The sequence below is a fragment of the Oncorhynchus nerka genome, linkage group LG8, assembly GCF_034236695.1.
Source record: "Oncorhynchus nerka isolate Pitt River linkage group LG8, Oner_Uvic_2.0, whole genome shotgun sequence".
Classification (NCBI taxonomy): domain Eukaryota; kingdom Metazoa; phylum Chordata; class Actinopteri; order Salmoniformes; family Salmonidae; genus Oncorhynchus; species Oncorhynchus nerka.
The window spans coordinates 21735027-21879205 of record NC_088403.1 but is presented as its reverse complement, the minus strand read 5'-3'; the positions used below and the strand labels follow the sequence as shown (position 1 = coordinate 21879205).

Sequence of the window (144179 nt, the reverse complement as noted above, 5' to 3'; positions counted from 1 at the left end):
AGCAGAGAGGAGACAGGAGACAGCAGGCAGCACACAGCAGACAGCAGAGGAGACAGCAGGCAACAGAGAGGAGACAGCAGGCAGCAGAGAGGACACAGCAGACAGCAGAGAGGAGACAGGAGACAGCAGGCAACAGAGGGGAGACAGCAGGCAACAGAGAGGAGACAGCAGGCAACAGAAAGGAGACAGCAGACAGCAGAGAGGAGACAGCAGAGAGGAGACAGCAGAGAGGAGACAGGAGACAGCAGGCAGCAGAGAGGAGACAGCAGGCAGCAGAGAGGACACAGGAGACAGCAGAGAGGAGACAGCAGACAGCAGAGAAGACCGCAGGCAACAGAGAGGAGACAGCAGGCAGCAGAGAGGACACATCAGACAGCAGAGAGGAGACAGCAGGCAGCAGAGAGGAGACAGCAGGCAGCAGGCAACAGAGAGGAGACAGCAGGCAGCAGAGTGGACACAGCAGGCAGCAGACAGCAGAGAGGACACAGCAGGCAGCAGGCAACAGAGAGAAGACAGGAGATAGCGTGCAGCAGAGAGGAGACAGGAGACAGCAGGCAGCAGAGAGGAGACAGCAGGCAACAGAGAGGAGACAGCAGGCAGCAGAGAGGACACAGCAGGCAGCAGACAGCAGAGAGGAGACAGGAGACAGCGGGCAGCAGAGAGAACACAGCAGACAGCAGAGAGGACACAGCAGGCAGCAGAGAGGACACAGCAGGCAGCAGGCAACAGAGAGAAGACAGGAGATAGCGTGCAGCAGAGAGGAGACAGGAGACAGCAGGCAGCAGAGAGGAGACAGCAGGCAACAGAGAGGACACAGCAGGCAGCAGAGAGGACACATCAGGCAGCAGAGAGGACACAGCAGGCAGCAGAGAGGAGACAGCGGGCAGCAGAGAGAACACAGCAGGCAGCAGAGAGGAGACAGGAGATAGCGTGCAGCAGAGAGGAGACAGGAGACCGCAGAGAGGAGACAGGAGACCGCAGGCAGCAGAGAGGAGACAGCAGGCAGCAGAGAGGACACAGCAGGCAGCAGAGAGGAGACAGGAGACCGCAGAGAGGAGACAGGAGACCGCAGGCAGCAGAGAGGAGACAGCAGGCAGCAGAGAGGAGACAGGAGATAGCGTGCAGCAGAGAGGAGACAGGAGACCGCAGAGAGGAGACAGGAGACCGCAGGCAGCAGAGAGGAGACAGCAGGCAGCAGAGAGGAGACAGCAGGCAGCAGAGAGGAGACAGCAGGCAGCAGAGAGGAGACAGCAGACAGCAGAGGAGACAGCAGGCAGCAGAGAGGAGACAGCAGGCAGCAGAGAGGAGACAGCAGGCAGCAGAGAGGAGACAGCAGGCAGCAGAGAGGAGACAGCAGACAGCAGAGAGGAGACAGCAGACAGCAGAGGAGACAGCAGGCAGCAGAGAGGACAGGAGGGAGAAAGAGAGGAGACAGCAGGCAGCAGAGAGGAGACAGCAGGCAGCAGAGAGGAGACAGCAGGCAGCAGAGAGGAGACAGCAGGCAGCAGAGAGGAGACAGCAGACAGCAGAGGAGACAGCAGGCAGCAGAGAGGACAGGAGGGAGAAAGAGAGGAGACAGCAGGCAGCAGAGTGGACACAGCAGGCAGCAGACAGCAGAGAGGACACAGCAGGCAGCAGGCAACAGAGAGAAGACAGGAGATAGCGTGCAGCAGAGAGGAGACAGGAGACAGCAGGCAGCAGAGAGGAGACAGCAGGCAACAGAGAGGAGACAGCAGGCAGCAGAGAGGACACAGCAGGCAGCAGAGAGGAGACAGGAGACAGCGGGCAGCAGAGAGAACACAGCAGACAGCAGAGAGGACACAGCAGGCAGCAGAGAGGACACAGCAGGCAGCAGGCAACAGAGAGAAGACAGGAGATAGCGTGCAGCAGAGAGGAGACAGGAGACAGCAGGCAGCAGAGAGGAGACAGCAGGCAACAGAGAGGAGACAGCAGGCAGCAGAGAGGACACAGCAGGCAGCAGACAGCAGAGAGGAGACAGGAGACAGCGGGCAGCAGAGAGAACACAGCAGGCAGCAGAGAGGAGACAGGAGATAGCGTGCAGCAGAGAGGAGATAGGAGACCGCAGAGAGGAGACAGGAGACCGCAGGCAGCAGAGAGGAGACAGCAGGCAGCAGAGAGGAGACAGCAGGCAGCAGAGAGGAGACAGCAGGCAGCAGAGAGGAGACAGCGGGCAGCAGAGAGAACACAGCAGGCAGCAGAGAGGAGACAGGAGATAGCGTGCAGCAGAGAGGAGACAGGAGACCGCAGAGAGGAGACAGGAGACCGCAGGCAGCAGAGAGGAGACAGCAGGCAGCAGAGAGGACACAGCAGGCAGCAGAGAGGAGACAGGAGACCGCAGAGAGGAGACAGGAGACCGCAGGCAGCAGAGAGGAGACAGCAGGCAGCAGAGAGGAGACAGGAGATAGCGTGCAGCAGAGGGAGACAGGAGACCGCAGAGAGAGACAGGAGACCGCAGGCAGCAGAGAGAGAGACAGCAGGCAGCAGAGAGGAGACAGCAGGCAGCAGAGAGGAGACAGCAGGCAGCAGAGAGAGACAGACAGACAGAGAGACAGCAGGCAGCAGAGAGGAGACAGCAGGCAGCAGAGAGGAGACAGCAGGCAGCAGAGAGGAGACAGCAGGCAGCAGAGAGGAGACAGCAGACAGCAGAGAGGAGACAGCAGACAGCAGAGGAGACAGCAGGCAGCAGAGAGGACAGGAGGGAGAAAGAGAGGAGACAGCAGGCAGCAGAGAGGAGACAGCAGGCAGCAGAGAGGAGACAGCAGGCAGCAGAGAGGAGACAGCAGGCAGCAGAGAGAGACAGCAGGCAGCAGAGAAGGAGACAACAGACAGCAGAGGAGACAGCAGGCAGAGAGAGGACAGGAGGGAGAAAGAGAGAGACAGCAGGCAGCAGAGTGGACACAGCAGGCAGCAGACAGCAGAGAGGACACAGCAGGCAGCAGGCAACAGAGAGAAGACAGGAGATAGCGTGCAGCAGAGAGGAGACAGGAGACAGCAGGCAGCAGAGAGGAGACAGCAGGCAACAGAGAGGAGACAGCAGGCAGCAGAAAGGAGACAGCAGACAGCAGAGAGGAGACAGCAGAGAGGAGACAGCAGAGAGGAGACAGCAGAGAGGAGACAGCAGAGAGGAGACAGGAGACAGCAGGCAACAGAGAGGAGACAGCAGGCAGCAGAGAGGACACATCAGACAGCAGAGAGGAGACAGCAGGCAGCAGAGAGGAGACAGCAGGCAGCAGGCAACAGAGAGGAGACAGCAGGCAGCAGAGTGGACACAGCAGGCAGCAGACAGCAGAGAGGACACAGCAGGCAGCAGGCAACAGAGAGAAGACAGGAGATAGCGTGCAGCAGAGAGGAGACAGGAGACAGCAGGCAGCAGAGAGGAGACAGCAGGCAACAGAGAGGAGACAGCAGGCAGCAGAGAGGACACAGCAGGCAGCAGACAGCAGAGAGGAGACAGGAGACAGCGGGCAGCAGAGAGAACACAGCAGGACAGCAGAGAGGACACAGCAGGCAGCAGAGAGACACAGCAGGCAGCAGGCAACAGAGAAGAAGACAGGAGATAGCGTGCAGCAGAGAGGAGACAGGAGACAGCAGGCAGCAGAGGGAGACAGCAGGCAACAGAGAGGACACAGCAGGCAGCAGCAGAGGACACATCAGGCAGCAGAGAGGACACAGCAGGCAGAGAGGAGACAGCGGGCAGCAGAGAGAACACAGCAGGCAGCAGAGGAGACAGGAGATAGCGTGCAGCAGAGAGGAGACAGGAGACCGTAGAGAGGAGACAGGAGACCGCAGGCAGCAGAGAGAGACAGCAGGCAGCAGAGAGGACACAGCAGGCAGCAGAGAGACAGGAGACCCAGAGAGAGACAGGAGACCGCAGGCAGAGAGGAGACAACAGGCAGCAGAGAGGAGACAGGAGATAGCGTGCAGCAGAGAGGAGACAGGAGACCGCAGGAGAGGAGACAGGACAGGAGACCGCAGGCAGCAGAGAGAGACAGCAGGCAGCAGAGAGAGACAGCAGGCAGCAGAGGGAGACAACAGGCAACAGAGAGGAGACAGCAGACAGCAGAGGAGACAACAGGCAGCAGAGAGGAGACAGCAGGCAGCAGAGAGGAGACAACAGGCAGAGAAGGAGACAGCAGGCAGCAGAGAGGAGACAACAGACAGCAGAGAGGAACAGCAGACAGCAGAGAGACAGCAGGCAGCAGAGAGGACAGGAGGGAGAAAGAGAGGAGACAGCAGGCAGCAGAGAGGAGACAGCAGGCAGCAGAGAGAGACAGACAGGCAGCAGAGAGGAGACAGCAGGCAGCAGAGAGGAGACAGCAGACAGCAGAGGAGACAGCAGGCAGAGAGGACAGAGGGAGAAAGAGAGGAGACAGCAGGCAGCAGAGTGGACACAGCAGGCAGCAGACAGCAGAGAGGACACAGCAGGCAGCAGGCAACAGAGAGAAGACAGGAGATAGCGTGCAGCAGAGAGGAGACAGGAGACAGCAGGCAACAGAGAGGAGACAGCAGGCAACAGAGAGGAGACAGCAGGCAACAGAGAGGACACAGCAGGCAACAGAGAGGGAGACAGGGAGACAGCGGGCAGCAAGAGAGAACACAGCAGACAGCAGAGAGACACAGCAGGCAGCAGGAGAGGACACAGCAGGCAGCAGGCAACAGAGAGAGACAGGAGATAGCGTGCAGCAGAGAGGAGACAGGAGACAGCAGGCAGCAGAGAGGACACAGCAGGCAACAGAGAGGAGACAGCAGGCAGCAGAGAGGACACAGCAGGCAGCAGACAGCAGAGAGGAGACAGGAGACAGCGGGCAAGCAGAGAGAACACAGCAGGCAGCAGAGAGGAGACAGGAGATAGCGTGCAGCAGAGAGGAGATAGGGAGACCGCAGAGGAGACAGGAGACAGCGGGCAGCAGAGAGAGACAGCAGACAGCAGAGAGGGACACAGCAGGCAGCAGAGAGGACACAGCAGGCAGCAGGCAACAGAGAGAAGACAGGAGATAGCGTGCAGCAGAGAGGAGACAGCAGGCAGCAGAGAGGAGACAGCAGGCAACAGAGAGGAGACAGCAGGCAGCAGAGAGACACAGCAGGCAGCAGACAGCAGAGAGGAGACAGGAGACAGCGGGCAGCAGAGAGAACACAGCAGGCAGCAGAGAGGAGACAGGAGATAGCGTGCAGCAGAGAGGAGATAGGAGACCAGAGAGGAGACAGGAGACCGTAGGCAACAGAGAGGAGACAGCAGGCAGCAGAGAGGAGATAGCGTGCAGCAGAGAGGAGACAGCGTGCAGCAGAGAGAGACAGGAGACCATAGAGAGGAGGGAGACCTGGGCAGCAGAGAGAGACAGCAGGCAGCAGAGAGGAGACAGGCAGCAGAGAGGAGACAGCAGGCAGCAGAGAGGAGACAGCAGGCAGCAGAGAGGAGACAGCAGGCAGCAGAGAGGGAGACAGCGGGCAGCAGAGAGAACAGGCAGCAGGCAGCAGAGAGGAGACAGGAGATAGCGTGCAGCAGAGAGGAGACAGGAGACCAGCAGAGAGAGGAGACAGGGGAGACCTGCAGGCAACAGAGAGAGGAGACAGCAGGCAGCAGAGAGGACCACAACAGGCAGCAGAGAGGAGACAGGAGCAACAGAGAGGAGACAGGAGACCGCAGGCAGCAGAGAGGAGACAGCAGGCAGCAGAGAGGAGACAGGAGATAGCGTGCAGCAGAGAGGAGACAGGAGACCATAGAGAGGAGACAGGAGACCGCAGGCAGCAGAGAGGAGACAGCAGGCAACAGAGAGGAGACAACAGGCAGCAGAGAGGAGACAGCAGGCAGCAGAGAGGAGACAGCAGACAGACAGAGGAGACAGCAGGCAGCAGAGAGGAGACAGCAGGCAGCCAGAGAGGAGACAGCAGGCAGCAGAGAGGAGACAGTGCAGGCAGCAGAGAGGAGACAACAGACAACAGAGGAGACAACAGACAACAGAGGAGACAACAGGCAGCAGAGAGGACAGGAGGGAGAAAGAGAGAGACAGCAGGCAGCAGAGAGGAGACAGCAGGCAGCAGAGGAGGAGACAGCAGGCAGCAGAGAGGAGACAACAGGCAGCAGAGAGGAGACAGCAGGCAGCAGAGAGAGACAGCAGACAACAGAGGAGACAGCAGGCAGCAGAGGACAGGAGGGAGAAAAGAGAGGAGACAGCAGGCAGCAGAGTGGACACAGCAGGCAGCAGACAGCAGAGAGGACACAGCAGGCAGCAGGCAACAGAGAGAAGATAGGAGATAGCGTGCAGCAGAGAGGAGACAGGAGACAGCAGGCAGAGAGGAGACAGCAGGCAACAGAGAGGAGACAACAGCAGCAGCAGAGAGGACACAGCAGGCAACAGAGAGGAGACAGGAGACAGCGGGCAGCAGAGAGAACACAGCAGACAGCAGAGAGGACACAGCAGGCAGCAGAGAGGACACAGCAGGCAGCAGGCAACAGAGAGAAGACAGGAGATAGCGTGCAGCAGAGGAGACAGGAGACAGCAGGCAGCAGAGAGGAGACAGCAGGCAACAGAGAGGAGACAGCAGGCAGCAGAGAGGACACAGCAGGCAGCAGACAGCAGAGAGGGAGACAGGAGACAGCGGGCAGCAGAGAGAACACAGCAGGCAGCAGAGAGGAGACAAGAGATAGCGTGCAGCAGAGAGGAGATAGGAGACCCAGAGAGGAGACAGAGACCGCAGGCAGCAGAGAGGAGACAGCAGGCAGCAGAGAGGAGACAGCAGGCAGCAGAGAGGAGACAGCAGGCAGCAGAGAGGAGACAGCGGCAGCAGAGAGAAATACAGCAGGCAGCAGAGAGGAGACAGGAGATAGCGTGCAGCAGAGAGGAGACAGGAGACCGCAGAGAGACAGGAGACCGCAGGCAGCAGAGAGGAGACAGCAGGCAGCAGAGAGTGACACAGCAGGCAACAGAGAGGAGACAGGAGACCCATAGAGAGGAGACAAGGAGACCAGAGCAACAGAGAGAGACAGCAGGCAGCAGAGAGGAGACAGGAGATAGCGATGCAACAGAGAGGAGACAGGAGACCACAGAGAGGGGAGACAGGAGACCCAGCAGGCAACAGAGAGGAGACAACAGGCAACAGAGAGGAGACAACAGGCAGCAGAGAGAGAGCAGGCAGCAGAGAGGAGACAGAGCAGAGGAGACAGCAGGCAGCAGAGAGGAGACAGCAGGCAGCAGAGAGGAGACAGCAGGCAGCAGAGAGGAGACAACAGGCAGAGAGAGGAGACAGCAGACAGCAGAGAGGAGACAACAGACAACAGAGAGGAGACAGCAGGCAGCAGAGAGGACAGGAGGGAGAAAGAGAGGAGACAGGCAGCAGAGAGGAGACAGCAGGCAGCAGAGAGGAGACAGCAGGCAGCAGAGAGGAGACAGCAGGCAGCAGAGAGGAGACAGCAGACAACAGAGGAGACAGCAGGCAGCAGAGAGGACAGGAGGGAGAAAGAGAGGAGACAGCAGGCAGCAGAGTGTGACACAGCAGGCAGCAGACAGCAGAGAGAGGGACCAGCAGGCAGCAACAACAGAGAAAGACAGGAGATAGCGTGCAGCAGAGAGAGACAGGAGACAGGCAGCAGAGAGGGAGACAGCAGACAGCAGAGGAGACAGCAGGCAGCAGACAGAGAGGACAGGAAAGAGGGAGAAAGGCAGAGGGAGACAGCAGCAGAGAGGAGACAGCAGGCAGACAGAGGGAGACAACAGGCAGCAGAGAGGGAGACAACAGGCAGAAGAGAGACAACAGACAGCAGAGGAGACAACAGGCAACAGAGAGGACAGGAGGGAGAAAAGAGGAGACAGACAGGCAACAGAGTGGACACAAAGGCAGCAGACAGAGAGAGGACACCTGACAGGCAACAGAGAAGACAGGAGATAGCGTGCAGCAAGAGAGGAGACAGGAGACAGGGCAACAGAGGGAGACAACAGGCAACAGAGAGGAGACAGCAGGCAACAGAGAAGGACACAACAGGCAACAGAGGAAGGAGACAGGAGACACAGCGGGCAACAAGAGAGAACACAGACAGACAACAGAAGGACACAGCAGGCAACAGAGAGGAACTGGAGCAACAGGCAACAGAGAGAAGACAGGAGATAGCGATGCAACCAGAGGAGGAGACAGGGAGACAACAGGCAACAGAGGGAGAGCAGGCAACAAGGAGGAGACAGCAGGCAACAGAAGGACACAACAGGCAACAGACAACAGAGGAGGGGATAGGGCAAGACAGAGAGAGAACACAACAGGCAACAGAGAGGAGACATATGGGAGATAAGCGTGCAGCAGAGAGGGATAGGAACCATAGAGAGGGAGACAGAGCCATGAACAACAGAGAGGAGACAACAGGCAACAGAGAGGAGACAACAGGCAACAGAGAGGAAACAGCAGAGAGAGGAGACAATGGGCAGCAGAGAGAGAACAACAGGCAGCAGAGAGGAGACAGGAGATAGCGTGCAGCAGAGGAGGAGACAGGAGACCCAGAGAGGAGACAGGAGACCATGGCAGCAGAGAGAGGAGACAGCAGGCAACAGAAGGACACAGCAGGCAACAGAGAGGAGACAAGGAGACCCATAGAGAGGAGACAAGGGAGACCATGAGGCAACAGAGAGGAGACAACAGGCAGCAGAGGGAGACAGGAGATAGCGTGCAGCAGAGAGGAGACAAGGAGACCATAGAGAGAGGAGACAGGAGACCATAGGCAACAGAGAAAGGAGACAACAGGCACAGAAGGAGACAACAGGCAACAGAGAGGAGACAACAGAGAGGAGCAGACAGCAGAGGGAGACAGCAAACAACAGAGAGGAGACAACAGGCAACAGAGAGGAGACAGCAGGCAACAGAGGGACAACAGGCAACAGAGAGGGAGACAGCAGACAACAGAGAGGAGACAACAGACAACAGAGGGAGACAACAGGCAACAGAGAGGGACAGGAGGGAGAAAAGAGAGAGGACACAACAGGCAGCAAGAGGAGACAACAGGCAGCAGAGAAGGAGACAGCAGGCAACAGAGAGAGACAGCAGGCAACAGAGAGGAGACAACAGGCAACAGAGGAGACAGCAGACAACAGAGGAGACAGGCACACAGGAGGACAAGGGGAGAGAAAGAGAGGAGACAACAGGCATGGAGTGGACCCCAACAGGCAACAGACAACAGAGAGGACCTGGCAGGCAGCAGGCAACAGAGAGAAGACAGGAGATAAGCGTGCAGCAGAGAGAGAGGGACAAGGGACAGCAAGGCAGCAGAGGAGACAACAGGCAACAGAGAGGAGACAACAGGCAGCAGAAAGGAGACAGCAGACAACAGAGAGGAGACAGCAGAGGAGACAGCAGAGAAGGAGACAACAGGAGGAACAACAGGGACAGGAGACAACAGGCAACAGAGAGGAGACAACAGGCAGCAGAGAAGGACATCAGACAGAGAGAAGGGAGACAACAGGCAACAGAGAGGAGACAGCAGGCAGCAGGCAACAGAGAGGAGACAGCAGGCAGCAGAGTGGACACAACAGGCAACAGACAACAGAGGACCAGGCAGCAGGCAACAGAGAGAAGACAGGAGATGCGTGCAGCAGAGGGAGGAGACAGGAGACAACAGGCAGCAGAGGAGACAGCAGGCAACAGAGGAGACAGCAGGCAACAGAGAGGACACAACAGGCAGCAGACAGCAGAGAGGAGACAGGAGACAAGCGGGCAGCAGAGAACACAACAGACAGCAGAGGACCTAGCAGGCAACAGAGGAGGACCTAGCAGGCAGCAGGCAACAGAGAGAAGACAGGAGATAAGCGATGCAACAGAGAGGAGACAGGAGACAACAGGCAACAGAGAGGACAACAGAGCAACAAGAGAGGACAACAGGCAACAGAGAGGACCACATCAGGCAACAGAGGACAACTGCAGGCAACAGAGGAGAGGAGACAAGCAGCAAGAAGAACACAAACAGGCAGCAGAGAGGACAGGAGATCATGATGCAACAGAGAGGAGACAGGAGACCATAGAGGAGACAGGAGACCATGAGCAACAGAGAGGAGACAACAGGCAACAGAGAGGACCTAGCAAGCAGCAGAGGAGGAGAACAGGGAGACCATAGAGGAGAGGAGACAGGAGACCCATAGGCAACAGAAGGAAGGAGACAACAGGCAACAGAGAGGAGACAGGAGATAGCGTGCAACAGAGGAGACAAGGAGACCGCAGAGAGGAGACAGGAGACAGGAGACCATGAGCAGCAGAGAAGGAGACAGCAGGCAGCAGAGAGGAGACAACAGGCAGCAGAGAGGAGACAACAGGCAACAGAGGAGACAACAGACAACAGAGGGAGACAACAGGCAGCAGAGGGGAGGAGACAGCAGGCAGCAGAGAGGAGACAGCAGGCAACAGAGGAGGACAACAGGCAACAGAGAGAGACAACAGACAGCAGAAGAGGAGACAACAGACAACAGAGGAGACAACAGAGCAACAGAGAGGACAGGAGAAGGGAGAAAAGAGGAGACAAACAGGCAGCAGAGGAGGAGACAACAGGCAACAGAGGAGGAGACAACAGGCAACAGAGAGGGACAACAGGCAACAGAGAGGGAGACAACAGACAACAGAGGAGACAACAGGCAACAGAGAGGACGAGGAAGGAAGAAAGAGAGGAGACAACAGGCAACAGAGTGGACACAACAGGCAACAGACAGAGAAGGAAGGACACAGCAGGCAGCAGGCAACAGAGAAGACAGGAGATAGCGATGCAACAGAGAGGAGACAGGGGACAACAGGCAACAGAGAGGAGACAGGCAACAGAGAGGAGACAACAGGCAACAGAGAGGACACAACAGGCAGCAGAGAGGAGACAGGAGACATTGGACAGCAGAAGAACACAACAGACAACAGAGGACACAACAGGCAACAGAGAGGGACACAGCAGGCAACAGGCAACAGAGAGAGAAGACAGGAGATCGCGATGCAGCAGAGAGGAGACAAGGAGACAACAGGCAACAGAGAGGAGACAACAGGCAACAGAGGACAGACAACAGGCAGAGAGGACACAGCAGGCAACAGACAGCAGAGGAGGAGACAGGAGACAGCCAGGCAGCAGAGAGAACACAGCAGGCAGCAGAGAGGAGACAGGAGATAGCGTGCAACAGAGAGGAGATAGGAGACCAGAGGAGACAGGAGACAAGACAGGCAGAGAGAACACAGCAGACAACAGAGAGGACACAGCAGGCAACAGAGAGGACTACAGCAGGCAGCAGGCATAGAGAGAAGACAGGAGATGCGTGCAGCAGAGAGAGGACACAGGAGACAGGCAACAGAGAGGAGACAACAGAGCAACAGAGGGACAACAGGCAACAGAGGAGGACACACAGACAACAGACAGCAGAGGAAGGAGACAAGGAGACAGACAGCAGAGAGAACACAACAGGCAACAGAGAGGGGATAGGGAGATAGCGTGCAACAGAGAGGAATGGAGACCCATGAGAGGAGACAGGAGACCCACTGGGCAACAGAGAGGAGACAATGGCAGCAGAGGAGATAGCGTGCAGCAGAGAAGGAGACAGGAGACCATAGAGAGGAGACAAGGAGACCCGACAGGCAGAGAGAGGACAACAGGCAACAGAGAGGAGACAGCAGGCAACAGAAGGAAGGACAACAGACAGCAGAGAGGGAGACAACAGGCAGCAGAGAGGAGACAACAGCAACAGAAGAGGAGACAGCGGGCAGCAGAGAGAACACAGGCAACAGAGAGGAGACAGGAGATAGCGTGCAACAGAGAGGAGACAGGAGACCGCAGAGAGGAGACAGGAGACCATAGGCAACAGAAGGAAGAACAGAAGGCAGCAGAGAAGGACACATAAAGGCAGCAGAGAGGACAGGAGACCGCCAGAGGAGACAGGAGACCACTGGGCAGCAAGAGAGGGAGACAACAGGCAACAGAGAGGAGACAGGAGATAAGCGTGCAGCAGAGGGAGACAGAGACCGCAAGAGAGGACAGGAGACCTGCAGGCAACAGAGGAGGGAGACAACAGGCAACAGAGGGAGACAGCAGGCAACAGAGAGGAGACAACAGGCAGCAGAGAGGAGACAACCAGACAACAGAGGAGACAGCAGGCAACAGAGGAGAGGAGACAACAGGCAACAGAGGGAGACAACAGGCAACAGAGAGGACAACAGCAGAAGGAGACAGCAGACAACAGAGAGGAGACAACAGACAACAGAGGAGACAGCAGGCAACAGAGGACAGGAGGGAGAAAGAGAGGAGACAACAGGCAACAGAGAGGAGACAACAGGCAGCAGAGAGGAGACAACAGAGCAACAGAGAGGAGACAACAGGCAACAGAGAGGAGACAACAGGCAACAGAGAAGGGAGACAACAGAGGGAGACAACAGGCAACAGAGAGGACAGGAGGAGAAAGAAGAAGAGGAGACAGCAGGCAGCAGAGTGGACACAGCAGGCAACAGACAGCAGAGAAGGACACAGCAGGCAACAGGCAACAAGAGAAGACAGGAGATAGTGCAGCAGAGAGGAGACAGAGACAGCAGGCAACAGAGAGGAGACAACAGGCAACAGAGAGGAGACAGCAGGCAACAGAGGGGACACAGCAGGCAGCAGAGAGGAGACAGGAGACAGCGGGCAGCAAGAGAGAACACAGACAACACAGAGGACTAACAGGCAACAGGAGGACCAGCAGGCAACAGGCAACAAGAGAAGACAGGAGATAAGCGTGCATGCAGAGAGGAGACAGGAGACAACAGGCAACAGAGAGGAGACAACAGGCAACAGAGAGGAGACAACAGGCAACAGAGGACACAACAGGCAACAGACAGCAGAGGGAGACAGGAGAGACGGGCAGCAGAGAACACAACAGGCAGCAGAGGGAGACAGGAGATAGCGATGCAACAGAGGAGATAGGAACCATAGAGGGAGAAGGAGACCCATGGCAACAGAGAGGGAGACAACAGGCAACAGAGAGGAGATAGCGTGCAGCAGAGAGGAGACAGGAGACCACCAGAGACAGGAGACCGCAGGCAGCAGAGAGGAGACAGCAGGCAGCAGAGAGGAGACAGCAGGCAGCAGAGAGGAGACAGCAGGCAGCAGAGAGGAGACAGCAGGCAGCAGAGAGGAGACAGAAGACAGGAGACAGCAGAGAGGAGACAGTGCCTGAGGCATTAGCCAAGACCTAGATCTATCATTGTGAATGCTAACTAAGCTAACTAGGCTAGTAAACCAGAAAAATAAATGACCTGTGTATGAGATGGGACGTATAGCTCTGGATCACATTCATTATAGCACATCGTAGCAAAACATTTTGCAACGGAAAAGGAAAGTGAGCATTTCTATAGAAGTTCAGATAGTCCCTCCCTGTTTCAGTATGGCTTCTTGCTTGGGTGCCTAATGAGTAAGACCTTTGTCAAGTCTCTTAGCCCTTAAAGACCCAGCGTCAGTTTTCCTCTGTGAGCGAACGCAAAGCCTTTCAGCTGGTTTTAATTAACTCAACCAGAGACAATGATTAATTACAATGAGTGCAAAGACTTTTTACTGAGGATACTGACAAAGACTGGAGAACTTCACACTGGTCCCAGGACGAAGGGTTTTTAATACAGACACAGAAGTAGGTCTAACACACACACACACACACCCTCCACACGGTGGTACAAACTCTCATGAGACCCTCTCTATTTTAACCATGTCCAAACAAACCAATTGAAAGTGGGCTTTGGATGTTCAATCCAGACAAAATATTTGTTCAGCACAGCGGTTTCAACCATCAGTATCCATCAACTTTGTTTTGTTGGTGGAGTTTAAACACTTGATCAATGTATATATCATAGAGTGTAATTGTTTTTAGGCCAGCTGTTTTTAGTCAAGATGTTTGTGTTTTTAATGTAAAATGTTTTGTTGTATTGTATGTGTGTTTATAGTTTTGTTTAATGATGTGTTAGTTTATGTAAGTTGTTTTGTCTGAAACGTTGTTCCCCCTGCTGCTATTGGAACAGGTCTCTCTTAGAAAAGAGATGTTATCTCAGACAGGCAGCGTGGTATAAGGAGACAAGCAGCGTGGTATAAGGAGACAAGCAGCGTGGTATAAGGAGACAAGCAGCGTGGGATAAGGAGACAGGCAGCGTGGGATAAGGAGACAGGCAGCGTGGTATAAGGAGACAGGCAGCGTGGTATAAGGAGACATAAGGAGTACAAGCGTGGGATATAACAAGGATAAGACAGGCAGCGTGGGATAAGGAGACAAGCAGCGTGGTATAAGGAGACAAGCAGCGTGGTATAAGGAGACAGGCAGCGTGGGATAAGGAGACAGGCAGCGTGGTATAAGGAGACAGGAAGCGTGGTATAAGGAGACAGGAAGCGTTGTATAAGGAGACAGGCAGCGTGGGATAAGGAGACAAGCAGCGTGGTATAAGGAGACAAGCAGCGTGGGACAAGTACATAGGCAGCGTGGTATAAGGAGACAGGCAGCGTGGTATAAGGAGACAGGAAGCGTGGTATAAGGAGACAGGCAGCGTGGTATAAGGAGACAGGCAGCGTGGTATAAGGAGACAGGCAGCGTGGTATAAGGAGACAAGCAGCGTGGTATAAGGAGACAAGCAGCGTGGTATAAGGAGACAGGCAGCGTGGTATAAGGAGGGCAGCATAAGGACAAGCAGCGTGGTATAAGGAGACAAGCAGCGTGGTATAAGGAGACAGGCAGCGTGGTATAAGGAGACAAGCAGCGTGGGATAAGGAGACAAGCAGCGTGGTATAAGGAGACAGGCAGCGTGGGACATAAGGAGACAAGCAGCGTGGGATAAGGAGACAGGCAGCGTGGTATAAGGAGACAAGCAGCGTGGTATAAGGAGACAAGCAGCGTGGGATAAGGAGACAAGCAGCGTGGTATAAGGAGACAGGAAGCGTGGTATAAGGAGACAGGCAGCGTGGGATAAGGAGACAAGCAGTGTGGGATAAGGAGACAAGCAGCGTGGTATAAGGAGACAAGCAGCGTGGTATAAGGAGACAAGCAGCGTGGTATAAGGAGACGTGGTAGGACACAGCAGCGTGGGAGCAAGGCAGCGTGGTATAAGGAGACAGGCAGCGTGGTATAAGGAGACAGGAAGCGTGGTATAAGGAGACAGGCAGCGTGGGATAAGGAGACAAGCAGCGTGGTATAAGGAGACAGGAAGCGTGGTATAAGGAGACAGGCAGCGTGGTATAAGGAGACAAGCAGCGTGGTATAAGGAGACAGGCAGCGTGGGATAAGGACACAGCGTGGTATAAGAGAGACAGGCAGCGTGGTATAAGGAGACAAGCGTGGTATAAGGAGACAGGCAGCGTGGTATAAGGAGACAAGCAGCGTGGATATAAGGAGACAGGCAGCGTGGTATAAGGAGACAAGCAGCGTGGTATAAGGAGACAGGCAGCGTGGATAAGGAGACAAGCAGCGTGGTATAAGGAGACAGGCAGCGTGGGATAAAGGAGACAAGCAGCGTGGTATAAGGAGACAGGCAGCGTGGTATAAGGAGACAGGCAGCGTGGTATAAGGAGACAAGCAGCGTGGTATAAGGAGACAGGCAGCGTGGTATAAGGAGACAGGCAGCGTGGGATAAGGAGACAAGCAGCGTGGTATAAGGAGACAGGCAGCGTGGTATAAGGAGACAAAGCAGCGTGGTATAAGGAGACAGGCAGCGTGGGATAAGAGACAGGCAGCGTGGTATAAGGAGACAGGCAGCGTGGGACAAGTACATAGGCAGCGTGGTATAAGGAGACAGGCAGCGTGGTATAAGGAGACAGGAGCGTGGGATAAGGAGACAGCGTGGGATAAGGAGACAGGCAGCGTGGTATAAGGAGACAAGCGTGGTAGCGTGGTATAAGGAGACAAGCAGCGTGGTATAAGGAGACAAGCAGCGTGGGATAAGGAGACAAGCAGCGTGGTATAAGGAGACAAGCAGCGTGTATAAGGAGACAAGGCAGCGTGGGATAAGGAGGCAGCGTGGGATAAGGAGACAGGCAGCGTGGTATAAGGAGACAGGCAGCGTGGGATAAGAGACACAGCGTGGTATAAGAGACAAGCAGCGTGGTATAAGGAGACAAGCAGCGTGGTATAAGGAGACAGGCAGCGTGGTATAAGGAGACAAGGCAGCGTGGTATAAGGAGACAGGCAGCGTGGTATAAGTACAGGCAGCGTGGTATAAGGAGACAGGCAGCGTGGTATAAGGAGACAGGCAGCGTGGGATAAGGAGACAGGCAGCGTGGTATAAGGAGACAAGCAGCGTGGTATAAGGAGACAAGCAGCGTGGTATAAGGAGACAAGCAGCGTGGTATAAGGAGAGCGTGGTACAGGCAGGCAGCGTGGTATAAGGAGACAGGCAGCGTGGGACAAGCGTGGTATAAGGAGACAGGCAGCGTGGTATAAGAGACAAGCAGCGTGGGATAAGAGACAGGCAGCGTGGGATAAGGAGACAGGCAGCGTGGTATAAGGAGACAGGCAGCGTGGGATAAGGGCAGCGTGGTATAAGGAGACAGGCAGCGTGGTATAAGGAGACAGGCAGCGTGGTATAAGGAGACAGGCAGCGTGGTATAAGGAGACAAGCAGCGTGGTATAAGGAGACAAGCAGCGTGGTATAAGGAGACAGGCAGCGTGGTATAAGGAGACAGGCAGCGTGGGATAAGGAGACAGGCAGCGTGGTATAAGGAGACAAGCAGCGTGGTATAAGGAGACAAGCAGCGTGGTATAAGGAGACAAGCAGCGTGGTATAAGGAGACAAGACAGGCAGCGTGGGATAAGGAGACAGGCAGCAGCGTGGTATAAGGAGACAAAGCAGCGTGGTATAAGGAGACAGGCAGCGTGGGATAAGACAAGGCAGCGTGGTATAAGGAGACAAGCAGCGTGGTATAAGGAGACAGGAAGCGTGGTATAAGGAGACAAGCAGCATGGATAAGAGACATGGGAAGGAGACATAAGGAGACAAGCAGCGTGGTATAAGGAGACAAGCAGCGTGGTATAAGGAGACAGGCAGTACAGGCAGCGTGGTATAAGTACATGGAGAGCAAGCAGCGTGGTATAAGGAGACAGGAGCGTGGTATAAGGAGACAAGCAGCGTGGGATAAGGAGACAAGCAGCGTGGTATAAGGAAGCAGCGTGGTATAATGAGACAGGCAGCGTGGTATAAGGAGACACAGGCAGCGTGGTATAAGGAGACAGGCAAGCGTGGTATAAGGAGACAGGCAGCGTGGTATAAGGAGACAGGCAGCGTGGTATAAGGAGACAGGCACATAGGGAGACAGGCAGCGTGGTATAAGGAGACAGGCAGCGTGGTATAAGGAGACAGGCAGCGTGGTATAAGGAGACAGGACAGCGTGGTATAAGGAGACAGGCAGCAGCGTGGTATAAGGAGAGACAAAGTACAGCGTGGGATAAGGAGACAGGCAGCGTGGTATAAGGAGACAAGCAGCGTGGTATAAGGAGACAAGCAGCGTGGTATAAGGAGACAGGCAGCGTGGTATAAGGAGACAGGCAGCGTGGTATAAGGAGACAACATAAGGAGACAGGCAGCGTGGTATAAGGAGACAGGCAGCGTGGTATAAGGAGACAAGCAGCGTGGTATAAGGAGACAGGAGCGTGGTATAAGGAGACAGGCAGCGTGGGATAAGGAGACAAGCAGCGTGGTATAAGGAGACAGGCAGCGTGGTATAAGGAGACAAGCAGCGTGGTATAAGGAGACAGGCAGCGTGGTATAAGGAGACAAGGATAAGACAAGCAGCGTGGTATAAAGAGACAAAGCAGCGTGAAGGAGACAAGCAGCGTGGGATAAGGAGACAAGGCAGCGTGGTATAAGGAGACAGGCAGCGTGGTATAAGGAGACAGGCAGCGTGGGATAAGTACACAGGCAGCGTGGTATAAGGAGACAAGCAGCGTGGTATAAGGAGACAGGCGTGGTATAAGGAGACAAGCAGCGTGGTATAAGGAAGACAAAGGAGACAGCGTGGTATAAGGAGACAAGCAGCGTGGTATAAGGAGACAAGCAGCGTGGGATAAGGACACAAGCAGCGTGGTATAAGGACACAAGCAGCATGGGATAAGGAGACAAGCAGCGTGGTATAAGGAGACAGGCAGCGTGGTATAAGGAGACAAGCAGCGTGGTATAAGGAGACAGGCAGCGTGGTATAAGGAGACAAGCAGCGTGGTATAAGGAGACAGGCAGCGTGGTATAAGAGACAGGCGTGGTATAAGGAGACAGGCAGCGTGGGAAGGAGACAGGAAGCGTGGTATAAGGAGACAGGCAGCGTGGGATAAGGAGACAAAGACAGCGTGGTATAAGGAGACAGGCAGCGTGGGATAAGGAGACAGGCAGCGTGGTATAAGGAGACAAAGCGTGGGATAAGGAGACAAGCAGCGTGGGATAAGGGACACAGGCAGCGTGGTATAAGGAGACAAGCAGCGTGGTATAAGGAGACAGGCAGCGTGGTATAAGGAGACAGGCAGCGTGGTATAAGGAGACAGGCAGCGTGGTATAAGGAGACAGGCAGCGTGGTATAAGGAGACAGGCAGCGTGGTATAAGGAGACAAGCAGCGTGGTATAAGGAGACAAGCAGCGTGGTATAAGGAGACAAGGCAGCGTGGTATAAGGAGACAAGCAGCGTGGTATAAGGAGACAGGCAGCGTGTATAAGGAGACAAGCAGCGTGGTATAAGGAGACAGGCAGCGTGGTATAAGGAGACAGGCAGCGTGGTATAAGGAGACAGGCAGCGTGGGACAAGTACACAGGCAGCGTGGTATAAGGAGACAGGCAGCGTGGTATAAGGAGACAGGCAGCGTGGTATAAGGAGACAGGCAGCGTGGTATAAGGAGACAGGCAGCGTGGTATAAGGAGACAAGCAGCGTGGTATAAGGAGACAAGCAGCGTGGTATAAGGAGACAGGCAGCGTGGTATAAGGAGACAAGCAGCGTGGTATAAGGAGACAGGCAGCGTGGGATAAGGAGACAAGGCAGCGTGGTATAAGGAGACAAGCAGCGTGGTATAAGGAGACAAGCAGCGTGGTATAAGGAGACAAGCAGCGTGGTATAAGGAGACAGGGAGACAGGCAGCGTGGTATAAGGAGACAGGCAGCGTGGGATAAGGAGACAAAGGCAGCGTGGTATAAGGAGACAGGCAGCGTGGTATAAGGAGACAGGAAGCGTGGTATAAGGAGACAAGCAGCGTGGGATAAGGAGACAGGCAGCGTGGTATAAGGAGACAGGAAGCGTGGTATAAGGAGACAGGCAGCGTGGGATAAGGAGACAGGCAGCGTGGGATAAGGAGACAGGCAGCGTGGTATAAGGACACAGGCAGCGTGGGACAAGTACATAGGCAGCGTGGTATAAGGAGACAGGCAGCGTGGTATAAGGAGACAGGAAGCGTGGTATAAGGAGACAGGCAGCGTGGGATAAGGAGACAGGCAGCGTGGTATAAGGAGACAGGCAGCGTGGTATAAGGAGACAGGCAGCGTGGTATAAGGAGACAGGCAGCGTGGTATAAGGAGACAGGCAGCGTGGTATAAGGAGACAGGCAGCGTGGGATAAGGAGACAGGCAGCGTGGTATAAGTACACAGGCAGCGTGGTATAAGGAGTCAGACAGTATAAGCAGGCAGCGTGGGATAAGGAGACAAGCAGCGTAAGGACATAAGGAGACAGGCAGCGTGGTATAAGGAGACAGGCAGCGTGGGATAAGGAGACAAGCAGCGTGGTATAAGGAGACAGGCAGCGTGGTATAAGGAGACAAGGCAGCGTGGTATAAGGAGACAGGCAGCGTGGTATAAGGAGACAGGCAGCGTGGTATAAGGAGACAGGCAGCGTGGGATAAGGAGACAGGCAGCGTGGTATAAGGAGACAAGCAGCGTGGTATAAGGAGACAGGCAGCGTGGTATAAGGAGACAGGCAGCGTGGTATAAGGAGACAGGCAGCGTGGGATAAGGAGACAGGCAGCGTGGGATAAGGAGACAGGCAGCGTGGTATAAGGAGACAAGCAGTGGTATAAGGAGACAGGCAGCGTGGTATAAGGAGACAAGGCAGCGTGGGATAAGGAGACAAGGCAGCGTGGGATAAGGAGACAGGCAGCGTGGTATAAGGAGACAAGGCAGCGTGGGATAAGGAGGATAGGCAGCAGCGTGGTATAAGGAGACAGGCAGCGTGGTATAAGGAGACAAGCAGCGTGGTATAAGGAGACAAGCAGCGTGGTATAAGGAGACAGGCAGCGTGGTATAAGGACACAGGCAGCGTGGGACAAGTACAGCGTGGTATAAGGAGACAGGCAGCGTGGTATAAGGAGACAGGCAGCGTGGTATAAGGAGACAGGAAGCGTGGTATAAGGAGACAAGCAGCGTGGGATAAGGAGACAGGACAGCGTGGGATAAGGAGACAGGCAGCGTGGTATAAGGAGACAAGCAGCGTGGTATAAGGAGACAGGCAGCGTGGGATAAGGAGACAAGCAGCGTGGTATAAGGAGACAAGCAGCGTGGTATAAGGAGACAAGCAGCGTGGGATAAGGAGACAAGCAGCGTGGTATAAGGAGACAGGCAGCGTGGGACAAGTACATAGGCAGGGTGGTATAAGGAGACAGGCAGCGTGGTATAAGGAGACAGGAAGCGTGGTATAAGGAGACAAGCAGCGTGGGATAAGGAGACAGGCAGCGTGGTATAAGGAGACAGGCAGCGTGGTATAAGGAGACAGGCAGCGTGGGATAAGGAGACAGGCAGCGTGGTATAAGGAGACAGGCAGCGTGGTATAAGGACATAGGCAGCGTGGTATAAGGAGTACATAGGCAGCGTGGTATAAGGAGACAGGCAGGTGGTATAAGGAGACAGGCAGCGTGGTATAAGGAGACAGGCAGCGTGGGATAAGGAGACAGGCAGCGTGGGATAAGGAGACAGGCAGCGTGGTATAAGGAGACAGGCAGCGTGGTATAAGGAGACAGGCAGCGTGGTATAAGGAGACAGGCAGCGTGGTATAAGGAGACAGGCAGCGTGGTATAAGGAGACAGGCAGCGTGGGATAAGGAGACAGGCAGCGTGGTATAAGGAGACAGGCAGCGTGGTATAAGGAGACAGGCAGCGTGGTATAAGGAGACAGGCAGCGTGGGATAAGGAGACAAGCAGCGTGGTATAAGGAGACAGGCAGCGTGGTATAAGGAGACAGGCAGCGTGGTATAAGGAGACAAGCAGCGTGGTATAAGGAGACAAGCAGCGTGGTATAAGGAGACAAGCAGCGTGGTATAAGGAGACAAGCAGCGTGGTATAAGGAGACAGGCAGCGTGGTATAAGGAGACAGGCAGCGTGGGATAAGGAGACAAGCAGCGTGGTATAAGGAGACAAGCAGCGTGGTATAAGGAGACAGGCAGCGTGGGATAAGGAGACAAGCAGCGTGGTATAAGGAGACAGGCAGCGTGGTATAAGGAGACAGGCAGCGTGGTATAAGGAGACAGGCAGCGTGGTATAAGGAGACAGGAAGCGTGGTATAAGGAGACAGGCAGCGTGGGATAAGGAGACAAGCAGCGTGGTATAAGGAGACAGGCAGCGTGGTATAAGGAGACAGGCAGCGTGGGATAAGGAGACAAGCAGCGTGGGATAAGGAGACAGGCAGCGTGGTATAAGGAGACAGGCAGCGTGGGACAAGTACATAGGCAGCGTGGTATAAGGAGACAGGCAGCGTGGTATAAGGAGACAAGCAGCGTGGTATAAGGAGACAAGCAGCGTGGGATAAGGAGACAGGCAGCGTGGTATAAGGAGACAGGCAGCGTGGTATAAGACAAGCACGTGGTATAAGGAGACAGGCAGCGTGGTATAAGGAGACAGGCGTGGTATAAGGAGACAGGAAGCGTGGTAAGGAGACAAGCGTGGGATAAGGAGACAGGCAGCGTGGTATAAGGAGACAGGCAGCGTGGTATAAGGAGACAGGCAGCGTGGTATAAGGAGACAGGCAGCGTGGTATAAGGAGACAAGCAGCGTGGTATAAGGAGACAGGCAGCGTGGTATAAGGAGACAAGCAGCGTGGTATAAGGAGACAGGCAGCGTGGTATAAGGAGACAGGCAGCGTGGTATAAGGAGACAAGCAGCGTGGTATAAGGAGACAGGCAGCGTGGTATAAGGAGACAGGCAGCGTGGTATAAGGAGACAGGCAGCGTGGTATAAGGAGACAAGCAGCGTGGGATAAGGAGACAGGCAGCGTGGTATAAGGAGACAGGCAGCGTGGTATAAGGAGACAGGCAGCGTGGTATAAGGAGTCAGGCAGCGTGGGATAAGTACACAGGCAGCGTGGTATAAGTACACAGGCAGCGTGGTATAAGGAGTCAGGCAGCGTGGTATAAGGACACAGGCAGCGTGGGATAAGGAGACAAGCAGCGTGGTATAAGGAGACAGGCAGCGTGGTATAAGGAGACAGGCAGCGTGGTATAAGGAGACAGGCAGCGTGGTATAAGGAGACAAGGCAGCGTGGTATAAGGAGACAGGCAGCGTGGGATAAGGAGACAGGCAGCGTGGGATAAGGAGACAGGCAGCGTGGTATAAGGAGACAGGCAGCGTGGTATAAGGAGACAAGCAGCGTGGTATAAGGAGACAAGCAGCGTGGTATAAGGAGACAGGCAGCGTGGTATAAGGAGACAAGCAGCGTGGTATAAGGAGACAGGCAGCGTGGTATAAGGAGACAGGCAGCGTGGGATAAGGAGACAGGCAGCGTGGTATAAGCAGCGTGCGTGGTATAAGGAGAGCGTGGTATAAGGAGTCAGGCAGCGTGGTATAAGGAGACAGGCAGCGTGGTATAAGGAGACAGGCAGCGTGGTATAAGGAGTCAGGCAGCGTGGGATAAGTACACAGGCAGCGTGGTATAAGTACACAGGCAGCGTGGTATAAGGAGTCAGGCAGCGTGGTATAAGGAGACAGGCAGCGTGGTATAAGGAGACAAGCAGCGTGGTATAAGGAGACAGGCAGCGTGGTATAAGGAGACAGGCAGCGTGGTATAAGGAGACAGGCAGCGTGGTATAAGGAGACAGGCAGCGTGGTATAAGGAGACAAGCAGCGTGGTATAAGGAGACAGGCAGCGTGGGATAAGGAGACAGGCAGCGTGGTATAAGGAGACAGGCAGCGTGGTATAAGGAGACAGGCAGCGTGGTATAAGGAGACAAGCAGCGTGGTATAAGGAGACAAGCAGCGTGGTATAAGGAGACAAGCAGCGTGGTATAAGGAGACAGGCAGCGTGGGATAAGGAGACAAGCAGCGTGGGATAAGGAGACAGGCAGCGTGGTATAAGGAGACAGGCAGCGTGGTATAAGGAGACAAGCAGCGTGGTATAAGGAGACAAGCAGCGTGGTATAAGGAGACAAGCAGCGTGGTATAAGGAGACAAGCAGCGTGGTATAAGGAGACAGGCAGCGTGGTATAAGGAGACAGGCAGCGTGGGATAAGGAGACAAGCAGCGTGGTATAAGGAGACAGGCAGCGTGGTATAAGGAGACAGGCAGCGTGGTATAAGGAGACAGGCAGCGTGGTATAAGGAGACAGGCAGCGTGGGATAAGGCAGCGTAAGGAGACAGCGTGGTATAAGTACACAGGCAGCGTGGTATAAGGAGTCAGGCAGCGTGGTATAAGTACACAGGCAGCGTGGGATAAGGAGAAAAGCAGCGTGGTATAAGGAGCCAGGCAGCGTGGGATAAGGAGACAGCAGCGTGGTATAAGGAGACAGGCAGCGTGGTATAAGGAGACAGGCAGCGTGGTATAAGGAGACAAGCAGCGTGGTATAAGGAGACAAGCAGCGTGGTATAAGGAGACAAGCAGCGTGGTATAAGGAGACAGGCAGCGTGGTATAAGGAGACAGGCAGCGTGGGATAAGGAGACAAGCAGCGTGGTATAAGGAGACAGGCAGCGTGGGACAAGTACATAGGCAGGCGTGGTATAAGGAGACAGGCAGCGTGGTATAAGGAGACAGCGTGGTATAAGGAGACAGCGTGGTATAAGGAGACAGGCAGCGTGGGATAAGGAGACAGGCAGCGTGGTATAAGGAGACAGGCAGCGTGGTATAAGGAGACAGGCAGCGTGGTATAAGGAGACAAGCAGCGTGGGATAAGGAGACAGGCAGCGTGGTATAAGGAGACAGGAAGCGTGGTATAAGGAGACAGGCAGCGTGGGATAAGGAGACAGGCAGCGTGGTATAATGAGACAGGCAGCGTGGTATAAGGACACAGGCAGCGTGGGATAAGTACACAGGCAGCGTGGTATAAGGAGACAGGCAGCGTGGTATAAGGAGACAGGAAGCGTGGTATAAGGAGACAGGCAGCGTGGGATAAGGAGACAGGCAGCGTGGGATAAGGAGACAGGCAGCGTGGTATAAGGAGACAGGCAGCGTGGTATAAGGAGACAGGCAGCGTGGTATAAGGAGACAGGCAGCGTGGTATAAGGAGACAAGCAGCGTGGTATAAGGAGACAGGCAGCGTGGTATAAGGAGACAGGCAGCGTGGTATAAGGAGACAGACAGCGTGGTATAAGGAGACAGGCAGCGTGGTATAAGGAGACAAGCAGCGTGGTATAAGGAGACAAGCAGCGTGGTATAGCGTGGTATAAGGAGACAGGCAGCGTGGTATAAGGAGACAGGCAGCGTGGGATAAGGAGACAAGCAGCGTGGTATAAGGAGACAAGCAGCGTGGTATAAGGAGACAAGCAGCGTGGTATAAGGAGACAAGCAGCGTGGTATAAGGAGACAGGCAGCGTGGTATAAGGACACAGGCAGCGTGGGACAAGGACAAGCGTGGTATAGGCAGCGCGTGGTATAAGGAGACAGGAAGCGTGGTATAAGGAGACAAGCAGCGTGGGATAAGGAGACAGGCAGCGTGGTATAAGGAGACAGGAAGCGTGGTATAAGGAGACAGGCAGCGTGGTATAAGGAGACAGGCAGCGTGGTATAAGGAGACAGGCAGCGTGGTATAAGGAGACAGGCAGCGTGGTATAAGGAGACAGGCAGCGTGGTATAAGGAGACAGGCAGCGTGGTATAAGGAGACAGGCAGCGTGGGATAAGGAGACAGGCAGCGTGGGATAAGGAGACAGGCAGCGTGGGATAAGGAGACAGGCAGCGTGGTATAAGGAGACATGCAGCGTGGTATAAGGAGACAGGCAGCGTGGTATAAGGAGACAGGAAGCGTGGTATAAGGAGACAAGCAGCGTGGTATAAGGAGTCAGGCAGCGTGGTATAAGGAGCCAGGCAGCGTGGTATAAGGAGACAGACAGCGTGGTATAAGGAGACAGGCAGCGTGGTATAAGGAGACAAGCAGCGTGGTATAAGGAGACAGGCAGCGTGGTATAAGGAGACAAGCAGCGTGGTATAAGGAGACAGGCAGCGTGGGATAAGGAGACAGGCAGCGTGGGATAAGGAGACAAGCAGCGTGGTATAAGGAGACAAGCAGCGTGGTATAAGGAGACAGGCAGCGTGGTATAAGGAGACAGGCAGCGTGGTATAAGGAGACAGGCAGCGTGGGACAAGTACATAGGCAGCGTGGTATAAGGAGACAGGCAGCGTGGTATAAGGAGACAGGAAGCGTGGTATAAGGAGACAGGCAGCGTGGGATAAGGAGACAAGCCGTGTGGTATAAGGAGACAGGCAGCGTGGTATAAGGAGACAAGCAGCGTGGTATAAGGAGACAGGCAGCGTGGGATAAGGAGACAGGCAGCGTGGGATAAGGACACAGGCAGCGTGGGACAAGTACATAGGCAGCGTGGTATAAGGAGACAGGCAGCGTGGTATAAGGAGACAAGCAGCGTGGTATAAGGAGCCAAGCAGCGTGGGATAAGGAGACAGGCAGCGTGGGATAAGGACACAGGCAGCGTGGGACAAGTACATAGGCAGCGTGGTATAAGGAGACAGGCAGCGTGGTATAAGGAGACAGGAAGCGTGGGATAAGGAGACAGGAAGCGTGGTATAAGGAGACAGGCAGCGTGGGATAAGGAGACAAGCAGCGTGGTATAAGGAGACAAGCAGCGTGGGATAAGGAGACAGGAAGCGTGGTATAAGGAGACAGGAAGCGTTGTATAAGGAGACAGGCAGCGTGGGATAAGGAGACAGGCAGCGTGGGATAAGGAGACAAGCAGCGTGGTATAAGAAGACAAGCAGCGTGGTATAAGGAGACAAGCAGCGTGGTATAAGGAGACAGGCAGCGTGGTATAAGGAGACAGGCAGCGTGGGATAAGGAGACAAGCAGCGTGGTATAAGGAGACAAGCAGCGTGGTATAAGGAGACAGGCAGCGTGGTATAAGGAGACAGGCAGCGTGGGATAAGGAGACAAGCAGCGTGGTATAAGGAGACAGGCAGCGTGGGACAAGTACATAGGCAGCGTGGTATAAGGAGACAGGCAGCGTGGTATAAGGAGACAAGCAGCGTGGGATAAGGAGACAGGCAGCGTGGGATAAGGAGACAAGCAGCGTGGGATAAGGAGACAAGCAGCGTGGTATAAGGAGACAGGAAGCGTGGTATAAGGAGACAGGCAGCGTGGGATAAGGAGACAAGCAGCGTGGTATAAGGAGACAAGCAGCGTGGTATAAGGAGACAAGCAGCGTGGGATAAGGAGACAAGCAGCGTGGTATAAGGAGACAGGCAGCGTGGTATAAGGACACAGGCAGCGTGGGACAAGTACATAGGCAGCGTGGTATAAGGAGACAGGAAGCGTGGTATAAGGAGACAAGCAGCGTGGGATAAGGAGACAGGCAGCGTGGTATAAGGAGACAGGAAGCGTGGTATAAGGAGACAGGCAGCGTGGGATAAGGAGACAGGCAGCGTGGTATAATGAGACAGGCAGCGTGGTATAAGGACACAGGCAGCGTGGGACAAGTACATAGGCAGCGTGGTATAAGGAGACAGGCAGCGTGGTATAAGGAGACAGGAAGCGTGGTATAAGGAGTCAGGCAGCGTGGGATAAGGAGTCAGGCAGCGTGGGATAAGGAGACAGGCAGCGTGGTATAAGGAGACATGCAGCGTGGTATAAGGAGACAGGCAGCGTGGTATAAGGAGACAGGAAGCGTGGTATAAGGAGACAAGCAGCGTGGGATAAGGAGTCAGGCAGCGTGGTATAATGAGACAGGCAGCGTGGTATAAGGAGACAGGCAGCGTGGGACAAGTACATAGGCAGCGTGGTATAAGGAGACAGGCAGCGTGGTATAAGGAGACAGGAAGCGTGGTATAAGGAGACAAGCAGCGTGGGATAAGGAGACAGGCAGCGTGGTATAAGGAGACAAGCAGCGTGGGATAAGGAGACAGGCAGCGTGGTATAAGGAGACAGGCAGCGTGGTATAATGAGACAGGCAGCGTGGTATAATGAGACAGGCAGCGTGGTATAAGGACACAGGCAGCGTGGGACAAGTACATAGGCAGCGTGGTATAAGGAGACAAGCAGCGTGGGATAAGGAGAAAAGCAGCGTGGTATAAGGAGACAGGCAGCGTGGTATAAGGACACAGGCAGCGTGGGATAAGGAGACAGGCAGCGTGGTATAAGGACACAGGCAGCGTGGGACAAGTACATAGGCAGCGTGGTATAAGGAGACAGGCAGCGTGGTATAAGGAGACAGGAAGCGTGGTATAAGGAGACAAGCAGCGTGGGATAAGGAGTCAGGCAGCGTGGTATAATGAGACAGGCAGCGTGGTATAAGGAGACAGGCAGCGTGGGACAAGTACATAGGCAGCGTGGTATAAGGAGACAGGCAGCGTGGTATAAGGAGACAGGAAGCGTGGTATAAGGAGACAAGCAGCGTGGGATAAGGAGACAGGCAGCGTGGTATAAGGAGACAGGAAGCGTGGTATAAGGAGACAAGCAGCGTGGGATAAGGAGACAGGCAGCGTGGTATAAGGAGACAGGCAGCGTGGTATAATGAGACAGGCAGCGTGGTATAATGAGACAGGCAGCGTGGTATAAGGACACAGGCAGCGTGGGACAAGGACATAGGCAGCGTGGTATAAGGAGACAAGCAGCGTGGGATAAGGAGACAAGCAGCGTGGTATAAGGAGACAGGCAGCGTGGTATAAGGACACAGGCAGCGTGGGATAAGGAGACAGGCAGCGTGGTATAAGGACACAGGCAGCGTGGGACAAGTACATAGGCAGCGTGGTATAAGGAGACAGGCAGCGTGGTATAAGGAGACAGGAAGCGTGGTATAAGGAGACAGGCAGCGTGGTATAAGGAGACAAGCAGCGTGGGATAAGGAGTCAGGCAGCGTGGGATAAGGAGTCAGGCAGCGTGGTATAAGGAGACAGGCAGCGTGGTATAAGGAGACAGGCAGCGTGGTATAAGGAGACAGGCAGCGTGGTATAAGGAGACAGGCAGCGTGGTATAAGGAGTCAGGCAGCGTGGTATAAGGAGTCAGGCAGCGTGGTATAAGGAGACAGGCAGCGTGGTATAAGGAGACAGGCAGCGTGGTATAAGGAGTCAGGCAGCGTGGTATAATGAGACAGGCAGCGTGGTATAAGGACACAGGCAGCGTGGTATAATGAGACAGGCAGCGTGGTATAAGGACACAGGCAGCGTGGGACAAGTACATAGGCAGCGTGGTATAAGGAGACAGGCAGCGTGGGATAAGGAGACAAGCAGCGTGGTATAAGGAGACAAGCAGCGTGGTATAAGGAGACAAGCAGCGTGGTATAAGGAGACAAGCAGCGTGGGATAACGAGACAAGCAGCGTGGGATAAGGAGACAAGCAGCGTGGTATAAGGAGACAAGCAGCGTGGTATAAGGAGACAGGCAGAGTGGTATAAGGAGACAGGCAGCGTGGTATAAGGAGACAGGCAGAGTGGTATAAGGAGACAGGCAGCGTGGTATAAGGAGACAGGCAGAGTGGTATAAGGAGACAGGCAGCGTGGTATAAGGAGTCAGGCAGCGTGGTATAAGGAGTCAGGCAGCGTGGTATAAGGAGACAGGCAGCGTGGTATAAGGAGACAGGCAGCGTGGTATAAGGAGACAGGCAGCGTGGTATAAGGAGTCAGGCAGCGTGGTATAAGGAGTCAGGCAGCGTGGTATAAGGAGACAGGCAGCGTGGTATAAGGAGACAGGCAGCGTGGTATAATGAGACAGGCAGCGTGGTATAAGGACACAGGCAGCGTGGGACAAGTACATAGGCAGCGTGGTATAAGGAGACAGGCAGCGTGGGATAAGGAGACAAGCAGCGTGGGATAAGGAGACAAGCAGCGTGGTATAAGGACACAAGCAGCGTGGTATAAGGAGACAAGCAGCGTGGGATAAGGAGACAAGCAGCGTGGGATAAGGAGACAAGCAGCGTGGGATAAGGAGACAAGCAGCGTGGTATAAGGAGACAAGCAGCGTGGTATAAGGAGACAGGCAGCGTGGTATAAGGAGACAGGCAGCGTGGTATAAGGAGACAGGCAGAGTGGTATAAGGAGACAGGCAGCGTGGTATAAGGAGACAGGCAGAGTGGTATAAGGAGACAGGCAGCGTGGTATAAGGAGACAGGCAGAGTGGTATAAGGAGCCAGGCAGCGTGGTATAAGGAGACAGGCAGCGTGGTATAAGGAGACAGGCAGCGTGGTATAAGGAGACAGGCAGAGTGGTATAAGGAGACAGGCAGCATGGTATAATGAGACAGGCAGAGTGGTATAAGGAGACAGGCAGCGTGGTATAAGGAGACAGGCAGAGTGGTATAAGGAGACAGGCAGCGTGGTATAAGGAGACAGGCAGAGTGGTATAAGGAGACAGGCAGAGTGGTATAAGGAGACAGGCAGCGTGGTATAAGGAGACAGGCAGCGTGGTATAAGGAGACAGGCAGAGTGGTATAAGGAGACAGGCAGCGTGGTATGGAATACAGATATGCATCTGTTGGTCACAGATACCTTAAAAAAAACAGTTGTGGCATGGATCAGAACACCAGTCAGTATCTGGTGTGACCACCATTTGCCTCATGCAGCATGACATCTCCTTCGCATAGAGTTGATCAGGGTGTTAATTGTGGCCTGTGGAATGTTGTCCCACTCCTCTGCGAAGTTGCTGGATATTGGCGGGAACTGAAACACGCTGATCCAGAGCATTCTAAAAATGCATCATGGGTGACAAGTCTGGTGAGTATTTAAGAACTGGGACATTTTCAGCTTCCAGTTATTGTGTACAGATCCTTGTGATGTGGGGCCGTGCATCATCATGCTGAAACATGAGGTGATGGCGGGTGATGAATGGCACGACAATGGTCCTCAGGATCTCGTCACGATATCTCTGTGCATTCAAATTTCCATTGATAAAATGCAATTGTGTTCATTATCCGTAGTTTATGCCTGCCCATACCATAACACCACCACTACCATGGGGCACTCTGTTCACAACGTTGACATCAGCATACCGCTCGGCCACACAACGCCATACACGCTGCCATCTGCCCGGTACAGTGGAAACTGGGATTCATCCGTGAAGAACCCACTTCTCCAGGGAGCCAGTGACCATCGAAGGTGAGCATTTGCCCACTGAAGTCGGTTACGACGCTGAACTGCAGTCAGGTCAAGACCCTGGTGAGGACGACGAGCACGCAGATGAGCTTCTCTAAGACATTTGACAGTGCAGAAATGATTTGATTGTGTAAACCCACAGATTCATCATCTGTCCAGGTGGCTGGTCTCAGATGATCCCGCAGGTGAAGAAGCCACATGTGGATGTCCTGGGTTGGCGTGGTTACACATGGTCTGTGGTTGTGGAGGTCCTGGGTTGGCGTGGTTACACATGGTCTGTGGTTGTGGAGGTCCTGGGTTGGCGTGGTTACACCTGGTCTGTGGTTGTGGAGGTCCTGGGTTGGCGTGGTTACACCTGGTCTGTGGTTGTGGAGGTCCTGGGTTGGCGTGGTTACACCTGGTCTGTGGTTGTGGAGGTCCTGGGTGGGCGTGGTTACACATGGTCTGTGGTTGTGGAGGTCCTGGGTTGGCGTGGTTACACATGGTCTGCGGTTGTGAGGCCTGTTGGACGTACTTCCAAATTCTCTAAAACAACGTTAGAGGCAGCTTATGGTTGAGAAATTAACATCCAATTCTCTGGCAACAGCTCTGATGGACATTCCTGTAGTCAGTACGCCAATTGCACGCTCCCTCAAAACTTGAGACATCTATGGCATTGTGTTGTGTGTCAAAACAGCACATTTTAGAATGGCCTTATATGTAATGATTATGTTGTTTAATCAGCTTCTTGATATGCCACAGCTGTCAGGTGGATGGATCATCTCGGCAAAGGAGAAATGCTCACTAAAAAGGATGTAAACAAATTTGTTAAAAAAATAAGCTTTTTGTGCATATGGAAAATTTCAGGAATGTTTTATTTCAGCTCATGAAACATGGGACCAACACTTGACATGTGTTTTTTTTGTTCAGTGTTGATCAAATACTACCCTATGCTCTGGACAGTGAACATCAAATGATTTAATGACAAATTTAGAGGAGTATGTAAGCCACCTGCTGTCTTATAATACCTTAGAGAATAAAACATTATACATTACAGACCACACACACAAGCACTTTACCATAACAGTATTCATGTCCTGAGATCACCTCGTGACTTCACAGATTTGATTGACAGGGAGAGACCTCCTCTGATGATTTACTTGCACACTGAGTTTAAAGCACCAATAGGTAAGAGCACATGTTCTGACATCAAAAACAAGGCCCAGATTGAATACTTTGAAAATGCATCCTTTCCTTTCAAAAATTCACAGATTTGAAATGACTCTGGATTGTCAACCATGAAGTGGAAGCAATCGGTCAGCTATTCAATAGCGTCAGATCAGAGATGACGACAAGCAACGATGGAAGGAAGGAAGCGAGGAAGGAAGGACGCATTGTCAAAGTATTGGAACAAGGCCATGTTCTTGATATAGACCACAAGAGATAAATCATAGTGCCTTCCTACAAAGCTCACTAGAGCGTGGATCAGTAGTAATAAGAAAACAAAATGTATGAAAGCAAGATATATACAATAAAAAAGGACTTGTACAAAAATTATTATTTTTTAAATAAAACTGGCTCTATTGATATAATTAGTGTATAAAATGTCCTAAACAGTGTTGAACTTGATAGTAAACATAGTCGACAGATGCTATTCTGACAAATGCCTTAGGTCAAGGTTTTTTTTTTTTTTTAAGTGGTGGGTAGGCTTCCCCATACTGCGGAATCCATCTTTAAGGCTTTAGTTAGTCCAAATACACATGTTTAGACCTTTACATTTTAGTCAACAGACGCTCTTATCCAGAGCGACTTACAAGAGTAAATTAGGGTTAAGTGCGTTGCTGAAGGGCATAGAGAGATGTTTCACCCAGTCGACTCAGAGATTTGAACCAGCAACCTTTAGGTTACTGGCACAACGCTCTTAAATCGCTAGGCTCCCTGCCACCCAAACATCACAGGGAAAAATACATGTACTTTGTTTAAGACGACGGAACACAATCATGACCATTTGCAGAGTGCCACGACATCAACAAAGCAAAAGACTCATTGGGCACTTAGAAATACAAAACCAATTCACTGTTTGACAACATCACTGTAGAATCACAACAGATAATGCTGGTGCATTTCATTATAGCATAGATTTTCCTAGTTAAAAAGAGCATAGAAAAATCTCTCCATATTGCATACAATTTACCCCAGTGCAGTAAGAATAAAATGCATTTTGTCTATGGTCCCCTGATACAATAAGAAAAGCATAATAGTTCATTTTGTCAGGATATCAATTTTGTTGTGATTGTTTTGACTGTTGTGACATGCAGAAGGCAGAGCAGGAGAAATGATGTATTTTGTTGTGTTTGACTGTTGTGACATGCAGAAGGCAGAGCAGGAGAAATGATGTATTTTGTTGTGATTGTGTGACTGTTGTGACATGCAGAAGGCAGAGCAGGAGAAATGATGTATTTTGTTGTGATTGGTTGACTGTTGTGACATGCAGAAGGCAGAGCAGGAGAAATGATGTATTTTGTTGTGATTGGTTGACTGTTGTGACATGCAGAAGGCAGAGCAGGAGAAATGATGTATTTTGTTGTGATTGTTTGACTGTTATGGCATGCAGAAGGCAGAGCAGGAGAAATGATGTATTTTGTTGTGATTGGTTGACTGTTGTGACATGCAGAAGGCAGAGCAGGAGAAATGATGTATTTTGTTGTGATTGTTTTGACTGTTGTGACATGCAGAAGGCAGAGCAGGAGAAATGATGTATTTTGTTGTGTTTGACTGTTGTGGCATGCAGAAGGCAGAGCAGGAGAAATGATGTATTTTGTTGTGTTTGACTGTTATGGCATGCAGAAGGCAGAGCAGGAGAAATGATGTATTTTGTTGTGTTTGACTGTTATGGCATGCAGAAGGCAGAGCAGGAGAAATGATGTATTTTGTTGTGATTGTGTGACTGTTGTGACATGCAGAAGGCAGAGCAGGAGAAATGATGTATTTTGTTGTGATTGTTTTGACTGTTGTGACATGCAGAAGGCAGAGCAGGAGAAATGATGTATTTTGTTGTGATTGACTGTTGTGACATGCAGAAGGCAGAGCAGGAGAAATGATGTATTTTGTTGTGATTGACTGTTGTGGCATGCAGAAGGCAGAGCAGGAGAAATGATGTATTTTGTTGTGGTTGACTGTTGTGACATGCAGAAGGCAGAGCAGGAGAAATGATGTATTTTGTTGTGGTTGACTGTTGTGACATGCAGAAGGCAGAGCAGGAGAAATGATGTATTTTGTTGTGATTGTGTGACTGTTGTGACATGCAGAAGGCAGAGCAGGAGAAATGATGTATTTTGTTGTGTTTGACTGTTATAACATGCAGAAGGCAGAGCAGGAGAAATGATGTATTTTGTTGTGATTGACTGTTATGGCATGCAGAAGGCAGAGCAGGAGAAATGATGTATTTTGTTGTGATTGACTGTTGTGACATGCAGAAGGCAGAGCAGGAGAAATGATGTATTTTGTTGTGATTGTTTGACTGTTGTGACATGCAGAAGGCAGAGCAGGAGAAATTATGTATTTTGTTGTGATTGTGTGACTGTTGTGACATGCAGAAGGCAGAGCAGGAGAAATGATGTATTTTGTTGTGATTGACTGTTGTAACATGCAGAAGGCAGAGCAGGAGAAATGATGTATTTTGTTGTGATTGACTGTTGTAACATGCAGAAGGCAGAGCAGGAGAAATGATGTATTTTGTTGTGATTGTTTGACTGTTGTGACATGCAGAAGGCAGAGCAGGAGAAATGATGTATTTTGTTGTGATTGTTTGACTGTTGTGACATGCAGAAGGCAGAGCAGGAGAAATGATGTATTTTGTTGTGATTGTTTGACTGTTATAACATGCAGAAGGCAGAGCAGGAGAAATGATGTATTTTGTTGTGTTTGACTGTTATAACATGCAGAAGGCAGAGCAGGAGAAATTATGTATTTTGTTGTGATTGTTTGACTGTTATAACATGCAGAAGGCAGAGCAGGAGAAATTATGTATTTTGTTGTGATTGTTTGACTGTTATAACATGCAGAAGGCAGAGCAGGAGAAATTATGTATTTTGTTGTGATTGTTTGACTGTTATAACATGCAGAAGGCAGAGCAGGAGAAATTATGTATTTTGTTGTGATTGTGTGACTGTTGTGACATGCAGAAGGCAGAGCAGGAGAAATGATGTATTTTGTTGTGTGTGACTGTTGTGACATGCAGAAGGCAGAGCAGGAGAAATGATGTATTTTGTTGTGATTGTTTGACTGTTGTGACATGCAGAAGGCAGAGCAGGAGAAATGATGTATTTTGTTGTGTTTGACTGTTGTGGCATGCAGAAGGCAGAGCAGGAGAAATGATGTATTTTGTTGTGTTTGACTGTTATGGCATGCAGAAGGCAGAGCAGGAGAAATGATGTATTTTGTTGTGTTTGACTGTTATGGCATGCAGAAGGCAGAGCAGGAGAAATGATGTATTTTGTTGTGATTGTGTGACTGTTGTGACATGCAGAAGGCAGAGCAGGAGAAATGATGTATTTTGTTGTGATTGTTTTGACTGTTGTGACATGCAGAAGGCAGAGCAGGAGAAATGATGTATTTTGTTGTGATTGACTGTTGTGACATGCAGAAGGCAGAGCAGGAGAAATGATGTATTTTGTTGTGATTGACTGTTGTGGCATGCAGAAGGCAGAGCAGGAGAAATGATGTATTTTGTTGTGGTTGACTGTTGTGACATGCAGAAGGCAGAGCAGGAGAAATGATGTATTTTGTTGTGGTTGACTGTTGTGACATGCAGAAGGCAGAGCAGGAGAAATGATGTATTTTGTTGTGATTGTGTGACTGTTGTGACATGCAGAAGGCAGAGCAGGAGAAATGATGTATTTTGTTGTGTTTGACTGTTATAACATGCAGAAGGCAGAGCAGGAGAAATGATGTATTTTGTTGTGATTGACTGTTATGGCATGCAGAAGGCAGAGCAGGAGAAATGATGTATTTTGTTGTGATTGACTGTTGTGACATGCAGAAGGCAGAGCAGGAGAAATGATGTATTTTGTTGTGATTGTTTGACTGTTGTGACATGCAGAAGGCAGAGCAGGAGAAATTATGTATTTTGTTGTGATTGTGTGACTGTTGTGACATGCAGAAGGCAGAGCAGGAGAAATGATGCATTTTGTTGTGATTGTGTGACTGTTGTGACATGCAGAAGGCAGAGCAGGAGAAATGATGTATTTTGTTGTGATTGACTGTTGTAACATGCAGAAGGCAGAGCAGGAGAAATGATGTATTTTGTTGTGATTGACTGTTGTAACATGCAGAAGGCAGAGCAGGAGAAATGATGTATTTTGTTGTGATTGTTTGACTGTTGTGACATGCAGAAGGCAGAGCAGGAGAAATGATGTATTTTGTTGTGATTGTTTGACTGTTATAACATGCAGAAGGCAGAGCAGGAGAAATTATGTATTTTGTTGTGTTTGACTGTTATAACATGCAGAAGGCAGAGCAGGAGAAATGATGTATTTTGTTGTGTTTGACTGTTGTGACATGCAGAAGGCAGAGCAGGAGAAATGATGTATTTTGTTGTGTTTGACTGTTATAACATGCAGAAGGCAGAGCAGGAGAAATTATGTATTTTGTTGTGATTGTTTGACTGTTATAACATGCAGAAGGCAGAGCAGGAGAAATTATGTATTTTGTTGTGATTGTGTGACTGTTGTGACATGCAGAAGGCAGAGCAGGAGAAATGATGTATTTTGTTGTGTGTGACTGTTGTGACATGCAGAAGGCAGAGCAGGAGAAATGATGTATTTTGTTGTGATTGTTTGACTGTTGTGACATGCAGAAGGCAGAGCAGGAGAAATGATGTATTTTGTTGTGATTGTTTGACTGTTGTGACATGCAGAAGGCAGAGCAGGAGAAATGATGTATTTTGTTGTGATTGTTTGACTGTTATAACATGCAGAAGGCAGAGCAGGAGAAATGATGTATTTTGTTGTGTTTGACTGTTATAACATGCAGAAGGCAGAGCAGGAGAAATGATGTATTTTGTTGTGATTGACTGTTGTGACATGCAGAAGGCAGAGCAGGAGAAATTATGTATTTTGTTGTGATTGACTGTTGTGACATGCAGAAGGCAGAGCAGGAGAAATTATGTATTTTGTTGTGATTGACTGTTGTGGCATGCAGAAGGCAGAGCAGGAGAAATGATGTATTTTGTTGTGATTGACTGTTGTGACATGCAGAAGGCAGAGCAGGAGAAATGATGTATTTTGTTGTGATTGTTTGACTGTTATAACATGCAGAAGGCAGAGCAGGAGAAATTATGTATTTTGTTGTGATTGTTTGACTGTTATAACATGCAGAAGGCAGAGCAGGAGAAATTATGTATTTTGTTGTGTTTGACTGTTGTGACATGCAGAAGGCAGAGCAGGAGAAATGATGTATTTTGTTGTGTTTGACTGTTGTGACATGCAGAAGGCAGAGCAGGAGAAATGATGTATTTTGTTGTGTTTGACTGTTGTGACATGCAGAAGGCAGAGCAGGAGAAATGATGTATTTTGTTGTGTTTGACTGTTGTGACATGCAGAAGGCAGAGCAGGAGAAATTATGTATTTTGTTGTGATTGACTGTTGTGACATGCAGAAGGCAGAGCAGGAGAAATTATGTATTTTGTTGTGTGTGACTGTTGTGACATGCAGAAGGCAGAGCAGGAGAAATGATGTATTTTGTTGTGTTTGACTGTTGTGACATGCAGAAGGCAGAGCAGGAGAAATGATGTATTTTGTTGTGTTTGACTGTTATAACATGCAGAAGGCAGAGCAGGAGAAATTATGTATTTTGTTGTGTTTGACTGTTATAACATGCAGAAGGCAGAGCAGGAGAAATGATGTATTTTGTTGTGTTTGACTGTTATGACATGCAGAAGGCAGAGCAGGAGAAATGATGTATTTTGTTGTGTTTGACTGTTATAACATGCAGAAGGCAGAGCAGGAGAAATGATGTATTTTGTTGTGTTTGACTGTTGTGACATGCAGAAGGCAGAGCAGGAGAAATGATGTATTTTGTTGTGTGTGACTGTTATAACATGCAGAAGGCAGAGCAGGAGAAATGATGTATTTTGTTGTGTTTGACTGTTATAACATGCAGAAGGCAGAGCAGGAGAAATGATGTATTTTGTTGTGTTTGACTGTTATAACATGCAGAAGGCAGAGCAGGAGAAATTATGTATTTTGTTGTGTTTGACTGTTGTGACATGCAGAAGGCAGAGCAGGAGAAATGATGTATTTTGTTGTGTGTGACTGTTGTAACATGCAGAAGGCAGAGCAGGAGAAATGATGTATTTTGTTGTGTTTGACTGTTATGACATGCAGAAGGCAGAGCAGGAGAAATGATTGTCCTTCAGCAGATCTCCTGTTCTTCACCTGTCTCTGCTCTGAGAACGCAGGCTAAAGCAACATGGCAGATGACTAACGGACATTGGCTCTCACCTGATCTGATCTGAGAACGCAGGCTAAAGCAACATGGCAGATGACTAACGGACATTGGCTCTCACCTGATCTGATCTGAGAACGCAGGCTAAAGCAACATGGCAGATGACTAACGGACATTGGCTCTCACCTGTCTGGCTCTTTCAGATCAATGCAAGGAGAGGAGACCATTATTTCCATTATTGAGCTACGCCCCCTTTAGACTAATGAGCTATAAGTAAACCACTTTAGACTAATGAGCTATGCCTCCCTCTCATTCCACCTTCTTAAGGATGTAGAGGATTCCGATATTGTCGATGGTGACGAAGGTGGAGAAGTCAGGTGACACGTGGATCCTTTTCAGATTGGCTCCTGTCGGGTAGAAGGTCTGGAGGGCCTCTCCTTTCTCCACGTTCCACCACTATGAGGGAGAAAAAGAGAGCGAGCAGGGGCAAGAGAGGGAGAGTGAGAGACAGAGATATCAGTTTAAGTGTGTCTCTAAGCTTCTACCACTGCTGCACAGTACCCTGTAAGAGCCCGTCTGATAATAGATCAGTGATGCAGTTTGGTCTTGTCAGCCACACACACACTTTTACTAACCGATTCTGTTTAATGCGACCTGCTAAGCTGTCATTTTTTCATTGAAGTTCCACCTCTCAGGAATCCACTATCAAAGGCGCCAAGTCAATCATATCAAGTGTGCGCGCAGGAGGTGTCTCAAACATGCCAATCTTCCACATTTCCCAGAATAATATTCATATTCGCTCTTATCAGGCCAATGAAAACAGACAGCATCATCACACCACTTATCTCCCTGCAGAACATATTTCCACTTCCTCAATTCCATTAGTGGAAGGGAGAAACCTAGCAGCTTCTAAGACCCAGCTGTTATTGTGGGTCTGAGGAAAAACCAGGACAAGTCTGGCTGTAAGACCCAGCTGTTATTGTGGGTCTGAGGAAAAACCAGGACAAGTCTGACTGTAAGACCCAGCGGTTATTGTGGGTCTGAGGAAAAACCAGGACAAGTCTGACTGTAAGACCCAGCGGTTATTGTGGGTCTGAGGAAAAACCAGGACAAGTCTGACTGTAAGACCCAGCGGTTATTGTGGGTCTGAGGAAAAACCAGGACAAGTCTGACTGTAAGACCCAGCGGTTATTGTGGGTCTGAGGAACAACCAGGACAAGTCTGACTGTAAGACCCAGCGGTTATTGTGGGTCTGAGGAAAAACCAGGACAAGTCTGACTGTAAGACCCAGCGGTTATTGTGGGTCTGAGGAAAAACCAGGACAAGTCTGACTAAGACCCAGCGGTTATTGTGGGTCTGAGGAACAACCAGGACAAGTCTGGCTGTAAGAGCCAGCGGTTATTGTGGGTCTGAGGAACAACCAGGACAAGTCTGGCTGTAAGACCCAGCGGTTATTGTGGGTCTGAGGAAAAACCAGGACAAGTCTGGCTGTAAGAGCCAGCGGTTATTGTGGGTCTGAGGAAAAACCAGGACAAGTCTGACTGTAAGACCCAGCTGTAATTGTGGGTCTGAGGAACAACCAGGACAAGTCTGACTGTAAGACCCAGCGGTTATTGTGGGTCTGAGGAAAAACCAGGACAAGTCTGACTGTAAGACCCAGCGGTTATTGTGGGTCTGAGGAAAAACCAGGACAAGTCTGACTGTAAGACCCAGCGGTTATTGTGGGTCTGAGGAAAAACCAGGACAAGTCTGGCTGTAAGAGCCAGCGGTTATTGTGGGTCTGAGGAAAAACCAGGACAAGTCTGACTGTAAGACCCAGCTGTTATTGTGGGTCTGAGGAACAACCAGGACAAGTCTGACTGTAAGACCCAGCGGTTATTGTGGGTCTGAGGAAAAACCAGGACAAGTCTGACTGTAAGACCCAGCGGTTATTGTGGGTCTGAGGAAAAACCAGGACAAGTCTGACTGTAAGACCCAGCGGTTATTGTGGGTCTGAGGAACAACCAGGACAAGTCTGACTGTAAGACCCAGCGGTTATTGTGGGTCTGAGGAACAACCAGGACAAGTCTGACTGTAAGACCCAGCGGTTATTGTGGGTCTGAGGAACAACCAGGACAAGTCTGACTGTAAGACCCAGCGGTTATTGTGGGTCTGAGGAACAACCAGGACAAGTCTGACTGTAAGACCCAGCGGTTATTGTGGGTCTGAGGAACAACCAGGACAAGTCTGACTGTAAGACCCAGCGGTTATTGTGGGTCTGAGGAAAAACCAGGACAAGTCTGACTGTAAGACCCAGCGGTTATTGTGGGTCTGAGGAAAAACCAGGACAAGTCTGACTGTAAGACCCAGCGGTTATTGTGGGTCTGAGGAAAAACCAGGACAATTCTGACTGTAAGACCCAGCTGTTATTGTGGGTCTGTGGAAAAAGTCTGTCTCCGAGAGTGTGTGTGCAGCGTCAACTGTTGCAGTATTAGTAGTAGTACCCTTGTATCATCATACTCAAGTACACACATGTACGCACGCACAAACACACCACAGACACAGAAATATTAATGAATCATACAAACTCCTCAAACACACAAAAGGGGTCTCATTTTCCATTCCCCTGCAAGTACAGCTTGCAAATGATACTCCTTTTGTGTGTTTGAGGAGTTTGTATGATTCATTAATATTTCTGCGTATTTTTGTGTGTGGTGTGTCTGACTGTCTGCCACTCTGTACCCCCCCTATCTCTAGTCTATGAGTGTAATGGCTCTGCAGGGGTTTCGGCCACGGTCTGTGGAATACCAACACCACTGTGTGAGCAGCGTATGGACTGAGCTCCATAGGGCCTCAAGCTGACTATTCTAGATCTATGAAGACTGAGGAATGGGAGGAACAACAGGATGTCTGTTTTGACTTAATGAGGTATGTTTCTGTGGAGAAGAGAGGGAGAGATGGAGGGAAGGAGAGATGGAGAAGGTCCGGTAGGTGATTCCCTTTCAGATCCTTTACATAACCATGCAACACTACAAGACAAAGGTCTTCAATATTTAACACCACTAAGATGTCTCTAAATTCATCTCTTTCTCTCCATCGCTCATTTTATACTTTCCCACCTCCTTTCTTTCACACTTCATTTCCATATAAATATTTGGAGAGAGGAGAGATAGACAGTGAGGAGAGTTAATAAATAAACCCTGTACTGTAGCTGTAAGACTGCTGATTCTAATCCCAGACTGGGCAACACAGATATGGACCCATGGATATAGATAGTTACTGCTTTCAGCAATGCTCTCAACCCTAGATAACTCTAGGTAGTGCTGCACTTGGAGTGGTGTGTGTGTGTGTGTGTGTGTGTGTGTGTGTGTGTGTGTGTGTGTGTGTGTGTGTGTGTGTGTGTGCGTGCATACGTGCGTCTGTGTGCGTGTGTGCCTGTGGCCTGCCTGTTGACAACAGAGAAGAAGGTTTTTGCAGTAATGGATGGATATAAAACTAGTACTATTCTTCCTATTTGACAGCTTCTCGTGATGGAGGAGGTGGTACCCCATACTGAGAGGAGAGGGGGAGCGAAGTGTGATTAAGTCTCAGAGGAAAGAAAAACAGCTCCCCCCACACACACACTCATGTGCGCACAAAAACTCCTAGTCTCTCAAACACTCATCAATCTCTCTTGTAAATATCCTTTGATCGAAAGACAACCAGCAAGGGATGAGAATAAAGACAGACCACCAGCAAGGGATGAGAATAAAGACAGACCACCAGCAAGGGATCAGAATAAAGACAGACCACCAGCAAGGGATGAGAATAAAGACAGACCACCAGCAAGGGATGAGAATAAAGACAGACCACCAGCAAGGGATGAGAATAAAGACAGACCACCAGCAAGGGATCAGAATAAAGACAGACCACCAGCAAGGGATCAGAATAAAGACAGACCACCAGCAAGGGATCAGAATAAAGACAAGACAACCAGCAAGGGATGATGCCTAGCCAAACATGGCTAGCTGAACCAATCGAGTGCGCTCGCATACTGCCTTGGAAGACCTATGCTTGAAAAAGCAGAAATAGTACTGTTTGTCCATTTTGACATGCCGTAGCCAGGATATACTTCCTCAAAATAGTCTGAATTATTCCAAGAAATCTGTCATTAATTTTGACGTTTTGCCGAAGAGATCTTAGTCGTGCAATAATACATCTAAGATGTTTGGTGCAGTATCAATTGTACATCTAACTAAGACGTTTGGTGCAGTATCAATTGTACATCTAACTAAGACGTTTGGTGCAGTATCAATTGTACATCTAACTAAGACGTTTGGTGCAGTATCAATTGTACATCTAACTAAGATGTTTGGTGCAGTATCAATTGTACATCTAACTAAGACGTTTGGTGCAGTATCAATTGTACATCTAACTAAGATGTTTGGTGCAGTATCAATTGTACATCTAACTAAGACGTTTGGTGCAGTATCAATTGTACATCTAACTAAGATGTTTGGTGCAGTATCAATTGTACATCTAACTAAGATGTTTGGTGCAGTATCAATTGTACATCTAACTAAGACGTTTGGTGCAGTATCAATTGTACATCTAACTAAGATGTTTGGTGCAGTATCAATTGTACATCTAACTAAGATGTTTGGTGCAGTATCAATTGTACATCTAACTAAGATGTTTGGTGCAGTATCAATTGTACATCTAACTAAGATGTTTGGTGCAGTATTTTTCAATGAAACAATGTGCTGGGGACAGTGTGTCCATGCGGGGTACATGATGCAGGGGAAGACAGGGGCAAGGGAGGGAACGAACATGACAGGGACATAGTCACTGTACTATAGGTACACACAGACACACACTACAAGAGGAGCCTTATTTGACAACGGTCTAATGACCACCAAGAGAATACTGCAGTACAAGTCATGATGGAATGTGTGTGTGTCCTCTATAGAACAGATGGTGCTGCTGATATGAACACTATTACTGTGCTGCCATTGATTTATGATGGTGTTAGCGAAGCAGAAAGATGCAATGTCCTGGTGTGTGTGTGTATGTATGTGTGTACGCGCATACGTGTACTGTAAGCTCTGTTTTTCTTCATGTGTGTGTGTTTGTAACTTGTGTGTGTGTGTGTGTGTTTGCCATCTTGAGTTCTCATAAGTTAGAAAACTTTCCAATCCAACAGCACAGCTTGCTGCCCCCTCCAGCCAAGTCTTCTAAAATTAACACTGATGATGATGATGATATCTACGTGGATATACTAATATAGAATAACAACCCGTCTAACACACACACACACTGACTAAATGTATTAGTATATGTACTGTGTGTGCCTAGCTTATTAGCTTATGCTAGAGTGAATACAGTACACTAGAATGAGCCTGTGTGTGTCTGTATGTGAATATGCAGGCATGTACACTGAGCGTATGTGTGTGTCAGTATGTTAACATGAAGGCTTGTATACTGAGAGTATGTTTGTGTGTGTCAGTATGTGAATATGCAGGCTTGTATACGGAATATGTTTGTGTGTGTCAGTATGTGAATATGCAGGCTTGTATACTGAGAGTGTGTGTGTGTGTGTGTGTGTGTGAGTATGTGAATATGCAGGCTTGTATACTGAGAGTATGTGTGTGTGAGTATGTTAATATGCAGGCTTGTATACTGAGAGTATGTGTGTGTGTGTGTGTGTGTGTGAGTATGTGAATATGCAGGCTTGTATACTGAGCATGTGTGTGTGTGTGTGTGTCAGTATGTTAATATGCAGGCTTGTATACTGAGAGTATGTGTGTGTGTGTGTGTGTGTGTGTGTGTATGTGAATATGCAGGCTTGTATCCTGAGCGTATGTGTGTGTGTCAGTATGTTAATATGCAGGCTTGTATACTGAGAGTATGTGTGTGTGTGTGTGTGTGTGTGAGTATGTGAATATGCAGGCTTGTATACTGAGCGTATGTGTGTGTGTGTGTGTCAGTATGTTAATATGCAGGCTTGTATACTGAGAGTATGTTTGTGTGTCAGTATGTGTAGAAACAACCATAACCCAGCCCACTGGAATGAACTGGCTGTGACAGGTGCTTCCAGCTTTTGCAGGTCTGTCTATTGAAGCTGCCCAGGGAAAAACTCTGACTTACATGATAGAAACACAGCCTGCCTGGCCCAGTCACAACACAACAGTGTGTGTGTGTGAGAGAGAGAGAGAGAGATAGTTGGATGGGAGGAGAGAGAGAAATAGGGAAGGAGGGAGAGAGATGGAGAGGCAGGTGTTTATATGTGGGTGAGCAATCTCTCTTAAGCGAACACACTCAGACGAAGTGCCCAGGGATAATGTGTACAGTTCCCTTGCTCTTGTTCAACTCCTACAGGCTCTGGGAAAAGGTAGCCACAGGAAAGGAGATGGAGGGAGAGAGATGATCAAATAAAAGGTGAGAGAACTGTGGGTGAACTAGGTGAATACCAGTATACTGTAGGCCTACATTACCACTGTACACTGATGTACCAAATATGAACACCACCTCCCTCAATGTTGTCCTCAGAACAGCCTCAAATCATCAGGACATGGACTCTACAAGGTGCTGAAAGTGTTCCTCAGGGATGCTGAGCCATGTTGACTCCAATGCTTCCCACAGTTGTCAAGTTAGCTGGATGTCCTTTAGGTGGTGCACCATTCTTGACACACACGGGAAACTGTTGAATGTGAAAAACCCAGCAGCGTTGCAGTTCTTGACTCAAACTGGTACGCCTGGCACCTACTACCATAACCCATTTAAAGGCACTTAAATATCCACCCTCTGAATGGAACACACACACAATCCATGTCTCAATTGTTTCAAGGCTTGAAAACACACAATCCATGTCTCCCCTTCATCTACATTGATTGAAATGGATTTAACAAGAGACATCAATACGCTTTTACCTGAAATTACCTGGTCAGTCTGTCATGGAAAGAGCATGTTGTTAATGTTTTGTACACTCAGTGTATGTATGTCAATGCCCGTGTGTGTGTGTGTGTGTGTGTGTCAGCACCCAGAACCAAGCGGAGAGAGGGAAACACTGTCTGACGCAACGGCTGCATTATTCAACAAAGGCTCCCACTGAAATATTGATGCACAGTTAATCCTTTAACTCCTCCCCTCCTCCATCTCTCTCTCCCTCTATTGTTCTCTCAGTCTTCCTCGATCTTCCCGTCTCATTCTTTCTTGCCCTCTGTCTGAGTCCTTTTTTTTACCTCCCACTCTCCATCCCTTCCTCTCCCCACCTCTTTCTCAGAAAGGATGGCATTGTCTCAATTTCTATATGAATATGTACTCTCTGTCCTGGCAAGACCGTGTGTGTTTCTCTCCTGTCTCCACCTACCTCTACCTTTCCCTCTCTTCCCTAACCCTTTCCCTCTCTTCCCTAACGTTAACCCTCTACCTTTCCCACTCTTCCCTAACCCTCTCTTCCCTAACCCTTTCCCTCTCTTCCCCAACCCTTTCCCTCTCTTCCCCAACCCCTTCCCTCTCTTCCCCAACCCCTTCCCTCTCTTCCCCAACCCCTTCCCTCTCTTCCCCCCTCCTCTTCCCCAACCCCTTCCCCCAACCCCTTCTTCCCAACCCCTTCCCCTTCCCCAACCCCTTCCACAACCCCTTCAACCCCTTCCCCCTCCCCAACCCCTTCCCCTTCCCCAACCCCTTCCCCCTCTTCCCCAACCCCTTCCCTCTTCTAACCCCTTCCCCCTTCCCCAACCCCTTCCCCTCTTCCCCAACCCCTTCCCCCCCTTCCCCAACCCCTTTCCCCAACCCCTTCCCTCTCTTCCCCAACCCCTTCCTCTTCCCCTTCCCCCTCTTCCCCAACCCCTTCCCTAACCCCTTCCCCTTCCCTAACCCCTTCCCCAACCCCTTCCCTCTCTTCCCCAACCCCTTCCCCCTCTTCCCCAACCCCTTCCCTCTTCCCCAACCCCTTCCCCCTTTCCCCCCCTTCCCTAACCCTTCCCTCTAACCCCTTCCCCAACCCCCTTCCCCCTAACCTTCCCTCTTCCCACATCTTGCCTCTCTTCCCCAACCCCTTCCCTAACTCTCTCCCACATCTTGCCTCTCTTTCTCTCCATCTCGTCCCGGGATGTAAGGTATAACCCCTCTCTCTCCCACAGCCAAAGACAATTAACACAGAGTTAACGAGAGGAGCATGGTAACAACAGGCTTTGGGGGGATAAATACTTCACTACATCATGTTGTGTTTACGCCATGAGCCTGAGAAGACATATACTGTAGCTAGGGCAAACTCAGGGCTGCCAACCAAATGGCACTCTATTCCCTTTATAGTGCACTGCTTAGATAGGGCTCTGGTCAAAAGTAGTGTACTCTCAACGGAATAGGGTACCTTCTGGGACATAGCAAAGGCTGAACAAGGCTAGATCACGGCTCTAGCTGAAGAAGAAGAATACTTTATTAGTTCAACCGAGACAGAAATGAGTCTTCTGCTTTTACCAAACCCCATGAGATCTGTCTGTCTGTTAGAGACCGGCTGTCTGCACTCCTAAACTACGTCATTTTGTACCTAACTTATTATGCTTTATACATTAGAATGTGTGTGTACACGCAAACACACATTAAGTTGGAGAAGCTGGAGCAGAGAGCAGCCAATGAGCAGTTTGGGTGGTCCTTACTCAAGGGAACGGTGACAATAGCTGGCTTTTTCAAAGACCGAGATGTAGCTTTTGATCTTGGAATCAGAAAAATATGAACACACAAATATAATAACTGTACAGTGTCTGATCGTAATTCTATCCGAAATACACATTTAATTTATACAAAAACACAAGTCAAAAACAAAACCTCAAACAACAAAATCAAAAAACACCCACCCCAAAGCCACCACATAGCACAGAACTGTGATTTAAAGTATGTGATGTGACAGGTAGTGTGCGTGTATTTTTAGTGTGGCATGGCTCTCCTGCAGCTTCTCTGTTGGGAACTATCAGTACGTGGTGTTATGGCTGGGGAGGAACAACAGATCTACACTGACACGGTTCTCTCCTACTGACTCGCTCCACCATGTCTTATCGGATGACTTCATCCAATCTATTTACCGACATAGACTGTGGTGTAAGAATGCTGTATCTACAAGCATTAGAAAATGCACCGTTGTCATGGGAAGGGAACGGAGAGCCTTTTTATTACTAAACTAGGTGTTTGTGACGTTACATCGGGAGACTTGAACGGACCAATCAATATAATATACATTTCTCGTCCAATATTGTTAGCCGACTGACTATTAAACATTATTAACAGAGTTTCAGCAACTGAACAAGATATTTACAGATGGCTTATTTAGCTTTATGGGGGACACCAATCACACAACTTACCTAGCTCTCTCTCTAACTCCCACCCTTCCCTCTCTATGATTCTCTCACTCACGCATGTACTCTCTTTTCTCCCTTTCCAGGGGAAGGTCATATTAACCTTGACTCCTCTCTCTCCCTCCCCCTCACTGACCACCTAGGTCTTGTTAGCATACACTTAACGACCATAACACAGAGCGAGAGAGCGAGAGAGAGCGACAGAGAGAGAGAAGCAGAAAGCTCACATATTTTACCCAATTCTTACCCCTGTTACACAGCTTATGATGGAAGGGGAGAGAGATTGAGAGAGGGGTTCCAATGGGGAGATTAAAAGTGAAAGAAAGAGAATGAACACCTGAGAGAAAGGGAGAGTGAGAAACAGACAGAGAGAGAGAGACACACAAAGTGAGCGAGTAAAAGAGTGAGAGAAAGACAGAGCGAGAGAGGAGAGATACCATTAGTGTGAGAGACGTCCTATGGGGAACAGAGAGATGGAGAGCAACAACAGCGAGTGTGAAAAGGTGAGATAAGGTTGGATGTCTTCTCTTGGTCTTCAATCACCTAGAGAAGAGAAGTGAGGTCTGACAACACTACCGACAGGCAACTGCCTTCATCTAAACTCCTCACATCCATCTACAGTACTGTGTGTGTGTGTGTCTACGTATGTGTGCGTTTGAAGGTGTGTGTGTGTCTGTATTTCGAGACGTATGTGTGTGTGTGTGTGTGTCTTTATTTCGAGACGTATGTGTGTACACGTGTGTGTCGGTGCATGATTCATGTGAGAGTAACTAGGGAAATGAATGAAGGTTAAATGAGGATGGTATGAGATCTGGGGATATATTTGATAAATGTGGGTATATTGAGAAAACAGAACATAAAGTGCCTTCAGAAAGTAGTCATACCTGTCAACTTATTCCACATTTTGTTGTGTTACAGCCGGAATTCAAAATTGATAAAAAAATAATCATTCTCACCCATGTACACACAATAACCCATAATGACAAAGTGAAAACATGTTTTAAGAAATGTTAGCAAATTTATTGAAAATGAAATACAGACATTTCTAATTTACATAAGTATTCACACCCCTGAGTCAATACTTTGTAGAAGCACCTTTGTCAGCGATTACAGCTGTGTGTCTTTCTGGGTAAGTCTAAGAGCTTTCCACACCTGGATTGTCCAACATTTGCCCATTATTCTTTTAAAGATTATTCAAGCTCTGTCAAATTGGTTGTTGATCAATGCTAGACAACCATTATTCAGGGCTTGCTATAGATTTAAGTCAAAGCTGTAACTCGCCATTCAGGAACATTCCCTGTCTTCTTGGGAAGCAACTCCAGTGTATATTTGGCCTTGTGTTTTAGGTAATTGTCCTGCTGAAATGTGAATAAAATCTCCCAGTGTCTGGTGGAAAGCAGACTGAACCAGGTTTTCCTCTAGGATTTTGCTTAAGCAGTCATCGACCATGAACCACATCGACAATCTACTGGAAAATCCTTTTCCATCCTTGCAATATGAAGATAAATGATAGATAAAACGGTATCGGTGCTCATCAGCCATTGGACATAAACATTACACAACAAGTCAGAAATCGCAAATTCAACAATGAGTGGTTTGGAAGGAATCAGTAGCTAACTGCAAGCGTTGCAAAGCAATCACCATTTTTCTTCGCCTGCCTGCTATTTGGTGGAGAGGGTGTGTGGTCCAAGTCTGGGTTTAAGGATTTAAATAATCTGTCTGAAATGGTCTCTTTTCCAAGCTTAAAAAGATACACAGTCACTCGCAACACCATGGGCCAGAAAGGTTGAATACATTAGCCATGCTGTCCATCCAGCATGACTTCTTCCATGTTTAAGACAACTGGTACCTCTGGGGGAAAAACTAGCTCCAACTTGGAAAATACATTTTAAACGGTCATCCAACATAGAATACCTCACCAGGAACTCAGGCCTCTTTCTAGCGCTCCGACCTGAAGATCAAAGACATCATGATTCAACCTTTTTTAAATATATTTTTTAAGAGTTCACAGTTATCTTGAAAGCACCTTTGATGACAAAATTGTTGTTGGGTCTGTAACCACGAGGAAGGGATACTATATAATGTTGTTGGGTCTGTAACCATGAGGGGATACTATATAATGTTGTTGGGTCTGTAACCATGAGGAAGGGATACTATATAATGTTGTTGGGTCTGTAACCATGAGGAAGGGATACTATATAATGTTGTTGGGTATGTAACCATGAGGGGATACTATATAATGTTGTTGGGTCTGTAACCATGAGGAAGGGATACTATATAATGTTGTTGGGTCTGTAACCATGAGGAAGGGATACTATATAATGTTGTTGGGTCTGTAACCATGAGGAAGGGATACTATATAATGTTGTTGGGTCTGTAACCATGAGGAAGGGATACTATATAATGTTGTTGGGTCTGTAAACATGAGGAAGGGATACTATATAATGTTGTTGAGTCTGTAACCATGAGGAAGGGATACTATATAATGTTGTTGGGTCTGTAACCATGAGGAAGGGATACTATATAATGTTGTTGGGTCTGTAACCATGAGGAAGGGATACTATATAATGTTGTTGGGTCTGTAACCATGAGGAGGGGATACTATATAATGTTGTTGGGTCTGTAACCATGAGGAAGGGATACTATATAATGTTGTTGGGTCTGTAAACATGAGGAAGGGATACTATATAATGTTGTTGGGTCTGTAACCATGAGGAAGGGATACTATATAATGTTGTTGGGTCTGTAACCATTTTCTCAAAACAACACTATGTATTCAGGAATAAAAGTGAATTAATTGCTTTGCCACATTTTTTACAGTTTTACTTACGTTTGATGCACGTTTTTGAATATTTTTTATTCTGCACAAGCGTCCTTCTTTTTACACTGTCAATTATGTTAGTATTGTGGAGTAACTACAATGTTGTTGATCCATCCTCAGTTTTCTTTCACAACCATTAAACTCTGTAACGGTTTTAAAGTCACATTTACATTACATTTACATTTAAGTCATTTAGCAGACGCTCTTATCCAGAGCGACTTACAAATTGGTGCTTTCACCTTATGACATCCAGTGGAGCAGCCCCTTTACAATAGTGCATCTAGGTCTTTTAAGGGGGGTGAGAAGGATTACTTTATCCTATCCTAGGTATTCCTGAAAGAGGTGGGGTTTCAGGTGTCTCCGGAAGGTGGTGATTGACTCCGCTGTCCTGGCGTCGTGAGGGAGTTTGTTCCACCATTGGGGGGCCAGAGCAGCGAACAGTTTTGACTGGGCTGAGCGGGAACTGTACTTCCTCAGTGGTAGGGAGGCGAGCAGGCCAGAGGTGGATGAACGCAGTGCCCTTGTTTGGGTGTAGGGCCTGATCAGAGCCTGGAGGTACTGAGGTGCCGTTCCCCTCACAGCTCCGTAGGCAAGCACCATGGTCTTGTAGCGGATGCTAGCTTCAACTGGAAGCCAGTGGAGAGAGCGGAGGAGCGGGGTGACGTGGAGAGAACTTGGGAAGGTTGAACACCAGACGGGCTGCGGCGTTCTGGATGAGTTGTAGGGGTTTAATGGCACAGGCAGGGAGCCCAGCCAACAGCGAGTTGCAGTAATCCAGACGGGAGATGACAAGTGCCTGGATTAGGACCTGCGCCGCTTCCTGTGTGAGGCAGGGTCGTACTCTGCGGATGTTGTAGAGCATGAACCTACAGGAACGGGCCACCGCCTTGATGTTATTTGAGAACGACAGGGTGTTGTCCAGGATCACGCCAAGGTTCTTAGCGCTCTGGGACGAGGACACAATGGAGTTGTCAACCGTGATGGCGAGATCATGGAACGGGCAGTCCTTCCCGGGAGGAAGAGCAGCTCCGTCTTGCCGAGGTTCAGCTTGAGGTGATGATCCGTCATCCACACTGATATGTCTGCCAGACATGCAGAGATGCGATTCGCCACCTGGTCGTCAGAAGGGGGAAAGGAGAAGATTAATTGTGTGTCGTCTGCATAGCAATGATAGGAGAGACCATGTGAGGTTATGACAGAGCCAAGTGACTTGGTGTATAGCGAGAATAGGAGAGGGCCTAGAACAGAGCCCTGGGGGACACCAGTGGTGAGAGCACGTGGTGAGGAGACGGATTCTCGCCACGCCACCTGGTAGGAGCGACCTGTCAGGTAGGACGCAATCCAAGCGTGGGCCGCGCCGGAGATGCCCAACTCGGAGAGGGTGGAGAGGAGGATCTGATGGTTCACAGTATCGAAGGCAGCCGATAGGTCTAGAAGGATGAGAGCAGAGGAGAGAGAGTTAGCTTTAGCAGTGCGGAGCGCCTCCGTGATACAGAGAAGAGCAGTCTCAGTTGAATGACTAGTCTTGAAACCTGACTGATTTGGATCAAGAAGGTCATTCTGAGAGAGATAGCGGGAGAGCTGGCCAAGGACGGCACGTTCAAGAGTTTTGGAGAGAAAAGAAAGAAGGATACTGGTCTGTAGTTGTTGACATCGGAGGGATCGAGTGTAGGTTTTTCAGAAGGGGTGCAACTCTCGCTCTCTTGAAGACGGGAGGGACGTAGCCAGCGGTCAGGGATGAGTTGATGAGCGAGGTGAGGTAAGGGAGAAGGTCACCGGAGATGGTCTGGAGAAGAGAGGAGGGGATAGGGTCAAGCGGGCAGGTTGTTGGGCGGCCGGCCGTCACAAGACGCGAGATGTCATCTGGAGAGAGAGGGGAGAAAGAGGTCAGAGCACAGGGTAGGGCAGTGTGAGCAGAACCAGCGGTGTCGTTTGACTTAGCAAACGAGGATCGGATGTCGTCGACCTTCTTTTCAAAATGGTTGACGAAGTCATCTGCAGAGAGGGAGGAGGGGGGGGGGGGAGGAGGATTCAAGAGGGAGGAGAAGGTGGCAAAGAGCTTCCTAGGGTTAGAGGCAGATGCTTGGAATTTAGAGTGGTAGAATGTGGCTTTAGCAGCAGAGACAGAGGAGGAAAATGTAGAGAGGAGGGAGTGAAAGGATGCCAGGTCCGCAGGGAGGCGAGTTTTCCTCCATTTCCGCTCGGCTGCCCGGAGCCCTGTTCTGTGAGCTCGCAATGAGTCGTCGAGCCACGGAGCGGGAGAGGAGGACCGAGCCGGCCTGGAGGATAGGGGACATAGAGAGTCAAAGGATGCAGAAAGGAGGAGAGGAGGGTTGAGCAGGCAGAATCAGGAGATAGGTTGGAGAAGGTTTGAGCAGAGGGAAGAGATGATAGGATGGAAGAGGAGAGAGTAGCGGGGGAGAGAGAGCGAAGGTTGGGACGGCGCGATACCATCCGAGTAGGGGCAGTGTGGGAAGTGTTGGATGAGAGCGAGAGGAAAAGGATACAAGGTAGTGGTCGGAGACTTGGAGGGGAGTTGCAATGAGGTTAGTGGAGGAACAGCATCTAGTAAAGATGAGGTCGAGCGTATTGCCTGCCTTGTGAGTAGGGGGAAGGTGAGAGGGTGAGGTCAAAAGAGGAGAGGAGGGAAAGAAGGAGGCAGAGAGGAATGAGTCAAAGGTAGACGTGGGGAGGTTAAAGTCGCCCAGAACTGTGAGAGGTGAGCCGTCCTCAGGAAAGGAGCTTATCAAGGCATCAAGCTCATTGATGAACTCTCCGAGGGAACCTGGAGGGCGATAAATGATAAGGATGTTAAGCTTGAAAGGGCTGGTAACTGTGACAGCATGGAATTCAAAGGAGGCGATAGACAGATGGGTAAGGGGAGAAAGAGAGAATGACCACTTGGGAGAGATGAGGATCCCGGTGCCACCACCCCGCTGACCAGAAGCTCTCGGGGTGTGCGAGAGCACGTGGGCGGACGAAGAGAGAGCAGTAGGAGTAGCGGTGTTGTCTGTGGTGATCCATGTTTCCGTCAGAGCCAAGAAGTCGAGGGACTGGAGGGAGGCATAGGCTGAGATGAACTCTGCCTTGTTGGCCGCAGATCGGCAGTTCCAGAGGCTACCGGAGACCTGGAACTCCACGTGGGTCGTGCGCGCTGGGACCACCAGATTAGGGTGGCCGCGGCCATGTGGAGCGTTTGTATGGTCTGTGCAGAGAGGAGAGAACAGGGATAGACAGACACATAGTTGACAGGCTAGAGAAGAGGCTACGCTAATGCAGAGGAGATTGGAATGACAAGTGGACTACACGTCTCGAATGTTCAGAAAGTTAAGCTTACGTAGCAAGAATCTAATTGACTAAAATGATACAGTACTGCTGGGGTAGGCTAGCTGCGTTGTTGACACTACCCTAATCAAGTCGTACCGTTGAGTGTGAAGTTTCTACAATGCTGCTTTTCGGGAGCTAGCTGGCTAGCTAGCAGTGTTGGTTACGTTACGTTGCGTTAGGAGAACGACAATAGCTGGCTAGCTAACCTAGAAAATCGCTCTAGACTACACAATTATCTTTGAAACAAAGACGGCTATGTAGCTAGCTATGTAGCTAGCTACGATCAAACAAATCACACCGTTGGGACTGTAATGAAATTAAATGAAAATGTGATACTACCTGTGGAGCGAAGCGGAATGCGACCGGAATGCGAAAGATTGTAGGCGTTGGCTGGCTATTGGCTAGCTAGGGGTGTCTCCTACGTTAAGGACGACAAAATAGCTGGCTAGCTAACCTCGGTGAATTAAGATAATCACTCTAAGACTACACACTCTAAACTACACAATTATCTTGGATACGAAGACAGCAAAGACAACTATGTAGCTAGCTAACACTACACTAATCAAGTCGTTCAGTTGAGTGTGATAGTTACTACAGTGCTACGGTAGACGGTGAACGTGTTGGGCAGATAGGAGACGACGAAATACGAGAATTACGCAATTATCTTTGATACAACGACGACTATGTAGCTAGCTAAGAAGAAATTGCTAAGATTAGACAAATCAGACCGTTGTACTATAATGAAATGTAATGAAAAAGTTATACAACCTGCAGACCGAAGCGCGGATGCGACCGGCTCGCTTTCCAACCCGGAAAGCCATTGGCCTCATGGTGAAATCCCTGAGCGGTTCCCTTCCTCTCCAGCAAGTGAGTTAGGAAGGACGCCTGTATCTTTGTAGTGACTGGGTGTACTGATACATCATCCAAAGCATAATTAATCACTTCACCATGCTGAAAGAGATATTCAATGTCTGCCATTTTCTTTTCACCCATCTACCAATAGGCGCCCTTCAAAAATCTCCCTGGTCTTTGTGGTTGAATCTGTATTTGAAATTCACTGCTCAACCTTACAGATAATTGTGTGGGGTACAGAGATGAGGTAGTCGTTAAAACAATATATGTTAAACACTATTATTGCAGACAGAGCGAGTCCATGCAACTTATTATGTGACTTGTTTAGCAGAATTTTACTCCTGAACTTATTTAGGCTTAACAAAGAGGTCATAACTAAAAGAGGTTGAATACTTTGTCTCACTAGATTTCTGCGTTTCATTTTGAATAAATCTGTAAAAAAAACACACATTTCCACTTTGACATTATGGGGTTTTGTGTGTAGGCCACTGACAAAACATCTACATGTAATCTATTTTTTATTCAGGCTGTAACACAGCAAAATGTGGAAAAAGTCAAGGGGTATGTTGAGAGAACGAACATATACACTGAGTGTACAACACATTACAAACACCTGGTCTTTCCATGACAGACTCACCAGGTGAAAGTTATTATCCCTTATTGATGCCACTTGTTAAATCCACTTCAAATCAGTGTAGGTGAAGGGGAGGAGACCGGTTCAAGTAGGATTTTTAAGCCTTGAGACATATATTGTGTGTGCCATTCAGATGGCGAATGGGCAAGACAAAAGATTTACAGTGGGGCAAAAAAGTATTTAGTCAGCCACCAATTGTGCAAGTTCTCCCACTTAAAAAGATGAGGCCTGTAATTTTCATCATAGGTACACTTCAACTATAACGGACAAAATTAGTAAAAAATTATCCAGGTAATCACATTGTAGGATTTTTAATGAATTTATTTGCAAATTATGGTGGAAAATAAGTATTTGGTCACCTACAAACAAGCAAGATTTCTGGCTCTCACAGACCTGTAACTTCTTCTTTAAGAGGCTCCTCTGTCCTCCACTCGTTACCTGTATTAATGGCACCTGTTTGAACTTGTTATCAGTATAAAAGACACCTGTCCACAACCTCAAACAGTCACACTCCAAACTCCACTATGGCCAAGACCAAAGAGCTGTCAAAGGACACCAGAAACAAAATTGTAGACCTGCACCAGGCTGGGAAGACTGAATCTGCAATAGGTAAGCAGCTTGGTTTGAAGAAATCAACTGTGGGAGCAATTATTAGGAAATGGAAGACATACAAGACCACTGATAATCTCCCTCGATCTGGGGCTCCACGCAAGATCTCACCCCGTGGGGTCAAAATCAACACAAGAACGGTGAGCAAAAATCCCAGAACCACACGGGGGGACCTAGTGAATGACCTGCAGAGAGCTGGGACCAAAGTAACAAAGACTACCATCAGTAACACACTACGCCGCCAGGGACTCAAATCCTGCAGTGCTAAACGTGTCCCCCTGCTTAAGCCAGTACATGTCCAAGCCCGTCTGAAGTTTGCTAGAGAGCATTTGGATGATCCAGAAGAAGATTTGGAGAATGTCATATGGTCAGATGAAACCAAAATATAACTTTTTGGTAAAAACTCAACTCTTCGTGTTTGGAGGACAAAGAATGCTGAGTTGCATCCAAAGAACACCATACCTACTGTGAAGCATGGGGGTGGAAACATCATGCTTTGGGGCTGTTTTTCTGCAAAGGGACCAGGACTACTGACCCGTGTAAAGGAAAGAATGAATGGGGCCATGTATCGTGAGATTTTGAGTGAAAACCTCTTTCCATCAGCAAGGGCATTGAAGATGAAACGTGGCTGGGTATTTCAGCATGACAATGATCCCAAACACTCCGCCCGGGCAACGAAGGAGTGGCTTCACAAGAAGCATTTCAAGGTCCTGGAGTGGCCTAGCCAGTCTCCAGATCTGAACCCCATAGAAAATCTTTGGAGGGAGTTGAAAGTCCATGTTGCCCAGCAACAGCCCCAAAACATCACTGCTCTAGAGGAGATCTGCATGGAGGAATGGGCAAAAATACCAGCAACAATGTGTGAAAACTTGTGAAGACTTACAGAAAACATTTGACCTCTGTCATTGCTAACAAAGGGTATATAACAAACTTTTGTTATTGACCAAATTCTTATTTTCCTCCATAATTTGCAAATAATTTCATAAAAAATCCTACAATGTGATTTTCTGGATTTTTTTTCTCATTTTGTCTGTCATAGTTGAAGTGTACCTATGATGAAAATTACAGGCCCCTCTCAGCTTTTAAAAAGTGGGAGAACTTGCACAATTGGTGGCTGACTAAAACACTTTTTGCCCCACTGTAAGTGCCTTTGATCGGGGTATGGTAGTAGGTGCCAGGCACACTGGTTTGTGTCAAAAACTACAACGCTGCTGGGTTTATCACAGTTTTATCAAGAATGGTCCTCCAGCCAACTTGACACAACTGTGGGAAGCATTGGAGTCAACATGGGCCAGCATCCCTGTGGAATGTTTGACACTTTCTAGAGTCCATGCACTGACGAAATGAGGCTGGTCTAAAAGGTGCTCCTAATGTTTTGTACACTCAGTGTATGTAGGTATATTGAGAGAACAGAACATACAGTGTATACCCACATACATGTTCTGTTGACATAGAAACACCTAACATGCATGGAATCAGGAAGCTGAATACCTATGCAACTAATAATTTATTTTTTATTCATCTTTAAAAAATTATTGAAAAAATTATTCCACTTTGAAAGTGTTTTGCTTAGATTGTTGACAAGGTTTAAACTAAATTCAATCCATTTCAATCCTACTTTGCAACAATAAAATGTGAAGAAATCCAAGGGGTCTGAATACTTTTGCAAAGCACTGTATTTTTGAATATTGAGAAAACTCAACATTCTATTTCTTGCATTAGTCTTTTATAGAAGAGTAATGTACTAATATAGAGCACTATGTTGAGTCATATAGTACTGTATAATATTGTATTGGAAAGCATCAAAAAGTAATATAATGATACATTAAATATTGTGTGGTTATCAAGATTGGTGATTGCACCTACAGTACCAGTCAAAAGTTGACACACCTACTCAGTCCAGAGTTTTTCTTTATTTGTACTACATTCTACAATGATGAATAATAGTAAAGACATCAAAACAATGAAATAACACATATGGAATCATGTAGTAGCCCCCCCCCCAAAAAAAAAGCGTTAAACAAATCCAAATATATTTTATATTTCAGATTCTTCAAAGCAGCCACCATTTGCCTTGATGACAGCTTCGGACACTCTTGGCATCCTCTCAACCAGTTTCATGAGGTAGTCCCCTGGATTACATATCAATTAACAGGTGTTCCTTGTTAAAAGCTTGTGGAATGTCTTTCGTTCTTAATGCATTTGATCCAATCAATTGTATTGTGACAAGGTAGGGGTGGTATACAGAAGAAAGACCAACCGATGAAGTCAGACGTTTACATACACGTTAGCCAAATAAATGTAAACTCATTTTCACAATTCCTGACATTTAATCCTAGTAGAAATTCAGTCTTAGGTCAGTTAGGATCACCATTTTATTTTCAGAAAGTGAAATGTCCGAATAATAGTAGAGAATGATTTATTTCAGCTTTTATTTTTTTCATCACATTCCTAGTGGGTCAGACGTTTACATACACTCAATGAGTATTTGGTACCTTTGCCTTTCAATTGTTTAACTTGGGTCAAACATTTCAGGTAGCCTTCCACAAGCTTCCCACAATAAGTTGGGTGAATTTTGGCCCATTCCTCTTGAGAGAGCTGGTGTAACTGATTCAGGTTTGTAGGCCTCCTTGCTCACACGCACTTTTTCAGTTCTGCCCACACATTTTCTATAGGATTGAGGTCAGGGCTTTGTGATGGCCACTCCAATACCTTGACTTTGTTGTCCTTAAGCCATAACTTTGGAAGTATGCTTGGGCTTATTGTCCATTTGGAAGACTCATTTGCGACCAAGCTTTAACTTCCTGACTGATGTCTCGAGATGTTGCTTCAATATATCCACATAATTTCCCATCTCATGATGCCATCTATTTTGTGAAGTGCACCAGTCCCTCCTGCAGCAAAGTACCCAAACCGTAGTCTGGCTTTTTTATGGCAGTTTTGGAGCAGTGGCTTCTTTGATCTTCATGCCGAACGGCCTTTCAGGTTATGTCGATATAGGACTCGTTTTACTGTGGATATAGATACTTTTGTACCTGTATCCTCCAGCATCTTCACAAGGTCCTTCACTGTTATTCTGGGATTGATTTGCACTTTTCGCACCAAAGTACATTAATCTCTAGGAGACAATGTGAGTGGTCCCATGGTGTTTATACTCTGCGTACTATTGTTTGTACAGATGAACGTGGTACCTTCAGGCATTTGGAAATTGCTCCAACGGATGGACCAGACTTGGAGGTCTACAATTTATCATCTGAGGTCTTGGCTGATTTCTTTTGATTTTCCAATGATGTCAAGCAAAGAGGCACTGAGTTTGAAGGTAGGCCTTGAAATACATCCACAGGTACACCTCCAATTGGCTCAAATTATGTCAATTAGCCTATCAGAAGCTTCTAAAGCCATGACATTATTTTCTGGAATTTTACAAGCTGTTTAAAGGCACAGTCAACTTAGTGTATGTAAACTTCTTACCCACTGGAATTGTGATAGTGAATTAAGTGAAATAAATCTGTCTAAGCAATTGTTGGAAAAATTACTTGTGTATGCACAAAGTAGATGTCCTAACAGACTTGCCAAAACTATAGTTTGTTAACAAGAAATGTGTGAAGTGGTTGAAAAACGAGTTTTAATGACTCCAACATAAGTGTATGTAAACTTCCGACTTCAACTGTATTTGGTAAAAGAACAAGTCCATATAATGGCAAGAACAGCTCAAATAAGCAAAGAGAAAAGACAGTCCGTGATTATTTTTAGACAAGATCAGTCAATGCGGAAAATGTCAAGAACTTTGAAAGTTCCCTCGAGTGCAGTCGCAAAAACCATCAAGGGCTATTATGAAACTGGGACCACCACAGGAAAGGAAGACCCAGAGTTCTCTCTGCTGCAGACGATAAGTTCATTAGTTACCAGCCTCAAAATTGCAGTCCCAAATAAATGCTTCAGACTTCAAGTAACAGAGACATCTCAACATCAACTGTTCAGAGGAGACCTCAGAGGAGGCCTTCATGGTTGAATTGCTACAAAGAAACCACTACTAAAGGACAACAATAAGAAGAGACTTGCTTAGGCCAAGAAAACGAGCAATGTACATTAGACCGGTGGAAATCTGTAATTTAGTCTGAGCCCAAATTTGCGATTTTTGGTACCAATCGCCGTGTCTTTGTGAGACGCATGATCTTCGCTAACGGATGATCTCCGCATGTGTGGTTCCCACCGTGAAGCATGGAGGAGGATGTGTGATGGTGCTTTGCTGGCGAAACAGTCAGTGATTTATTTAGAATTCAAGTCACACTTAACCAGCATGGCTACCACAACATTCTGCAGCGATATGCCATCCCATCTGGTTTGTGCTTAGTGGGACTATCATTTGTTTTTCAACAGGACAATGACCCAACAAACCTCGAGGCTTTGTAAGGGCTATTTGACCAAGAAGGAGAGTGATTCTTGGAGAGTGATGGAGTGCTGCATCAGATGACCTGGCTTCTACCATCACCCGACCACAACCCAAATGAGATGGTTGGGGATGAGTTGGACCGCAGAGTGAAGGAAAAGCCGCCAGCAAGTGCTCAGCATATGTGGGAACTCCTTCAAAACTGTTGGAAATCATTCCAGGTAAAGCTGGTTGAGAGAATTCCAAGAGTGTGCAAAGCTGTCAATCAAAGCAAAGGGTGGCTATAAAATATATTTTGATTTGTTTAACACTTACATGATTCCATGTGTGTTATTTAATTGTTTTGATGTATTCACAATTATTCTACAAAGTAGAAAATAGTCAAAATAAAGAAAAACTCTGGAATGAGTAGGTGTGTTCTAACTTTTGACTGGTACTGTATTGACTGGTATTGGTCTGTGGTCGCATATCAAATGGTGCACTTTCCCCTATACAGTTGACCAGAGCGAGTTGGGCCCTGATCAAAAGTAGTGCACTAAATAGGGGAATAGGGTGCCGTTTGGGATGTATACTATGTCTCCTCAATCCTAAGGACTAGTGTTGACTTAGCAACAGTGGAAGTGTAGGGGAGAGGAGGAAGATATGAAGCTTTTGTAAGTATGAGCGCTCTGTGTGAATTACTCGGGGTCTCCTGCTGTGTGTGTGTGTGTGTGTGTGAGGATGAGCCTCTTCACACATCATCCCACCTCTACTTGGATCATGGCACTATGACAGATTGTCTCACAGCAACTCATGCTGAATCTGTGAGGTCCCGCTGATTCTCTGAGTGTACCTATGTGCATACCTGTGTCTGCGCGTGTCTGCATGTTTGTGTATCTGTGTGTGCCAGACTGTGTGATGTATAGCTGTGCGTCGGGGGCTGTCTCCCAGGTGTAAGACAGGCTGTGTGAGGTATTATCGGGCAGAGAACAGAGGAGTGATGGGGGTCAGTGTGATATTACACCCTCACTCAGAGAGCTGCCCCAAAACACCTGATCACTCCCTGATCACTCCCTGACACACACACCACACACGTGTGATGTCCTATCCTGGTGTCTCAGAGGCTTTAAGGAAGCATTGGAACAGCTCCCAGAGGGTCACACACCATGCTGCTTTTAATTACACTACCTGATAATACCTGTTGTATGGACCAGACAGAGATAGAGAGACAGAGACAGATAAAAGGAGAGTGCATGACGAGAGAGAGACACACAGAGAGAGCAAGACACAGAGAGAGCAAGACACAGAGAGAGCAAGACACAGAGAGAGAGACAGAGAGACAGAGAGAAACACAGAGAGAGACAGAGAGAGACAGAGAATCTCCTTTAAATATAGCAAGACAGAGATAGTGTGAGTGTTGTGGTGGGAAGTTACTCCAGGAAGCCATAAGGAGGAGACAGATAGGGGTTGACAGACATCAGGGAGACTAGCTTTATTGAATCAACATCACAGCACTACTGATCCCATCAGCACCACTTCTACTGAACACACACGTCTGTAATGATAAGTTCTGCTCACTGTTGGCTGCTTCCTCAAGTTACTTTTCATACAGCGTGATACAAAATCAACATTTGGAAAGACATGGTCTTCTTCAGGAAGACAAGGCTACAGTACAAACTAGGCCTTAAATCAATCAAAACCCCAAATTGTCAGAGCAGAAGGAAGAAAGTTTTGTATGTGGCTTGATTCATGCGTCCTCCACAAAGACAAATTTCATAGTGGGTGCAAGACACTGTGGCTTCTCACCAGGTCTCGCACCAACTGTGAAATTTGGTGGAGGATCAGTGATGATCTGGGGGTGCTTCAGCAAGGCTGGAATCGGGCAGATTTGTATTTGTGAAGGACGCGTGAATGTGGTTGTCCAGGATGAAAACTTGCTTCCTTCTGCTCTGACAATGTTCCCCAACTCTGAGGATTGGTTTCTCCAGCAGGACAATGCTCAATGACACACAGCCAAGTCAATCATGGTGTGGATGGAGGACCACCAGATCAAGACCCTGTCATGGCCAGCCCAATCTCCAGACCTGAACCCCATTGAAAACCTCTGGAACGTGATCAAGAGAAAGATGGATGGTCACAAGCCATCAAACAAAGCCAAACTGCTTGAATTTGTGCGCCAGGAGTGACATAAAGTCACCCAACATCAATGTGAAAGACTGGTGGAGAGCAGGACAAGACGCATGAAAGCGGTGAATGAAAATCAGGGTTATTCCACCAAATATTGATTTCTGAACTCTTCCTAAGTTAAAACACTAGTATTGTGTTGTTTAAACATGAATATGAACTTATTTTCTTTGCATTATTCGAGATTTGACACTGCATATTTTTTTGTTATTTTGACCAGTTTCCATCTTCTGCAAATGAATGCTCTAAATGACAATATTTTTTGTTGGAATTTGGGAGAAATGTTGTCAGTAGTTAATAGAATAAAACAAAAATGTTCATTTTACCCAAACACATAAATAGTCAAACCAGAGAAACAGATAATTTTGCAGTGGTCTCTTATTTTGTTCCAGTGCTGTATATTTTGTAATCATTTCCAGCTGAAATCTGGATACAGGTTTGGATTGAATAAGGCCCACTGTTAATACATACAGATGCAATTAGTCCGTTTTATTTATTCTGTCCCCACGTCTCCCCAGGCTAAATTAGCCATCGTTTAACTATAAATACACAGCTGCCACGGCAATTATTATGACTGACAGCTCACCTCTCACCCACGATAAATCAATCAACGCTCATTACAAGGGATTCGCCTCTTCAGCGCAGACAGGCATAATAATCAATCACTGCTCGTTACATCCACACATGCTCAGATCCATCAAGTCAAGGCGCCTCAGGAGAAAGAAAGGAATTGTGGAAAGAGGAAGTGATAAGAGTGATGAAGAGTTATTCTGTCCTTCTACCACTCTGGATAAGAACGAGTGTCATCAGGAGGTAATGATGGAATTGGTAGTTAAGTTCTCCATCAGTATCCATGGAGTTGACTCATTAACACATTTACTGATCACAATGGGCTTAATGACCAGGGGCTCATCAATAGAAACTAGAATCTTCCCAATGAAGACAAAAAACAAAAAGGCTAGCTAACAACTGCGAGAGAAGTTTGAAATGGACATTGATTTATTTTGTGTTTCTTAGATACGTGGCAACCACTTTGATTCAAACAGACTCTTGAATATCACATAAAAAGAGCCAAGCATGAGAGTTGATGTGTTGAGAAGCATTAGAAATAAAACATCCATCACATTGATCCAATGTACATTAAAATCACAGGCTTAATATACTTCATACATTTACTAGAGGCTTTTAGAATTCAGAGCGGAAGAGACAAGCGAGATAAGGAATGTGGCTGTTGAATTTTCCTGAAATCACTCAGGCAAGAAACTCCCTCTCGCTCCACTCACACGCCCGCCCGCCCGCCCATCCACGCCCACCCACGTATGCTAAATGTAATGCCCCCAAGCTTTCTTACACCACAGTAGGTTTATAGTACTCCCAAAGCAGTAGTCACAGTGAGAGTGTGAGTGAGATTTCATATCTCATCCTCCTCCAAACTTGATTGGATTGCGGCATGTGTCTGTTACTCCTCTCTGATTACCTCCAGTTTTACAGAAGGATCACCTGGGGGTCAGCCTCAGCTGGGCTCTGACTGGCTTTTTAACCAGGCAGTGATGATGTAATCCCCGGCGGACAAGGGCTCTGGTCGATAGTGCTTCAAACTTCTGTTTGTTCCCATTAGTGTGTGTGTGTGTGTGTGTGTGTGCGCATCTATTTGTCTTTACATGCTTGTGTGTGTGTCTCTCCGTGTGTGCGTTTCCTACCTTAATGTATCCTCCTGTAGACAGCAGCACAGTGTTGTCTGGGGAGAAGTGCAGGTCGGTCACCCAGCCTCCGTGCAGAGAGTCCATGGCGTCCTTGTTGTCACGGGAACAGATCTTAAGCAGAGTACCATCCTTCACGTTCCACAGCTGAGACACGAGACACACATGAGACAAACAAATAAAAAATGAGAGAAATGAATGAGACCTAGTAGTTATAAATGGTGGGGTGTATGACAGCTATGAACTTATTATCAACCTGGTATCTTAGGAACCTTTTGACGAGACGGCCATAAAATATCTAACCCCAACCAGAACTACAAACTAAAATAACAAATATCTCATGTACTGTTCGGGCTACTTTAGTACTTTCTAACATGGCCATCTAGTGACTACCAACCTTAGACATACAGTAGTCTACAGTTAGGTGTGCAATAATCCAGTCCTTGAATGCTACAGTATCTTGTGCTTTTCAACTTTACCTTTCAATCAATGACTACTTTCACTTATGCCCATAGAGACATAAAGCAACCCTCCATTTTAATACTGGAGTTATGCAACTAACAACCATGAGCCATACTGTCCCGTCTATATAGGACACAGAACATGCTATATTTAACACCTTGCATGATTCACTGAGAATGACTCAAGTGTTTCCATAGAAACAAGAGGGGCATATATTCCACTATGTACTGTAATTCAATCTTGTGGTTTGTCAGTTTCCTTCTGTTTGGTGCCTAATGAACACAACCCTGGATGATTGACTAGACATGATTGACATGTCATGACATGATTTATTTTAAAGTGACAGTTCACTCCAAAATATAAGTGTCAGTTGTTTTAGAACCTGGGAAGAGGCATGAGATGTGGACTCGTCGACATTAGATGACTTTTCAGGTTCTAAAACTTTGGAGTGTAGTCCAAATGTACTAGTCAGACAGTCAGTCAGGGATAGTTTGTGGAAAGCAGCTGGTAGAAGAACAATGTGATTGTAGAGGAACAGACGGTCCCTCTGTCACGCTCTCATTTCTTCAGGCCCTAGTCTGTCCCTCTCTTTCGCTCTCCCTCTTCTTCTCTTTAATTGATCTTATTTTCCATCATCCCCTCTCATTTCTTCTCTTACCCCACTTTCCCTTCATTTCCATCATCCCTTCTCCCTCTCCTTCTCTAGGATCTATGCAGATGCCAGAACCTTAGGGATTCAATCTGACTAACTGTCTTCTACTTCCTCCCCTCCTCCGCCTTCCTTCCTTCCTTCCTTCCTCTTCATCCCCCCTGCCGACCTGCACACCTGTTCCACATCCTCCTCTCCGTCTCTTTAGAGGTGCAGCACTTCGCTCTATTTTTCTATTGCTCCTTCCTTCACTCATGTGCTCACTCCTTCACTTACCCCTCAACTTCCCTCCTAATGCTCCTTCACTCATCCCTCCCTAACCCTCAACTTCCTTCCTTCTAATGCTCCTTCACTCACTCCTTCCTTCCTTCCTTCCTTCCTTCCTCCCTCCCTCCCTCCCTCCTCCTTTACTCACTCACCCCCCTTCCATCCCTCTATCCCTACCCACCCGTATCTCTCCGTTGTCGTCGCCGGTTGCTAGGCGCCGGCCGTCCCAAGAGAAGCGGCAGCTGCGGACACAGTCCTGGTGGCCGTTCAACAGGCGCACGCACTCCCACGATGCACTGCTCCACACCTGAGGGCCAATGAGAGGCGAAACAGGAGGTCAGAGGTTACAAAGTTTGTCGAAAATAAAACATTTTCAAATATGTTCTTTTGAACATGCCATAGCAATTTTGGTTGCAGACTTCCTTGGTTAATTAAATGCAGAGTTCCTTGGTTAATTAAATGGAATAATTTCCTTTTCCCCTGAAGGCCTAACTGTCTATTGTTTCTCTATGCTGCTAGTCTGGTAGCTCAACTCACTAATAATGAAGCCTGGCATCAATTAAAGCCTCCCGGCTGCTCTTTGATAGATGATACTGCCCATAACATAATGCTATTTTTACATTTTATTAACCCATCCACCACCGCCCCTCTTCGGAGGACAAATTTATATATATATATATATATATATATATATATATATTTTTTTTTACAGCTTTTCTGCTACATATACATACATGGTACTTTTATATAAAGCAATCACATAACAATAATACATTACCAAACAACGTAAACAACGTATTATTACCAATTATTACCAACCTATCACCATAGACCTCAGCTCCTTAATCCCACCCCTCAGCCACTCTCAGCCCATCCCATCTATCACCATAGACCACCCCTCAGCCACTCTCAGCCCATCCCACCTATCACCATAGACCACCCTCGTTTGGTTTCAATCTACCAGATATTTTTCAATTTTACATCATTATTTTTACCTTTCTAAATCATAAAGTATCCACAGATTGTGAGCTAAAGATGAAAACCTTTCCTACTAGTATTATATTATTTAATGACCGACTATGGCTTTCTAAATTGCCCAACACTGCTATTTGCAAGGTTAATGTTGTGATTTTTTAACCAGTCCTGAACCTGTGACCAGAAACGAGCTACATAGGTGAAATACCAGAATAAATGATCTAGGGATTCTGTCTTTTCGCAGCAAAATCTACAGAGCTGAGGTTGTTGTATGCCCCTTTTGGCAAGAACTTATATAATTATTTAAATTGAAAAGCTCTAAGTGTTGTATCAAGTGTTGTTTTTTGTACCCGTTCATAAACCATGTGCCATGGAATCGGTACGTCAAAAATCTCTTCCCATTTATTTACATCCTGTATGGCACAGCTGTCGAACATTTTTGTCCTCAGATGAAACTGGTATATTTTTCTATTTACGCCAATTCCTTTTCAGCCAATTTGTATCTTTAATATATGGCAGGCAAACAAGTTCCCTACCTTCTCCCTTTTCCACTTGCCTCCTCCATTGTGGTAGTGCTGCAATCAGCTGGTTGTAAATTAGGATTGAGCAGATATTCCTATATATTTTCGATAGCTGCATGTGACATAATTCCACTTCTAGTCATATCGTTCATAAATATAATACCATTAAAAATAATCATCCATAAAGAATGTTTTTTTTTATTAAATCAGTATATTTGAGTTTAACCATAAAACAAAATGTTGTTATCTTTTTTGGAGGATAAAACTTGAAATTGTAACCAGCTTTGCTTGTCTTGTTTCAGAAAGGGCGACACTTTAAACCAAATGTACTGTTCAATTAGATGGAAATGAGAAGTTGTAATCTGTATGAAGACGCTATTTTTTAACAAAGGATGAGCCTTTCTTAATAATCTATTGGAGAAACATTTTGGGTTTAAGTATAATTTATGCATGAGTGATGCTTTTAGTGAGAGGTTTAAAAATGTCATATTTAATCATTTTAGCCCCCCAAACTCATTATATAAATAGGCACGTTTAAATTGTCTGGCTTAGCATTCCAAATAAAATGAAATATTTTTTGCTCATATGATTTTAAAAAACGAGTCGTTTAGAGTAGGCAGTGCCATTAGTAAGTAAACTGTGATAGGACCAAAGTGTTAATGTGATTTTTCCATAAATAGACAAGTATTTACCTCTCCATGGTTACAGAATCGTATCTATTTTTTCTAACTTTCTATTGAAATCAATTGTGGTAATTTAAATTTATATTTTTTGAGATGTGAATACGAAGTAGGTCTACTTCACCATCCGCCCATTTTATTGGTAAACTACAAGGTAGTGTAAACATATTTTAATTTAATCCCATCAGTATGTAAAGTACATCTAATTGTTGGGTTCGTGAAATATCCTTGTTTATTGTACTGAGGGAGAGAGGGGAACGTTTACGTTCTGTTAGGACGTGTTATTGTTAGACATCATGGTATCCTATGGGAAGGAGAAGGGCCACAGTCTGGTTTCAGTTGTTGGGTTGTAATTTGAAATACTTGCTACACCAGAAGTGAATGGTTATCTGTAGGAGGAATGTATATGGTGGGGGTCAATTAAAGGTTGGATATGAGCCAGGGGCTTGGACTGTTACTGAGTAAGGGAAAGGCAATCACATGGTTGTGGTCACTGATAAGGGTGGAGAGCTGTGGATTAGTGAGGAATCGGGGCCTAGGTCAGGGAGAAGGAACAGTTTATTACCCACATCACTTACCTTCCTACCTACCATTAAATATGTCATGTTTAGAGAAAGGGAGGAGACCACCTAAAGTGGGGAATATATATACACACACTTGTGCTGGTGGGAACATGTCTTTGTCTGTTCAGCTATCTGACCCATTTGGTGAATAAACTTGGTTTGAGCTTTTCCTAGTTTTTACTCTGTTTATTTAGAACCTAACATAATAAAGAATACTCTGTTTATTACAAGAACACAATGTTCTTAGCAAATTGTCTCTGTCTTTGTCCATCTCTCTCCCTCTTTCGCTCTCTCTTTCATGCTGGGAGAGAACATCACATGGTAGATGATTAAAAAGTGATTATTTGGCACAACGTCTCGTAGTCATCTGAAGGTCAATAAACAGAGGGAGGAAGGGAGAGAGAAAGGAACAGAGGAGAGAGACAAGTGGAACAAAAACCTTCAGTCTTTTATTCTATCAGACAAAGACGATCAGACTCAGGGTTCGGCTTTGACCTATGATAGCAGACAGAAAAAGACTGTGGGTGTATGTGTGTATACAGTCTTACGAAAGTATCTGGCTTACGAAAGTATTGGCATTTTTCCTATTTTGTTGCCTTACACCCTGGAATTAAAATAGATTTTGGTGGGGGGGTTGAATCATTTGATTTACACAACATGCCTACCACTTTGAAGATGCAAAATATTTTTTCTTGTGAAACAAACAAGAAATAAGACCAAAAAAACGTAACATTTGAGCGGGCATAACTATTCACCCCCCCCCCAAAGTCAATACTTTGTAGAGCTACCTTTTTCAGCAATTACAGCTGCAAGTCTCTTGGGGTATGTCTCTATAAGCTTGGCACATCTAGCCTTTGGGATCTTCGCCCATTCTTCAAGGCAAAACAGCTCCAGCTCCTTCAAGTTGGATGGGTTCTGCTGGTGTACAGCAATCTTTAAGTCATACCACAGATCCTCAATTGGATTGAAGTCTGGGCTTTGACTAGGCCATTCCAGGACATTTAAATGTTCCCCCTTAAACCAATCAAGTGTTGCTTTAGCAGTATGCTTAGGGTCATTGTCCTGTTGCAAGGTGAACCTCCGTCCCAATCTCAAATCTCTGGAAGACAAACAGGTTTCCCCTCAAGAATTTCCCTGTATTTAGCGCCATCCATCATTCCTTCAATTCTGACCAGTTTCCCAGTCCTTGCCGATGACAAACATCCCCACAGCATGATGCTGCCACCACCATGCTTCACTGTGGGGATGGTGTCTTTGGGGTGATGTGAGGTGTTAGGTTTGCACCAGACATAACAGTTTACTTGATGGCCAAAATGCTCAATTTTAGTCTCATCTGACCAGAGTACCTTCTTCCATATGTTTGGGGAGTCTCCCACATGCCTTTTGGCGAACACAAAACACATTTTTTTTTGGCCACACTTCCGTAAAGCCCAGCTCTGTGGAGTTTAAGTCTTAAAATGGTCCTATGGACAAATACTCCAATCTCCGCTGTGGAGCTTTGCAGCTCCTTCAGCGTTATCTTTGGTTTCTTTGTTGCCTCTCTGATTAATGCCCTCCTTGCCTGGCCCGTGAGTTTTGGTGGGCGGCCCTCTCTTGGCAGGTTTGATGTGGTGCCATATGCTTTCCATTTTTTAATTTTTTATAATGGATTTAAATGGTGCTCCATGGGACGTTCAAAGTTTTTTATTTTTTATAACCAAACCCTGATCTGTACTTCTCCACAACTTTGTCCCTGACCTGTTTGGAGAGCTCCTTGGTCTTCATAGTGCTGCTTGCTTGGTGGTAGCCCTTGCTTAGTGGTGTTGCAGACTCTGGGGCCTTTCAGAACAGGTGTATATATACACTGAGATCATGTGACACTTAAATAAAGTCCACCTGTGTGCAATCTAACTAATTATGTGACTTCTGAAGGTAATTGGTTGCACCAGATCTTAAATTACAGGTTATAATACAACAAAATAGGAAAAAAAACACACACACCTTGGTAGACACACCAGAAACATGCAATCCTCCAATGCCAATTTGGATGCTGACAAATAGACATTCCCACAGTGAGTGACCAACTCAATGATCCTGTGACTGACAGAAGACAGAGGGGGAAACAAGGATAGAAAATAGAAGAAAGAGGGAACAACACACACTGATGGAGAGAACGAGGAAGGTCGATCGAGGGCAAAAACACAGTAAGGGGAGAGTGAAAACCTAGTCAAGGGGAGAGTGAAAACCTAGTCAAGAGGAGAGATCCTCTCCCAACCTACAGTGTCAAAGTCAACCGCAGAGTAGCAGCCTGCTCTCTCTCACAAACATGCACACACACAGGTAATGCTAGGTAGGAGGAGAGGAGAGGGCCTGCGGTACGGTCTGTAGGTTGCAGTCAGACTTAATGACCGCTGCAGAGACAGGGAGGCAAGTGGGCGGCTTGACCGCTGGAGGGCCAGGGAGGCGAGTGGGCGGCTTGACCGCTGGAGGGCCAGGGAGGCGAGTGGGCGGCTTGACCGCTGGAGGGCCAGGGAGGCGAGTGGGCGGCTTGACCGCTGGAGGGCCAGGGAAGCGAGTGGGTGGCTTGACCGCTGGAGGGCCAGGGAGGCGAGTGGGCGGCTTGACCGCTGGCTAAGTTAGCGACCGCTAACATGTCCACCCCAAGCTACCAATGACCTTTAGTTGACCGCATAATAATGTACACTATACACACGGTTCTGAAAGGATCATGATATAGACAACATATCTGTCTCACACAGATCTAAGAATTTAGGCTGGGTTCTGTCGCATACTGATGACACATGTGTGTGTGTGTGTTACCTTGGCAGTCTTGTCAGCGGAGGTGGTGGCGAAGAGCTGTCCGTCAGGCGACACGTCACAGGCTAGCACCGCCCCCTGGTGACACACTAGATCCTGCAGCCGTTCACCACTAGACATGTCCCACACCTGGGGGGAGGGAGCGAGAGGGGGAGACGCTTTCTGTGTCACCTCCCTCTAGTAAATACCCTTCAGTTCATGTAAGTGCACGCTGATCGTAACTTGTTGCTTTTAACAGGTTTTGCATGCATGCGTGTGTGTTTCTAAGTCTTACGGTCTGTCTGGTACTGCATACGTGTGCTTGTATTACCTTGATGGTGCCGTCAAAGGACCAGCTGAGGAGATGTGTCTCTGAGGAGGGTGAGGTGGTGAGCAGAGAGAAGCATCTGACCTGCTCCTTGTGGCCCTCCAGAACCACACACTCACCTGTCCTCCACCTCCACACCTACGGGGGGCAGAGAGAGAGCGAGATAACGCGCGAGAAAGAGCACGAGAGCGATCACCTTCTGGCACTGGAGTGGGTAAAAGTTGCACCTCAACCAGGGATTTAGCACAACCACAGTTATGGAGGGTAAGCTGATCCTGGATCTGTGCCCAGAATAGGAGTATTCAGCTGCTAGGAGGGAATGGGCACTGGGCAGAATATTGGCCTCTATGCAAATATCTCAGACAATGATTGACATATCAAACGCTCACCACTCCAGAAGTCAAGTGGTCAGAGTAACAGCTATTTTTTCTGTATAGAGCTATTCACATTCCCTGTAGGTGAACATTTCCTCAAAGTGAATCTATCCACCAAATATTCCCTTTTCAGTGAAGCTACTCAAACATTATTCATATGAACAGGAGACGGTCCATGGACAGAAAGGGCCTAAACAGGAGAATACAGAGTAAGATGAATACAAAATGAGGCTGTGCTGTTCTGATTTGCAGCAAGGTGGTGCTCTGGATAGTGTGTATACTTCTGATAGGCAGATAGGTCTAGCAGTGGACAGGCTGTCCTAAAAACTGAGGAGAGGAGATGAGAGAGACAGAGGAGATGAGAGGATATGTTCAGTGAGCTGGAACTGTAGAGGAGAGCTGTTAGGGGTGACAGAGCGGAACAGTCCGAAAACATCAGACACACACACACATACGCAGACACACAGGGAGGGAAATAACAAACCACAGAAGAGAAGAAGAGAAGAAAGAAGGATGAGGAAGAAAGAGAAGGGCCCCACCCGTATGGTGGTGTCCTCAGAGGAGGTGATGAGTGTGTGTCCCTCCGGGGTGAACTGGCAGTGGAGAACTGCCCTGGTGTGACCCTGAAGAGTGGCTAGAGAGGTCCCCGACGGCACCTCCAACACCTGGGCAGAGAGAGGGAGGGAGAGAGACAGATGATTCCATGTCAATCCTTTATTACTGTGTCAAAAGAGCAAAAACAATCTATTAAAATCATGAGTTGACACACATCCCAAGAAGTTGGAGAGGGGTTGACTAACAGAATAGCAAACTTAGAAAAAATTTAATAAGATAGTCACACACTTTATTTAGCTCCCAAAAGTGTAAAAACAAGCAAATGCTCAAGTGAGATGGAAAACAAGAGACGGAAAGAAGAGGGAACACAGAGATATTTAGTGGGGAAACCTGGGAGGATAAATTGATAACCTTCTGACTGTCTATGGGTAAGCCTAGAACAAAACTAGTAAAAGATAAAGATGTGGAGCAAAATAAAAATAATAAAAACATATTAGAATAAAAAAGGAGACCAAAGTAATGCGTTTGGTTTGACAGTGATAAGCTCATCAAAAAGGACATGTTTTAAATATTACCGGGCTCTGCGTGCGATTGATCAGCCCATTAGCAGAGTGGATCTGCCCTGACTGCTTTGTGTGAGGGTCTGACAGACAACACTGCCACAGCAGGACAAAAAACAGCTCTGATGCCCAAAGAACTGGCTTCAAGTTACAAAACCCCTTTAATCTTATAAAAGGGAGACAACGGAAACTCGGACAACCTAGAGTACATTATTGAGGTCCTAGAAGTCCTAACTGTCTTAGAAACTTCCTGCGCCATCTTTGATAACTTGACTGAGTAGTTGGACTAAAATTTTAAGGCTGAATTCTGTTGACATTGAACTATTGTAAATTGCAAACTTAAGCTATTAAACTTAAGTTATTCATTAAGATGGTAAGATTTAGAAACAATAAGGGCCATACTTGAAGTCTATTAATATTATCGCAAATTAATTCAACCCAATTAACCCTCCTGGTACGATATCTGTATTGTAAACCAATAAACCAAAAGGCAAAGAAACACAGAAGCTCATAACTTTAGACAAAATGACTACACATGCATGCGCACACACACACAGACACTCACTGCAAGGTGAAATCGCAATCTAGGATTCACCTTGTACTAAAATATTTAAACCTCTCAAATAAAACCCTACTTCAAACAAACGCGTGAGAAGGCTAGCCGCAGGGCATGCCAACCAGAGGACGCTCTGCGATGCTACTGGGAAACGGGTTTCAAAAGGTTGCCAGCTCACCTCAAGGTTTGGGAATGAGGCAGCAGGGAGGGTGCTCAGGGCGATATGGGGGAAAGGTTGAGTAAAACATGTTAGCGTTAGGAATACTAGTTTGGCTTATGACGCTTAGGAATAAACAAATCAACGAAAGCAGCACAGATCTGATCTGAGAGCAGTGGTCATCAGAGCACCTTACGATGAGCAGGTTAACATGTACTGATCCCTGATCTGTTTTCATCCACATCTGCTGCCTCCCTAGTGTAATACTGCATACAGAAAGATATGCTGTGACGTGCACCTTAAACTGCATTTGAACAATAGATCACTCCACAGTACTGGAGCTATCCCTCGCCCTAACACTGATCACAATCCCTTTGAGAAGGTCAAGGAACACACACACACCTTAAAATACTATTTAAAAAGATCAGGACTTGATTGAGCCTGGTGCAATGGACAAATGGAATAGTCCCAACAGTGCACACCCTGACCATCTAGGCAGACTAAAGCAAAGTATTTGTAATATGATTTGAAATCAGATCCAAGCACACAGTGGAGGCTGCTGAGGGGAGGACGGCTCATAGTAATGGCTGGACTGGTATTAATCACATAGAAACCATGTGTTCGATACAATTCCATTGACTCCATTCCAGCCATTATTATGAGCCGTCCTCCCCTCAGCAGCCTCCACTGACGCGCACACATGCCATATCACGCTACCATACCTGCACACTGCCTGTTTCTAGCCCTAGCGCCAGCAACAAGCCCCTGTGAGGGGTCAGCCGCTGTAGAGTCCTCCATCCAATGGTCCTCAGTACCTGCCTAACTGTCTTCCCTCCTGCCTGGGGTAGAACACACTCTCTTCAACACTCCTGTCCCTCTCTTCTTTTCCTTCTTAATAGAAAAACAGCATGTCATTTCAGAGGAGAGAACCGAGCCAATCAAAGTGGCAATTACGGCCCAGAAAGAAGACTAGAAGGCATGCGTCAAACTGAGTCAATGACAACGAGGGCATTGCTTTGTGAGTTCATTAGAGTTCTGGTCAATTTATACCTCTCTGCTCTAATAGCACAGTGGCTCTGATGTGGAGAGAAAGAGAGCAGAGAGAGAGAGAGAGAGAGAGAGAGAGAGAGAGAGAAAGAGAGAAAGAGAGAGCAGGCAGAGACACAGAGAGAGAGAGAGAGAGCTAGAGGGGGGAGAGAGAGAGAGAGAGCTAGAGGGGGAGAGAGAGAGCTAGAGGGAGAGAGAGAGCTAGAGGGAGAGAGAGAGAGCTAGAGGGAGAGAGTGAGTGCGAGAGAGCGCAAGAGCTAGAGGGGGAGAGGGGGAGAGAGAGCACAAGAGCTACAGGGAGCAAGAGAGAGTGCGAGAGAGAGTGCGAGAGAGCGAGAGAGAGAGCAAGAGAGAGAGGGGGGCAGACTACTGCAGCAGCGGACCTGGAAGGACACAAAGCAGCAGCTCCCTCTGGTGGAAATGAGAGGAATTAGATGTAATGGAACAGATGTAAAGACCAACACAAGTATCCTCACAGTGAAACCAACATTTCCATGGTATGCCCACTTTTCACATGTTAAGTAACTGATATTTCAACCATTATCATCCCTTTATCCCTCAGCCCCCTCTTGACTGAGAAGAGTAGACAGACACCCAGGTGTGTGTGTGTGTGTGTGTGTGTGTGTGTGTGTGTGAGAGAGAGAAGAGGCCTGAGTTATTATAATCCATTAACCCCTGTGTTGGTTAGAGCCCAGGCCCCCTTCATTAATTAAAGAGGTTCCTGAGGTGACACAGAGAGACAGAGAGCTGGGTACCGTACGGAGGGAGGGAGAGAGAGAGTTGGGTACCGTACGGAGGGAGGGAGAGAGGGAGGGAGGGAGAGAGAGAGTTGGGTACCGTACAGTAGGACTGAGACAGGGTTGACAGGCCAGACAGAGGTTTCCAGCACAATGTCACCAGCCATTACTGGATGTGAGAAACACCTCCTCCAGCAAGGTGAACAGGAGTTTTACACACACACACACACCACTTCGACCAACTCTTCAAAGCATAGGCAGACCACAGTAGTCACAATGCTACTAGAACAGCACCAGTGGAAAAACTGTCAAACTTAGTTTTGGTGCAACATTGTGTACAGCTTTACCTTCAAAAATGTCTCTTCCTGCCTTTCCTACAGCTCAGTTGGTCTTTATCAAGTTTGGCAGTGACACCATATTCTCCAGCCAAAAAGCCTTTTACATTTCTGGCACTTTTCCCTCATAGCACCTGCACTTTTGTCAAGTTAAGCATAAATTATACGTAAGCATTTTCCTACTTTTGTGTCCTTGAAGATTTTTGCTTTTTGGTATGTGTGTGAGGGTAAAAGTGTGTGTATATGTGAGCGTACCTGTGTGTGTACGTGTGTGTACCTGTATCGTCCCATCCTCTCGTCCCAGCCCCACGGCTGAGGTCTGTGAGCAGATCGCAGTGCAGCGGATACGAGACTCCTGGTTCTCTGACTGGAACATCACCGCTCCGGTCCTCCCATTCCTCACCTGACACACACGCCAGCCTGCTTGGTTAACACCTGTCACATCTGTAAGACGTCATTGTGTGTGTGTATGTGAGTCCAGCCCAGCCCTCTCACCTGCAGTCTGTTGCGGTTGTCGGCAGCGACCACAGTAATGTCACCGTTGTTAAAGAGCACGTCAGAGTCCCTCTTCAGACAGACAGCCGAGGAGGTGTGGACTTTATTAGTCTCCCACACCTGACACACACACACACACACATATAATAAAGGCATTACATTTTTTTATGCTATTAAAAAGGTTAAATGGTTAAGTTAAGTACAATATGTCACGAGAAGGGTTAACTGATGAAGACAGATTGGACAAATTATTGACAGACAGCACACACACACACACACACACTTACCCTGACGGTCTGGTCGTCAGAACAGGAGAGCAGTAGAGATCCGTCAGGGGAGAACTGGACTCCATGGACCCAGCTCAGATGACCACTACAGTCAGCCATCTTCTTACTGGTCTCTATGTCCCACAGCTGGAGGGAGGAGACGTATGATGTCATATCCTGCCATATGATGGTGTAGTAGTTTGATAGGGCTATAGCCACCATGTGTGTACCTACATGGCACAGTGTAATAGTCAACAGGCTGTGTGTGTGTGTGTACCTCCACAGCATAGTGTGACAGTGCGATGGCCACCAGGTTGCTGCTGGGGCAGGCGTGACAGTACTGCACCGTGCTCAGACGACTGGTCCGGATCTCCAACAACATGGCCGCCGTCTCTACATCAAACACCTGGGAACAGCAGGAGGGATCTGTCACTCCACCATAGTTATAGCTGGTGATTGCTCTCTAGTGCAACTGCCAATATGTGTGGCACAAAATGGATTCCATGCATAAGCTAGTGATATTGTGATATCTAGACACTTCTTGATGGCCCCTTGAAGGGCTCAGAGGTTGTTAGGTCAGACCATGTAGAGATCTAATTGTAAATTGATCTGGAGTCTTTGCTAAATGACTCAAATGTAATGTGAACTGTAAAGGACATGACAGGATGGGATTAGATGGAAGCAACATGGTAATAGCCTGATAAACTGCTAAGTGAAGTCTCAACTGCAGGTTTTGTTTTCATTAATTTTTCTGACTTTGCAGCTGTCCCATCTAGCAGGAACCGGCTCAGTTCTGCCTCCAGGGCAAGACTCATGACAATACATGTCAACCTGTATCTTAACCATGGATGATGATTTCCATATCTTCCAACTTGGCAAAGTGTGGGATTGTGAAGGGAAAGGCAGACCGAAGTAAAGAAAGGGAAAGAGATGGAGAGAAAACAGAGAGATTCAGGTGGAAAACAAAAGAGTTCCAACTGCTGTTTCTACGTACCATAATTGTTTTTAAAGTCCATCAAGCTATCTATTCTTCTATCAATACTAGCCTACAAACTGACAACTCTGACATTCAACGCCACTCTGATTCCTGGAGTGGAGAGAACAGACACGGACACAGAGACCTTTCCATTTCCCAGGAGTGGGACGGCTTCATTCTCAGTCAGAACACACGCTTCTACCCTCTGATGGGCAGACAGGCCCAAATACCAAAACATGAAAGACAAGTTGTCCAGGGCATTCTCATTGCTTCACAGACAGATTGCTCTAGGAGCAGTTTACTAGACAAGAACATACCACTAAACACAAATATATTGACAGAATTTGACAGATAGGCTACGCAGTGTGTCGACACGGTGTACAACACATTATGAACACCTGCTCTTTCCATTACAGACTGACCAGGTGAATCCAGGTGAAAGCTTATTGATGATCCACTTCAAATCAGTGTAGATGAAAGGGAGGAGACAGGTTAAAAATACTTCTTTAAGCCTTGAGACAATTGAGACATGGATTGTGTACGTGTGCCATTCAGAGGGTGAATGGGCAAGACAAAAGATTTAAGTGCCTTTGATCGGGGTATGGTAGTAGGTGCCAGGCACACTGGTTTGTGACAAAAACTACAACACTGCTGGGTTTATTACAGTTTTATCAAGAACCACCCAAAGGACATCCAGCCAACTTGACACAACTGTGGGACACATTGGAGTCAACATGCCAGCCCAGGACCTTCACATCCGGCTTCACCTGCAGGATCGTCTGAGACCAGCCACCCGGACAGCTGATGAAACTGTGGGTTTGCACAACTGAAGAATTTCTGCACAAACTGTCAGAAACCGTCTCAGGGAAGCTCATCTGCATGCTAGTCGTCCACAGCCACAACATTCCCCAGGCCAATATATACAGCCTGATCAATTCTATGCTAAGGAGATGTCACACTGCATGAAGCAAATGGTGGTCACAACAGATACTGACTGGTTTTCTAATCTACGGCCCAACTTTAAAAATAAAAAACAACATTTTAAGGTATCTGTGACCAACAGATGCATATCTGTATTCCCAGTCATGTGAAATCCATAGATTAGGGCCTAATTAATTTATTTACACTGACTGATTTATTTTTATGAACTGTAACTCAGCAAAATCTTAGAAATTGTTGCATGTTTGGTTTCTATTTTTGTTCAGTGTAGTGTTAGCCATAGCAAGTTACCGAAGTCCATTCAACATTCAGCCAGCTCCTACTCTGATGCAACATGCTAAACAAATCTGGTCTGAGTCATGGAGCTCCGCCAGGGGACCACCCCTCAGTCCCTGTGCCCACGCCACGGCCCCATGCCAGCCTGACGGAGCAGAGCAGAGGCTTACTCACTCAGCAGGGGAGGGCTGGCTCTTCAACACTCACAAAGACTGCGTTCCTGGCAGCACAGATGATGGTCCTGCCGCCTGCTGACCAGGTGCTGCACTTCACCATGACCTCCGTCTGCTCTCTCTGCTCTGGGAACATGTCCGCCACGTCTATGGACTTCCACTCATTAGCCGAGGACACCTCCCACAGCTGAAACACACATGCAAGCACACAGGTAGGCACGCACGCATGTACAGAAACACAGGTACGTACAATTAATGTTGTTAAATACATAGTAGTAGTCTACACCTAAATTAAAAACCTTTATTTGCTAATATGAACACACAAAGCCATAGGTGGTGACTATGCCCCGCCCACCTTCAGGGTTCCGTCGCTGGAAGAGGTGGAGAGGTAGGCGTCATCAGGGGAGAAACAGCAGTGATTGACAGGCTCCAAATGACCAAACATGGTGTTCTGGGAAGAGGGTTTATTGATGTTCCACAGCTAGAGAGAGAGAGTGGGATGGATATATATATATATATAGGCCCAAATATATATATATAGATATATATATATATATATATCTTATAGCCAGAGTGCAAAAAATGTGGCCTACTTCATGGTTTTTAAATCATACACACACAACAGAAACACAGGCTCACCTTGGTGTTCATGAACTTGTCGTTGGAACAGGTGGCCAGTAGAAGGCGTCGGCGTGTGTTGGTGAACTGACAGTGGTTGACCTGCTCCTCGTGTTCGTCCTCAAACATCCTCATCAGAGTCCCACGCTCCACATTCCAAACCTGGCACACAACACAGATTAGAGACAGACAAACGACTTCCGTCTGTCGCAGTCGGGTTTTCAGGCAAGTCTGTCTGAAGTCTGTCCAAAGTTTGAATGGCAGAGGGGAGGCTTCCACACCATACCTTGACCTTCCTATCACTGGAGCAGGTTGCTAGGAGATGGTCATCCGGGGAGAAGGCGCAGCAGAGCACCTCATCGTCGTGGGCCTGGATCTCCAGCAGCTTCTCCCCAGACGTGCTCTTAAACACCTGGAGACACACACAGGGCAGAGTTTATAGAGGACACCCACTCACACAAACAGGGAAGTGTGGGAGATAGTGTGTCAAATATTTATTTCAAAAGAATGTGTGTGTCTTACTCGCAGTGTCTTGCTGGAGCCACAGGAAGCGATCTTGGTGCCGTCGTGGGAGAAGCAGGCAGAGTAGATGGATCCCTGGTGGGGCTGGACCACCAGACGAGACAGGCTCTTCAGACTACTTGTGTTCCTGAAACAAACCACAAACATAAATTACTTAGAGAACGTGAGCATGAGGGGATGTTAGAGGAAGTAGAACATCAGGGAATGAGACTAAAACTTAAGAGTTATGGTCATAGAGTTGTATAGAGGGCACGTCTTTGCATGTACAATGGCTTCTGTTTTAGCATGGGCAGTGCCACTGACACTACGCTCAAACAGGCTTTGTGGTAATTGCGACACAAAACCAACTCTATGGTTAGGGTATGGTTGACTGGGGAATGGAATGCATAAGGGCTAGGGAGTAAGAGGTGGGGGCTAGGGGTCAATACTGTACACCCCGATTAAGTAGTGAGTATGCTTATAAGCACGTGAGTAGTGTGTATGGGCCTACTACTGACACCCAGTCAAGGTAGAGTTCCCCTCTGGTGGCCCTCTCCTGCGCCTGCAGCAGGGCCTGGCGGTACACCTCAGAGGAGTCTGGCTGGGACAGGGCCAGCTGCACGACGTCAGGGAACGGACGCTGCTCCAACTGGTGGCCGTTCAGAGACAGGAACTCCTGGAAGTGGCCCCGCACCTCGCTGTTCTGGGGGGGGACCATAAAGAGAGACTCACAGCGAGGATGTGACAAATGGTGTGCGTCCCAATAATATGTCCAGCTTCCTGAAGTGTGCATTTATTCACTACACAAACATAAAAGCATTGGATTGGAGAAGGTATAGGCTAGGGGGAGTTTACATACAACAGTCACTTCCTTTCAAAACCATGAGCGGAATTGAACAAGTACACACTGCAGGAGAAAGGAGAGATTATTGGAACAGAACAATTGTATTCACAGGCATGAAACGAGTAACTGTTTCTAGCATTGACATCACTACATTGTAGTCATTCAGCAGACGCTCTTATTCAGAGAGACTTACTTACAGGAGCAATTAGGGTGGAGTGCCTTGCTCAAGGGCACAAGGACAAATTTTTCGCCTAGTCGGCCCAGGAATTCAAACCAGCGACGTTCTGGTTACTGGCCCAATGCTCTTAGCCGCTAGGCCACCATCGACTTACGAGTAATTGATACCAACCACAAGATCTGAAAACCATATCAAATGAGGATAAAACAAGGTACACTAAGTTCCTCAGTGAACTTGGGTGTTGATCAAATCCTGACCTCTTTGTCCAGTATGGTGCTGTACTCCAAATAGTCATTGATGAGATGAGCCGGTCCCATAATCTGAGCTTTAGTTCTGACCCAGTCCAGAGAGAACATCAGAGAGTACAACTCCTAAAGGGAGAGAGGGGGGGGAGGAGAGGAGGAAGGGAGGGGTGTAAGGGTAACAGAAATAGAGAGAGAGAATATACAGGGAGAGAGAAAAAGATGGAGATAGAAAGAAATAGAGAGAAAAAGACATTAGTGACTTGTGCTTGTCTGGTGAAGGCCTCCATCATACGGAGTGGTGCTTTTATCTCCATCAGACTGTTGAACAGCCATCACACCATCTCCTGTAGCAAGACGCTAAGAGAGACTCGTTCACAAAACAGACACCAGCTCACACAATACACACACTCACACCAACTCCCTCACACACCAGCTCTCTCACACAAGCTCAAACTCACACAAGCTCAAACAAGCTCTGATAGTGTTATTTGGGTGGTTAATTGGATTTAGTTTTTGCTAGGAGCTAGTAACACAAGCATTTCCCAGCACCCGCTATAACATCTGCTAAACTGTGTACGCGACCCAAAAATGTTGATTTGATTTTGATGTGTGTGTTTGTGTGTGCGTGCGTACCTGTGTGAGGTTGGCCTTGGCCATGTGGTAGGTGAGGAATCTGAACCAGTAGAGGCACTCTTCATCTCCTGAGGTGGGAGGACCCTTGCTGTAGCGCTGCTGGTACTGACGCACCACCTTGGTGTGGAGGCTCTGGAACACACACACGCTTGTTCAAAAACATACCATATTATAAACTGGGTGATTTTAGCCCTGAATGCTGATTGGCTGACAGCCGTAATATAACAGACCATATAGCACAGACATGACAAAACATTTATTTTAACTGCTTTAATCACATTGGTAACCAGTTTATAATAGCAATAAGGAACCTCGGAGGTTTGTGGTATATGGCCAATATAAGGGCTGTTCTTAAGCACGACGCAACATGGAGTGCCTGGACACAGTATATTGGCCATACACCACAAACCCCTCAGACCTTATTGCTTAATTATAGTAGATTGATGTCCCAATAATGCAGGGCATAGAAGACATGAGTCTATCTGATTCATTCTTTAAGCGACTGTCTAGTTCTCCAATTTCTATGTACATTGATTCTCTAGAAGACAGTGTTTTCCTTATATTGGATTTCAGAAAATATGAATTAATTCAAACACATTTGACAAAAGTTAACAAACATCAAACTTTAGATACATTTCAAAATGGCCACCAGCATACAGAACAACCCTATGTAAATGAAGATAGAGGTGTGTATGTTGGAGTCAGTGGAGGCTGCTGAGGGGAGGACGGCTCATAATAATGGCTGGAATGGAGTATTTAATACCATTCCATTCCGTATATTATTATGAGTTGTCCTCCTCTCAGCAGCCTCCACTGGTTGGAGTGTATGAGACCCACCTCTAGGCCAGAGCGGTTCATCTCAGCCAGGAAGTCCAGCTGCAGGTCGTGGAGGTAGTAGAGGTAGGGCCGGTGGTGACAATCACGGAACAGTAGGGACTTGTTCACAAAGTCCTGGAGAACGTCCTCCACCTCCTCCGGTTCTAGATCCCACAGAACTGACAGAACCTGCAGGCAGAGGAACATGGAGGACACACGTTGGTGGTGGCACCTTAATTGGGGAGGACTGGCTCATAGTAATGGCTGGAACACTATTCCAGACATTATAATGAGCCGTCCTCCCCTCAGCAGCCTCCTTTGATAGAGGAACAGGCTTCGATTTAGAGACAGAGATTTAGAGACAGAGAATGTCCTGTTTCCTTGTCTTTTATTATCTTATTCCCTCCTTCTTTCCAGTTCTCTGCTGCCAATGACTGGAACGAACTACAAAAATCTCTTAAATTGGAAACACTTATCTCCCTCACTAGCTTTAAGCACCAACTGTCAGAGCATCTTACAGATTACTGCACCTGTACATAGCCCACCTATAATTTAGCCCAAACAACTACCTCTTTCCCAACTGTATTTAATTTATTTATTTATTTTGCTCCTTTGCACCTCATTATTTTTATTTCTACTTTGCACATTCTTCCATTGCAAAACTACCATTCCAGTGTTTTACTTGCTATATTGTATTTACTTTGCCACCATGGCCTTTTTTGCCTTTACCTCCCTTCTCACCTAATTTGCTCACATTGTATATAGACTTGTTTTTACTGTATTATTGACTGTATGTTTGTTTTACTCCATGTGTAACTCTGTGTCGTTGTATGTGTCGAACTGCTTTGCTTTATCTTGGCCAGGTCGCAATTGTAAATGAGAACTTGTTCTCAACTTGCTTACCTGGTTAAATAAAGGTGAAATAAAAATAAATAAAAAGGACAGCTCACAATGTCTCCATGGGTTGTGAATACTTTCTGGCTGAAGGTGCTGGATAGCCTTACCCTAACCTACTGTAGCCCAGCATAGTTTAGCCTAACCTTACCTACCCAAGCCTAACCATAATCCCCCCCCCCGGCCAGTCTGACCTTGGCAGGTACTTTGACGTCCTTCTCCAGCACGGTGAGGTCAATGTACAGCTCCCTGTGTTCCTCAGACAGGACCTGGATGCTGGCAGCCATGGCCTGGTCAAGGGCATCATAGTCATACGAAGACGACTTACGGATACGCTTGAACTTCTTCTGCTGGAGCGTGTGCAGGTAGTAGGCCCAGCGGTCCGGGAACTCCCGCAGCAGGGCCCCGATTAGGGACACCACCAAGGGAGAGCCTGGGGAAGAGAGGAGGGTAGATGAGGGGTTTAGGTAGGCTGGTTTATTGTGCCAAGAGTTGAGATGTAACAGAAATGTTATTAGTATTTATTAGTTTTGATACATTTAATTATTAAATGTATTGAATTTAAAACTTCACTAATTGAAATTGAATTTCATAATTTAGAATGGAATTCTAAAAGTCGTTGAAGGTTAATAGAATTTTCAGTGGGCATTAAGGGCTCCTTTTCTCCAAAGTCTATGTTCAGACTAATTTGACTATTAGTTTTTTAACGCAAACAAAAACAGGTTAACAGCCTCCTACTCATTTGACTGATGTCCTGCGGGTAAGAGAGAACTGGACATAACCACTATACAAAGCAAGCTAGAAAAATACATGAATAGGTGTACTGTGCATTGTTCTGAAATAGCGCCTGCCCTACAGAGAAAGGTGCAGCTGAATGCAGAGGATCCACAGTACACCAGGTCAAGACAGCACGCTGAAAATATTGGTTTATTTTTTATGAATCTTTTGTCATGGAGAAGAAAGTGCTGATTGTGTTTTTCTCAGGTCAGGGGTTTTATTATGATATTTAAAATATATATATTTTATTACAATGTATTTACAATTGCATATCTGCAGCCAGCACATTTGTGTTCCAACCCAACACCATCACAAAGAATCAATGAACCATCAAGCTCTTGAGAAGTTGATTCTGCTAAAGTGCAATACTTTTAAATAGAGTTCAAATGTGAACATTAGTAGTTTAAGAAATAGTAATACTATGATTTTTTCTGCTTTGAACTTTTAGAACTGAACTTGACTATTGATATTGCAGCCTCTGGGTAGAAGGGTCTATATTAATGATGTTGCAGCCTCTGGGTAGAAGGGTCTATATTAATGATGTTGCAGCCTCTGGGTAGAAGGGTCTATATTAATGATGTTGCAGCCTCTGGGTAGAAGGGTCTATATTAATGATGTTGCAGCCTCTGGGTAGAAGGGTCTATATTAATGATGTTGCAGCCTCTGGGTAGAAGGGTCTATATTAATGATGTTGCAGCCTCTGGGTAGAAGGGTCTATATTAATGATGTTGCAGCCCTTGAGGCAGTTACTTGAGATGACAATGTACCTCTTCACAGGGCTCTTCACACTATCCTCCTGTCAGTATCACTATGTAAGGGACCCTAAAAACTGGACTGAAGAACAGAGGTACTGCAGAGAGAAGTACACGGACCTGGCCACCGTAAGCAACATGGAGGATATGAACAGACTGCACCACTTGACTATAGACAGCGGTTATGATGGCGCAGTGTGGATAGGACTGAAGAAGGGACAGTATTCCAGGTGGCAGTGGTCTCTGGCAGACATAGACCACTATAGTAAGGGACAGACTCAGTTTAGTGAATTTTGGGACCAAAACCAGCCAAACAATTTGAATGAAGATTGTGGTGTCATGACGAATTCTGGAAAATGGCACGACTATTTTTGTACTAGTCAACACTTTCCAGTGTGCTACGACGGTGAGTGACATACTACATGTATTCTAGTTAAAAACACACTAACCTGATAACACAAGAGGACACCAGCAGCGCATACAAGTTCGCCAAGTAACAGATTACTGTGGGGTTATCAAGGTCGCAACAGATTACTCTGGGGTTAAAGGTCACAACGTTTATCTTTCAAATTTCTTGTCAATTCCAAGCTTATGATTTCCAAAGGTTTATGAATTGACAACAGTTCAAACGGCACCGATCCAAACTCTGATCCAAACTCTGATGGTTGCATTTGTCCCCATAGGGACTAAGCCTCCAGCTGGTCATTTCCTAATGGTTCAACAGCTAATGACCTGGAGGGAGGCTCAGCTCTACTGCAGGAAGCACCACACAGACCTGGCCAGTGTGAGGAACCAGACTGAGAACAAAGAGATCTGTAACGTGGCCGGGAGTAACAACGTTTGGATCGGCCTGTTCAAAGACACCTGGACGTGGTCGGACCAGAGTAACTCCTCGTTCAGATACTGGGTCGACAGAGAACTGAACGAGTCCTGCGCTGCTTGGAATCGCAGTACCTCAGGCCAATGGATAGACAGAGAATGTCTGAAGGAATGTCCCTTTGTTTGCTACGGTAGTAAGTTAAGATCCCTTATTGTGCCAAACTCATCTCCTTAAATGGGCTGTTGATTTGGAATAACTGTCCACACAGATTTAAATATGTGACATTCTTGTATGCAATAGTGAATGTTCATCTTAACTGTATGTGTGTATATAGATGAAGTCGGAAGTTTACATACACTTAAGTTGGAGTCATTAAAACTCGTTTTTCAACCATTTCTTGTTTAACAAACTATAGTTTTGTGCATGACAAATAATTTTTCGAACAATTGTTTTCAGACAGATTATTTCACTTATAATTCACTGCATTACAATTTCAGTGGGTCAGAAGTTTACATACACTAAGTTGACTGTGCCTTTAAACAGCTTGGAAAATTCCAGAAAATTATGTCATGGCTTTAGAAGATTCTGATAGGCTAATTGACATAATTTGAGTCAATTGGAGGTGTACCTTTGGATGCATTTCGAGGCCTACCTTCAAACTCGGTACCCTTTTGCTTGACATCATCGGTAAATCTAAAGAAATCAGCCAAGACCTCCACAAGTCTGGTTCATCCTTGGGAGCAATTTCCAATCGCCTGAAGGTACCACGTTCATCTGTACAAACAATAGTACGCAAGTATAAACACCATGGACCACGCAGCCGTCATACCGCTCAGGAAAGAGACAACTTCTGTCTCCTAGAGATGAACGTACTTTGGTGCGAAACGTGCAAATCAATCCCAGAACAACAGAAAAGGACCCTGTAAAGATGCTGCAGGAATCAGGTACACAAGTATCTCTATCCACAGTAAAACGAGTCCTATATCGACATAACCTGAAAGGCCACTCGGCAAGCAAGAAGCCACGGCTCCAAAACCGCCATAAAGCCAGACTACCGTTTGCAACTGTACATTGGGACAAAGATCATACTTTTTGGAGAAATGTCCTCTGGTCTGATGAAACAAAAATATAACTGTTTGGGCATAATGACCATTGTTATGTTTGGAGGAAAAGGGGGGACGATTGCAAGCCGAAGAACACCATCCCAACAGTGAAGCACGCGAGTGGCAGCATCATGTTGTGGGGGTGCTTTGCTGCAGGAAGGACTGGTGATCTTCACAAAAATAGATGGCATCATAAAGCTTGGCCGCAAAATGGGTCTTCCAAATGGACAATGACCCCAAGCATACTTCCAAAGTTGTGGCAAAATGGCTTAAGGACAACAATGTCAAGGTATTGGAGTGGCCATCACAAAGCCCTGACCTCAATCCCATAGAAAATTTGTGGCCAGAACTGAAAAAGCGTGTGCGAGCAAGGAGGCCTACAAACCAGACTCCGTTACACCAGCTCTGTCAGGAGGAATGGGCCAAAATTCACCCAAATTATTGTGGGAAGGTTGTCGAAGGCTACCCAAAACGTTTTACCCAAGTTAAACAATTTTAAGGCAATGCTACCAAATACTAATTGAGTGCATGTAAACTTCTGACCCACTGGGAATGTGATGAAAAAATAAAAGCTGAAATGAATAATTCTCTACTATTATTCTGACATTTCACATTCTTAAAATAAAGTGGTGATCCTAACTGACCTAAAACAGGGAATTTTTACTAGGATTAAATGTCAGGAATTGTGAAAAACTGAGTTTAAATGTATTTGGCTAAGTTGGATGTAAACTTCCGACTTCAACTGTATGTGTTAGACCCAAGACCCCCAACAGTCAAGAATATACAGGTAGTGAGAGTGCAGATGACCCCAGACCCAAACATTGACCTGAATGATGCTAAGAAGAGGGAGGCCATTTTACATCAGGTGAGTCTCACCCTCTTCATTTCTAGACTTTTACCTTCATTTAACCACGCATGTCAGTTAACTCTTTACACTCATACCAGTTTACGGGTTCAAAGTGGCAGATTTTATGCCCACCTGACCCAGATTGCGATTTTATAATGGGCCGTTTTTGGATTGTGTAAACAGTAATTGTGTGATGGTGGGATGCAGGGTTGTGTTCCAAACAAAACAACAAGTGTGCTTGCTCTAGTTCCTCAACAGCACTGCTAGGAAAGCTAAATTTAAAAAATACTTTATATTTGAACACTCTTCTTTGAGTCATATAAAGTACATGGAAAGGAGTGTGGTCACTTGGAGACACCAGTTAGTTCTCTCACTCAAACCCTTGTAATTGTTTTGTCTTATGTTGCACCTATCCCACATTTTCCCGGAATATTCTTATCATGCTACTGGATGGATCCAGAGTATTTTCAGATTTCGCTAATAACAAATGCGGTGAAAAGTTCAGTAAATAAAAAATGCACATAAAATCAACAGTGCAATATTTGGATTCAGTCTTGTATCAGGTGAACTGTTGTGTCCTCAACTTTGGTCAAATAATTTCCCATAATCTTCTAATTGTTCCCTTTAAATTTCTACCATGCTATTCATATTTCTTCTTTGTGAAACATTTCAATTTAGCCTTATCCATAAAGGATAAAAAACAAGTTTTTTTTATTTATTTCACCTTAATTTAACCAGGTAGGCCAGTTGAGAACAAGTTCTCATTTACAACTGCGACCTGGCCAAGATAAAGTCTAAAGGGTTAAGAATAAATTCTTATTCACAATGACCAACTCGCTGTGAACAAGTCCACTGCTCTTTACGTTAAGAGAGTTCTCCAAGTAATGATAAACCTTTCAAACCGTAAGAGTGCAGGTACCTACATATGAAACTATGATCATCAAATGTGCTCTCATCAGGACATTGTCGTTCAGAGGAGACAACAACACAACTAACACAATCACTAAAAACTGAAGCTGGAAAGAAGGCAAACTAGCTGCAGTTCGTTTTGTTTGACCTTTTTTCAATGTATATTTCTGTGTATATACATCCATAAAAATTATGCCAGCTGATTCATATGTATGGGACAGCTGGAGATTGAATTTGAATATTGAAACAATGTTGCAAATGTTGGAGACAGACAGAAAGGTTTATACAAATATCTGCTGTTAAACTAAATAATAGTCTAAAAAAAATGTGAGATAATGTCTAGATACTTTTTTATAGTGGAGAACAAGTTTATAAATTGCCTGGCTGGGCTGATGATACAGTGGAATGCGCAGTCAGATGCAACAGAGTAAATAGGCATTTTAACGTCATTGATTTAGCCGGTGGTAACTTGTGGAATAGACACCAGCTGGAATGCGGTTTAAACCAATCAGCATTCAGGATTAGACCCACCCTCTGTATAAGGTACTATATTCTATCCATACTATTACAGTATGCCACGTTGCTGTTTTATTTAATGTTTAATTAGCTTGTTCTCTTCATGATCTGTTCATTATTTCTATCAATGTTTTTGGTCACACTACATAATGCTTCCCAAATCATTCATAAGAAAATGTAATACTTATTTCTCTTGAATATGTGAAATAAATTGACATTTTATTGTAAACCTGAATGGAATTTTCATTTCATTCAATACAATTTATTTTGACACTATAGCTACGTGTGCATGTACCTTTGCACTCTCGGACAATGCTGCGGGCCTGTTCTGGGAGTCTCTGGGGTTTCCTGTTGACATACAGGGCGAGGATCTCCAAGGCCTGACCCTCCTCCAGACCACTCTCCACTGCCACCTCAGACTTAGGACCTGGACACACACACACATATGCACTGTTTGATGAGCAGGTGCATTGAGCGTAATGTTTGAGCAGTGTTCTATAAATGAAGTCATCATTATCAGTAGTACTGTTGTAATGTTAGTATTAATATCACTGCTATTACTCATACACACCGCTGACACAGTCGGCTAGGCTTCTGTCTCGGGTGGTGAGCAGTACTCGACACTGTATGTCAAAGGCCTTGAGCACCGAGCTGTCCCAGATGTCATCCAGTATCAGCAACGACCTGCACACACACACACATCTAATTCAATTGACAGGAATTATAATGGAGTTAATAGCATACAATAATTCACTCCAGAGCTAAAACTTCTGAGGTCCAACTGAACGTTCTACTCATCATTAACAGCCACGATTTAGAAGAAATGGACCAAGTTGAAAAGTTTGCTACCAGTCCACATCAACCCTGGGGGACTGACCTGGGGTAACGACGGAGCATGAGGAAGCGTAGTCGCTCCTTGGCCTCTTCCAGAGAGCCAGGAGGCCGGTGGAGGGAGGACGAGGGGTCTTTCTCCTGGCTCTGCTGCTCCAGGCGGAAACACAGTGACTGGATCCTAACCAGCAGGTCAGACCGGTCCAGCTGGCCTATGGACAGCCAGTGGACTCCTCCTGGAAAACACTCTGGGGGAATCAGGAAGGACCGGTGTGGGTGTGGGTGTCAGAGAGAGAGACAGAGAGAAAGACAGATGGAGAGAGACAGTACAGTCAAGAGACCAATGCGATAACGAACAAGGAAACGGAGAGAAAGATGGAGAGAGAGAGAGAGAGAGAGAGAGACACAGACAGAAGAACAGAACAGTCAAGAGACCAATGCGATAAAGAACAGAAAGAAAACAAAGTGAATGCAGACAAAGAGAAAACAGAGAGAAAGTGAATGAAGAGAGAAAAAGAGCCTCCTCTACATGTATTAACCCCCCTCCAGAAATGCATCTTGGGTCAGTTTGACATTTTACCCATTATTGGGCTTGGTTAGGATTGTGGGAGGAAGCTGATCCTAGATCTGTACCTAGTGAAAACTTCACCACAGAGCCACCTACCTGTGATGAGTGCGTGGTCTCGGACTGCCTCTGCAGCCAAGACAGACTTGCCGGAGCCGGCCATGCCGAACACAGTGACCCAGCCGGGCTCCTTCTGCAAGCGGTAGAGCTTCTCCCTGACCCGGTTCATCAGGGCTGGCCGGCTCACAAACACCACGGGTCTCTGGGGCACGCCGCCCTCACTCAGCACCGCCTGGACTGGAACAGGGTAATACAGCATTATATATATAAATACAGTATGTTGCCAATGGAATAAACAGAGGGGTCAAACATGGCAGAGACAGAGAGGTGCGCTACCATACGCACACATATAGTTGAAGACGGAAGTTCAAACACTTAGGTTGGAGTCATTTAAAACTCATTTTTCGTCCAAACTAACCTCTGCTCTTACCCCAATTCTTAAAAACCCAGATTTCAGTCCAGGATTGCTGGATGCTGGCTTTAACTTTTGGCTTAATAAGGGCATACGCAGGCTAAATTACATATTTGCTGATAAGATGTTATTGTCATTTGAGCAGATGATCGAGAAATATCGACTACCAAAGCAGGACTTTTTCCGCTTCCTACAAGTAAGACATTATATTCTGAAGAACACCACCTTAATTGGTAACCCTGATGTGTCTGTCATTGAAAGAATGCTTTTTTTTCCCCCACAAAGGAAAATGTCTGTAAGTCTGTTTTATGATAATTTAAGGTCCTTTTCTGCTGTCAACACACAGAGGGTGAAACAAGTGTGGGAGAAAGAATTGTCTGTTACTATTGACGAAGAGATGTGGGAGGACATTTGGAGATATGCAAAAACAATATCTATATGTAATCGTACTAGAGCAATCCAATTAAGAATAATACACAGATTGCGTATATACCCAAATCGCAGACATGCTTTTAGCCCCACTTCCTCTTCCCCTCAGTGTCTTAAATGCAAAACTGATACAGGCACCCTAACACATTTTTATGGTCATGTACCAAAATACAAAGATACTGGTCTGGTGTTCTGCAAGAAATTGAAAAGATCCTAGGGGTTGATCTAGAATTGGACCCAGGTCTCCCTAGTAGGCATGTTATTTCTGTGGGTAAAAGGAGGCTTTACAACATCCTTACCTTCACAGCGAGGAAAAACATCATTTTACAGTGGATTAGTGATAAGGTTCCTTCTATTAAAGATTGGCATAAGATACCAGTTCTACAAAGTATGAGAACCTTATCTAAATTACCTAGAACCTGAGGTATCAGCTATTATGCTGCAAGGATTCTCTTAGAATGGCGGGGATCTATGCATTTCAGAACTACACTGTACGTTCCATGTGTGGAACCTAACTTCTTGGTTTAAACTGAGCTTTTTTGTTTAATTTCTGTTTGTAAGTTTGTTTAAAATGTATGTATTGAGAGATGCAATGATGGGGATGGGGTGAGAGAAGCACCGAGCGGGAAGAGGAAAATGGTGTACGTATGTATGGGTGTGTGTGGTATGTATGTATGTATGTATGTATGCATGTGTGTACGCGTATATATGTGTATATGCATATATGCATATGTGTGTGTGTGTATATATATATATATATATATATATGCGTAGGTATGTGTAAGTGAGTGCTGTTTTTTTGTGTGCTTTGTCTCTGTAGCTCTTAATATGGGTGAAAATTGTGAAATTCCAATAAAAATACTGTTACCAAAAAAAAAAAAAAAACCTCGTTTTTCAACCACTCCACAAATTTCTTGTTAACAAACTATTGTTTTGGCAAGTTGGTTAGGATATCTACTTTGTGCATGACACAAGTAATTTTTCCAACAATTGTTTACAGACAGATTATTTCACTGTATCACAATTCCAATGGGTCAGAAGTTTACTTTAAACAGCTTGGAAAATTCCAGAAAATGATGTCATGGATTTAGAAGATTCTGATTTTGAGGTGTACCTGTGGATGTATTTCAAGGCCTACCTTCAAACTCAGCGCCTCTTTGCTTGACATCATGGGAAAATCAAAAGAAATCAGCCAAAAACTCAGATTCTTTTTTTTGTAGACTTCCACATGTCTGGTTCATCCTTAGGAGCAATTTCCAATCGCCTGAAGGTACCACGTTCATCTGTACAAACAATAGTACGCAAGTATAAACACCATGGGACCACGCAGCCATCATTACGCTCAGGAAGGAGACGTGTTCTGTCTCCTAGAGATTAACGTACTTTGGTGCGAAACGTGCAAATCAATCCCAGAACAACAGCAAAGGACCTTGTGAAGATGCTGGAGGAAACAGGTGCAAAAGTATCTACATCCACAGTAAAAACGTGTCGCATATCGACATAACCTGAAAGGCCACTCAGCGAGGAAGAAGACACTGCTGCAAAACACCATAAAAAAGCCAGACTACAGTTTGCAACTGCACATGGGGACAAAGATTGCACTTTTTGGAGAAATGTCCTCTGGTCTGATGACACAAAAATATAACTGTTTGGCCTCCCGGGTGGCGCAGTGGTTAAGGGCGCTGTACTGCAGCACCAGCTGTGCCATCAAAGACTCTGGGTTCACGCCCAGGCTCTGTCATAACCGGCCGCGACCGGGAGGTCCATGGGGCGACGCACCATTGGCCTAGCGTCGTCCGGGTTAGGGAGGGCTTGGCCGGTAGGGATGTCCTTGTCTCATCGCGCACCAGCGACTCCTGTGGCGGGCCGGGCACAGTGCGCGCTAACCAAGGTTGCCAGGTGCACAGTGTTTCCTCCGACACATTGGTGCGGCTGGCTTCCGGGTTGGATGCGCGCCGTGTTAAGAAGCAGTGCGGCTTGTTTGGGTTGTGTATCGGAGGACGCATGACTTTCAACCTTCGTCTCTCCCGAGCTCGTACGGGAGTTGTAGCGATGAGACAAGATAGTAGCTACTAAAAACAATTGGATACCACGAAATTGGGGAGAAAAAGGGGTAAATATTCAAATAAATAAATATATATTTATATATAGTTTGACAAAATGGCCATCGTTATGTTTGGAGGAAAAAGGGGGAGGCTTGCAAGCTGAAGAACACCATTCCAACCGTGAAGGACGCGAGTGCATCATGTTGTGGGGGTGGTTTGGGGGTGCTTTGCTGAAGGAGGGACTGGTGAACTTCACAAAATAGATGGCTCCATAAAGAAGGACAATTATGTGGATATATTGAAGCAACATCTCAAGACATCAGTCAGGAAGTTGAAGCTTGGTCGCAAATAGGTCTTCCAAATGGACAATGAGCCCAAGCATACTTCCAAAGTTGTGACAAAATGGCTTAAGGACAACAAAGTCAAAAAGTCAAAGCCCTGACCTCAATCCTATAGAAAATTTGTGGGCAGAACTGAAATTCTACCAAATACTAATTGAGTGTATGTAAACTTCTGACCCAACTAGGATGGGTGATGAAAGAAATAAAAGCTGAAATAAATAATTCTCTCTACTATTATTCTGACATTTCACATTCTTAAAATAAAGTGGGGATCCTAACTGACCTAAGACAGGGAATCTTTACTAGGATTAAATGTCAGAAATTCTGAAAAACTGAGTTTAAATGTATTTGGCTAAGGTCTATGTAAACTTCCGACTTCAAATGTACATATACATAGAGCACCCCTGTATCAGAAAAGGAGGGCACATCTCAGACTGCCCTAGTCTCCTGGTATTCTCCATTCTCCACCCTTTGGGGCAGCTCACCATAGCGGGTGCCACCGTCTGAGAAGCTCTTCTCAGCCTCAGGGGAGACCAGGGGCAGGCTGTTGTGGAGCAGGCTGGCCAGGTCTCCGTAGCTCTCCCGGACCAGGGCATTGTAGAAGGAGATGTAGGCCTGGTTATCCTTCCTCAGGAGCAGCTCCAGCAGGGCCGCCGCCTGCTCTCTTCTGGTGGGCTAATCGATGGACAATTTGAATTTTGAAACCACTTTATTGCTTTTCTTACACCGATGTAGTTCTTTCAGATGTCCGTAGTGTTAAGTGTTTAAAAAGCCCTGCAATCTCTCTGACTTACCTCTCTCTCCCCCTTCCTCTTATGAGGGTGTTTGTTTGGAATCAGGAACCCAACCGTTTTCCCAGCACAGTGCACTCGGTTATGGGCCAAATTCAAAACAAACAGTTTTATACACTTAATCATCACTACACACTTACCACTATGGACATAGGAAAGTGTATGAAAAGGGTGCTACTGTACTTCCTCACCCCACCTTGCTCCTGATCCTGTCCTCCTCGTCCCCCGTCAGCACGCCGTCACTGATCATGTGATCCATCAGGTAGGAAGCCCTGATGTCCTGCTCCAGGCTGGAGCGTGACTGAAGCAGGCAGCTCCGCGCCCCTTCCTCCATCATCGCCATGCCAACGGGCCAGACTTGGTCCGACCACACAGGTGGGGTGGCTGGGTTGGAATGGTGATGAATTGGCAGGTGATGGGAGCTGCGGGGAAAGGAAGTTGCATGGATGGATGTAGTATGGGCAGCACAAGCTCTGGTCCAGTGTGCTGTGTGGCTTGAGCTTTCTTGAACAATAATACTTTGAAGGAGGCTCAAGCTGCACGTAACACCCTGGACCAGAGCTAGGACAGTACTACTACTTGCACTGCTGCCTCTTAGTGTGACTCCTGTGCCCCACCTAAAATAAAACTGGAAACTGATAAGAGCTCTGATAGGTAGATGTACAGTATGATGAAGATCCTTGTAATACTACAGTGCCAGAAAATATTTGAAAATGCTGCCCTTACAAAAAAAGATTGCAGTCGACTGTGGTATTTTGGAGGCAGTATTTGCAGCATACTGCAGTTATACAGCACTCTGACTGCAATATATTTCGTAAGGACAGGTGACTTTTTTTCTCCGTGAATGTGGTTGAGAATGGAATAAGTCTGACTGACTTGACCATCTAACGTTAATTTGTAGCAGAAAAACAACAATTGAGACTACTTTCGTCATCCATCTCCTCCATTCAGTCTGCGTGCACTGACTTGCCCAGATATTGCTGATTCAACGTCAGGAAGTTACCAAATTTCCTCTTTAGAGTGAACATTGATTGTGGGCTTTTGTCATTTAGTCAGGTTACAAGTTTATATACACATACACACATACATACATACATACATACATACATACATACATACATACATAAAGTAGCTGACTGGCGTATAGCTAGCTAACTGTGCACTTAGACCGTAACGTTATAGTTAACTACCAAGGTTAATTTGACAGCTGTGGGACACAGCAGTGTAGCTAGCCGACATTCCCAAAACTACACAGCAGCTGTCTGTAGTAGGCTATATAGTATGCATAACAAACGCTATTTATACGTTTATTATTTCCACAGGCAGACAAACATTGTGTGTTTATAAAAACAACAGATAGGAACAACACATTTTAACTGAAGGTGGCACATACTTCACTCGTAATAAATTGTAAGGAAATGAAACATTTGAAACACAATTACTCACATGTATCTATTTGCTCGACACAGGAGCTCGCTATCCACACTCGATAAGTGCTCAAGTTTATAATAATTTCCTTTCAAAATAATGTAATTCTGTAAATGTAAATAAATGTAATCCCCACCTATTTTTGAAATGAGTAGGGTTCTTCCTGAATTATAACAAAAACAACTCCCCCCGGTCTGAAATGACCAATGCGGTGGCGTTTCGCGCACACGTGAGAGGGTGAGATAAAGCATGCGCTTGACTGTAACTAGGCAGATGGGAGCAGGCTGCCTGGTGATACGTGACAGCTTGTTGTTCATTGTAAACTTGTAGGCCTGCAGTGCTAGCTCAGTATCTTTGGTATTGCACTTGACAATACTGATAAGACACTTAACAGTGGCCCGAAATAGACTCATAGTGCAAACAGCGTTCCTTTTGTCATGGCACTTAGAGTTGCATGTTTCTGCCACACTCAGAACAAAATAATGTAAATGATTAATGACAAAATATTCACCATATCAAATGTTGACAATGTCATATGAACCTACTAGTAGTGCATATATATTATCCAATCACGTTCATACATTTACTTGACAAGTGATAGTGATAATGGATTATACATAATATGAATACATACAAATTATCAAATATAATATTTCCTTTCAAGCAGTGCATGCATACAAACAATTTTCCAAGCATTTTATTTATTTGCTTACAACGTTCAAACTTATACTGGATACACTGAGCTCGCCTGGGTTGGGTTGGAGGGGCTGTGTGTGTGAGGGTGGGGTCTCTGGCTGAGGGTCGGGGTGTGTCCTTGGGGTGTGGGGTGGGTGCCCGGGTACAGCTGAAGGTTGGGGTTGAGGGGGGGCAGTCTGGTGGGGAGAGAGCCCCTCCCCTCCACCACCCTCTCCAGAGCCTGGACCCGGCGCTCCTGCTGCAGCCAGTAGAGCATCTCGATGCGGTCCCAGCGCATCTTCTCCCTGTACGGCCTCCCTGGAGAGAGTGAGAGGGTGACCGTTGAAAACACAGCTGTGAGGAAACTGCTTAGTCTGGCTGCACCAGAGTTTTGGGGCTTTTGTTCTAGCCCAATACTACTACACCTGATTAAACCAATGAAGGACTTGATGATGAGTTGACAAGTTCTGGTTAATGGGGATAATCAGATAAGTGGGATGGCGCAGAGCTCTCCATAGCGTTTTCTCAGTATGTATGAGCTTAGTATGTCAATATTTGTAGCTTACTGCATACATTTTTTCTAACTTGTATGTTCTAGATAGGATATACGACTATTACACATTGTGCAGTTTTAGTAAGTAGTAGGCAAGACAGGACCGATTTTGGACACGGCCAGAGGAAGAAACAGAGAATGTGAGGGAGAGAGAAATAGAGAAGGTGAGGGAACGGCAAAGCTCTTTCAATGAGGGTAAATCACCAACCTAAAAACTCTGCTTTCTCTCTGTCTCTCTCTATCCCCCATAGCATACTGCATGTGCTGTATGTCAGAGAGCACAGTGACACTAGTGGGTCATATTCACTAGGAAGTCAACGGAAGCAAACAAGCAAAAACGAGGAGGGACTTTGCTCAATTTGTCTAATTTTCCGTTGCAAAACATTTTGCTACGCTGTACACTAATTAATAGACCCATGATGTATGGCCCATTGGCCTGACTCACCTTGTAGGTGACAGTGTCATGGAAGCTGTCTGTAATGTGGTGGAGAATCTTAGACAAAACCTTCTCCAGAGAACAGATCTGGGAGTTGAGTTTTCTCCGGTGCTTGGACTCATCCATCCTGGCTAGAGAGGTGCCTCGGTAGCCTGAGAAAGAAAAAAATGAGTGTGCAAGTGAGAAAGAGAGAGAGAGGGGCAGGAAAGAATAAATAGAAAGAAAAGAGAGTGGAAGGAAAGAAAGATAGAAAAGTAAAGTGAGAGGAAGGAAGGAAAGATGGAAGGAAAGAAAGAAAGAGACAAAGATAGAGCGAGAGACATTCCCTTTGTATAGTGTACGAAGATATGCTCCTTCACTTATGACCATACTAGCCTCTCAGAAGCTATGCAGGGTTGGGCCTAGTTAGTACTTGGCTGGGAGACTGCCTGGGAATACCAGGTGCTGTACGTTTTTTGTCCAGTAAGGTTTAGTCTGGCATTAGATATTTCATCAACTGCCTTTTATTTATAACAATAATAATATGATGATATATTTAGCAACTTACAATATATCATCCAATACAATATGCTGTAAAAGCAATATGTTATAATATTGTAAGGAGCACAGGAGGCTGGTGTCATCTTAATTGGGGAGGACGGGCTCGTGGGAATATATCTGCACCGAGGGGAAACTTCACCCCAGAGCAGATATATATTATGCAGTACCTTGCAGGAAGAAGCGGTTGGGGTCAGAAGCGTCCCTCTCAAACAGCTCCAGACGAGCCAGCAGAGACTCCCTCTGCTGGATGAGACGGGCAGCGCGCTCCCATGCTGCTGTGGCCTGGGAGGAAACGCACACACACACACACGGATGTATACAAATACACACACATGGACACACACACATACACAAATGTATGCATAAACACAAAATTCTGTTCAAGGTATAGAAAAGATTTTGGAAGTATATGGTGAACTCTGTGTCTATGGTGATATGGTGATCTCTGTCTCTATGGTGATATGGTGATCTCTGTCTCCATGGTGATATGGTGAGCTCGGTCTCTATCGTGATATGGTAAACTCTGTGTCTATGGTGATCTCTGTCTCTATGGTGAGCTCTGTCTCTTTGGTGATATGGTGAGCTCTGTCTCTTCGGTGATATGGTGAGCTCTGTGTCTATGGTGATATGGTGAGCTCTGTCTCTATGGTGAGCTCTGTGTCTATGGTTATATGGTGAGCTCTATCTATATGGTGATACAGTGAGCTCTGTGTCTATGGTGATATGGTGAGCTCTGTCTCTATGGTGATATGGTGAGCTCTGTGTTTTTGGTGATATGGTGAGCTCCGTCTCTATGGTGAGCTCTGTCTCTATGGTGATATGGTGATCTCTGTTTCTATGGTGATATGGTGGTGAGCTCTGTGTCTATGGTGATATGGTGGTGAGCTCTGTGTTTTTGGTGATATGGTGAGCTATGTCTCTATGGTGATATGGTGAGCTCTGTGTCTATGGTGATATGGTGAGATAATATGAACCACAGCATCAAGTATCATGCTACCATCTCTGCTAACCTCTATCAGGGCTGTCCAATGTCAGTCCTGGAGGGCCCAAAAACTTCTGGGTTTCATTCTCTCCTTCTGATCAGGGGCTAATTCAGACCTGGGACACCAGGTGAGTACAATTAACTACCAGGTAGAAACAAAAAATAGAAGTATTTAGGCCCTCCAGGACCAGAATTAGACAGCACTGCTATAGATGGTGGCATGATACTTGTACAGTAAGTGTGCATTCACCTGTATGTATTTGTTATCGTATGCGTGTGTGTCTATGTACTGTGCACACCTCCTCCAGCTGGTCCCTGCGTGCGTGGGAGCTGTACTTAATGGCCATGTCCAGTCTGTAGGTGTCGGGCAGGCAGAGGAGTGTCCAGATCCTCTCCAGCCTGCTCTGGACCTGGTCCCCCTCTCCCATCACCCCCCCTCGACTGGCCTCCTTGCTCCCCTCACTCACTGTCCTCTTATAGGCCTTCTGACAGGGAGAAAGGACAGTTAGTTAAAAAAAATGTTTAAAGGGAAATAGTATCCATATTGCTAAGGCCTATTCAATTAAAGTCTACAGAAATCCCTAGGGGTAGAAGCTAGAGTTTGATTTGGAACAGAACCCAATCAGTCCCAAACTGTTATGAGCCTTTGCGTAGATCTGAAGGAATTGGAGAGATGATGGAATGGGACAGAGAAAGAAAGATGATGGAATGGGACAGAGAAAGAGAGATGATGGAATGGGACAAGGAAGGAGAGATGATGGAATGGGACAGAGAAAGAGAGATGATGGAATAGGACAGAGAAAGAGAGATGATGGAATGGGACAGAGAAAGAGAGATGATGGAATGGGACAGAGAAAGAGAGATGATGGAATGGGACAGAGAAAGAGAGATGATGGAATGGGACAGAGAAAGAGAGATGATGGAATGGGACAGAGAAAGAGAGATGATGGAATGGGACAGAGAAAGAGAGATGATGGAATGGGACAGAGAAAGAGAGATGATGGAATGGGACAAGGAAGGAGAGATGATGGAATGGGACAAGGAAGGAGAGATGATGGAATGGGACAGAGAAAGAGAGATGATGGAATGGGACAAGGAAGGAGAGATGATGGAATGGGACAAGGAAGGAGAGATGATGGAATAGGACAAGGAAGGAGAGATGATGGAATGGGACAGAGAATGATGAATAGGACAGAGAAAGAGAGATGATGGAATGGGACAAGGAAGGAGAGATGATGGAATGGGACAAGGAAGGAGAGATGATGGAATGGGACAGAGAAAGAGAGATGATGGAATGGGACAGAGAAAGAGAGATGATGGAATGGGACAAGGAAGGAGAGATGATGGAATGGGACAGAGAAAGAGAGATGATGGAATGGGACAGAGAAAGAGAGATGATGGAATGGGACAAGGAAGGAGAGATGATGGAATGGGACAGAGAAAGAGAGATGATGGAATGGGACAAGGAAGGAGAGATGATGGAATAGGACAGAGAAAGAGAGATGATGGAATGGGACAGAGAAAGAGAGATGATGGAATGGGACAAGGAAGGAGAGATGATGGAATAGGACAGAGAAAGAGAGATGATGGAATGGGACAGAGAAAGAGAGATGATGGAATGGGACAGAGAAAGAGAGATGATGGAATGGGACAAGGAAGGAGAGATGATGGAATGGGACAGAGGAAGAGAGTGTCACGTCTGCTCCCGCTCTTCTCTTCCTCTGGCGCTTGAGGGCGCCAGATTACCCTGCATCACACGCTCCTGCCATCTATCATGCACACCAGCCCTCCCTCGTCACTTGCATCAGCATTATTGGACTCACTTATCTCCTGTTTATTTCCTCCCCTATAATTGCCAGTTCCTCAGCTCTGTTCCCTGCTCCTTCATTGATTGTCTTTTGTCTTTGTATTTAGTTCTTGACACTGTTCCTGTCTCGTCTATGTCCGTTGTTTATTAAATGTTTACTCCCCGTACCTGCTTCGTCCCTCCAGTGTCATTCCGCGTGACAGAGAGATGATGGAATGGGACAAGGAAGGAGAGATGATGGAATGGGACAAGGAAGGAGAGAACTACCCAGATCGAAGGCTCCCAGTCTTAATGACACATAAAACCTGACTGTATTACAATGGCTGTAAATCCATTTATGGTACATTTACTGCATAGTATCCATTTACAGTTCATTTATAGTATCCATTTACAGTACATTTATAGTATCATCTGTGTACTAAGACACGCACACACACACATACCTGTTTAGAGCTGGTTATTTCTTCATCTGGGCTCTCTTCCTCCTCTGTAAAAAACCCAACAGACAATAGGTTACCTATGAGTCTATAAACAATAGGCTATGAAACAGGTTTAGTACTAATGAGCCAGAAATCCAATGAGTCATGACATTACCTACTAAACCAGAATTGTTTGACTTCCTTTTATTTCGCAATCCTTGACTGGAACATCCTGCGTTTGAATGACTCACTGAATTACTATGGTTAAAAGTCACAGTGTGCGTGTGTGTTTACCCTCCAGATCGGGTTCCTTCCACAGCCCTCCCAGCAGCACCGTGTTGACGTTCCACACCCCTGTCACGTACTCCTGCTTCTGACCCTTTAGAGCCTCCATCTTCTGCCTCCGCCTCCTATCCACACACATTGGTTTGTTAGCTGCTCAAAGTCCTCATAATGTAAGAAACATGATTACAACAAAAAAGAATGTAGAAAAAAGAATGAAAATAGTGGGGCAGACAGACAGACATACAGACAGACAGACAGACAAACAGACAAACAGACAGACAGTAAGACAGACAGACTTCTTCCTCTCGTCTCCTCGTAGCTGGAGCAGTCTTCTTCTCTCGTCCTCCTCATCGTCACTATCGCCACTATCGTACAGGTGGAACGCCGCCCACAGGTAGTCATTGTCCTACATAGACACAGAGACAGAGAGAGTCCTAGTCAATCACTCTCTGATACCACAACAATAACTGGACATGGAAATTATTGGACATGTATCTAGTGCTTGAATTGGGCCTGGAAAAACACTGGTATTCTGATATTACACAGGTACTTAAAGAGTGGGAGAAGGGGTTTGCCAGTTTGTTCTCAGGTAACTAAAATGTGGCATATTTTGAGGATTTGTTTTTATAAAGACATATGTTCCCTGAAAACTAAACTGGAAAATACAATGTTAGAACCATCTTATATATGTAACCTGTATTTAAATGAGCTGTCTGTGGCAGAAGTTAAGAAGGTGATTGATGCTGCAAAAATTGGGAAAGCGTTTGGCATTGATGAACTGCCTAATGAGGTTTTAAAATCCCCTAAATTAATTGACGTCCTATATGATTTGCTCCAAATGTGTTTTGAGTACATTATACTGCCATCCACTTGGTATAAGTCTATAGTGAATCACATTCCCAAATCTTTAAAAAAATTACCCAAGAGTGCAACTGAACTATAAGAGGCATAAGTTTATTAAGTTTATTAAGTACAGTTTATAAATGATATTTTCATCCATCCTCAACAAAAGGCTAATTCCATTTTTGGAGGATCAAAACATTCTGGTGTTAAGAACAAAATGGTTTTGGTAAATCCACAGCCTGTACAGATCAAATCTTCTCGGTCTGTACAATAATCAGAAATAGATTACACAAAGAGAAGCCTACTTTTGCACGTTTCATTGATTTCTAGAAAGCTTTTGATTTTGAAAATAGGGATATTTTAGCCTATAGTTTGTTAAAGACAAGGGTTGACGGGAAATTTGATCACGCAATCCAGTCTCTTTACAAAGTATCAATTGCTTGTGTGCAGGTTAATGAATATGGTACAGACTGGTTTCCCGGATGTTAAACAAGGAGACGCCTTATCACCAACTTTGTTTGCTTTGTTTATAAATTATTTGGCAAAAGAAATTCAACAGTTAAATATTGGAGTAAGATATGATGATGAAATGTTAAGAATCCTTTTATATGCTGATGATACTATTTTGATGGAAGAAACTGAACAAGACCTGCAGAACATGTTATTATGTGCAGTCAATTGGTGTAAAATATGGAGACTCATGATTAACCAGACAAAAACACAGATAATGACTTTTAGAAATCCAGGTACTAAGAGAAGTGTTTTTCAGTTTTGTTTTGGTGAAGACATTCTTGAGTTTACTAGCAATTATACATATTTGGGTCTTTTTATTCTGTTTCTTTTTTTCTGTATTTATTTATCTGGTTATGTTATGTTATGTTATGTTATGTTATGTTATGTTATGTTATGTTATGTTATGTTATGTTATGTATGTATGTATGTATGTATGTATGTATGTATGTATGTATGTAAATTATTTTACTGCTCTAGGGATGTAATTTACTATAATGTATTGATTTTTACCTTACTTTTTCTTTCTTTATTGAATTATTGTAATGTTTGTTTATGTGTCAATTAATCCCATAAGGGATGGATTGCCAATTGGCTTTTTGACACGAAAATAAAATTTTATTCATTCATTCAAAAAAGTATTCATTACATTCGGTACTGAGTACCGGCACCTTGACTTTTCTACTGCTTGAGGTCCAGGCACCTCGGGGCGGCAGGGTAGCCTAGTGGATAGAGCATTGGACTAGTAACCGGAAGGTTGCAAGTTCAAACCCCCGACCTGACAAGGTACAAATCTGTCGTTCTGCCCCTGAACAGGCAGTTAACCCGCTGTTCCTAGGCCGTCATTGAAAATAAGAATTTGTTCTTAACTGACTTGCCTAGTTAAATAAAGGAAAAATTAAAAAAATAAAACCTCTTATAGATTGATGATTGAAAAGTTCTGGCACCTAAATATAAACAGTACTCAAGCCCAAAATGAGTACCAGCACCTATTTCATGTTTTATTTGTCACATGCACAAATATAGTGAAACGCTTAACTTTCAAGCCCTACGCAACAGGGCACAGTATTCAATATAAAAAAAGTAGAACTACTAAAAAACAACAACATCAAAACACAAAAAATAAATCAAGCCATGTCTATAATGTACATGCATAACCTAAGGTCCAATTCAAAAGTTTATTGAGATTTATTTGTAAACAAAACCGGTTGATTTTCTTCTAGTTACTCAATCGATTTTCATGCATTTAATGCCTTCTATTAATTAGAAAGTCTTCTTCTATTTGCTTCCTGTAACTACAGAATGTGTGACCTCTGACCTGATTGGTGATGTATCGGAGGTAGTCCTCGACTGAGAGGTCAGTCTTCCACCACTGCAGCCAGGCTGTGAAGGCCCGGGAATTCTGGTCTTCCGGTTTCTTATGGTCCGCTGGGATCTCAGTCCTTTTCCTGGACACACACACACACACACGCACACACGCACATACGCACACACGCGCATACGCACACACACACACACACACACACACACACACACACACACACACACACACACACACACACTTTGAGTTACATTGGGAGAGCTGCAGCTCTCTGTGAGAAAATGTGTTGTATTATGAGAGAGAGCGTGTTAAAGTGGTGTTCAGGTATTGAGTCAAGTGGGATACAGGGTACAGTACCTGTGGGACATGGCGTTGGTGTTCTGTCTCTTCAGCTGTGGGTTGATGAACCTCTGGTGGTTCTTCTTCTTCATACTCCATCTGATGTTGGTCAGGGCTGGCTCTATCATGGGGTCCTATAGGGGAAAGGAACAGATCAACAGGGAGTCAATTCTATTGATATTCAAGAGATTAATTGAAATTTTGGATCAACAATTGCCAATTTAAGAATGGATTTTTCCTGAATTAAATTCAACAGGCAATGTAAAAGAGTATATCTCACCTCATCGAAGTTGAGATACTGTGTAGATTTGCTTTTGGATAACTCCTTATAGACTTCCTTTATTTCTTCCCCGGCAAACAGGTTACGATCCAGCCACTGCACTGAAGAGAGCTCAAGCTGTTTAGAGAAAAAGAGAGAGAAAAGAAGAGAGAGAGAGAGAGAGAGAGAGAGAGAGAGAGAGGGGTCAGACCACCATGATGAGGTCATAATGATAGTAACAGTATAACAGTACCATCATCACACACTAAGTAGTAATAATAACATGTCTATCCCCGCCTCCTCTGTGACCCACCTCTTTGGTGAGGTAGTTGTAGACGGGTGGGTACGTGTGGATGTTAATGGTGTCGCGGGGAACCCTGTCTGAGACGCGGGCGGCGGCTGTGCGGGCTAGAGAGACGTGGGACAGGGCCACGTTCACCACAGCTCCCTGGGGGTGCTCTGGTTCCTCCACTGGCACCCTGTACCTTCCTCCACTGGCACCCTCCCTCTTCTCCCCCTCCTCTTCCTGTTTCTAGGATTGGACAAGAATAGATGGGGGGGGGGGTATATAGGAAATATACTATGGTGAGAGAATGTGTGTGTGCGTGTGTTCCCTGCCTGCAGAGTGTGTACCCTACCTGCAGAGCGTGTCCCCTGCCTGCAGAGTGTGTTCCCTACCTGCAAGAGTGTACCCTACCTGCAGAGTGTGTTCCCTACGTACAGAGTATGTTCCCTACCTGCAGAGTGTGTGTGAGCTGTTGTAGTTTGGTGGAACCTCTCCACGCCAGGGCCTTGATCAGAGGAGGGAGGTCTGTGTCAGAGTCTGTCACAGCCTGATCCACAATCACTCTGTCCTGTAGCAACCTAGACACATACACACACATAAGAACAAACATACACACACTCACACATACACACACACACACACACACACACACAAGCACAAAATACACACACTCAAGCACAAAAATACACACACACACACTCTACCGCACACACCTCCTGAGGTCGTGGGCAGGGTCAATGGACTTCTCGATGTTGGAGCAGGGCCCAGTGGCCAACAGCACCAGAGGCGACTGGGGTCTGGCAGGCAGGGCCTCCATCTCCAGCTCCTCCAGAAGAGTCTCCCTCTGCAGGTCTGGCATGGAACTACACCCCTGGGTGCTCACAAAAATAACTGCATAAAATATAACTCATACTAATAATAAATAATAAATAAATAATAACCATCCTGTATGCATGTCTTCAGGGACCAGTTGGAGTGGGTGTGAATAGTACAGTGCAACTATACCAATACCTTTAGTCTGGTGTAGCCATGGTAATACATGCTGGGTTCCTCATCTGACTGTGAAACATTGGCCAAGCTGGCCCGCGCTGCATCTAAACACACACACACATATCACTACTACTAGTACTAACAAACAATTGTTTATTATTGTCACAAGTGTACTTGACTATATGTGTGTGTGCCTGTCTGTGTGAGAGAAAGAGAGATAGAGAAAGAGAGAGACAGAGAAAGAGAGATAGAGAAAGAGAGAGAGAGAAAGAGAGACACAGAGAAAGAGAGATAGAGAAAGAAAGAGAGAGACAGAGAGAGAGAAAGAGAGAGACAGAGAAAGAGAGAGAGAGAAAGAGAGAGAGACAGAGAGAGACAGAGAAAGAGAGAGAGAGAAAGAGAGAGAGAGACAGAGAGAGAGAAAGAGAGAGAGAGACAGAGAAAGAGACAGAGCAATAGAGAGAAAAGAGCAAGAGAGAGATAGCAAGCCTTTGTTAGTGATCAGTTCCAGGTGGCAGGGCATCAGGTCATAGACCTGCTCCAGGTCCATGTCTCCCATCTTCTCAGTCATCTGACAGACAGACAGACAGACAGACAGACAGACAGACAGACAGACAGACAGACAGGGAGAGAGAAGGGAACATCTCAGTTCCCTGTAGCTTTACCACAGACACACACACACCAAAACAGCAGAGAAGCAAGTGTACACACACATTCACACGCATGGAGACACACACACCCACACAGAAAGATGTAGGTACCGCATACACACAGACAGACAGACAGACACACACACAAACCCAACGACCCACACTCACTCACTCACTCACACACACAAACACACACACACACACACACACCACACACTCTCTCTCCCTCTCTTTTTCTCTGTCTCTCACCTCTCGGAGGTCCCTCTCGATAGGGTTTTTGCCCTGCCTGATAGCACCGCTCTTCTTGCAGCCAGCCTTGGTCTGCAGAGTCAGACCAAAGTCCAGTTTGCATGGCAGCGCTGTGTGTGTCTCCATCGCCCCCTTCAGGTCGCGTCCGGCAGCTCTGGGTCTCTCAGAGCTCAGCCGGGCTCTCCGCGTAGCCTTGATCCCTGCCGCTACGCTGCGTCTGATCGAGTGGACGTTTAAACTGCAGAGAAAGAATAACCGTTAGCAATAAGGAGAACAATAACAACAACCAATTGTATTTACAGCTGCTTGGTGAGTTTGCACTTATCGACAAAAGGTGGATGATCGATAATTCAAGTAACGAGCTTAGCATGCATTTTCGACTATAAGAATTTGGCTACAATTGGTTCCAATTGTAAATCTTGGTTTAAAGAAGCTAGAGATGTTGATTTGAGGACTTTAGATCCTCATCTAGGAAATAATGGAGCTCGGGAAAACCCTGCTCGCCAGTCACTCACAGGCTGGTGCAGTCTATGGCCATCTGGGCCCCCAGGCGGCTGCGGTTGGCCTGGTCGCTGAAGACGGCGCGGCGCCTCAGCCTGTCCAGCAGGTGGAGATAGTTGAGGTAGAGCTCCTGGCAGATGCGGAGCACCTCCTGGCACGTCTCCGCCTGTAGCTGCCTGTTCTCCTCCTGGTTCAGCGTGGGCTCGTCCATCAGCCCCTTCAGGTCCTGCCAGATCAGGCCCAGCTCTGACGTCATTACCGCCGCCTTGGGGGGGGGGGGGGGGGGGGTCGCAGAGTGTTTTGGGTGGATGGGGGCTGTGTGTGTGTGACACTGTTCCATCCATCTATCTATCCAACCATCCATCCATTTAGTAGATGCTTAGGAGAGAGAGTGTATAGTGTATCCTAATGGAGTGGCTCACCAGAGCTTGCTGATCCTCCACAGGGGTGGAGTGGAGCACGGAATGCTCCTGGATCCGGTACTGCAGCTGCTGACGCATGTCGGCCAGGGAGGTGGGGTTGGTCTTCACCCCCTCTGACACCGACGGGGACACTGTTCTCTCCTCCTGGACCCTGTCTGGGAGGAACAACACACCCAGGACATGTGTACATACGGTACCTTTCATTCTCCTGTATCACCCCCATTCAAAAAAACAATAAACATATTTTGTTTTGGCATCATAAGAGATGTGTGGGGCATGTGGATAGAGAAAATAGACAGTGTAGATCGACACCCTGTGTGTGTTTTCAGGTCAGCCCTGTAAATGAATTTGAGTGGGTAAAACTGTCTACACATCCTTTTGTTGATTCAAACAACTCAAAGGCCTCATGCATACAATCACGGATCAACAATAGCACCTCACACAAGGCACCAGGCTGTCTTCCCTCCAACAGCTTTAGATCCCCACACACCTGCCCTCTTCTCTCCCTCAGGGTTGGACTGGAAGAAGAGGGACAGTGGCCCCAGGATGCTGCGGTATCTCTGCTGGATGTCCTGGGTGCAGGCCACCATCTGTGTCATGGAGGTCAGAATGTCCTGGCCATCTGCCATCCGTCGTTTGGCCTCCGCCGCTCGGGAGAGGCGGCCCACCACTTTCATTTTGCCACTGCTCATCCCCTCACTGTTTGACAGACAGCAAAGAAGCCTTGGTATACACTCGTCTGAAGAGCTTGAATGAGCAACTCTCTGGTTTCAGGATATGACATGGCACTTTTGGGCATGCATGGTCACCTGGGTCCATGTTCAGACCTCTCTTGGTTCATACACATTCAGTAGCGACATGATGCACAGCGCACACAAAGACATTGATTTCTGTACCAGCTGCCTGTTATGATTCACATTCACAGGCTGTCATTTTTCATTTATGGTAACTTTGTGAACCAAATATCTAGCCACCCACATGGGCACAGACGTCAGTTCAACGTCTGGTTTTGATTTATATTTGGTTGAGTTGTCAACTAACGTTAACGTGAATGGAACGTGAAATCAACATTACATGTAACCAAGTAATTTGATTTAGGTTAATTCAACGGCATCACATAAAAATTAAATAAAAAGACGTGGAAACAACGTTTATTCAACCAGTTTTTACCCAGTGGGTAGCTCCCCCCTTGAAAGGTAATGCGCAATCTTTACAGCAATGCTCTGTACTAACTAGCTAGCTAACATTAGCTAGCCAGCAAGCAATGGAAGTTGGAACTTTGTTTGACAAGTGAGCTCTAAAAATGATATACAATTAATTGAAAATACTTGAATTTGTCATAATTTGGAGAATACCTAAATAATTGTCGATTCATATTAATAGATAAGAAACATAACTTGCTGTACCTTTAGCTACCATTATTTCCTCATAGCCTGTTTCAGTAGGGACGCGTTGCTTGGAAACGCAAGTTCCCACCAGTGATGTATACAAACCCTGGACTGCATTATGTGAATTGGCCACCGAGTGACTTTGAAGCCACAGGTCAGTCATATTGCCACTCCCCAGAAGGAGCAGTCCTCCATAGGATAGGAATGAATGGAATTCTACATCATTTTTTGTTGTTGTAGACAGTAACATTAGAACTTTAAAACAAAACAAAAATACACTTTAAGGAAATGTTTTTTATATTTTGCTCACATATAATTTAAAACGTATGCATTAAGATGGAGGAAAGATGGCTTGAAAACAGTGTCCTCAGTCACTGCAGCAGAGAGGGTACAGGACTTGTCAGGTCACTGGAGTTCTTCTGTAATCTAACAGCAAGGAATGTTCCTTCTAGTTACATTCCTTGTCCGATTGTAATCTATACAATCTATGCCCTTTGCAGATAAAACCAACTGTCTTTGATTGATGGGTCTGTATGTAGACAACTATTTTCAATAAGCACACACACACACACACACACACACACACAGGTCACTGCTAGACAAATAATAAGGTACTGCATGAGAGTTTATTGTATTATAGCTGCATTACATGAGAAGATAAAAATGTATTTATTCAAGTGAATTTTAAAAGCTAAAAAAGCGTCAAAAAGTTCCATTGTGGGAAGTTTTAGACATTTCAAAACATCTTCAGCACCTCTAATGACTTGAGGTCTAAACCAAAAGATAGATATTACATAAAATGTCCAGAGATATACAGCTGTTGGATATCTTTTAGGGAAATATAGGTATAGAAGGACAACTAATACTGGTACCTAGAAGATATAAAGCAAGCGACTTAATAAATGCACTGACACAAATAACAAAACAAAAATCAGTCACATTCAAACAACCCAACCAAATTACTGAATACTATGCAAGGGCTAACATACAACAAAACATTTTCCAACGAATGTTAACACAAAATAAAACATGCATTATATTTATCTCCAAAAGGTCAAAGGTCAGAATCCATCAGGATTAGTGATTCCATAACCATATGAATTAATCAGCCCCCCCCCTAAAAAAGTTTAATATAAATTAAGTCTCCTAATTTAGCTCAAGTGATTTAAACATGCCTTCGACATGTTGGAAAGCAACAATTAAAACAAGTCTCTTGTTTTCATTCAAGATGACATTTCCCGAGAGCCCTAACCAGTTTAATGGAGAGTTATCACAAGCCGACATAAGTTAAAAACAAACTTTTTATATTTATATTCAAACGGTGGCACTTCAATGAATAAGCTAATGGCATGAATAATATAGCATTTTGTGTTGTGGATTTGTCAACGTGTAACAAACAGTTATAGATCAACTTTATTTAACCTACAGCATAAAGCATACGAAATGTGAGGTTGTAAAAATGGGCGACATGATTCTAAATATATAGGCCTTTCCCTTTTGTCATAAAGTCTATGAAACGTGTATAAATGTTCTTTGTAACAGTAGCACTTCATGAACATTCTACCCTTCTCCGATGACACCCTCCAAAATAACAACAGGAGAATGGATGTCGAGCACTCCCTTCCATGCCAACGCAGATTCACAACGTACCCGAATCTAATTAAAAAGGACATTGGGAAAGATTCCTCACACAAAACACTAGGGTCAGTTTTTAGGTATGAATCTACACAAAATCTAACAGATCAGGTCAGGTGTCACAAAGCGGATGTCGCAATACACGACAGTGGGAGGTGGATTAGTCCAAGCTTGGACGTGCACCACAATTGCTCATTGTCATTTTCCTGACGCACCTCTTAATACACATACCCCGACGTTCTATGCAAAAATTAGCTGTGATACTACTTAATCTAAAGCCTAAGGGAAGGAGGGTTAGGGATAGGGGAGCGATTGCAGCCTCAAGGAATCAGAACGACCACTGGGGGGGTGGATTTAGGTAGCTGCTAAGTCATTCCTTTCTTTGCCCCTTTTTCAAATAAGGTGTTGTCAGCTCCAGCTTTTTATTGCTCCTGGCTCGGTAGGTAGGTTGGCGGTCCTAGTTGGAGTTCACAGGGTTCTGTATGCTGGGGTCCTGAGGTGCAGTGGCTGCTGGTGGAGGCGCCGCGTTACTGAAGAGCAGGGTCTTGAGGATCATCATGTAGAAGGGGCTGTAGACCTGCTTGTTGAAGTTGACCAGGCTTACAAAGGTGACCGCCAAGGAGGTGAGCTCCGGTTGGATCAGGGCCAGGCCTCCGGGCGTCGGGGGCGGATTCACGTGAGAGTTGGGCGTGGCGAGGAGCACCCGGAAGTACTGCTGGACCCTTCCCTCTGGAAAAGGAACAGAGAAGAGGGACAGAACAAACAGAGTGATCAGAAAAACAGGCATGAGACAATTGTGGGCTATTCAAGCAATTCAATAAACAGGAGCAAAATTTCACACAGTGTACAATTACACAGTCCATTCGGAAAGTATTCAGACCCCTTCTTCCACATTTTGTTATGTTACAGCCTCATTCAAAAATGTATAACATTTTATATTAAATCCTCATTGATCTTCACACATACCCCATAATGACTGAGCGAAAAAACAGGTTCAGAAACTTGCAAATGTATTAAAAATAAAACAGAAATATCTGATTTGAATATTCAGACCCTTTGCTATGAAACTTGAAATTGAGCACAAGTGCATCCTGTTTCCATTGATCATCCTTGAGATGTTTCTATAACTTGAGGAGTCCACCTGTGGTAAAGTCAATTGATTTGATTTGATTTGGAGAGGCACACACCTGTCTATATAAAGGTCCCACAGTTGACAGTGCATGTCAGAGCAAAAAACCAAGCCATGACGTCGAAGGAATTGACAGAAGAGCTCCGAGACAGGATTGTGTCAAGGCACAGATCTGGTGAAGGGTACCAAAACATTTCTGCAGCATTGAAGGTCCCCAAGAACAGTGGCCTCCATCATTCTTAAATGGAAGAAGTTTGGAACCACCAAGACTCTTCCTAGAGCTGGCTGCCCAAGCCAAACTGAACAATCGGGGGAGAAGGGCCATGGTCAGGGAGGTGACCAAGAACCAGATGGTCACTCTGACAGAGCTCCTCTGTGGAGATGGGAGAACCTTCTGTAGCACTCCACCAATCAGGCCTTCATGTTAGAGTGGCCAGACGGAAACCACTCCTCAGTAAAAGGCACATAACAGCCCACTTGGAATTTGCCAACTGGCACCTAAAGGACTCTCAGACCATGAGAAACAAGATTCTCTGGTCTGATGAAATCAAGAGTGAACTCTTTGGCCTGAATGCCAAGCGTCACGTCAGGAGGAAACCTGGCACCATCCCTACGGTGAAGCATGGTGGTGGCAGCATCATGCTGTGGGGATGTTTTTCAGTAGCAGGGACTGTGAGACTAGGAAAAGACCAAGATGAACGGCGAAAAGTTCCTTAGAGATCCTTGATTGAAAACCTGCTCCAGAATGTTCAGGACCTCAGACTGGGGTGAAGTCTCTGAATGTCCTTGAGTGGCCCAGCCAGAGCCCGGACTTGAACCCAAACAAACCCCGCTAGAGACCTGAAAATAGCTGTGCAGCGACACTCCCCATCCAATCTGACAGAACTTGAGAGGATCTGCAGAGAAGAATGGGATAAACTCCCCAAATACAGGTGTTCCAAGCTTGTAACATCATAGAAGACTTAAGACTTAACCCAAGAAGACTTAAGGCTGTAATCGCTGCCAAAGGTGCTTCAACAGAGTACTGAGTAAAGGGTCTGAATACTTATGTACATGTGAGATTTCATTTTTTTTTTATTGTTATAAATTTACAAAATAAAAAATGTAATTGTCTTGTCATTATATATACATGATCTCGCCATCACGGTTGACAACTCCATTGTGTCCTCCTCCCAGAGCGCTAAGAACCTTGGCGTGATCCTGGACAACACCCTGTCGTTCTCAACTAACATCAAGGCGGTGGCCCGTTCCTGTAGGTTCATGCTCTACAACATCCGCAGAGTACGACCCTGCCTCACACAGGAAGCGGCGCAGGTCCTAATCCAGGCACTTGTCATCTCCCGTCTGGATTACTGCAACTCGCTGTTGGCTGGGCTCCCTGCCTGTGCCATTAAACCCCTACAACTCATCCAGAACGCCGCAGCCCGTCTGGTGTTCAACCTTCCCAAGTTCTCTCACGTCACCCCGCTCCTCCGCTCCCTCCACTGGCTTCCAGTTGAAGCTCGCATCCGCTACAAGACCATGGTGCTTGCCTACGGAGCTGTGAGGGGAACGGCACCTCAGTACCTCCAGGCTCTGATCAGGCCCTACACCCAAACAAGGGCACTGCGTTCATCCACCTCTGGCCTGCTCGCCTCCCTACCACTGAGGAAGTACAGTTCCCGCTCAGCCCAGTCAAAACTGTTCGCTGCTCTGGCCCCCCAATGGTGGAACAAACTCCCTCACGACGCCAGGACAGCGGAGTCAATCACCACCTTCCGGAGACACCTGAAACCCCACCTCTTTAAGGAATACCTAGGATAGGATAAAGTAATCCCTCTCACCCCCCCTCCCCCTGAAAAGATTTAGATGCACTACTGTTCCACTGGAGGTCATAAGGTGAATGCACCAATTTGTAAGTCGCTCTGGATAAGAGCGTCTGCTAAATGACTTAAATGTAAATGTAAATTATAGGGTATAGTGTATAGATTGATGAAAAAATATATATATTTAATCAATTTTAGAGTAAGGCTGTAACGTAACAAAATGTGGAAAAAGTCAAGGGGTCTGAATACTTTCCGAATGCAATGTAGCTTGGCTGAGAACATTGCATTAAATATATCAAATTAAATAGTTAGTGAGCCATGTCAGGCCCTCAGGTGTTGTTTTGCTTACCCACAAGACTGCGGATAGGGTTGTTTTCTTGGGTTATGCTGGTGATCTGACCCTTGAGTGTGACCTGGAGTTCTGGGGGCAAGGCTGGGTAGTTCCTCTCAGTCAGGGACTTGTTGAGCTCACAGCAGATCTGACCACTGACGTTCCCCAGAGCCTCTGACAGGTTAAAGTCCCTGCAGAGTGGAGGAAGTCAGTCTCAATTTTCACATTGAAATGTATGTTGCTTCTACACCTGCATTGCTTGTTGTTTGGGGTTTTAGGCTGGGTTTCTGTACAGCACTTTGAGATATCAGCTGATGTACGAAGGGCTATATAAATACATTTGATTTGATTTGATATGTTTGTGTGTGTTATGTAGAACCTACGGTCTGTGCATGCCCTCCAGGAGCACGCTAGTCATCCTCTTGAGGCGCTCGGCCAGTGCGGGCAGCCCCGAGATGGGCCCTCCGATGGCGCTGTAGACAATGAGCAGTACGGAGGCCACGGCCTTTAGCAGCTGGAGCCTCCGCTGGAGCTCCCGCAGACGCACCTCGTCTGTCATCAGGGTCTGAGTGTGTTATACACACACAGAGAGAGAGACTCAAATGGCTTTCACATATAGGGACGAATAATCAACTTAAGCAACATTTTTACTTAGTCTCCCATTGACATCAATGCATGACTAAATGAACATTTGACATTAGTGGAAGTTAGGATTCACCCCATGGAGACTAGATTTTAGACAATGGTCATTTAATAGACTTGTGGTTGTAAGTTGGTTGAGAGAGATGGTACCTTCTTTCAGACACTTGTATTCATATGGAATTCACACACATTTAAGACACACAAACAAACCCTCTAGGTAATAGTCTATATGCAAATAAACACCACAAATTCATTAGACCAAGAAGTATAATACACAGAAACAAACACCTGTCAACATCCTCATCACCTCTATTTACACACACACACCCACACCCACTTCCCCTGTGAACATTCAGCAACACCCTCGTCTCTTGACAAACACACTGAATGTCACCTTTTCTTAATAACCAAAGACAAGTAATCCAATCCAATGGCAATCATGATATGTCTTGAATAAGCAAATAATTATTTTGAAACCATCTGTCTACAAACACACACACACATTTCAACCCACCTCAGGCAGCGGGCTCTTGTGGTAGTCCCAGGTGAGGATGCGGATGAATCCACTGTTGAAGACCAGGAGGGGACTTGGCAGGGCTTTCCCCGCCTTCCCATGGCCATTGGGCTGCTCCACGGTTGGCATGGAGAAAAGCACTTCCTCCAGAGAGGACTTGATCCACTCAGTGGTATGGTCCAATGCACCTGAGGAAGTTAGGACAGTCATTTGTGTGGCATTTAATAGTGATTGACATCTTTCATTTAATGATGTAGAGAAATCACACCCACGCTTCACATGCTGTACATCTCACAACTCAAACATCCCCTAATACCATAAAGCAGTACAGGCTCATAATGTAGGTCCCAGGAGCACACCAAGTTAAACAATGAATGAATACTATGCTGACCTTTAGGCAGTCAACGGTCAAATGTATTTGTAAAGGAACAGGGAAATGATCCAAACGCCAATCCATTGCCAATAAAATGTTCCTCATAAACAAAGGTGAATAACAACGCAGACTCACTGGGAGTCTTCTCCACGATGCTCTGGAACTTGGCCCTCTCATACTCCACTGACTGCCTCTGCAGATCGGGCCGCAGGCTCTGGATGGTAAAGTTCACCATGTCCATCTTCATCAGGTCCAGCACCCGGAAGATCTCCCTGCTCAATGTAATAACACTCTCAAAACAGATGCTTCCAGAAGTAATACCTAGTGACTTGCCGGCATCAAACCCATGCCTCAACATCTGTACTTCTAGCTTTGGAGTTTTAAAAGGATCAATTGAATTTACCAAAGGTGGACTTCAATTAAGTTGTAGAAACATCTCAAGGATGATCAATGGAAACAGAATACATCTGAGCTCAATTTTGATTCTCATAGCAAAATAAGGTATTTTTTTATATATTTATTTTCACATTTTGCAAAAATGTCTAGAAACCTGCTTTCGCTTTGTCATTGTGGTATTGTGTGTCTATGGTTACATTTTTTAAAATCCATTTTAGAATAAGGATGTAAAGTAACAAAATGTGGAGTCAAGAGTCAAGAGGTTTGAACACTTTCCAAATGCACGGTAGCTTTAGAGAGCTAAAAGGATCAAATGGATGCTGGCCATATATGGGGATAGCTACAATTATCCAAATAAATATTCACAAGGGTTGGAAACAAAACTTTGCCCAAACGTACTTGAACATTGATACAACGTTGTCGGGGTTCTCGCAGAGCTTCTTGACCTCGTCGTCACGGACCGGGGCGCACAGCTTGCCCATGATGGTGACGATGTAAGAGGCCAGGCCCTGTATGTCCACTGCTTCCTTGTCCGCCTGCTGGCGAATCAGATCCATGTCCAGCACCTCCAGGATCTGAGTCCGCAGCCGATTGGCTCCCGGGCTCAGGAACGACAGCAGGATCTGTTCATAGTAAATGGTTTTAAAAAATGAAGGAAAGAAACAATATATAGCTAGAAGATATCAATCTTCAAAAGCTATTAGCCCATTTTAAATACATCCTTATTGCGTACATTCACAATACACACACAATTGGACAGGTGAAAGAATGGATTCCACTACATAACTGTTGCTTATCCACTTATGTCAGATCAGTGATTACTGCTCAGGGAGTTAGAAATGATACGTTTTCAAAGTCTTCCAACAGGGTCATCTTCCTGAAAAGATAAGCTTTCCAACCATGGATTCATTAAGATTGAGAGGGGAAAGGGGCCAAAGCTCACCTCTCTGATCTCCTCCAGCAGTTTGATGGCGTGCTCATACTCTGGTGGGTCATCATTCAGCTCAGACTCCAGGCTATCCCAGAACGCCTTGTGAACTATATCTTTGACTTGCTTCTCCAAACTGAAAAGGAGAATTGAATATCATCAGTTGTCAATTGGCATTTGAGTAGCCCAAGTGATGGCCATGTTCACTGGGCGTCCATTTTGAAGTGGTAGGTACCTGTTCTGAGGTAGGTGGGGCTGCTCCACATGAAAGTCACGGTTGACGATGATCTCGTGGGCCAGGGTCAGGTTGGACAGGTCCCGGGCAGAAGACATGACATCATCCAGCGTTATAGTTTTGGGAGGGCTAGCTGTAAATAGGGGGCATAAAAATATAAACAAAGTGTTGAGAGTAGCCATTTTGGCGTTTGAAAGCTCAACCAAAGTGGGGAGAGGGCACACAGTGTTGCATTCCGATTCTCTATACTCCTCCAAAGGTGATGACGACACCAATCCAATGCTTTTAAATCAATGGTGGGAAGTGTGCAAGTGCACACTTTCTGGAAATGCAATTTTTAGGGTGACATTTTGACAAGCCTAAGAAGCAGTCCTACTAGACAGGGAAGAAGGAGATTTACTCACAGGAGGGCGAGCTGTGCTTGCTGCTGGAGCAGTCACTGGTGAAGCTCTGGCGGGAGCAGTCAAAGTCGCTGGCAGACGTGATGCTGTTGCAGCGGTCCGATGACGACTCGGCGTCGCTGCTGGCGTCCTCGCTGCCAGTGGTGGACATGGAGGTGGGCCGCTCGTCAGTCCCAGGCATGGCGGGCTAGCGCTGCAGGCAGGCACAGCATTATTTAAGCCTACATGAGTACTGTAACATGTGGTTGAATGCACTGGAAGGTACCCACAAGTTTCTCTCTCAAGTTGTTCTCTTATGGAAAAATAAGGGGTTTCTAAGTCTTGTGTAGTGGGGGTCAGGCAGTTGTAGAAAGAGCCTTGAGTTTGAGCTTACATTCATTATCTAGCTATAAAAGGCACTGGACTGGCCATGAGCTTGTTAAACCTAACTTAACCTCCCTTTCCAAAGTCTGAGGTTCCCCAATAAAAACATTTGCACTACCTTACTGAAGACACTACTCCAATCTTTCAACTGCCCCTTTTTGGTTTGGTGTGTTACCATTACCATGTGTGTTTTTTCCTGTGTTCCTGTTGCTAGGAGAGGCAGGGTGTATAACACAGGACAGTATAACAGCTGTTAGGCCAGAGTGGCCATGGAAACCGGAGGAGGGTCATCCACTTGTGCCCCAGTTAAGATAAAAGGATCAACACACAGTTTCCAAAACGATTCAGACATTAGTTGACTTTAAAGATGGTGCTGCAAAAAAAAGAGGGATATTATCACCATAGTTCAGCCAGTACAGCCTACCTCCACAATAACAAAACAAAGGGACAGTGTTATGAATGGGATCGCATGAGTCTCCAGGGTAACATGATAACAGCCGGATTCTCAGCCAACCGTCCACAGATCCAGTTACACTTCACTGCTTAGATGAACAGGGTAATCATTCTCGTGTACCGCACATCGTTCCAAGCAACATAAAGGCACACTTCCAGCCATCCCGTCAATGAGATCACGTAAACAACTTGGCCTACACTTTTTAGAACAATACGTGTTGTTGAGGCAAATCACTTGAATTTAGGCCAATAGTTTTAAAATGGACCTTAAAACATTCCAATACACTATGTCGAACTAGTAGGCCAACGTGCCAAATACAGAAGACACAGTATCAGACGTGTGTTGCCCTGTTGGTGTTTTCTTTGCCAGATAGCCCAACAAATCCAGTCCAGAGAGCTAGGTGGTGCTTCCTTCTTATGGAGGAAGGCTGTGACTTTATAGTCTATGCCTGTGTGTAGTCTCAGTCATGACCTTCATCGTCATTCTCCTGTCAGACATGGCAAGGTCATAACCCATATCTCAAAGGTCACAAGAGAAAGGGAACGCCTGAAGTTGTTGCATCCAGAAAGCATTCAGACCCCTTCAGACCCCCCCCCAATCTACAAAGCAAAATCAAGTTGGAGAAACACCTCAAGGATGATCAATGGAAACAGGATGCACCGGATCTTAATTTCAAATCTCATAGCAAAGTGTCTGAATACTTACGTAAATATTTTTTTTAAATGTTTTTTTAAATCAACTGATTTCTCTTTGTCATTATGGGGTATTGTGTGTAGATTGAGGGGAAAAAATAATTTATTCAATTTTAGAACAAGGCTGTAATGTAACAAAATGTGGAAAAAGTCAAGGGGTCTGAATGCTTTCCGAATGCACTGTATTTGCTTGCTAGATCAGCCCATGTCTATTGTGATACCTGAAGTGATGTGCCCTGTCCTACCAATGAAGGATAAACAGGCAGGTGATTCAGAGAGAATTCCTAAAGCAAATGCAAGTCAAAGCATTTAAAAATGACTGCATCCCATTAGCTTGCTTAGACACAGAGGCATTGATAAGGCAACCCAGCACAAGGATCTACGCTGACCTTAATCATTATCATTTTTTTCCCTTCCAAGGAACATGTGTGCGCCCAAATAGAAAAATGTTGGCGCACACAAAGACATTTAAGAGCACAATGGAAAATAGTTAAGGTAATAAAGCTAGAATCGTTTATATATTTCTAGGCACACTTGTGCTCCTAAATTTAAATTCCAGGTAGCACAGTAACATATTTATGGGCGCATGTGTGAGTAAAATGGTTGCACTGTAGAGCCCTGACCCAGGAGGAAAAGGAACTTCACATAGGGTTACAGAGCAGGGATTGACCCAGGAGGAAAAGGAACTTCACATAGGGTTACAGAGCAGGGATTGACCCAGGAGGAAAAGGAACTTCACATAGGGTTACAGAGCAGGGATTGACCCAGGAGGAAAAGGAACTTCACATAGGGTTACAGAGCAGGGATTGACCCAGGAGGAAAAGGAACTTCACATAGGGTTACAGAGCAGGGATTGACCCAGGAGGAAAAGGAACTTCACATAGGGTTACAGAGCAGGGATTGACCCAGGAGGAAAAGGAACTTCACATAGGGTTACAGAGCAGGGATTGAGATGAAGGTCTGAAAGGCATTCGCCCATCGGCCAAGTCAGGAGTATTTTGAATGCCCGAAGATTATGATCAAGTATGATCATTTCAAGCTATTTTCCCCTAGACAAGAACCAGAGAAACTAGAAAGACCAGACAACTGAAATTCTTAGCATTTTGGTTGTTAACAGTAAAAATAAATATCACATGTCCATTGGGACAACCACAGAGCAGGCCCAACTTGCACGGCTGCTCTGGTCACTTGCCCTGGGAAATACGGTAACCGTTAATGTCAATCCCTGCAGAGCAACTGACACTTCACCACCACTTGACACTGCACAGTGGCTATAAATAGCCTAGGATATGTCTATTAGTGTAGTTAGGAGAGTTAGTTCGATATGATCACATTACAATCACAAAGTGTCCCGTAGCCACATGAAGACAAAATAGCTACCCTTGTGTGTGCAGTGCACGGACTATATCAGTGAACAACTGTGGGGAAAATGGCTTTCCATGGCAACGCGGTCATTGGTTGATTCCCCATCGGTTTGTCTAAACAGACCGTTACCATGGTTACGCCATGGATTAGCAGTCTGACCGAAGTTGCCCTAAAAAAGACGCAGTAGGCTCTACAAGCCAGGATGTTGAATAAAATGATATTTACACTTACTTTACCAGTTGTACATGCTGTTGATCCTTTTGGAGATAGGTGGTGGAGATAAGGTAAACAACCTTTCCTGTGGATACCCTACTTTTTGCGCTGTTGGTAGTTTCTGTAAATTGTATTTTCAATCGTTTCAGGCATACCTGTGATGCACAATATGTCCATTTACTTTTATCAATAGTTAGCATTGAAACTTTTTTTAAAGTGACCTTGCCCAAGAGAGATTTGCGTGGTTATCAAAATGTCATGCCAGGGTAAGCCTACACGAAACACAGACCTTATATGACATCATTCTAAAATCCACAGGAGGCTGCTGAGGGGAGGATGGCTCATTATAAAATGGCTGGAACAGAGCGAATAGAATGGCATCAAACACATGGAAAACATGTTTGATGTCGTTGATACTATTCCACTCCCAGCCATTACCACGAGCCTGTTATCTCAAATTAAGGTGCCGCCAACCTCCTGTGCTAAAATCCCAGATTGAAAAATGTATGGTGAAAAAACAATTTGAACCATTTCTGGGTTTTATGACTCATACTGTGGTACTCAATTGCATCAGTATTTTTTTTCTTCATATATACACAACCATATATAGACCATTGTACTAAAAGTTGGGCAAAGAACACTTCCCTGCAAATGCTTTGTTTCAGATCACCTAGTACATAAGGACAAAAATCAGCAGACAACTGGTAAAGTACAGTCGTGGTCAAAAGTTGAGAATGACACAGTTATTAATCTTCAAAGTCTGCTGCCTCAGTTTGTATGATGGCAATTTGAATATCCTCCAGAATGTTATGAAGAGTGATCAGATGAATTGCAAAGTCCCTCTTTGCACCTAAATCAACCATTTAACGGATCATCAAGAACTTCAAGGAGAGCGGTTCAATTGTTGTGAAGAAGGCTTCAGGGCGCCCAAAAAAGTCCAGCAAGCGCCAGGACCGTCTCCTAAAGTTGATTCAGCTGCGGGATCGGGGCACCACCAGTACAGAGCTTGCTCAGGAATGGCAGCAGGCAGGTGTGAGTGCATCTGCACGCACAGTGAGGCGAAGACTTTGAGGATGGCCTGGTGTCTAGAAGGGCAGCAAAGAAGCCCCTTCTCTCCAGGAAAAACATCAGGGACAGACTGATATTCTGCAAAGGGTACAGGGATTGGACTGCTTAGGACTGGGGCAAAGTCATTTTCTCTGATGAATCCCCTTTCCGATTGTTTGGGGCATCCGGAAAAAAGCTTGTCCGGAGAAGACAAGGTGAGCGCTACCATCAGTCCTGTCATGCCAACAGTAAAGCATCCTGAGACCATTCATGTGTGGGGTTGCTTCTCAGCCAAGGGAGTGGGATCCCTCACAATTTTGCCTAAGAACACAGCCATGAATAAAGAATGGTACCAACACATCTTCCGAGAGCAACTTCTCCCAACCATCACAACTATGAAATAACACATATGGAATAATGTAGTAACCAAAACAAGTGCTAAACAATAAAAAAAATATATAGATTGATTATTCAAAGTAGGCACCCTTTGCCTTGACAGCTTTGCACACTCTTGGCATTCTCTCAAACAGCTTCATGAGGTAGTCACTTGGAATGCATTTCAAATTAACAGGTGTGCCTTCTTAAAAGTTAATTTGTGGAATTTAGTTCCTTCTTAATGCATTTGAGCCAATCTGTTGTGTTGTGACAAGGTAGGGGTGGTATACAGAAGATAGGGCTATTTGGTAAAAGACCAAGTCCGTTTTATGGCATAGAACAGCTCAAATAAGCAAAGAAAAAAATGTCAGTGCATCATTACTATTAAGACATGAAGGTCAGTCAATGTGGAAAATGTGCAGTTGCAAATACCATCCAGCACTATGATGAAACTGGCTCTCATGAGGATCACCACAAGAATGGAAGACCCAGAGTTACCTCTACTGCAGGATAAGTTCATTAGAGTTACCAGCCTCAAATTGCAGCCCAAATAAATGCTTCAGAGTTCAAGTAACAGACACATCAACATCAACTGTTCAGAGGAGACTGTGTGAATCAGGCCTTCATGGTTGAAACTAGAAGCACAAGCATTTCGCTACATTCGCATTAACATCTGCTAACCATGTGTATGTGACAATAAAAATTTGATTTGATGGAATTGCTGAAAAAAAAAAACACTACTGAAGGACACCAATAAGAAGAGACTTGCTTGGGCCAAGAAACACAAGCAATGGATATTAGACTGGTGGAAATCTGTCCTTTGGTCTGATGAGTCCAAATTTGAGAATTTTGGTTCCAACTTCTGTCTTTGTGAGACGCAGAGTTGGTGAACAGATCTCTGCATGTGTGGTTCCCACCACGAAGCATAGAGGAGGAGAAGACGTGATGGTGTGGGGGTGCTTTGCTGGTGACACTGTCAGTGATTTATTTAGAATTCAAGGCACACTTAACCAGCATGGCTACCAGAGCATTCTGCAGCAATAGGCAATCCTATCTGGTTTGCGCTTAGTGGGACTATCATTTATTTTTCAACAGGACAATGACCCAACACCCCTTCAGGCTGTGTAAGGGCTATTTGACCAAGAAGGAGAGTGATGGAGTGCTGCATCAGATGACTTGGCCTACACAATCACCCAACCTCAACCCAATTGAGATGGTTTGGGATGAGTTGGACCGCAGAGTGAAGGAAAAGCAGCCAACAAGTGCTCAGCATATGTGGGAACTCCTTCAAGACTGTTGGAAAAGCATTCCAGGTGAAGCTGGTTGAGAGAATGCCAAGAGTGTGCAAAGCTGTCATCAAGGCAAAGGGTGGCTACTTTGAAGAATCTAAACTACAACACGTTTTTATTTGTTTAACACTTTTGGTTACTACATGATTCCATGTGTTATTCATAGTTTGTCTTCACTCTTAAAAATAAATAAAACCCCTTGAATGAGGTGTGTCCAAACTTTTGACTGGTACTGTACATTCAGATTAAGTATATTCAAACGTCTGACTTTTGATGGGAATGCTCACAAAAAGTGAGCCTGCATATTAGAGACGAGTCTTTCACTCTCGGATTCGTATAGGCGTTCAGCCCTACAAGGCTGGTTACAGCAAATGGCATTTTCAGTTAAACTGCAGTACACTGTACAAGCTGCATGCACAAAACAATATATCCACACACGCGTCACGGATAAGTACACGTGATCCTGCAGCACCAAAACAAGAGCGCTGGACAAGACTGAGAAGAGATCTGCCTGTGCCAAAAGAAACGCAAGACAATAACAATGTCGCTGAAAGGGTTTTAATTGATTGCAAAGGATGTTGATCCTCGCATCTAGTTACACAGGGAGAATTGTACTGAAGCTACCCACTCCAATTAAAATGTCGCTACAAGCAATAGTTGTTATTGTTACGGATGAAGTCACAAGCGCGATCGTGCAAGCTAACGACGTTAGATTAATCTGACAAGGAGCTAAATGGCTTTTTAACAGCTAGAGGATATACAATGTTATTCATTTGTTTGTAAACAAGAATGCTAACGCTAAATCACCAATTTATAATGGGTTCAAGTTTGTAACTAACGTTACGATTACATACGTCCAGCTCAATCACACCAACAAGGATAAACATGACCCAAACAATACATTGGTAACTAGCAACATCATAGCATAGGTGACTGTTGACATGCTCAAATGGTTTCGCTATCTAGCTACTTTCCCACCTAGCATGTGCTAATGCTAACAAAAATATACGTCGAAATATAGCTATGCTTTACCTTTTTCACGTCTCCGCTGTGGGAGACTAGGTCATACACCAAAAGAGTCGTTTGTAAAGGAGGTTGAGTCTAGTTAGCTGACGGCACTTTAGTATTTTTAAAGGTCCAAGACCACAGCTGGCTTGCGGTACGATTTGGGCTAAACCGTTCAGTAGCGGTGGGGAGTACTTTGTTGGGCAACGTTAATACAAACCTAAACCGTATATACAAACAGCAATTTATGGATAGATAGCTATCATTATATAACGAATATATGTTTCATTCATCTCAATATATGGTATTATCCCCGGATTTAGCTCACTGAAAGAAATTATCCACTTCGATATATGACACGTCCATTGTTTACAGTACAATTACCTCCCTTTCCTTCTCGATGAATGGTAGGCTCTGCTTCACATGGGACTTCTTTGTTTACGGATGTGACGTTTGTGAAAGATTAAATACATTTTTACAAAACATTCAACAATACATGATGCCACATACATAGTTTTTTTATATTTCGTATCCAGTACATGACATCTCGACCGTGTTATCAGGGATCCTTGGGGCGTCCCTACCCCTAAAACCCTATCCAAAGATTTACAACTAACCCCTAAGCTTTTTACATTACAACTTCAATGGGGGAGGGGTTAGGGACGTCCCAGGGAACCGAGAGAGCAATAACCGTGTGGAAAATTCCTCTCACAACTTTATTTGTCACCTCCCCTTATCAAGGATACTCAAAGGCACAGTAAGGACACAACCAGTTTATTTATTTTTTACATTTGAACTTTATTTAACTAGGCAAGTCAGTTAAGAACAAATTATTATTTATAATGGCGGCCGAACCTGGACAAAACTGGGCCAATTGTGCACCACCCTATGGGACTCCCAATCACGGCCGGATGTGATGCAGCCTGGATTCAAACCAGGAACTGTAGTTTGAAGTAACTCTTGCACTGAGATGCAGTGCCTTAGACCGCTGTGCCACTCGTCTATGCTGTGCAGCAAGGTTGTATGGTTTATTTGGTTTTGTGCTGGTAGGTAAACAATGCAAAAACATACATGCAAAAGGATTGCTCTGTGTGACCAGCAGAAAAACGACAATGGCCCAATCTCCTATATGGGCATTGGTGAATGAGGGCATATTCTGAACTGATCTGATGTGGCTCCTGTGAGGCTGTCAACATTCACTTTGTAAACTTGATTTTCAAATCCACTAAATACTTTAAAAAAAAAAATGTTTTATTGTATTTACCCTATTTTTTGCAGGCATTTTCTCACCTCCATTCCAATTCTAACAATAGAGAACAGTGTCATCATGTTAATAGTCAGCATTTTACATTACGTATGTAGACAGCATTTTACATTACGTATGTGGATGCATTTTAAATTAAATTATGTATGTGGACAGCATTTTACATTATGTATGTGGACGCATTTTACATTACATGATGTATGTGGACACATTTTAAATTACATTATGTATGTGGACATCATTTTAAATTACATTATGTATGTGGACATCATTTTACATTACATGATGTATGTGGACACATTTTAAATTACATGATGTATGTGGACACATTTTAAATTACATTATGTATGTGGACATCATTTTACATTACATGATGTATGTGGACACATTTCACATTACATTATGTATGTGGACACATTTAACATTACGTATGTGGACACATTTAACATTATGTATGTGGACAGCATTTTACATTACATTATGTGGACACATTTGTTACGGGATTCTTCCGTCGAAGGAGAGGCGGACCAATACGCAGCGTTGTTGAAGTTCATGGTTTTTTAATAAGAAAAACTATACATGAACAAACTACAAAACAATAAATGTGAAAACCCGAAACCAGTCCCGTGTGGTACAAACACTGACACAGGAGACAATCACCCACAAAACCCAACACCAAACAGGCTACCTAAATATGGCTCCCAATCAGAGACAATGACTAACACCTGCCTCTGATTGAGAACCATATCAGGCCCAAACACAGAAACAGACAAACAAGACATCCAACATAGAATGCCCACTCAGATCACACCCTGACCAAACAAAACATAGAAACATACAAAGCAAACTATGGTCAGGGTGTGACAACATTTTACATTACATGAGCATGTTGAGAGCTTGGTGTCCACATCACCAACAAACTATCATTGTCCAAACACACCAAGACAGTCATGAAGAGGGCACAGCAATGTGTTTTCACCCTCAAGAGACTGAAAAGATTTGGCATGGGTCTTCAGATCAGCTGCAACATCGAGAGCATCCTGAACGGTTGCATCACCTCCTGGTAAGGCAACTGATCGACCTCCGACCATAAGACACTACAGAGGGTAGTGCGTACGGCCCAGTACATGACTGGGGCCAAGCTTCCTGCCATCCAGGACCTCTATACCAGGCGTGTCAGAGGAAGGCCCTAAAAATTGCCGAAGACTCCAGCCACCGCAGTCATAGACTGTTCTCTCTGCTACCGCACGGCAAGCGGTAAGTCTCGGTCCGAAAGGCCTCTTAAGAGCTTCTACCCCCAAGCCATAAGACTCCTGAACAGCTAATTAAATGGCTACCTGTACTATTTGACCCCACCCCCCACCCCATTTTTACGCTGCTGCTGCTACTCTCTGTTTATTATCTATGTATAGTCACTACCTCTACCTACATGTACATATTACCTCAATTACCTCAACTAACCTGTGCTCCCGCACATTGACTCTGTACCCCCTGTATATAGGCTCATTTCTGTTATTTTATTGTTGCTCTTTAATAATTTATTATTTTTCTATTTTCTTATCTTTTTATAATAATTTTTTAATGTTTACATTTTTACTTCAGTTTATGTTAGTAAATACTTTCTTAACACTTATTTTTCTTAACTGCATTGTTGGTTAAGGGCTTGTAATTAAGCATTTCACTGTAAGGTCTACACCTTTTGTATTCGGCGCATGTGACAAATACAATTTGATTTGACATTACATTACATTATTTGCTAACAAGTTATATTTTTCCAAACACTATTTGCTCAGAAACACCTTCAGCATTGTTTCATGGTAATACCACATTTTTTGTGCAAGAGGGTTAACAATACAAGAACACTATGGTAACAGAGTTCCTCTTTTCCATCCATCATTCTCAAACCCTGTTCAGTGTATTGTCAGTTTATTACCCTGAAACAATAACAGAATTACTGGAATCAGCAGATATCTGGGCAAATAATGATTTAAATGTGAGTAACTATAACTTGTTACCTTTTCTGTCATGACAAGACATTAGTGTGATAGACATTTACATTATATTTCACATTTGTAATCACAGTATATTCTGTCCAAACAATGAAACAACTATGCAAACAGTGTGCAAAAACAGAACATTCAACAGTCAGGTTTGGAGGTGCGAAGGTTGAAAATCAAGGCACTGGAGTGATGAACCACCCTTGCTGTCTCTGCCTGGCCGGCTCCCCTCTCTCCACTGGGATTCTCTTCCTCTGACCCTATTGCGGGGACTGAGTCACTGGCTTGCTTGAGCTCTCCCATCCTTCCTGTACTCTTTGTGGGCTATACTTGGCCTTGTCTCAGGGTAGTAAGTTAGTGGTCTGTTGTTATCCCTATGTTGGTGTGGGGGTTGTGTTTTGGAAAAGTGGGTGTGGTTTGCCCTGTCCAGGGGTAAATTTGGAAAGGGCCCAGTGTCTTCAGAAAGTATTCATACCCCTTGACTTATATATATATATTATATATATATATATATAATATATATATTTATTTATTTTAAACAAAAATAGTGTTACAGTTGAAGTTCAAAATTGATTAAATATATTTTTCCCTCAATCTACAAAAAATACCCAATAATGACAAATATATTATTTTTGAATTGAAAATTAAATACAGAAATATCTCATTTACATAATTATTCACATCCCTGAGGCAATACTTTGTAGAAGCACCTTTGGCAGCGATATACAGCTGTGTGACTTTCTGGGTAGGTCTCTAAAGCAATGTTCACATTGGCAGTATGAAGTGTCCCAAATCATATTTATTTGCATATCCGATTTGAATCTGTTATTTTTCCCGCAGTCTGAACAGCCTTCGTAGGTGGTTTGAAGTCAGATATCTGAGCAGCTAACCGATCGCTGCAGCTGTACATAGTCCATCTGTAAATAGCCCACCCAATATACCTATCTCATCCCCATACTGTTTTTATTTACTTTCTGCTTTTTTGCACACCAGTATTTCTACTTGCACATCATCATCTGCTAATTTATCACTCCAGTGTTAATCTGCTAAATTGTAATTACTTCGCTACTATGGCCTATTTATTGCCTTACCTCCTCTCGCCATTTGCACACACTGTATATAGACTTTATTTTTTTCTATTGTATTATTGACTGTACGCTTGTTTATTCCATGTGAAACTCTGTGTTGTTGTTTGTGTCGCACTGCTTTGCTTTATCTTGGCCACGTCGCAGTTGTAAATGAGAACTTGTTCTCAACTAGATTACCTAGTTAAATAAAAGTTAAATATATATATTTTTTAATAAAAGATAAAAATAGGATTTCTGGCCATGTGACTTGTGATTTATTTACCCTCAAGTGCTTTTTAGACTGTTATTTGGCATATCTTGTTGCTTGCTAGCTACTCAGTTTGACAAGTTGGATCATCTTATCCTTTGAGGCTTTAAAAGTGTTCTTCCACTCTGATTTTAAACATTCAAATCAACTGGGAAACGTCCATGGCAGGCATTGTTGTCACTTTAGCTTGCTTTGCAAATTCTGAGTGAAAGGAAGCACTACTACCAATCAGCCTACACTACTGCTCTCTCACACACACACCTGTCATTACTATGACAACTAGCATAGCCTTATCAGCAAATGACTGCTGTCTGAACACACATAGATCTGATTTGGTCACTTGTAACTTGCTGTTTGGACAGTCAGTATTCCAAAACAGATTAGAGCATTAAGGCCTGCATTGTGAACAAGGCTTAAGAGCTTTCCACACCTGGATTGTGCAACATTTGCCATTTATTCTTTTAAACATTCTTCAAGCTCTGTCAAATTGGTTGTTGATTATTTCTAGACAACCATTTCCAGGGCTTGCCATAGATTTTCAAGTAGATTTAAGTAAAAAATGTAGCTCGGTCACTCAGGAACATTCACTGTTTTAAGTCAGTGTTTCCCGACCCTGGTCCCCGAGTACCCCCAACAGTACACATTTTTATTGTAACCCTGGACAAGCACACCTGATTCAACTTGTCAACTAATCATCAAGCCCTCAATGAGTTGAATGAGGTGTGTTTATCCAGTGCTCCAATGAAAATGTGTACTGCTGGAGGTACTTGAGAACCAGAAAGACCTGGTTGTGCTGCTGATCCAGCTTCTGCTGTTTGCCTGCAGCTATGCAACCCTGACCTGTGCACCGAACGGACTACCTTGTCGTGCTGCTGATCCACTTTCTGCTGTTCTGTCTGCGGCTATGGAACCCTGACCCGTTCACGCTACATTGTCCTGGACATCTATAACCACTATAATTAGAATTTGACCCTACTGGTCGCCTATATATGTTTGAAAATCTAGAAGAACGATCTGGCCTTAATGCCCATGTATTCGTATAATCTCCTCCCGCCACAACCAAAGCCAGGTTCCTCTCTAGGTTTCTTCCTAGGTTCCAGCCTTTCTAGGGAGTTTTTCCTAGCCAGCGTGCTTCTATATTGCTTGCTCTTTGGGGTTTTAGATTCGGTTTCTGTAGAAGCATGTTGTGACAACTGCAGATATAAAAAGGGCATTATAAAACATTGTATTGATTGAACTTCACAGGTTGGCGTTAATGGGTCCTTTTACATAGAAATGTCTCACTACAAATGTGTCACTTAGCCCCAAAACCATTTATTTAGTTTCTGAAAAGTTTTGTATCCTTTATTTCTTCTAATGTAATCACATGAGCGACAGGCGTGCTCAAGTCCAAACCACCACCCCTGGACTTTAAAGTTATTTCGCCAGGTGAAGTACCTCATGTATTCTTCCTCATTCTGATCGAGAAAGAGAAGCTTCTTTGCCAGCTCCTCTGTAGAGGAGAAATCATCCACATGGATGAAAGAGTCCCTTGGGATAAATTGCTCGTAGTTGTCCCTGGATGGACCTAGAACAATGGGCACTGCTCCCAACTTCATAGCGTTGAACAGCTTCTCTGTAGCATAGTCTTTGTAGATGGAGTTTTCAAATGCCAGGTAGAATTTACAGCTGGACAGCGTCTTTGAGTAGTCTTCGTTTTCTAGGTATCTACTAAAATGTCTCCCATAGGCCTCTACTTTGACATGCCTACTGAGCTCATTGAACACCTGTACCCTCTTGTAGTTTGGGTTCCAGTTGCTCACTACCCAGCAGACTAATTTGTCCTTCTTGGGCAGCTCAAAGATTTTATCCTCACTGGTTACCTCGACAAGCGACCCATATGGAACCTTGATATCAGAATCCAGTCGATAACTGGCAGTCAAATTGAACAAGTGGTCAACACCAGGGATCCTGTTTGTGTTAGCCGGTGATTCTGCATTCCACCACACCCATTTCTGGAACCATGGACGTTGCTCTTGGGGCATGTTCTTCAGGTCTCCATGGATGTCTCTATGGTGGAATATGACACCGTGCGCCTTGCTGTAAAGGTTTTTATCCACTGTTAGGTGACAGCCTTTGATGTTAAAGTAGACACAAGAGTCTATGTCAAAGGCATGACCAAATGGCCACATCCAGATCAAAATGATAGTGTCTGTGTCTCCGTCATCATCGGCCTGAATGGCTGTCTGGGCATGGTGTGTTTTTTGCCCTGTGTTGTTTCCTGCCATACTTACTTGAGGGCAAGGAGAACAACTAGCCTTCCCCTCGTGGGATGCCTGGTCAGTAGGGCATGAAAGGAACTTGATCTGGGATTTGTAGTAAATTAAGAATATTCCCACGAAGCATGCCATAAAAAAACCGCCAATCAGAACAGGCCGTAGAACCCCCTGAGAAACCGGAGTGGACATAGCTTGACCCTTTGAAAGAGAAAAGAGACCAATCAAAACCACTCTAGAATATCAACAACAACTAAAAGTATTTATGGATGTGAAATACATTATAATAATGGTAGTGATTGGTTATAGCTGAAAAAGTAGTTAGAAAGATTGCTTGAATGTATTATATAGCCTGAGCATGTGAAAGTTGGGTTGGTGTGTCTATATAGTTTAAAAAAAGTCACATTTGAAATGTCTTCCATTGTGTTGTTATAGATAGTTGGCATTAAATTAAGAAAGCTTTATGCAAATGTATGCTAATTCATATTGTTACGGTTAAAATTGTAAAGGTTATAGACAGTTTGAAGTTAGGATAGCCTGATGTAGCATCTAGAATTTTAAATGTTTTACCATTGAAGTTGATGGCCATTTTAATGCATTGTGTTTTATGCAAATATGGCTGTAGTACAAAAAGTATAAATAGTATCAAAAATATCTTCAAGTAACCTGCTGACAGGGAGTCTGCGTATTCCAAAGATGAGTTAGTGTTGATAGCTCAAGCGGTTTAACACTAGGAGAGCCAATAGTGTCATGTTGACTCAAAACAGAAGCCTTTTTAATATCCCCCCATCCTTAACTTTTCCTAAATGAATCTTTTTAACACACTGTCGTTGTCAGAATCTTAATGTGACAAAAATAATTTGTGTTATAAATGAATATATTTAATATATCCTATAATATGAATCACTGCAGGTCCTTCCTTGGCAGTCAGCCTGTGCAGCTGATGATGGCCCCCACTCCCACTCTCTGGGCTTGAGGGTGTCAGTTGCCCATCATTACGTACACCTGTTACCATCATTACGCACTTCATGGGACTCACCTGGACTCTATTACCTTATTGATTGCCTCCCCTATATCTGTCACTTCCTCCTTTTCTTCACCATGTCTGCATTAATGTTGTTTTGTTCCCCGTCCAGACATTGTTTTTTTCCCATGTCCGTTTATCCATTATATCTTCACTCCCTGTACTTGCTTCTCGTCTCCCAGCGTCTGTCCTCACACTAAACTATGTATATCAAAACTAGTTTCCCACATATATAATAAAGACAAGATTAAATTGACAATAGTCTGATGAGTGAGAATATTATCAATTGTTAAATTGTATATGACAAATCCAATGAACAGCTGCAGCTTGGAATTGACACAGAGGCAGGTAAAAGATGGGCCAAAAAGTTACTTTTTTCAAATTCTCCTACAAATCACAAGCAGGTAAAATGTTTTGATGACTATATAGTATCAGAAAGAGCAGATTATGCAGTTCCAAATCACTTATCCTTGCCACACAACTCTTAAAAATGACATTTTGAGATACTATATATTTGAAGATATAACTTTCTAGCAAATTTAAAGGGAAAGAGGGATACCTAGAACGGAATGACTCAACCAAAATGCGTCTTCTGCAACAACTCTGAATAACAGTGATCCCATCCATGCCTCTCCACGTGAACTCAACACTCAAAGAACAGTAATATATTTAAATAGAAAATATGCCATTCTGTTCTTTTGAAATGCTTTCCCTTAATTCATGATGCTCCTTAAGACCTATCTTTAACAAATTAATTATCTTTGTGACAGTGTTTATTTGAAATCAATTAACACTTGAATTGTGGGGTTTTAGCGTTTTTTCATTTGTTCATATAGCCTGCAGCTACAAACAAATGAACATGCTATGGTGTTCTTTCATATACATTTTATTTCATATTCTAATGTTACCTAAGACCTCCATAAACTCAATAAAATGATAGGATATATTAAACGTATTCATTAGACTGTTATAATGTTGGCTTTCAAAGGATGGCCGAAGGGGGGTCCAAGGATCCCAGGATTTTCTAGCGTTAAGCGCTAGAGCTGGTGACATATTAATTAATTTCAGCAAGCACATTAACTATTTATATGACAATACACCAGGGAACAAAGAATGTAAAATGCATCACTAGTGAAACTAAGGCGTCGTTCAGTGCTGTTGATAAATTCAGCATTCATGAGGACAGTCGGAGTATCCTGTATGACGATGTATGCAGTATGTACAGAAAACAGTGTACACCAGGGATGGACAACTGCAGTCCTCAGGGGCCTGATGATTGGAGGCACACTCTAATCTACATGGAATCGTTTGAAGAAGGTCATACCAAGGATCATTTAGAATTTGATTTAGAAGACCTCTTAAAGTTAAAATATATATATATATTAAAAAATAAAAATCGTAATTGTATTTGGCCTTACCACTATTAGCCCAAACAAACGCGTTGAATAACAGATTCACTATGTGGAAGAGAGACTCCCCCCCCCAAAAAAACAAAAGTGTTCTGAAGTATCTGAGCGATATAAGAAAGATTGGAAACGTATTTTTTTTATTTACATGTATTGAACCCTTTTTTTGTTGGAACGAAACAGTCTCCATATACAGTGTCTTCGGAAATTATTCAGACCCCTTGACCTTTCCCACATTTTGTTACATTACGGCCTTATTCTAAAATTGATTAAAACATTTATCAATCTACACACAATATCCCATAATGACAAACCAAAAACAGCTTTTTAGAAATTGTTGCTAATTTATTTTAAAAAACAACTGAAAAATCACATTTACATAAGTACCCTTTACATCAGTACTTTTTTGAAGCACCTTTGGCAGCGATTACAGCATTGAGTCTTCTGGCGTATGACGCTACAAGCTTGGCACACCTGTATCTGGGGAGTTTCTCCCATTCTTCTCTGAAGATCCTTTCAAGCTCTGTCAGTTTGGATGGGGAACATTGCTGCACAGCTATTTTCAGGTCTGTCCAGAGATGTTAGATCGGGTTCCTGAGCGCTCTAGAGCAGGTTTTCTTCAAGGATCTCTCTATACTTTGCACTGTTAATCTTTCCCTCGATCCCGACTAGTCTCCCAGTCCCTGCCGCTGAAAAAACATCCCCACAGCATGATGTTGACACCGCCATGCTTCACCGTAGGGATGGTGCCAGGTTTCCTCCAGACGTGACGCTTGGCATTCAGGCCAAAGAGTTCAATCTTGTTTTCATCAGACCAGAGAATCTTGTTTCTCATGGTCTGAGAGACTTTAGGTACCTTTTGGCAAACTCCAAGCGGGCTGTCATGTGCATTTTACTGAGGAGGAGCTTCCATCTGGCCACTCTACTGTAAAGGCCTGATTGGTGGATTGCTGCAGAGATGGTTGTCCTTCAGGAAGGTTCTCCCATCTCCACAGAGGAATTCTAGAGCTCTGTCAGAGTGACCATCAGGTTATTGGTCACCTCCCTTGATTGTTCAGTTTGGCCGGGCGGCCAGCTCTAGGAAAAGTCTTGGTGTTTCCAAATATTTTCAATTTAAGAATAATGGAGGCCACTGTGTTTTTGGGGACCTTCAATGCTGCAGAAATGTTTTGGTTCCCTTCCCCAGATCTGTGCCTCGACACAATCCTGTGTCGGAGTTCTACGGACAATTCCTTCAACCTCATGGCTTGGTTTTTGCTCTGACATGCACTGCCAACTGTGGGACATTATATAGACCGATGTGTGCCTTTCCAAATCATGTCCAATCAATTTAATTTACCACAGGTGAACTCCAATGAAGTTGTAGTGTAATGTGTACGCTGGGAGTCAGGAACCAAGTGCAGGGAGTGCAAAGGTAATAGTAAATAGTACAAAACAAAAAACACGAAAAGCGCACAGACACGAAACAGATTCAATAACACCTGAGGAAAGAACCAAAGGAAGTGACCGATATAGTGGAGTTAATCAGGAAGGTGATGGAGTCCAGGCGAGTCTCATGAGGCGCAGGTGCGGGAAATGATGGTGACAGGTGTGCGTAATAATGTGTAAACTGGCGACAACGAGCGCCAGAGAAGAGCAGCAGGAGTAGACGTGACAGTACCCCCTCCCTGACGCGCAGCTCTTGCCGCAGGACACCGACCAGAGGGATGATCCTGAGGACCAGGAGCGGGACGATCGCTTCTGCTGAGCCACAGAAACTTGCAGAGCTAGCTGAGTCACAGGAACAAGTCAAACCAGCTGAGGCATGGGAGTATTATGAGATGGCATGGGGTATTGTGTGACGATCGCTTCTGCTGAGCCACAGAAACGTGCAGAGCTAGCTGAGTCACAGGAACAAGTCAAACCAGCTTGAGGCATGGGAGTATTATGAGATGGCATGGGGTATTGTGTGTAGATTGCTGAGGAAAAACATTTATTTAATCCATTTTTAGAATAAAGATAAATTAATGTACTTTTGTACATTTCTAGATTGGCTTTTGAGTGCTTTGTTGGGAGCTACTGTGTGTGATCTGTCTGGAATGTTCCAGAAGAGTATTTTCCAGTTTAAAAAATATATATATTTTATGACATCACCCCAATTTTTGAACAAAGTACACTTCTGCTACCCTGTGAATACGCCAAGTGCACTTTGAGCGATACGTCTCAAACAATGACTAACAATCCCTTGGACAAGACCAACCTGTAGAACCATGTTTTCACATAAGACTCATATCAAAGTCTAAAATCATACCAATCATTAACTAGAACCCATGCCTCATTAACTTCCTTTTCCTTAGCCTTGTCACAAAAAGATCTCTGGTCACTTATTATACTATATCATAATATGGCAAAGTCGTCTTTAATCAACAGATACTAAAATAAAAAAAACAAATTAGCATAACAAATAGTTTATCAATGTGAAGTACAAGATTCCGTATGATTTTTGATTACCCACAATGCTCTTATTTAGAGTAACAGTTATACATAACCAGTCAAAACATTGTCATTACTTCTAATATAATGAATAGTTCCTCCTCCGAGCCAAGTTCTCAAACTTACCTTGGTATCCACAATGCCAGGAAGATGAAGTATTGTATCACACTGTCTACGTATACCATCCAGGTGTAGAGATCAGTGAGTGACTGAGTGACGCAGCAAAACGCCTTGTGCCGAGCTACTCTGAGACGGCAGGTTAGGTAAAAAGGTGTGGCTGATATTTATGTTTCCTCTTCACCTGGTTGTCTGATGCAGGCAGGAAGTTTATCAAAGTATGAGTCTACTTTTATCATAGTTATTTAGACCTAACTCCACATTCAAAAAAGTGAACTTGGAGCATAGTTTATTCTCTCTATTCTAATCATTTTTTATTATTGCTGAAAGCTGTCAGAGACACTGTATATAATACAAGAAGGAGCAGCTAAATGGTTGGTCCACACCCCCTCGACAATGAGTAGCCTACAGTACGTAGTGTTTGCATCAACACCATCAACAGGTCATTTTACCTGACAAATAGAGCCCTCAACAGTTTTGTGCCAGCATCAATACAACTTTAACTTATTTGGTCTTGTACAGTATCTTTCATGTATTGTGTGAATTCTACTATTTGTCGTACTGTAAATTATTACCCTGTTGTATTCCAAGTTCATTGTTTTGAGTTGTATATAATTTCTATGCCAGTTGTATGGACATATCGAAGTAACTTTCTAGTTCACTTTTCATTTGAAGAACAACCTATGCTAATTTGACATTGGATTGTGAACCTGCCAAAAGCTGGACACACCTTCAACACCACGGTCATACCCCTATGCTTAAAACTGTTTTGATGAGATCTTAACCTGATGTAACTAGAATAAGAAAAGTATTTTATTATTTTTATTCCCAAGTGATCTTACCTGTTTCAATTTGTCTGACTCATCCATTGTTATGCCCACTAAGATACAAAAATACAAAACAATACATGATAAGAATGAAGTATTTTAAATAACTAAATATATATATTTTGAGATTATGTGTAACAAAAGAGCATTCCCACTGAGCACACTGGTTAAATCAACATTGTTTCTACGTCATTTCAATGATGTTGGTTCAACGTGGAATAGATGTTGAATTGACGCCTGTGCTCAGTGGGTTCGTCTCTTATTCTCTGTTATAAAACCAACACTGAAACTGAACATAACACCACCATCTCTACTGTAATTTACTACGTTTGATAGACAAATTATATTCAATATTGATTTATCACCACAATGAAATTAGTAATTTTCTCTTCCTTAAAAAAACTTGAGTTCTTCAAATGACATGACAATGAGTGAGTGGTGAGGGAATGCGTGTTGGACAGTAGGTCGATAAGCAGTAGGTCAACACATGTCTCCCCCACTTTTTGGTAACATTCTGCTTCTGGTTTAGTCTAGTAGGAACCATGTAAGTTTGTGGGCTTGACTAGTCTAGCAATGCTGCTACAGGAACTATGTAGACGTGGTCAAGTGAATCATGTCTCATCACTGAAAGCAAAATTATTCGTGGACCTGTATTCAATATTTCATTCTCCGATATGGGCAGTGGAGTACATATTCTGAACTGTTCAAGCAGGTGGAAGTGGTGTGGCTGCTGTGAGGTGGTCAACATTAATACAAATATCCACAAATCTTTAAACAACATTTCAAATTCATTGCATTCTCACATCAATTTCAATTCTCTCAAAAAAATACAAAAACAGTATGATGTTCAGGAACAGCACTTGTACATTACGTGATGTTAATATGGGTCGTATTTTACATTACATGACGTTAATGTGGGTAACATTTTACATTACATTACATGATAATGTGGCTAACATTTTACATTACATTATGTTAATGTGGGTAACATTTAATACATTTTGGTAACGAGTCATATTACACGTCCCCCCCTCTTTTCTCTGTCATGTATTTATTATTTTATTTTACCTTTATTTAACTCGGCAAGACAGTTAAGAACAAATTCTTATTTTCAATTACAGCCTAGGAACAGTGGGTTAACTGCCTTGTTCAGGGGCAGAAAGACAGATTTTTACCTTGTCAACTCGGGGATTCAATCTGGCAATTTTTTGGATTACAAGCACAACGCTCTAACCACTAGGCTACCTGCCACCCCAGATGCTCCTTTCAATAAATATTGAGGGTCTTATTTTGGTGACATGATGATCGAAGCTTGGCTGTCATTTGCCAAATAAAATTATTCTCAAATTTTGGTCCATAATAATCTCATCATGTCTACAACTGTTGACTAGAGTGCACCTGCCAATATCAAAGTGGACACTATTGTTAAACCTACGGACCATTTTTGTGACAAAACCATCAGTTGGCCTAGAGTTGAAAATAGAAATGGAAATCTGTTACGTGAATTAAATTCCTACATGTTTTAATCCCCAATGTTTAATACCAGTCTCAAAACCAATCTGTAGCGTATATTCTCCAGAGTACTGAACATGAAACAATTACAACAGGTTATAAACTGAAAATGACGTCATTAGTTTTCGAACTGTCCTGTCTCTTCTCCACCCGGTACAATGGCAGTATAGTTCTCCCACCACTTTAGATAATTTATGACCGAGCCAAGGTTTTCCTGTGTAGATAAGCATTCTAGCCAGTCTGACGATAAGTTCATTCATTTCTACCAAGGAAAGTCATTGTTCTAATTCTTGATTATATTTACACACATTATATTCAGTACTAGGATTAAAAGAAAATTCATACATCTATACAGTAACATAATAGTATTCTGATTAGTTAGTCCTGATTGAAATGTATACATAATTTGTCATTATTGATAAAAAAAATCCCTTTGCGCTAAGTATTTACACGCAGACTTTTATCTGCAACATGTCAATTTGATGGAAACAACTTTGATGGGAAAATGCCTATATTGTATTTATGCATATTTTAGAATATTGGCATGGAAAACTGTCAATTGGTTGGAAACCTAGCTATAGAAACCCCAAATCAGTGGCCACCAACCTTTTCTGAGTCAAGATCACTTTCGCAGTCAAAAAGCAAGCTGATTTACCACTCAGATGTTTTTTAACATGACTTAAACAATGTAACATTAACCTAATAAAAACAGTTCTGTAGGAATGATGTTTGGGCAGTAGGCCTAATGCATTATCACAGCATATTGGCTATATGTCTGGCCTGTCAATATTGTATTTCTCAGACCAATAGATCAGCCGAATATGAAAGTCAAGGGTAAAAAAAAAAAAAAACATTATTACATCTGGCTGAGGCTAATGCCACGCAAGCACTCGATCGCAACACACACACACACACACACACACACACACACACACACACACACACACACACAGGTTGTTACATATGTAAATAGGGCCACACATGCATACAAACACACACAGTTGGCCTTGTGGTGTTGAATATTGTCCTGGATGTCTTTTGTTCTGCATTGTTGCCTTGTTTTTCCTTGTTTTTGTCTTTTTATTCGTCTTTTTGTTGGTCGTTGGCGCATCGGTGGGTGGTTGTTTGAATTTGAAAACAATATAGATCAGTTGGTGTAGCACTGAGACACTGAGGACCTTGCATTGAAATAATTAGCTTTTTATTTTACTGGACTTATGGTACCTGCATCTGATGGTCATGGTGCTTTCAAGACAACTGGGAACTGGGGGGAAAAAACTAGGTCAAATCATGACGTCAGTGATCTTCAGGTCGGAAAGTCGGAGCTCTAGAAAGATACTCGAGGAGTCAGGTGACCATTCAAAATGATTTTCCCTAGTGGGGTCGAGTTCCCAGTTGTCTTGAACTCACTGAAGTCGGGAGTTTCCAGGTGTTTTGAACAAGGCATTGTCTCAGTGAAGGGAGAGAGCAGCAGAGGGACTGCCTCTCAAGGTTCTTGCTCTCAATGTTAAATTCAATTCAATTCAAGGGCTTTATTGGAATGATAAACATATGTTAACATTGCAAGTGAAGTAGATAAACAAGTGAAATAAACTAAATGTACAGTAAACATTATACTCACAAAGTTCCAAAAGAATAAAGACATTTCAAATCTCATATTATGTCTATATACAGTGTTGTAAAGATGTGCAAATAGTTCAAGTACAAAAGGGTGAGACTGACCAGAGAGGGGACACCGTCTTCCGTCTGATGGCGAAAGTCGAGTCGCACCTCATCTGCCTATGATGCCTCATCTGTTATGCACAAATTCATGCTGTTCCTATGACCAGAGAACATGAAATATTCCTCGATATTAAAGTTGACACGACGACCTGCTAATAGTAATGCAAATTCAGGGCTATCAAAACACTTGGCTACTCATTCATTTCAGCTGCAGTCAAGTGGAAGTAGGGAGAAACAGTGTTGACAGTGCGGCATAAAAACTTAAACATGAACTAACTCATAAAAACAGCAGGTATTTGCTGTATTCTTTGACAGTCTCTCTGGGGTCATGGTTTTAAAAGTCCTTAATTCCCATAGTATCAAACTGCTGTGGAAGCGTTGTAGGTACTATGATTTGAGCTATCCGATTGGCCAGCGCAGTAGCCACACTCGATTTAGCCACAGATCTTCCGGTCCACCAGGTAGGGGGAGTTTGTTTTCAGACAAATGGTTCACAATGGGAACACTTTGCTTACCCGGTCCACAGGGCTTCTGAATCAAGTGCACCTACCAGCAACAGCCAACACGAATACAAAAAGGAGTGCAAGCCTTTATCATTGGCTTTTCTACAGAAACTCCCCCCTCATACTCATCTGCAGGTCGAGCATTTGTTCGCCTATATCTCAGTGTGTATACAAAACAGTAGGAACCTGCTCTTTCCATTACATGGACTGACCAGGTTGAAGCTATGCTCCCCTTTTGTGTGCATCCCAGAAAGAGTGGCTGTTGCATTGAATTTTAAGACCCTGTTATATTAAATGAAGTGTCCATTTAATATAGACCACAGAATTCAATAACAGATTGTTTTATATGAATAAAGACTTATCGTGCTAAAATATCCCTCCGTGCACTCTCTGATTTCTAGGAAGATTTGAACCCGCTTAACCCCAACATTTCTCCAAGTTTTCCCCATCATTTTAAAGCCTTAGTCATTTTGTTGCATTGATAGTCATTTCTGAAGTTACATTTGTGATTCAGTTCTCTAATTTTAAACCTCTACCTTATTCCGTGAACTGAACTCTCATTTTCATATGGTGAAAAAACATTCCTTATCAAATATTTTTCTGTTAAAAAAAAGAAGCTTTGAACATTAACAGTCAAATCAGTGTAAAAGCAGGTGAACTGATTCTACTCTTCTTGGAAATGTTCTAGTGTTTTGTGGTGAAAAACTGAGTATTCTTTTTTTTTTTTACCAAGTTACACTTCTCAAGAAAGTACCAAATTGGTGGAACGACCCTAAACCATTCCACCCCTTTTCGTCCAGCATACAATACTCTTCACACAGCCACATTGTCGACCACTACAAATGGGTCACTTAATCTAAATAAATGGATTTGGGGCTATGAAAAGTTTTGTATCCTTTATTTCTTCGAATGTAATCACGAGCGACAGGCGTGCTCAAGTCCAAAATACCCTTGTTGAACTTCAAAGTTATTTCGCCAGGTGAAGTACCTCATGTATTCTTCCTTGTTCTGGTCGAGAAAGAGAAGCTTCTTTGCCAGCTCCTCTGTAGAGGAGAAATCATCCACATGGATGAAAGAGTCCCTTGGGATAAATTGTTCGTAGTTGTCCCTGGATGGACCTAGAACAACGGGCACTGCTCCCAACTTCATAGCGTTGAACAGCTTCTCTGTAGCATAGTCTTTGTAGATGGAGTTTTCAAATGCCAGGTAGAATTTACAGCTGGACAGCTTCTTTGAGTAGTCTTCGTTTTCTAGGTATCTACTAAAATGTCTCCCATAGGCCTCTACTTTGACATGCCTACTGAGCTTGTTGAACACCTGTACCCTCTTGTAGTTTGGGTTCCAGTTGCTCACTACCCAGCAGACTAATTTGCCCTTCTTGGGCAGCTCAAAGATTTTATCCTCACTGGTTACCTCGACAAGCGACCCATATGGAACCTTGATATCAGAATCCAGTCGATAACTGGCAGTCAAATTGAACAAGTGGTCAACACCAGGGATCCTGTTTGTGTTAGCCTGTGATTCTGCATTCCACCACACCCATTTCTGGAACCATGGACGTTGCCCTTGGGGCATGTTCTTCAGGTCTCCATGGATGTCTCTATGGTGGAATATGACACCGTGCACCTTGCTGTAAAGGTTTTTATCCACTGTTAGGTGACAGCCTTTGATGTTAAAGTAGGCACAAGAGTCTATGTCAAAGGTGTGATCAAGTGGCCAGAGCAAAATGATAGTCATCCTGAATGGTTGTCTGGGCATGGTGTGTTTGGTTCACCATCTGGTTCCTTGCCCTACGTACTTGAGGGCAAGGAGGACAGCAAGCCTTTCCCAAGTGGGATGCCTGGTTGATAGGGCATGAAAGGAACTTGATCTGGGGTTTGTAGCACATGAAGGATAAGCCCAGTAAGAATGTCATCAGAACAGGCCGTAGACCACTCTGGGAAGCCAGAGTGGACATATCTTGACCCTTTGAAAGAGAAAAGAGTCCAATCAAATCCACTCTAGAATATCAACAATAGCCATCTTATAAAATGACAATACACCATGGAATCCAGGGAAGAAAATACACAAGGAATGCAAAATGCATCACTAGTGAAACATACCAACATTCAGTGCTGTTGATTAATATCTCATACAAGGAACAACAAGGTCTTAGACAATACCAAACTATGTTATCACATCAAAATCATATCAAGCATTACTCCTACGGGGACTAAAGAGAATCCACTGGGACAGCTCGCAAGAACTGCCTGAACAAACAGGACACAAAAAAACAAACTGTTACATGGAGCAAGTGTCAACCACGACCTCCTGCTGCTGCTGTTTCTTCAAGGTTGGTTGGCAGACTACACCCAAAAGGTGCATTGTCTCCACCTACTGTACAGGGTGGTGAGAAAAAAAAATCTAACCTGAGGTGAGGATTTTACCTTTATTTAACCAGGTAGGGCAGTTGAGAAAAAGTTCTCATTTACAACTGTGACCTGGCCAAGATGAAGCAAAGCAGTGTGACAAAAACAACAACAGAGTTACACATAAACGTACAGTCAATAACACAAAAGAAAAGAAACATTTAAATATCTATGTACAGTCTGTGCAAATGCAGAAGAGTAGGGAGGTAGGCAATAAATCAGCCATAGAGGTGAAAATAATTACAATGTAGCATTAATACTGGAGTGATAGATGTGCAGATGATGATGTGCAAGTAGAGATACTGGGGTGCAAAGGAGCAAGAGGTTAAGTAATAATATGGAGATGAGGTAGTCAGGTGTGCTATTTATAGATTGGCTGTGTACAGGTACAGTGATTGGTAAGCTGCTCAGACAGCTGATGCTCAAAGTTAGAGAGGGAGATATAAGACTCCAGCTTCAGAGATTTTTACAATTCGTTCCAGTCATTGGCAGCAGAGAACTGGAAGGAAAAGCGGCCAAATGAAGTATTGGCTTTGGGGATGACCAGTGCCATATCCCTGCTGGAGCGCGTGCTACGGGTGGGTGTTGCTATGGTGACCAGTGAGCTGAGATAAGGCGGGGCTTTACCTAGCAGAGACTTATAGATGACCTGGAGCCAGTGGGTTTGGTGCCGAATATGTAGTGAGGGCCAACCAATGAAAGCATTCAGGTCGCAGTGGTGGTTATTATATGGGGCTTTGGTGATAAAATGGATGGCACTGTGATAGCAAACTGGATGTACTCTGAGTAGAGTGTTGGGGGCTATTTTGTAAATGACATCGCCGAAGTCAAGGATCGGTAGGATAGTCAGTTTTACGAGGGTATGTTTGGCGGCATGAGTGAAGGGGGCTTTATTGCGAAATAGGAAGCCGACTCTAGATTTAATTTTGGATTGAAGGTGCTTAATGTGATTCTGAAAGGAGAGTTTACAGTCTAACCAGACACCGTAGTTGTCCACATACTCTAGGTCAG

General features: G+C 45.5%; 4 protein-coding genes and 1 pseudogene across 5 annotated transcripts; all 5 read right to left on the bottom strand.

Moving 5' to 3' along the window:
* Positions 1-31261: 31261 nt before the first annotated feature.
* Positions 31262-96389, bottom strand: LOC115132926 (apoptotic protease-activating factor 1-like). Of its 2 annotated transcripts, none has more exons than XR_010464522.1 (27): positions 95698-96389; positions 94448-94673; positions 93946-94135; positions 90273-90470; positions 89655-89856; positions 89349-89461; positions 89073-89204; positions 83248-83486; positions 82181-82348; positions 81344-81475; positions 80723-80836; positions 79962-80146; positions 79465-79591; positions 79229-79354; positions 78964-79104; positions 78680-78805; positions 78359-78511; positions 76238-76366; positions 75982-76107; positions 75695-75814; positions 75455-75602; positions 71792-71917; positions 70882-71016; positions 70575-70700; positions 65218-65343; positions 63659-63805; positions 31262-38307 (listed from the first exon to the last, which is right to left on the bottom strand). XR_010464522.1 is itself a non-coding variant. In XM_065021511.1 (27 exons), exons 1-27 carry the CDS (start codon positions 96090-96092, stop codon positions 38161-38163), a joined length of 4275 nt encoding a protein of 1424 aa, XP_064877583.1. In that variant the 5' UTR covers positions 96093-96389; the 3' UTR covers positions 31262-38160. The 2 variants fall into 2 exon arrangements, 1 of the variants encoding a protein (XP_064877583.1); XM_065021511.1 differs by having other exon boundaries at positions 75477-75602.
* On the bottom strand, positions 96381-108606 carry LOC115132927 (coiled-coil domain-containing protein 87). The gene is given in 21 exon segments (XM_065021123.1): positions 96381-96467; positions 96470-96672; positions 97349-97495; positions 98051-98165; positions 99165-99350; positions 101116-101159; positions 101386-101501; positions 101673-101782; positions 104048-104177; positions 104408-104523; positions 104670-104786; positions 104962-105180; positions 105386-105512; positions 105648-105805; positions 105946-106028; positions 106414-106495; positions 106824-107061; positions 107339-107589; positions 107747-107901; positions 108237-108445; positions 108590-108606. Coding segments are annotated over 21 exon segments (2910 nt in total).
* A 1135-nt stretch (positions 108607-109741) lies between these two features.
* tcp11l2 (t-complex 11, testis-specific-like 2) lies at positions 109742-124658 on the bottom strand. Its single transcript, XM_029665647.2, has 10 exons — positions 124354-124658; positions 117527-117716; positions 117123-117255; positions 116903-117023; positions 116359-116582; positions 115699-115835; positions 115191-115378; positions 114418-114599; positions 114053-114225; positions 109742-111498 (listed from the first exon to the last, which is right to left on the bottom strand). The coding sequence occupies exons 2-10, from the start codon at positions 117702-117704 to the stop codon at positions 111227-111229; spliced, it is 1608 nt and encodes a 535-aa protein (XP_029521507.1). The 5' UTR covers positions 117705-117716; positions 124354-124658; the 3' UTR covers positions 109742-111226.
* A 3922-nt stretch (positions 124659-128580) lies between these two features.
* Positions 128581-136516, bottom strand: LOC115132924 (4-galactosyl-N-acetylglucosaminide 3-alpha-L-fucosyltransferase 9-like). Its single transcript, XM_029665646.2, has 2 exons — positions 136206-136516; positions 128581-131378 (listed from the first exon to the last, which is right to left on the bottom strand). The coding sequence occupies exon 2, from the start codon at positions 131367-131369 to the stop codon at positions 130221-130223; it is 1149 nt and encodes a 382-aa protein (XP_029521506.1). The 5' UTR covers positions 131370-131378; positions 136206-136516; the 3' UTR covers positions 128581-130220.
* A 5095-nt stretch (positions 136517-141611) lies between these two features.
* On the bottom strand, positions 141612-142717 carry LOC115133793 (4-galactosyl-N-acetylglucosaminide 3-alpha-L-fucosyltransferase 9-like; annotated as a pseudogene).
* Between the last annotated feature and the right edge of the window lie 1462 nt (positions 142718-144179).

What these genes read in the sequence shown, in the direction of transcription:
- LOC115132926 (XM_065021511.1), bottom strand. Translation starts at nt 96,092, where the DNA reads ATGAGTCTATTTCGGGCCACTGTTAAGTGTCTTATCAGTATTGTCAAG. An exon ending in CCTTTGACGGCACCATCAAG is followed by an intron (nt 70,701 to 70,881) that starts GTAATACAAGCA and finishes CCCTCCCCCCAG; the next exon opens with GTGTGGGACATGTCTAGTGG. An exon ending in CTACAGGAGGATACATTAAG is followed by an intron (nt 38,308 to 63,658) that starts GTAGGAAACGCA and finishes TCTCCCTCATAG; the next exon opens with TGGTGGAACGTGGAGAAAGG.
- tcp11l2 (XM_029665647.2), bottom strand. Translation starts at nt 117,704, where the DNA reads ATGCCTGGGACTGACGAGCGGCCCACCTCCATGTCCACCACTGGCAGC. An exon ending in AACGTTGTATCAATGTTCAA is followed by an intron (nt 115,836 to 116,358) that starts GTACGTTTGGGC and finishes TACATTGAGCAG; the next exon opens with GGAGATCTTCCGGGTGCTGG. An exon ending in ACAAGAGCCCGCTGCCTGAG is followed by an intron (nt 114,600 to 115,190) that starts GTGGGTTGAAAT and finishes TAACACACTCAG; the next exon opens with ACCCTGATGACAGACGAGGT.
- LOC115132924 (XM_029665646.2), bottom strand. Translation starts at nt 131,369, where the DNA reads ATGTCCACTCCGGTTTCTCAGGGGGTTCTACGGCCTGTTCTGATTGGC.